Genomic DNA, 144,179 nt, shown 5'->3' with positions numbered 1-144,179 from the left:
GTCCATGTAGTCGAAGAAGCGATCGACTTCAAAAAGTCAATCAAGGAACTCTTCGATGTGAAGTTGGTCATTGAAGTTAAGAAAATCGACTTTTATCTTTAATTCTCGATACATCTGATCTACCCGATTAGCACCTCATCCGGGGAGTTGGAGGATCGTGTCCTCTATCTCACCATCAATGGATCCCACATCTTCAAGCATGACTCTACGATTCACCGCCGGCATCGCCCCACGATCAACACAATTATGAATTACAACGCCTACCGAAGACGGATCATTGTCACAAACACGGAGTTGCCCTAAGGCCTCCGCCATGCAGTTAAGAGCAGCCTGCAGCCCTTGCAAGACCTGCCAATTCTCCCGTCGCGTTGCCTTGAAGGCCGTAATTGTTAAAGGATAATTTCATTGAGCACCACCGTCTATGGGATTATTGCCTGATGTATCGTTAAAAGTCATCGATCCAAGGAAAAGCCTCACTCTGATACCAAACTAACACAAGGGCATCATGAGGATGATCATTGTCTTCCTCGAACGATAAATACCATCCATAAGAAAAGTTTTTCAAATCTACAAGAGAAATAAAAGAAATTTTTTTTAATTTTTATTAAAAACTATACAAATAAACAAATTTTCATACTTAAATACTCTTAAATAAATCCTAAGACGCAATTAGAAAGATTTAAATAAATAAGGAAACAAAAACTAAAAAGAAAAGAAGAAAAAAAAAACGTGCGAAGTTCCACATTTCGTCAATTGGTTGATTGATCGATCGATCAGAATGGCGTAAAACGTTCAGAGATTAAAACCCATAAAATTGAATTTATGCGGATTGGTCAATCAATTAAACTGAGTAAAAATTGCCCAGCAAACTTTTCATCTAAATTCGAATTTTGATCGATCGATCAACCCAATCAACTAATTGATCATTGATCAATTGACCCAATCAGTCTGCTTGATCAATCAAGCTATGTTGAAACTTTGTTAATTTCTTTCTAGACTTCTTCCAACTCATTTGTGATGGGCACATTCTTGTTCCACGTTTTGCATCATTGTGGCATGTAGTGATGTTTATATGCAATCTCATCCATTCATAAGTTGAATGCGATCGGGATGAAGGAAAAACAAACATATTAGCCTTATATAAAACTTCGGGGTCCCATAGTACTCATTACCCAATGTTTCTTGTGGCTTGCCCCGGGTAAGTGTTAGATTCTGCCTCAATTTTTGGAATCACTCCCTATCATGAGGTGGACAAACTGATGAACAGTGTGATGCCAGATGGACATCGTGATAGGCCCTACAAAGATTAATGGCCCTGCACACAATCCACATCGACAACAAATAAATGCATTCTTAGAGGATTGTTTCCATGGAGAGAATTTTTTGCAGACATTTATTAGACGATTAGAAATGGTACTATTTCTACAAACAAGTATCCACAAATCAAATATTAGGATTCTTCCAAAAAAAAAAAAAACTTAATTTTTGAATGACTCAGCTGCCATTTAATGTGGGTTTAAATTGATTTAATTTGTGCCTCATGTGCAATTTCTAAGTGTCTGCGTATCGAGCTTCATGCCTAAGTACATTATAACTTCCCTTTTTATATACTAAAAGGTACTCTTCGGTTACATGTATTGGAGGACAATCGATAGTTGAGTCGTCATGAACGTTGAAGGTTGAAACAACCGTTGACCATCCCATCGTACACATGGCACACAATGATCCATTCTGACCCACCAACCAAAATATGGGTGGGCGATTATTCTTTAAAACTTAATTCATTTGATTGTCCAATCTGTTTGACAGCTAGTTTCCAAATAGACTGTTTAGGATCATCCGTCTGGTGCAATTTGAGGCCTGCAATTCATCCTCCATTATGGAATGGAACAAAACTGATAAGAAAGTGAAAACCTCTATCCAATTGTGTCTAATGAATGAGCTTCTCTACAATGTCATGAGAGAGAAAACTGCAGCAAGTTTATGGGCGAAGTTAGAAGATATATATATGTAAAGAAATCTCTTGAAAATCGCCTATACTTGAAGCTTCAGTTGTTCAACATGAAGATGACAAAGGGAGGTGATGTTGAGGCACACATTAGCAACTTTAACAATATGATTTGGAAATTACTGGATGTCGAGGAAATGATAAAGGATGAAGATCAGGCATATATCTTGTTGAATTCTCTCTTAGCTTTGTATGAGTCGTTCAAGGACTTTCTATGCACTGGTAGATTGAGCTTTAGTGTCGATACCATTATCTCAGCCCTTCAAGGAAATACGATGAGAAAAAAAAAATGGATGCATGGGCACCTGTACCGATGCATTGGTTACAAGGGAGTAAAATTCTAAGCGGGATAGTAAATCTTCTCGATCGAGATCCAAATCCAAGGGCAAGTGCAAGGAAAAGTTGAAGTGTTGGAATTATGGTGTGTTTGGACACGTAAAGAAGGATTGTACAAATCCAAAGGTAAGAAAAGAGAACTCAGAGGTTTAATAAAATGAGGCCAACACTGCAAAGTCTAATGAGGTACGAGTGCAAGTGATATGTTGTCAGTATCTAGGTCAAACGCTTATACGATGATCACGGGGATTAGTAGATTTTTTTTACTGGGGCATCATATCATATGATTCCTCATTGGAGTTGGTTCACCATTTATAAAATGCGATGATAATCAGGTATTTATGAGCAATGATAATGCTTGTAATGTGGTGGGTGTTGGAACGGTGCGCATCAGAATGTTTTATGGCATAGAGTGTACCTTGACCGAGGTGAGATATGTTCTAGATATGAGGAAGAGTTTGGTATATCTTGGTGTACTCGAGACACTCGGGTGCAGATTCACCGGTTTCAATGGGGTCCTCAAAATTTTAAAAGGGGCACTCGTTGTTATGAAGACATAGAGGATTGGAAACCTTTATAAGTTGATCAATAGTACTTCATGGGGTGGAACTGCAGCGTCTATAGAAAATTTCACATCCGTATGTATGTTGCATGCACGTCTGAGCTACATGAACGAGTTGGGCATTAAGGTACTTTCTGACTGTTGTTTAATTCCATTTTTAGAGTTTTTTATTTAAGTATATGCGAGCATTATTTTATATATATATATAGAGAGAGAGAAAGAGTAAACATTCAAAGTTATCTTTTAAATATGGAAAACATGTATGTAAGGGTGTTCTTGATTATGTGTATTCTTATGTATGGGAGCCGTCGCCCGTGGTTTCCGCTGAAGGGTCGTCATGGTTCGTCACATTCATTGACGACTACTCTAAGAAAATGTGGGTTTATTTTATGAAAAATAAATCCGATGTTTTCACCAATTTCAAACAACAGAAAGCGATGGTGGAAAAACAGTAAGGGTGAAATATGAAGGTTTTAAAGGCAGATAACAGTGAAGAATTTACTTCAGATGAATTTAATTAATACTGTAATGCTTGAGGGATGCACAACACAGTGCACCACACACTAGAGTAAAATAGTGTGGCTGAGCGGATAAATCGGACCCTCGAGGGCCCGATGCATGATTAGTAATGCTGGGTTGGGCAAGAAATTGTGAACTGAGGCCGTCAATACAGTTTGTTACTTGGTGAATCGGTCCCTTTTATGGCCATTGATTGTAAAATTCCAAAGGAAGTATGGAGTGGTCAGCAAGTAGGCTACTCAGAATTTTGTTTGTTTGGTTGTGAAGCTTACTGTCATGTACCATCAGTTGAGAAAGATAAGCTAAACCAAAGAGCCAAAAAGTACATCTTTATTGGCTATAGTGGTGGTGTGAAGGGGTACAGGCTGTATGACCGAGTCACGAAAAATCATCATTAGTCGTGACGTCAAATTCGATGAAGGATCTTTTTTTCCGTAAGGATGTGCATGAGGAACCATAAAGGTTAGTTGTGGACATTCAAGTTGACACAGATGATTCTCAGGCATAGACAAAGACACAGACAGAGATATAGGAGCAAGTGGAGCAACTACCTGTGAGAAGGAATCCGTCGTAGCATCGTAGGTTAACGGCAAGATATAGGGATGACTCTAATATCGCATATATCCTCATTACGGATGAGAGAGATCCGTCTACTCTTCAGGAGGCTCTTGATGAGCCGGAATCGAAAAGTGAAAAGTTACGATGGATGATGAGATGGACTCCTTATACAAGAATGAGACGTGGGAGTTGGTAGAGCTTTTCATCGGTCGAAAAGCGATCGCGTGCAAGTGGATCTTTAAGAAGAAATATATAGGTACATGATAAGGTTGGTAGTGAATGGATACGCTCAGAGGGAAGATGTCAACTTCACTGAGATATTCACGCCAGTTATTGTGACGCCCTGGAAATCGGGGGTCGTGCATACACTTGACTCCCGAGTTCCCGAGTGTCACGTATAACTGATTTTCATTAATATACCTTTAATCAGGCTTAAATGCGCAGCCTGGAATTACTTGGAACATAAATCACATCCACAATACGTTTACTGAAATGAAAAGAGGTCAGATATATATATATATATATATATATGCAAGTCCAAAAATATAAAGGGGGCGCACATGGCGTCACCCAACAAAATCGTAAAAGAATAGTATGTCCAAAAGAATAACGCTGAGTCCACTACTCAGCGATCCAACGCCCCATCTACCGAGTCGGTGAAGACCCGCTCATCAACTGGAAGTAGGAGAACTCATCCTCCTTCTCGAGGCTCGTGTCGCTAGGGCCCTCGTACTCTGCATCACCTGCATCTACAGGCGAGTCTGGTTGGTATTTTAAAACACCGTCCCAGAGTAGGAGTGAGTGATCAACTCAGTGGGTGCTATTAGTCTTAAGTTGTAACAAGTATCAGTTATAATATAAATTTAATGAAAAACAATCATTCATAAACAACTAACTATTCTTATTAATGCATGTACAAGATGGATGATATGATGCATGCCCTCACTATAACGCTCCCTCGAGTGACTCTATCTAACGATCGCATATGACCAACATTCCCTCAGAGCGACCTCGACTGCCGAGTCGCCACCCTAACTAGTGCGATACAATGCGATCGTGTTAGCCGAGTTATTAGTTAAGTTCATTCATCCAGCAGGTTGGGGAATCTGGTACACCCCACGAATCAATACCCTGAACTGGTTGCGAGGCCAAGACCCCCCAACGTGTGAGGCCAAGACCCCACAATCTTTGATCCCGTCGGGTTCTCCATCCCCGACTTCAAGCACATGGAGAGTGCCGAGAAGAAGGGATCGCCCGCGGTCACTGCAGGGAGGCGCGTCACCCCAGCGTAGGCCGACAGCTCTAACACAGTGTCCCATTCCACCATGCCCGGCTCACGAGGCGGTGGATTGATTTCAATCTGGCTATCGATGGGCTACAATGGTTGTAAAGTGTTCCAGGTTCCATACATATGTAAGCAAACAGGGTTAACAAACAAGGTTGGTCAGTAAGTAGGCTAGACCGCACGAGTCAGGCGAGCGCGTGACGGGCGACATCGGGTACTAGAGACCCATGTAGTCAAACTACTGCCACCCGTACACACCGGCCAAAACCCACGGGTCTGGACCTGGCATAGCCCTACTAATGGAACTACCGTCTCTCCTCATGTTCCTGACCAACCCAAGGGTGTGATGGTGATCCATAACATGCCAACTATCCAAGTTATCAACTAGCATAACAATATCATATTTTCATGCATCTCAATCATGCGAATCAGATACTCCTAACAAGCAAACTATCATTATCATGAAACATAGTGCATGTGAGTTGTATGAGTTTGTGAGGAAGTTAAGCACTTCATCATCTTAAGGAATCATATGCACGAGAGTAAGGAATTATACATACTATGAAGCAACACCATATGGGAAAATCAAACAAGGCATGAGCATGTAATCATCCATACACAAAATCATGTGAGAGGCAAGAACAACATCATATGAGAGCCAAACATACAAATCCATACAATTTTAACAAACAAACAATTCCTAGGGTTTCTCTAAATCCTCCAAATACATCATCTAAGCAATCACAATCATTAGACTCGTACTATAATTAGTACTAGGCCACCTGAGGATAATAGTCCGCACCTTCGGATTGTTGAAGGCTTGGAAGACGACCTAGGAATGTAGATTTTTGGGGCCGGACGGCCGGAATCCCTAAAGCAATCATTTGTATGTTTGATTCCCAAGAAAATCCCTTCTTAACCCAAGGGTTTCAAGAAAAGGGAGGAGGGGTCTTACCTAGACGATCAACGGAACGATCCTTGTAGTTGTGGTGTAGGTTTTCCCTTGGTAGAGAGGTAGGGAGATGCAAGATCGGTTTCCTTAGTCTCCACCTTGAACTAGGGTCCACCTCGCTCTTCCTTCACACTCTCTTCCTCTCTTTACTCTCCTTAGTTGTTGGAGAATGGTGGAAGTTATGAGGGAGAGAGCTTGATTGTTGGAGATGGCAATTATGGGGGGGAGAGCTTGGTTGTTCAGAGGATGGTGGAAATTATGAGGGAGGGAGCTAGGGTTTATTTCCTAGACTTGGGCTCTTTGGCCTTAAGTTTCAACAACTTTTCAAAATGACCCTCTAGGACTCCCTATTGGTGTTGGGGTAGCCCTAACACCCCCTTGGCTACCAAATTTTAGTGTGTAGGTGTATCATGGCCCAATGAGGGGTTATGCAAAGTTTGGGAATAAACGGATGAATGAATATGGGGTTTGATCATACGGTCCGATCTTTAAATGGCCCTATGGGGTCCATTCCGGTGATTGGAGTGGTTCTGGTGGCCCTCTGGCCCTGAAACTCATAGGGTAGATGCTCCATGGCTCGATGAAGGGCCATGTAAAATTTGAGAACGATCGGATATGGGGTTTGGTCGCATGGGTCTGATTTGCAATCAACGGTCACTGTGCCACGATCGGGTCCCAGATTTTGTTGACGGGCGTAGAAAAATACATTAGGTCTTAATCGTAAATGTAAAAGAAATCTAATGGCTGAAATGCTTGGAATCCCAGTTTCATTTGCAAGTGCCAAATTTCAATTCTGGCATTGGTGGGGTGCATTTGGCAAGTGCCAGATTCCAATTCTGGGTGTCCACTGGGTCCGTGGTCCATGATGGTCCACAAGCCCAGTGAGATCTATGCTTTCCTAAATTTTTATAATTTTCTAACCTTCCCGCGTCACGGTATAGCTCACACGGGCTGTTTCTAAGTATAAACAGGCTATCTGTCTTAACGGCCCGCACTTGGTCCTGCCATGACCCGTCTGGTCTATTCAATTGGGCTAACCCTGAATTAATTTATTTGTGGTACCTCACCATGAGTGGTTTAAATGAACAGCCTTGTAGCAAATCCTACGTGGACGCCCCAAGACACTGTTTTGGTTGGACGGGATGTTACAGTTGTGAAGCAAGTATCTTTCAAATTCATGTTAGCGTTGGTTGCCTAATACGATCTCGAGCTGAAATAAATGGATGTGAAGACTGTTTTCCTACATTGTGAATTGGAAGAGCAGATCTACATGAAGCAATCAGAAAGTTTCAAAATAAAAGTGACAGAGAGCAAGGTTTGCAGGTTAGAAAAGTCATTGTACAGCCTGAAACAGTTGCCTAGGCAGTGGTATAAAAAGTTTGATTCTTTCATGTTGAGTCAGAAGTTTTTCAGGAGTGAATGCGATCATTATGTCTATTACAAGACACTTAGTGATGGCAAATTCATCATCCTGGTATTGTATGTTGATGAAATGTTGATTGCTACTCATAACATATCTAAAATCAATTTATTAAAGACTCAGCTATCAGGACATTCGAGATGAAAGATCTGGAGACTGCAAGAAGGGTTCTCGGCATTGATATACATAAAGACAAGAAAATGAGTAGTCTTTAGTTATCTTAAAAGGAATACCTTAAGAAGGTATTGGTGAAGTATGAGATGGACAGCGCAAAGCCAGTCACCGTTCCTCATGTAGCTCATTTTAAGATTTCTTCTAAATAGTGTTCTAAAACCGATGAAGAAAAGGAAGAGATGTCCCATGTGCCTTATTCGAATGCAATGGGCAGTTTGATGTATGTCATGGTTTATATAAAACTTGACATTTCACATGTGGTTGGTGTTGTTAGCAGATACATGTTTAACCTCAGAAAGCAACACTGGAAAGCAATAAAATGACTACTTCGATACATTCGAAGTACGCAGGACTACGTCTTATCTTTTGAGAAATCATGTGCCAAGTTAGTTGGATATGTGGATTATGATTATGCGGGCAATATGGATTCTAGAAAGTTAATTTCAGGGTACTCATTTGTGCTAGCGGATGGAGCAATCAATTAGATGTTGAAGCTTTAGTTCGTGGTGGCTTTTTCCATGACCGAAGCTAAATATATGGCAGTGACGGAAGCTTTCAAGAAGGGTGTTTGGTCGAGAGGAATGATAAATCAGTTGGGGCTTCAGTAAGAAGTCGTGCCAATTAATTATGACAGCGAAAGCACGATAAATTTGGCTAAAAATTCTGTTTATCACTCACGTACTAAACACATTGATGTCTATCACCATTTTATCTGACGAGTGCTTGAGGAAGGAGGTGTGACTCTGGAGAAGATTTACTAGCGTGAATCTGACAGATATGCTCACTAAAGTAGTTCCCACAGATAAGTTCAAGTTCTGTGCAATATCTCTGAGCTTGGCAAAGGCGTAAAAGAAGACAAATGATGCACGAGAAGCGATGGTGGAGTTATAATGCAAGACATAATTAGAGATGAGGAAAAATGAGCTATAATGAATAGCGATTGAAGACATAGTGTAGATTGTTGTTGATTGATGTCTTAAATCTGTAAATCAATATGTCTGTCAATGACAGTTCAATGCCATCGAGCAGGCTTTGATGCCATTGAAGTCGACTCGATGCCATCGGTAAATTTCAGAATTTGTCGAGTTGGTTGTTGGACACTTTAGGTGCCCTGTTCGATATCATCGAAGGTTGGTCGATGCCATCGAAGGCCTGCTCGGCAACATCGGTAAAATTCGAAAAAATTATGTTTAGTCGCTGGAACGTTTAGTCATTACTTCGATGCCATCAACGTTTGTTGATGCTATCAAAGTCCCATCGAAGGTGTCATCGAACATATTCGAAGTCCCATCGAAGGTGTCATCGAACATATTCGAAGTCTCATCGAAGGTGCCATCGAACGTATGAGAAAAGTTACACAAATTTGCATATCTGCGAGATTTGTTTCTGATTTCCATTGTGATTCTTCTTAAGGCAATATATTAGGGTGTAATCAAGATTAGAAGGTATCTCAAGGCTCTCTAATTCGTTCATAGGGTTTTCAAGGGCTTGTGAGGGGAGATTCAAGGCTGGTTTGAAATGGGTATTCTCTCTATCTCTTGTAATTTCTTATTTCAATGTGATATTTGTCGCTTTGTGCCATGGTTTTTTTCTGAAAATAGTTTTTTCACATTAAATTCAAAGTATTTGTGATTGGGCTGGTTTACGCTACACGTTAAATTCAGAGTCTTTATGATTAAGCTTGTTTGTGTTACTGGAACATGTTGCTTGATTCATCTCTACGTGCTTCCGCGATTTCCAAACAAAGGTCACTATTTTCTACCAATCCAATGGGCCACACCACTGAAATCAATGAACAATCTATGATATGGCTCAATGCATGGGTGAGGCCTAGCAAGTGAATTATGATTTTTGAAGTTGGTGATTTCACCATAAGGGCCCATCATCTGCAACACTAGGATGTCACGTACGATGCCTCCATGTGATTGTTTCTCTTCCCGACACAGCATAGCTCTAACGAGAGCCCTCATTGCATGCGCAATGCATGTGGCAACTCTTTGACTCTAGAATTATTTTTTTTCCAATTGAAATTTTAAGTTATGATCATGAAGGACATTTGAAAAGGAATATCGGCGCCAAAAATCTCCCTACAAGTTAGAACCGGATTACATACTGAGTTACTCAGTTCGCTCTCATCGTACTGAGTAAACTTTGTTGGGCCCATCGTTAATGCATGTAGTTTATTCATGCGGTCCATCCATTTTTCCAGATCATTTTAAGAGTTGAGACCAAAATTTAAATATATCAAAAGCTCAAGTGGACCATACCACAAGAAACAGTGGAAGTATTGATTTCCACCATTGAAACATTCCTAAGGCCCACGGTGGTGTTTGTTTGTCATCCAATCAGTTCATAAGATCATGCGGACATGGATGAGGGGAAAAACAAATATAAGGTTGATCTAAAACTTCTGTGGCCCCCAAGAACTTTTCAACGGTAGATGTTCAATTCAAATGTTTCATGTGGTGTGTTCTGCTTGAGTTTTTGATATCCTTCAGTTTTTGGGCTGAACCCCTAAAATTATCTGGTAAAATGAATGGACGGAACGGATGAAATGCATGAATGACAGTAGGCCCCACAGGGTTTAATCAGTGCGCTTATTACTCAGTACGCTAAGCGTACTGAGTTACTCAGTACCCAATCCGCTTCCCTACATGTCACACTTCTGAGATCCATACCGTTCATTTGTGGAGCCCTACTGTCAATGCCCCCAAAAATGGGGAGCAGGTTAGCTGTTACCTGGGTAACAGCTTAGTGGGTGATACTCTTACCATGTGGGGCCCATCTTGATGATTTTTTTCCATATCCACGCCGTTCATTTGCTTTTTCAGTTCATTTAAGAGTCTTTATTCCAAAGTTTAAGAATATCCAAATCTCAGGTGGACCACACCACTTGAAAAATGGTTCATTGACCATTAAAATCTTTTTCAGGCCACAAAAGTTTTGGATCAAGCTAATATTTCTATTTTCCCTTCATCCATTTCTAGTTGACCCTATCAAAGGGTTGGATGGCAAATAAAAATTACGGATCTGCTTACAGTGGTCCTTGGAAAGCTTTTAATGGTGAGCGTTCAATCATCATTTTTTCTTGTAGTGTCCACATGAAATTTGGATGTCCTTAATTTTTTGGACCACGTCCTAAAATTGGCTGTAAAAACAAATGGACGGAATGGATATGCAGAATATCATCAAGGTGGGCCCTATGGTAATGGTAACACCTACTAATAAGCTGTTACCCGGGTAACACCTAATCTGCGCCCCCAAAAATACCCGTTAACGCCCACTATTCTAAGTCTGTCAGTGGACGACTTTTTAGGATAATAATGAGACACATAGAATAAAAAAGTCAGTCAACATTCGAAGAAAATGATGATTGAACGCTCATCTGATTAGTAGTTGGTGTTTTAAAAAAGTACTTGCCAAACATACTTTGCAGATTAAGTAGAAATCTAGATAAGTTACTTAGTGGCTGTTTGTTTACCACTTAATATGTCAACAAAATCTTAAAATTAGATTTCATACAATCTTAAATGGAAATTAATCATTCCCTAGCGGGGGTGGCTAACATGGAGTGTGTGTACTGACATGGGTGTGTATTAACAAGCTAAACCCCACCCCCCCCCCCCCCCCCCCCAAAAAAAAAAAAAAGGAAATTAATCATGGAATTAATTCAGGGATGGTGTATGTGACCAGTAAGTTTTTTTCTTTTTTGAAGGAGACAAGAAGATTACATAATTTTTTTTAAAAAAATAAAATAAAATAATACGAAAGAGGAGCTTGCCCGCTGAGGTAGCAGCCCAAGGCACCTAGGAAAATGAAAAAAGATTATAGACAGAGGAAAAGGGAGAAGAGGAAGCCCATTCCACTATCAAATAATGGATTCTTCTCAGGACATTTTTAGTCATTGGACCATCTCTGCATGTGGCCCATTTAGCATGGGGACACCCAATCGATGAGGCCCACCAATGAATGGGCCATTGCCCAATGTTCTACGTAAATGGAATGATGAACAGGCCAACTATACGTTGGACGATCGGAACCGTAGATTGGGCATTACGGTGAACGAGCCACGGTTTGAGATTCTCATCAATTGTTCACAAGGTGATCCTGACCATTGATTGGTAGAGTTAAAGAGGACGGTTGAAAGCAAAGGTAGTCAACAGTCCACACTCAGCTTGAAAAGGTCCACCAGCCAACGATTGTGATCAATCCGCTACGATGGTTTAGATCGTGGCCTATAGATGGGCTTAGCCAACGGAGGGATGAATCAAATCATACCAACATGGATGCATGTGAGCCCCACGCATCTCAACACTTGGCTTCTTTTCTTGTTTTTCAGGGCAGTGGCGTGGAAAGGTTACCACGGCGAAAGCTCGATCTGCGGGTCGAAAGAAGTGGCGCATAGAGAGAGAGGCGGATCGGAGAGGATCGACTGCCACGTGGATAGTCCCGACAGACAGACGTGGGTCCCACATCAACGGACAGGATTTTACTATCCGAAGAGCCACGAGAAGATCATGGACGACGTACCAATCGAAGCTGTTAACAAGTGCATGGAAATTCATCCTCTCTCTTGTAGCAAATATGCGCGCGCTCTCTCCTCTTAACTAACAACGTACTTGGAGCTTATACATTGTATCTCGGTGTATCTTCGAAAGCTACTGAACGGGAAAAGCTCTTATAGTCTGGCAATGTGTAATGGATGCTACACAGGCACTTATATTTAACATATAAATTGCATATGGGGCGTACAGTTCATTCAAGATAAACTGTCCAAATCATGGTCCCAGATGTATCATAGACTAAAAATTGCGGCCACTTGATTATCTGGGACCGGGGGACACTTATTCGACGGTTAAGAATGAAACATATCAGATGGACCTGTTTCAGCAAGCAAGTGCCCAAAAATACCAGGTAACACCCACTATTCTAAGTCTGTCAGTGGACGACTTTTTAGGATAATAATGGGAGACATAGAATAAAAAAGTCAGTCAACATTCGAAGGTTTAAAAGAAAAATGTCCAATCAACGGCAGGGATTGTTTGACCAGTGTGATTTTTGGGTTTTGGAACATCCATATAGGCCCCACCAACCAACGGTCGGGATCTCGTACGTGGGTGTTTTCCGTGGGATGGAAGAACTCGCACGTGTTTGCACTATGGGCCCACATGTAGAAATGGCCCGATGATTGGAACCATCCCACCCATGTGCTGTTCTGAATGGCTTGTGGACCAATAATCAAGTGGATAGGAATATAGGTGGACCTTTAGTTTTGGACCAAATCCTACCCGTTAAAATCATATAGAGAGTCCTATCTCGGGCCCACACTTCTACCTTGGGTTTCTGTTACTGGCCCAAGCCCAAACAATAGTGGGGCCGGGACAGAACCTGACGAGGCAGCCCGGATCATCGCCACCCTTAAAATCTTTACCGGACTAAACTCCTACGTTAGTTCTGCACAAATTTCAAAGTGTTGCGCTCACATGGTATCTGTGGGTCCACATTCATTGTGCATCCAATCCACCCCGTCCATTAGAAGCGCCCTTCGAGGTTAGGGCACGGAGGCAAAAATCAGCCTGAAAGGGAGCCCAAGCGGGCTACACCACAAGGAACAGATGGGAAGGGATGCCCAACCAATAAGATCTTCCCCACTATTTGTGGGGCTACGTTTGTTGTGTACGTGCATCTAATCCATTCATCAGTTGTGACCCACTAGGATGAAGGGGTACATAAAAAATTAGCCGGTTTTGAAGCCTGCCTGGGCAACAACAAGCGAATTTAGAGGTCTTGGGCATTTGTTCCCGGTATTGGGCCCACCTAAGTTTTAGATCGGCCTGATTTTTGGTTTCTACGGTAAGCATGAGGAGAGTAACAGGATGGGTGGGATGGTTGGGATGGACAGCTGTGCGGGCAATACTGACCGTCAAAATCACTGTCCCAATCGTGGATAGAGCACAACCTAAAAATTGCACCGAGGAGACAATACCAACCATCCGATTTTTCCCTTGGACTTTGGACCACTCACTAGTCTACTTTTAACCATTCATTTTAATGCAATTAATTAAATGGTTAGGATTGCTTGATCAATGTACTTTTGGTGATATGCTACATACACAACGGGACCCAAAATTTTCATGGTATGGATAGCTGGGACATCAGTGCCACATGTTATTCCTTCCGGACGCGGTTTGGCTAGTAACCTTCCGGACGTCGATTGGCTGATGACCCAACAGCAGCTAGATTCAAAGCTCTGTGGGCCCCACCATGATGTATTTGTTTTATCCACGCTGTCCATCCATTTTTCCAGCTTATTTTACGATAAGATATAAAAAATGAAACAAATATATATCACAAGTGGACCACACCGTAGGAAAATTGTGAGGATTGAATTCCACCGTTAAAAACTTCTTAAGGCCCACTGTAATGTTTATTTTCCATCCAACCTGTTTATAAGGTCACACGATGAAGTAAAACAAAAATATCCCGTGGTGTGGTCATCCTGAGAGTTGGATTTTTTTTCTTTTTTTTTTTTTTACACACTCACTTATGGATACTCGAACCCTTGACGGGGTGTTGAAAGATATTGCCTGGAATGAGCTTTTAAAATGGATGGACGGAGTGGATAAAATACACATGTCATGGTGGGGCCGACAGAGATTTGATGTTTGGGTCACTGGCTAGACCGCATCCCATCCTTACCGCAGTGAAAAATTTACGATCTCATTTGCGGACTTGCGAACAAAAATGAAAAGATCAAATACTCAAATGTGCTGAAAATCCCATCGTTGGGTTGGACGGTGATATTTACATGCCATCCATTCCATTCATAACATCATTCCCTGAACTGAAAACACAAATATTTTCCTGCTTCAAACTTCGGTAGCCTAAATATTTCAACATTTGACGTTCAATCCTCACGTTTTTGGCCCACTTGAGTGCTGGATCCGGCTCATTTTTAGCCCAATGTCTTAAAATGATCTTTAAAAAATGGATGGACGAGATGGATTTCTCACAAACATCACGGTTGGCCCACCGTTTCCAGTGCAGGAAAGGAAAGTCATGCGAAAGCCTTTATCATTTTATCGGGAGATGATTGGTTCACTATTTTATCACGAGATATCGAAGATTCATGCATGCCGATTTATCGTAAACGCTGCCCGACCACGGGTAGCCACGTAGGGGCGCGTGCGTACTGCTAGTCGAGCGGGATGTGGGGACAACGTGCATCAGATCCACACCGTCCATCAAATGCGTTGCCTGATACTCATCCTCGAAACATAAATTAAAGTTAGAAAAATATTCAGGCAGGCTATGCTGTGAGGAAGAGTGGGATGTGATGCCCACCGTTAGTTGAGTGTAGGGCCCAACAATAATTATATGTGCCGTCCAATCCGTTCATGTGACACAAATCACCGGGATGAAGAGAGTTTCCAAAAACCACCATGCTATGAAACTTAGGTGTGCCACACCACGTAAATTAGAGATTTCAGAAAATATCTTACTTCGTTTTGCATGGTGAAGCCCACCAGAGTCACCTGTTGGACAATGTAGATCTGATGCACATTGATGCTGTGATGAATGTGATCAGGTCAACATCTCCGGAGTCGGTAGAGATAGCTCGTTTCAACCCTCTCAACACTGGGGTCTTGGAATCAATCCCTAACTGGGGGTGGCACTAACAAAAAGATATAAGACGCTAAGAAAGATTTTTAAAAAAATAGAAATAAATTTTAAATTTTTGAAATTTGATTGATTAATATTTATTTAATGTGTATGTGTCCCTGTTACGCTATTGATAACAAAAATAAATAAATCAAAATTCTTAATTACCAAATTAATAAAATTCTAATTCTAGTAAAAATCATGATTCTAGTAAAAATTATATGAATTCTAATTTCTAAAAATAAAATTTTCAAATAAACTTTTATTGGAAGAATCCTAACATGATTAAAAGTTATTTTTAAAAAATAATAAAATATTTTAAAAAATGAAATTACTAAAAATAGTTTTTTTTCTTAAATTTTTGTTTCTGAGCTAAAAGTGTGCGTTTTTTATGAAAATGACAGATGCGACCCGCTTTGGGAGTCAATTTACCTCGGATGGCCTGTTTCAGCAAAGATTGATAGGCTATACGCCATCTAACGATACTCGGATCAAAAGTTATAGCCAATATACGGTTTACCTTCTTTTAGTCCAACCATGCTAAAATGTATTTACGTCACGTTCTACATCAGACTCTTTCACTTGAAAAGAATTCATCTTCAAGTTACTCGAGAGACTTTACTCATGGTACTGAAATAATTTCTGGCACTGATGTTTTTCAACCTTTTCCTTGTACTTTACATTAGACTCTTGAGCTGATATAATACATGTACCCATGCTCTCTTTAATTTGACTAGTATGGATCAGTTCCTTTACTTGTGCCTGCAAAATCTAGCATCATTTCTAATAATGTGGATAATTAGTCAGACTTTCTCCTGAGACAAGATCATTATAGTTTTGTATATCTCCTATAGGAGGCAATTCCTTAGGGAGTTTATCAAGCACAATTGCCCTGAACTTCTACAACATTGATTTCAAATTCTCTGGGATGTTTATAGGCTCCATATATTTTTCATTTTCAACTTATGCATTTACATCTCCCGCCTCCTTATATTATTTAATAAAATCTTTTTCGACTATGAGAAATCGTTCCTTAACTTTAGAAGTCTTTTGTTGGTTCTCCATTCCCATAGGGACAAGGATAGTTTTTCTTCTTCCTTAATAAATATAAATACGTTATCTCAACCTTTATGCATAGTATTAACATTATATTATCATGGTTGACTAAGTAACATGTGACAAGCTTTTATGTCGATTACATCACAAAGTACTTAATCCCTATAATTTTTACCAATTGAAAACGAGACTGTATTGTTCGGTTACCTCTATTTTATTGACCTCCTTAATCCATCCAATCATGTATGGAGATGGGTGCCTATCTGTTTTCTATTGCAGCTTTTCCACCATTGTTTTCAACACAAGATTTTCATTACTCTTGACATCGATGATCACATTACAGATATTTTAGTTCACAGTGCACCTCGTTCAAAAAATGTTGTGTTACTATAAATCTATTTCTACCTTTGGCATGTACAATGGCTTCCTCACAATCAAAGTGGTAACCTACAATTCACCATCATCGGGTGGTGTTCTGCGAAAGTCGGGGTCATGTTGTACAGTGACTACAGGCGATTGAGCATCACCTTAGGCTTGGGGCAGAATTAATGCATTTGCAATACGGTCGAGAGTTACTTACAGCCCTTGCATGGTCAACCGACTCTCCTAATGGAAAGTTTTCATTATTTCTAAAAGATAATGAATATCTGGATTACTGTCCACAAGAATTTGGTCCATACCTTCATTATTTGCCATCGATCTAAAGAGAGTCCTCACTCTAATACCTATTTACATAGGGAATGAACGTGATGAGGTCGGTAACCATCTTCCTTAATGGGATAACTACCTCGAATCCACGGAGCTTCTCTGAACTCCTCGTAGAGATACCTCAAAACCACGAGAGAAAATAAGAAAATAAAAATAAATTCTAGAAATTCAAATTTTGATTGATTGATAATTGTTTATTGTGTATGTATCCCTGTTACGTCATTAATAAATAAATAAAAATTAAACCAAAATTCGTAATTATCAAAAATAATAAAATTTTGACTCTAATAAAAATCCTAATTATAGTAAAATTCTTCTAAAGCTTAATTTCTAAAATTAAAAATTCTAAATAAATTTTTGCTGGAAGAGTCCTAGCATGATTAATGGTTATTTAAAAATAATAATAATAATCTAAAACTCTATAAATAAAAAATATTATAAATATTGGAATTACTAAAAATAATATTTTTTTTCTTAAATTTTCATTTTTGAGTCGAAAACAAAGCGTAATGGTGAAACGGACAAATGCGATCCACTTTGTGGATCAGTTCACCTTATATAGCTCGTTTCAATAAAGATTGATAGGTTATGCGCCCTATAGCCATACCCGGATCAAAAGCTAAGGCTAATTTATTATTCTTATTCTTTTAGTCCAATCATGTTAAGAATGTATATCTACCATGTTATACATCACACATGAAGTCCTTAGGCCAATAAAAGTTGTAGGCACGCACCTAATTACGCTTAGCACCTATTTGGTTTTTTGAAATACCGTCAATCCATTGTAAAGAAGTCATCATGACCTCTAACACCTGTTTGGAAAATGATATAAATACATGGATTTTTAAGTCCGTATGAAATGGCAGTATATCGATGCAACTCAGCCGCCCGAAATGCTTGGCCGCTGCAAGTAATCGATGCGAAAGATCTTATCTCTTGACCGTACTGAAACGAGAAAGGGTAGTATGCAAGAGCATGCAACCTAGTTCCCATCCGTCCCAAGCTCCTACATAACCTCTCCAAACCCACTTTCTTCTTCTTCACCGCTAAATCGATACTAGATTTCTTCGATTTTCTCTGTGACCAGGTAAGACGAGAACCATGAAGAGGATTCTTCATTCCTCTTCATGGTTTAACTATTCATTTCTACAAAGCGCTTGCTATATGGTCCTTCATCCTCTCCGCTAATAACTCCTCCCTGTCTTCATGGTCGACAGACCGAAACTGCGTCGGAGAAAGTTGATATAAGTGGTCATCGGGCATTTTTGCGGCTTCTCAAAAAGAAATCAGGTAACTTCAAAGGGAGTTTTTCGTGCTTGCAACGTTCGAACGCGAGTGGGTCTTGACTACATTTTTCTTTTTATAGCAACACTTTCTGCCTTGCATGTTATCGTATAGTTCAGTATTGGATGTTGTGAGTTTTCCTTGCCTTGCATGTTATTGCATGAATCTTCATTGCATGTTTCTGTAATTTTTTTAGTCTTGCATGTTATTGCAAAGTCATGTTATTGCATTTTTTGGGATTTTCTTCCCTTTTAACTGTACCGATTCCCTTCTTGTGTAGGCCGACTGCTCAGTACGTAGCTCGTCACGGATTCACCAACACCTACGCATTCTTGTCGACAAGTACGATTTCATATTCATGTGTATGTGATCTTTAATGAATATTGCTCGAACCTTGATGGCCCATCAGATGATTTTCTCCTCTGCTAATGGTACCGATTCCCCTCTTAGTTGAGGCATATTCAAAAATTTAGTGGAGGAAACAATATCATGGAGTGGATACTGTTGTTTGTGCTCGACCGTTTATACCTTTCTTAGGCCCTAACTAACAGGTGACGAATAAAAAATGTATGAAAATATGGATGAATGGCGTGGATGAATGCATGTACTGGAAGTGGGGCTCAGAACACATTAACCACTGTCTAACAGTCAACTGTGAGCAACAGTCAATAATGACTCCCATTTTCAAGATGACAGGGCAAATCAAACAACATAAGCAAGTATATTAGAGGTAAAGTGTTGGACACCATAACATACCTACCAATTAATCCATGTCTATTACTCCATGGCACCAAACATACGGCCAGTGATTGTATAAATAGTCCACCCTATGTTTTGTAGAAATCAAATTAGTGACAACATCCAACGGAAGTAGGAACAATTATTATAAATACAAGTAATAAGTAATTATTACTACTTTACATAAAAATATTTGGAAAACTAAACAGGCCCTTAATCACGTCAACGTTTTCCATATTATAAGAAAAAATAAAGAGAGAGTTTCAAACATGAGATAATGAAATCGTGATTTGGAGTTAAGCTGCATGCGTTGATGCATGCATCGAGTTTTCAAACTAAAATTTCTCCCGCCACTCGCGCACTGAAATATTTGACCGTGCACGTGTGGAAAAGGCAAATGCATGTGGGATCCACGACATTCATCATGTGGGGCCCATTGTTAGAATTTCCTGTCATAAATGTGAGGCTGGTCCACTTGTTAGGCAGGCAATGCGTGTGTGTGGAAAATGGATGGTTAGGAAAGCATGGCCAATGTATCTTCCATCTACATGTAGCCCACTTAGCTAGAGGAACACTCAGACCCTTGAGGCCAGGGAATATAATAATGGCCTCACCTGATGAGTGGTCAGGATCTCACACTCATATGCTGCGTCTGCCTCGATTCTCCTCTTCAATCTCTTCTCTCGCATCGCAGGCGTTTGCTACACGAGAAGTCGTGTGAATCACGGGAGAAATTTTAATACTCTGGCAGAGTGTGATGAATGATACACAGCCACTTAGAAATTGCATACGTGGCATATAATAAGTCAAAATAAACCGTCCAAATTACATTTCCTAATTTTGATGTATTTTCAACTTCAGGATTGGTCGATATTATTTGGAAGTTCATAAATGAAATATATGGAAGGTCCTGTTTCAACAATCAAGTATCTGGAATCAATGGTTAGGATTGTTCAACAGCTGATTTTTGGATTGTCACGTATAGATAGTGCATTCCACAATATAGTCGCTCTAATTTGAGCTGGTGGATGCCACGTGTACAATTTCTCCAGTTCCTGTGTATCAAGAGATACGCTCTGCCAGCTGATGGGGTTCGTTCCTGACTGATCTAAACTGTTGAAGACATGAGGCACACAACCAATGGCCCATCCATGAAAAGTAAAGAGAATCGGAATATCATAACCCTTGATTTGATCATAAAAATATCAACGATTAAGAAGGAATATTCTGAAATCTGCCAACGGATCCATGACAAGAGCCTCTTAATCTTGGAGATTTTTTGTAAAACGGGTAGTTTAAAGTGCGTTCAATCATGTCAATGGTTTGGATTGCTGAAAGATGGGTCCCATTTGCACCGAACGACGACTGGAGGGATATGGTGGAAAGTCGTGGGATGGATTGCACAATAATGCCCTCGTCTTGAAAGAAAGGCCCATCGCAAGTCAACACGAGCTTTGGAATTTTACAACTTACTACCTAATTTGTTTTTAAATTATATACCGATACCTTTTTCATTTACCAAGACCAGGCTTTCCCGCCCGTGCACCAAAAATCCCCAACGTCGAGATGTTTTAGTTAGGGTTGTACCCGAGTCAAGCTTGCTTGACTCGGCTCCAGTCAGCTCGGATTGACTCGGCTTCAAAGGCCGACTCGAGGTGAGTCAAGCTTGTTTTCTAAAGCTCGAGTTAAGTTCAAGCCAAGTTCAACCATGGTGCATTTCCACTCGACTCGACTCGACTCGACGCGAAGCTTGAGCTCGACTCGGCTCGAGTAATATATTTTAATATTATATTAATATTATATATATAATATGTTTAACTTTTTTTAAAAAAAGTTAAAACTTAAAAGTTTTTACTAAAAAATCCTACCCGACCGTGTTGAATTGAGTCGGGTTGGGGTTTGGGTCGGGGTGGGGGTTGGGTTAGGTCAGGTTGGGCACCAGGTTGAGTTGGATGTAGGTTTGGGTCGGGCTGGATGCTGGGTTGGTATATGAACAAGCTCGACTCGACTCGAACTACTAGCTCGACTCAAGATTGACTCGAAAGCTTTAGCAAAGAAGCCAAGCTTCAATGTTGAGTTCGAGGGCGAGTTCAAGTTCGAATTCGAGTATAGCACAGATGAGTCATGCTGAGCTTGGCCCAGCTCGACTCAGCTCAATGTACAGCCCTAGTTTTAGTCATAGAGATGTTGTCAGATTTCTATACATTCCTAGTGTACTATAGATATTATTATGGCTTCGATATTTGAATCTCCTATGGTTTATTATTATTTATGAATAGGTTATCCATTTCGTCACTTATCCTGTCAACAGTTTAGATCAACCAAGAACCTAACACCGTGGATTCATAGTACCTAAATTGAAAATCTCTTCAACTTAAAATACCCTGAATTTAGAATTTTCTGATTGTTTTGGGCACCTTGGATTTGAAATCCCCTATAATTTGAAAGCAGCTATGCACTTAAATTATTTAGTGTATTTACAAGAGTTTGAATTTAATTAATAAATCAACTTTAATATCCTTAAGCAGTGTATGTATATGATGTTTGACACAATGGTTGTAATAAACACATTGAAATATATATTTTGACCGAAAAAGATGAAATTCTAAGCCTTGGACGAGTCACGAGCATAGGATTACACCTGAGCAACTAAATAGTAATTTTTATCAATGTTCGAACTACTCATATCATTCTATTGAAGTAATTTTAGTGATGCAGTTGACAATTTGATTGTTTTAGGATTTCATCGGTTGACCAAGCGCACAATCCTAGTGACACATGTTACACATGTGACTCTCCTCCTTTTTAAAAATGAGAAAAAGAATGAGAGGATTGAAAATCCAAAAGAAAGGGCGAAAATGCAAAACTCACCAAAAGTGAGGATTTGAAATTCCCTTTATTGGGAATACTAAATACCGTCGTATAGTAATGTATATCCTTATATCGTACCATATAGATCTGACAACTATTGATTACAGTTTGACAGAGTTATCTTTTAACAATGTTTGGATACGTTATAACCAACTTATGAATACGAGTGGTGGCTGTAGACATATGTTTGGATGTAGACCGTAAGTTGAACATACTCTCTTTTTCGGGTGCATGTCCATGTACATAAACGACTTTATGTCTATGTTTGGATATGATCCGGACGTGAAGTAGATGAAGAGCTTGTTATGGCTACTACTGCTTTGATGCAATCTATCTCATTTCGTCTTCTTCATCCATGGGCCGAAGGGGTAGAAGTATAATTAAGAAAAGGAAGGTAGGTGTGAGGAAGGTAATTACTAATATATGGTCACCGGCAAAGAGGTGGAGGGGCTAAACTAGAATGGAACTCTCCTTCTCTGTAGAAAATGGTTTGTGAGATTAAGATCAAAAGCATCGTTAATTTAATAGGAAGAGCTTAATGAAGCATCTCTATTTCAGTGTATATAAATGCACCAAACCCATTCAACTGTCAATTCTCTCATCAAAGAGATACGGTAGTAATTTGCATTGGATTTGAATGAGAATTATTGATTTACATTGATGTGAGTAGGCTGTAAATGGGTGATGAAATTCATCAAGATTTGCATTCTATCCCATCATGGTTAAAAAGTAATAATGACCCTTTTTACTACGCAATACCATGGTATTTGGTAATCCAAACATGCCATAATCCACCTTGCCAAACAAATCTTGGATTTAGAATACCCCCAAATCATCCCAATCCACATGCAATCCATTCTGCCTAATGACCCCTAAGTGTAACATGCAAACTCGGGCATTATAACTCACAGCGAAGTTTATTTGGTAATCTAGTAGAGCATGATTCTTGATACATAGGCACTCAAGAAATTGTACATATGGCATCCACCAGCTCAAATTACAGCTATTAGATTGTGGAATGCACTGATGCTAAGTGGCAATCGCAATCGTAAAATCAGGTGTTGAACAATCCTAACCTCTAATTTTAGATACCTGGTTGTTGAAAGAGGACCATTCTCTATTTTGCATTTTTAAATATTCAAATAATAGCCAATCCTAAAGTCACAATATTAAATAAGCGTGCAAGTGATCTTTTCATTTTCTCTTTTTGAGATACATCAAACATAGGAACAGTAATTTGGATGGTTTGGCGTGACATACTTGTATGCCATGTATACCATTTCAAAGTGCCCGTATATCATCCATTCCTAAGTGCGAGGATATTAAATTATCCTCTTTCTTTTCACATGCACCTATACCACATGGGTACTCGATCCAAAGATCTCAACATTGAAATGTAGTTTGTAGTTTGTCTACTACTAAGCCATGAGGCCAGACCAAAGTCTCTAAAGATCTCGCAACTCGTAAGAGTGCAATTTCTTACCCCATCAAATACGTGTGATGAAAGAGTTGAGATCGGAAAAGAGAATTCAAGGTGGTACCTGGATTGCATGGTGAGCCATATACTATGTACTTTATGGGGCCTATTGTGATGTATGTGTTTTATCTACGGCTGTCCTTTTATTTTGCCAACTCATTCTAGGGCACTAGGCCAAAATTGAAACATGTCCAAAGCTCAAGTGGACAGCACCACAAGAAATGGTGAAAATGATATCCAAGAAATAGTGACAATGATATCCACAATTAAAACCTTCCTAGGGACCTATGACGATGTTTATTTACCATCGAACTTGTTCATAAGGCCACACAAACTTCGATGAAGAGAAAACACAAATATCAACTTGATTCAAAACTTTTCTGGCCGTCCAAGCAGTTTTTAAAAGTAAGCATTTAATCCCCGCTATTTCCTATAGTGTGATTTACTGGAGCTATGGTTATGCTTCAATTTTGGGATCATGCCCTAAATGTAGCTAATGAAATGAATGAATGGCATGTATAAAACACATACATCACAGTTGGCCCCACAAAGTACTACTACATGGTGTTGGAGTCATGGTGCAATTTGCATCCTCGAGGCACATACGACCAATCATAGGACATGAATGGGGCCCACCATTAGTATTCCTTGGTCCAAAAGTCTTGAGTGTTCCACTAGCCAAGTGTGCTACATGTAGATAGAAAAGATATTGACTATGTTTTCCTAACCACCCATTCTCAACGCACGCGTTGCCCACCTAACGAGTGCACCAGTCTCAAATTTTGGACAGGGCATGCTAAGGGCCCCCACATGATAATTACCATGGATCTCACACTTCTACATGTGCATGGCCAATCACCCCTTGAATATTTGGTGTGAATGGCAGTAGAAATTCTGGTTTGAAAACTCAATGACGCATAAGCATCAAAGGCATGAGTGGAATTAAATGCACAGTTTCTGTATAAAAATGTAAGAGAATTTAGATATATTGGGATTTTTTTATTATTAATATTTTTAAAAAAAAAAAAAAATTTTAAAAAAAAATCCCAATAAATCTAAATTCTCTTACATTTTTATACAGAAAGGTATCTTCCTGTGAATAGCTAGATCAACGAGGTTGCTTAATAAAAGTTATTTTAACAAAAGTTACCGATAAATAATTTTTATAACAACTGGGTAGTGATTTGTAAAAGTCCTATTTTTACACCTACCTAGTAGGGGTGCACTTCAAATAATTTTTATAACAACTGGGTAGTGATTTGTAAAAGTCCCTATTTTTACACCTATCTAGTAGGGGTGCACATCGAACCAGTAGAACTAGAGGTGGGCATCAGACGACTTGATCCGGCTAACTCGACTCGTCCGACGTGCACATTGAACCGATAGAACTAGAAGTGGGCACCGGATGACTCGATCCGGCTAACTCGACTCATCCGACTCGTTCCGATCTAACTCAACCCGAATCGAATGGGTGAGTCGGTTCGAACCGAGTAGGCTTCGCCCAATCCGAACTCAAACTAAGTTGCGTTTGAGTTACCTAGTAACTTGACCCGACTCGACCCGAAACTCGATTTAGTTAGACCCGAATCGATCCAAAACTTGACTCTCTAACCCTACCCGCCGTACCCTACCCTGACTCGATCCCAAAATCTCTCTCTCCCTCCCTCATCCTCCTCATCTTTCAAGCCCAACAACCAACCACCACCGTCACCATCACCCTCCTCCTCCTCCTCCTCCTCCTCCTCCTCTCTCTCCTCTCCACTCTCTTGGTCTCTCTCTCCCTCATCTCTCAATTCAACTTAGTGCCAACTCAACTCAACTTAGTACTTTTGACCTAATCGGACTGGGTCCAGATCAGTCTAGGCCAGACCAGACTCGGATCGAGTCAAGCATGCTAGACTCGGTATCGAGTCAAATTGAGTTTGGGTTAGGCCTATTTCAAAACCAGATCGAGTCGAGTCAGCCCTAACTTAGTCTGACTCGACTCGATGCCCAACTCTAAGTAGAACTGGACCGGAACCGACTAAACCATACAGTTTGGTCCGATTCTAGACTGCATTGGTTCCGATTCTAAAAATCAAAGAACCGTTTAGTTCGATTCGGTTCTCAATTTGGGGGTATGTAGAATTGAACCGATCCGTAGAACCGAACCATGGAACCAAACCTGGAACCGAACCTATATTTTAATTTTTTTTAAAAATCATAATACCCTTCACCTATTCACGCCAACCTTGCTACGGCTACCCCCAATCCCCCTCCATTCTCTCTCACTCATTGGTTCTCTCTCTCTCTCTCTCTCTCTCTCTCTCTCTCTCTCTCTCTCTCTCTCTCTCTCTCTCTCTCTCTCTCTCTCTCTCTCTCAGAACCATGGAACCAAACCAGTTTTAACGATCCAGTTCCGGTTCGGTTCTAGGGTGCTAATGGTCCGGTTCCGGTTCCGATTATCCTAGAACCGTTAGTAACAGCTCGGTTCCGATTATCCTAGAACCGTTAGTAACGGTTCGGTTCCGATTTCACCCCATAACTTGACCGAACCGACCCATGTGCACCCCTATTACCTGGTCATTCTCCAAAAGACCACCACCACCTAATGATCAATATGGTATGGGCTACCCATCATAGAAGATGTTCCATCATAAATGATATTTGCCTAGTCTGGGCTGATGGGTCTAAACAGAGACTGAGCCCAGTGCAGTTAAATTTCAGGTATGAGCAACCCTTGGTCTTAGTATTCCAACTGACAGGCCTGGCATGTGGAATAATCCCTTTGCCTGTTTGGCCGGGTGATTGGAAGGGATTGAATGGTATTAGGGTGGATGGCATGGATTTCTGGGTAATGATGGTGTTGTCAGTGTATTGTCTTGAGATCCATGGGATTGCTATATCCCTGGATTGCTATATCCAGTCTGTTTGGTAGGCCCGGCCAATCGCGGGATTAAACCTTCCCATCCCTTCCAATCCCTCAAACCAAACACGTCCCAGGCAAATTTGAAAGGATTAGGGTGGATTGGATGAGATTTAAAGGTAATGATGGTGTTGTCAGTGGATTGTCTTAAGATCCTTGGAATTGGGATCAGATCACAGACTTTGTTTGGCACGCCAGGCCAATCCTAGGATTTAACTTCCAATCCCTTCCAATACCATCCAATCCGACCGGCCAAACGGGCCCTTAAGGTTCATTTGAGTCCAACCAACTCGATCAGACCCAATTCAGTTCAGTGCTTGTAAGTTGCCTAGCATGATTCGTGCTCCACTCGAGCAAGTCAGGCCAGTTCACTTGGACTCGGGTGGGCCCCTAACTCGACTTTAACTCCAACGAGCTACCATGAGTTGCCGTGTCTTTTAACCGTAGGCTCATGTCCAGCCCGGTCCACCGACAACCTTACATTCCAGTACTTTTATACATAGAGTTTTGTTTTTTCCCATTTTAATTGGTCTACATTACTATTAACTAATTGTCAGCATTGCTGTATTAAATATAGTATGTGATGCTGTAGACCAATCACATTATAACAAATATAAATTTTGTATTTGTCACAAGCAGAGAATTTTAATTCTTACACGCGAGGCCATTGCTAACTTAGCAAGCATATGAGACATCACAACACCGCAAAAGGTGGATCCCACCCTGATGATAACTTGAGAGAGAGATGAAGCAGGTTTTATTCTTTAGTTGGGTCACACGTGTACATTGAATGAACGGCGTACACGTTGCTTGATAGGTGGGACCCATGTGATGAGCAGGTCATTTAAGTGATCATTTTCAAAGTGGGTCCATCTTATGAGTTCCACAGATACGATTTCGAACATGCCTTCTTATGCCGGCACGTGTGATCCATGGGGCTAGCTAGCCACCATGAGTCAACTATCTCGCTTGGTGCAAAATGCCATCTGCTCGCGGTAGCAGCTTTCATGCGTCGTCTGGTGATACGAGAAATTCGATCATGCAATATCGCGGGGACTGCAACCGTAGTATATCCACAAGTGATGAGGGACCACTAATAATCTGGCAGGCATGATGCATGACACGTAGGCACCTGGAACTCACACACATGTCATGTGAGAAACGAAAAATTTTGGACAGGGCATGCTAAGGGCCCCACATGACAATTACCATGGATCTCACACGCAGGCACCTTTCTACATGTGCATGGCCAATCACCTCTTGAATATTTGGTGTGAATGGCAGTAGAAATTCTGGTTTGAAAATTCAATGACGCATATGCATCAAAGGCATGAATGGAATTAAATGCACAGTTCCATTATTAAAATTTTAAAAATAAAAAAAATGTATCTAAATTCTCTTACATTTTTATACTGAAAGGTATCTTCCTGTGAATAACTAGATCGACGAGGTTGCTTAATAAGAGTTATTTAAAAAAAAAAATGGCAATGAATAATTTTTATAACAACTGGGTAGTGATTTGTAAAAGTCCTTATTTTTACACCTACCTAGTAGGGGTGCACATCAAATAATTTTTATAACAACTGGGTAGTGATTTGTAAAAGTCACTATTTTTACACCTACCTAGTAGGGGTGCACATCAAACCGGTAGAACTAGAGGTGGGCAATGGACGACTCGATCCGGCTAACTTAACTCGTCTGGCGTGCACATCGAACCGGTAGAACTAGAGGTGGGCACCGGACAACTTGATCCGGCTAACTTGACTTGTCCAACTCGTTCCGATCCGACTCGACCCGAATCGAATGGGTGAATTGGTCTGAACCGAGTAGGCTTCGCCCAATCCGAACTCAAACCGAGTTGAGTTTGAGTTACCTAGTAACTTGACCCGACCTGACTCGACCCGAAACTCAATTTAGTTAGACCCGAATCAATCCGAAACTTGACTCTCTAATCCTACCCGCCGCACCCTGCCCCGACCCGATCCCAAAATCTCTCTCTCCCTCCCTCATCCTCCTCATCTTTCAAGCCCGAAAACCATGCACCACCATCACCATCACCCTCCTCTCGCTCCTCTCCACTCTCTCGGTCTCTCCCTCCCTCATCTCTCAATTCGACTTGGTGCCAACTCAACCCAACTCGGTACTTCTGACCGGATCGGACTCGGTTCGGATCAGTCTAGGCTAGACCGGACTCGAATCGAGTCAGGCATGCTGGACTCGGTATCAAGTCGAATCGAGTTCGGGTTAGGCCTATTTCAAAACCAGATCGAGTCGAGTCAACCCTAACTCGGCCTGACTCGACTCGATGCCCAGTTCTAGGTTGAACTGTGGAACTGGACTGGAACCGACTAAACCATATAGTTTGGTCCAGTTTTAGACTGCATCGATTCCAGTTCCAAAAATCAAAGAATCGTTTAGTTCGATTTGGTTCTCAGTTTGGGGTATGTAGAATTGAACCGATCCGTAGAACTGAACTGTGGAACCAAACCTGGAACTGAACCCATATTTTTATTTTTATTTTTAAAAAAATAAAAAATCGTAATACCCTTCACCTATTCACGCCGACCTTGTTGCGGCTACCCCTCTCTCTCTCTCTCTCTCTCTCTCTCTCTCTCTCTCTGAACCGTGGAACCGAACCGGTTTTAACGGTCCAATTTCGATTCGGTTCTAGGTTGCTAATGGTCCAGTTCCAGTTCCGATTATCCTAGAACCGTTAGTAACGGTTCAGTTCCGACTTTATCCCATAACCTGACCGAACCAACCCATGTGCACCCCTACTACCTAGTCATTCTCTCAAAGACCACCATCACCTAATGATCAATATGGTATGGGCTACCCATCATAGAAGATGTTCCATCATAAATGATATTTGCCCAGTCTGGGCTGATGGGTCTAAACAGAGCCTGAGCCCAGTGCAGTTAAATTTCAGGTATGAGCAGCCCTCGGTCTTCGTATTCCAACCGACAGGCCTGGCATGTGGACTAATCCCTTAAGGTTCATTTGAGTTCAACCGACTTGATCAAACCCAATTCAGTTCAGTGCCTGTAAGTTGCCTAGCATGATTCATGCTCGGCTCGAACAAGTCAGGCCAATTCACTTGGACTCAGGTGAGCCCCTAACTCGACTTGAACTCCAACGAGCTACCATGAGTTGCCGTGTCTTTCAACCGTAGGCTCATGTCTAGCCCGGTCCACCTACAACCTTACATTCCAGTACTTTTATACATAGAGTTTTGTTTTCCTGCATTTTAATTGGTCTACATCATTATTAACTAATTGTCAGCATTGATGTATTAAATATAGTGTGTGATGCTGTGGACTAATCACATTGTAACAAATATAAATTTTCTGCCCGTGACAAGCATCACCAGAGAATTTTAATTCTTACACACGAGGCCATTGCTAACCTACAAAGCATATGAGACATCACAACACTGCATAAGGTGGATCCCACCCTGATGATGACTTGAGAGAGAGAGAGATGAAGCAGGTTTTATTCTTTAGTTGGGTCACACGTGTACATTGAATGAACGGCGTGCACGTTGCTTGATAGGTGGGACCCATGTGATGAGCAGGTCATCTAAAACACCCTGATCCAAAGCTCAACTGGTAGACTAACAAGCTAACAAAAACGAACACCCGGATTCATAGCTCAAGTGGTAAACTGAGTGAAAGATGCCCGGTTTCAACACTGAGGTCTTGGTATGATTCTCCAGAGCGGGTGGCCAGCGGTGAAGTGTGAACTGACTGTGGGTGTACTAACAAGCTAACAGGGGGGGAAGTCATTTAAGTGATCATTTTCAAAGTGGGTCCATCTTATGAGTTCCACAGATACAATTTCGAACATACTTTCTTATGCCGGCACGTGTGATACATGGGGCTATCTAGCTATTATGAGTCAACTATCTCGCTTGGTGCAAAATGCCATCTGTTCCCCTTAGCAGCATTCATACGTCATCTGGCGATACGAGAAATTCGATCATGCATTATCGCGGGGACTGCAACCATAGTATATCCACAAGTGATGAGGGACCACTAATAATCTGGCAGGCATGATGCATGACACGTAGGCACCTGGAAATCACACACATGTCATGTGAGAAACGAAAACTGAACTGTCCACGCATTATTCTACAGGTGTCCATGAATCAGAGGTTAAGATTATAATTTAATTAATCGTCCATACATTTCCTCCGATCATTGTATAGACATGAACCCAAATGTAATGGATATCTAAAACTTAAGTGGGTCATATGAATAAACATTAAATGCCCACAGTTGAAAACCCAGTCGATCTTCCAGTCAAGGGTTCTGTGGGCCTACCAAGATGTATGCGTTTCATTCAAGCCATCTTAGAAAAAAATTATATATAATAAGATAAAAGCCCAATTGAACTATACTAAAGGAAGTAATGGGAATTGAACTCCTACCATTAAAACATTATAAGCCTAGTAGTATGTTTATATGTCACCCAACTGATTTATAAAGTCATATGTACCCGAATATAGGAAAAACATAAATATTAACTTAATAGGAAACTTTTATATAAATAGATGAAACTGGATGGACACAAAACTCACGGTGGACACAGATTGTATGCTCATATGGGTTTCAACACTAGGTCAAAGGTACCCATAGGTGCTGAAATCGTAGTGCCGGGTGAGTTTGACGGTGTGTGTGCGTGTGAAGGACGCAGAATGGATACTTATAGGTTGAGTTGCCGGACTGGCTACTGAAGTGACGTCACCAAGTTACGTGAACCCAACCATGATGTAAGTGTTTTATCCGTGCTATCCGTCCATATAGAGATATTATTTTAAAGCATGAGCCAAAGAATGAGGCAGATCAAAGCTTTAGTGGACCCACCATAGAAAACAGCGGGAAGATTGATGACCACCATTGAAACCATTATGAGACCCACCGTAACATTTTTTCGAAATCCAACATTTTAAAAAGTTAACAAAGGCATTAAAGAAGGAAAAACGCAAATATCAACTTTGATCGAAAACTTCCGTGACCTTTAGAAGTTTTTAACAGTGTGGTCACTCGCCCCGCTGGAGTTTTGGATGTGAGTGACATGTGACTCACTCTTTGGATCGTACACTAAAGTGATCTGTCCAGTGGATTAACGGCTTAGATACAAAACATATATCATGGTGGGACCCACGTAACTTGGTAACGTCACTTCAGTAGAAGTCTCGTTACTCAACCTGTCAGTAGCCAGTCTACGTCCGCGTGTGAAAAGAAAAAAAATAAAAATAAAAAAATCATGGTAGGCCTCACAGAGCTTCGGGAAGAGGGGAGCCGTGTAATCCCGAATTACAGGCAGTCCACATGTCCATTTTTAAGCGCGTGCGTATCAATGGCTACACGTAGCCAGAATATCAAATGACTCTTTTTAATACCTGCACATGGGCGTGAAAGGAGGAATTGTATGATTCTCAAGACGAGGCTTCGAATGCTCGTGTCTTTGCCTCCGACAATGTAATCCAAACCATTGATCTCTGTATCATGGACCATGCCTCAAATATCCCCATATTGGAAGATCTTAGCGACTAGTCTTGTAATCTTTTCGGTTGGAGGTGACCCAACTTAGCTGCATCTAAATTTTTAGGTACCGTTCGCAGTCCGTCCAGGATAAGATCAGCCAGATTTATCTATCCATATCGAATGAAACAAATCAATGGTCTGGATTACTAAACCATGGTCCCCACTTGTCAGAACTGAAAACCCGAGTATAACAAAGATCCTCGGGCTGATATCCTGTTTTCGTTGAGCGGACATGCTTCAATTTTGGGTTCATGCCATAAAATGATCCGAAAAAAGGATGGACGGAGTGGATTAAAAAAATACATAATAATGGTAGACCCACGTAGCATCCTCACCGCAGAATCAGCGTACGTGCTGTTCTTGGAGGAATTAAATGAGATTTTGGCGATTCTCAATAGACTGACGACTCGCGCGAGTGAGATAGTGAAGGAGTTTTTACCACACACGTGCCCAGATGGTAAACGCATGGAAGATCCATGCCATTTATGAGGTCGGCCCCATTCTCTAGAACAAAAATATGGCCGTTAAACTCATCAGGTGGAAAGGGCAGGTAGAGTAAATAATCATCGGTACAAAGTAGACCAGCTTAATTTGTGGGCCAGGGCTTATTCATCGTCAGTCCAGTTGATGAATGGTTTGGAACTCGCACACTCGTGCCATATCGGCACGTGTGCCACAAAGTCCCCCTTCACCTCACCTGTCCCAGAGGATCCACTGCACACGTGGCGTTTCAATGCATCAATTCGTAACAGCCAAATCTATTGTTCAGTACCGTTTGTGATTTCAGTAGAAGTGGGGCCCATTACTCGGTGATACAAACCAGTGATATTTTAGGCCTTATGGTAAATGGGCCATGCACTAAAAATTGTCCCGGATGGGGAAATCTTAAGCCTTTCAATTAGGTGGGCCAGAAAGGAACCGCCCAGATTAAACAAAAATAAAAATAAAAATGGCTCACTTAACTAGTAAAAAGACGAAATGTTGCTTAATTAAGTTATTTCAATTTTGGGGACTTTCGTGCATGGATCATCCAACGTTTTGGATCACTCAACGCTGGGCCCCACCTGTACAAATAAAAGCCCCGATACACTGTATTAGTGTATTTCTCCCAAAATACATAATTTACTGGGATGCAGACCTTCGGCCCACGATTTGGATGGTCTAGATTGATGCGTACAGTGTGCATGAACACGAACTCACACATGCCACATTAGTACATTCCTTTTTCCTTATGTAATAAAGAGAGCCGATTAGGTGAGACCCCGGCATCACTCGAGGAGGTGCGGCCCTTACCGTGGGGTTACCGTGGGCCTACCTTGATTTATTTATTATGTATCCATGTTCTCCATCCATTTTCATAGATTATTTTAGTACAATTTACCCCACTTAAAAAAGACTGGCAACTTATCAACATCCTTTTAGTGCGTATTGTTACAATTATCTATTCAATGTTCTGTTATTTTTTGTGCTCAACGGAGAGTAGAACTGAAAGTTGTTGTTCATATATTAAATTTCCAAATAAATTTTTAAGTTTTATGTTAATATCTTCTAGAATTTTTGCTATAGATTTTTTTTCCCTTTTTAAATGAAATTCAACATGATCTTTCAAATTGTATATCTTTGATTCTTAGAACCAATACAAGTAATATCTTTCTAGATAGCTCTACAAAGTAAGTCAGAGGATTTCTCTCCATCTATATATGATGCCCCCAAAGAATCCAATTTCAAAACTTATTTAATCAATTCAACAAACTCAGAAGCATCCATACATTTATGTCATTCTTTTGTTTGTCAATGGACCAAGGCAGATAAGCCAGTCGTGTCTTCTGAGCATTTTTGGACTATGACATGTCTTGCTTCTTAGTTGCCATGACAAAGTGAGCAGTTGTACATCTCACAGATTCTCAACTAGATGGAATGATAACCAAGACTAGTGTTATAGATATTGTTACTCCACATCTACTAACTACACACCACATTAAAATTATTCAGAAATAGGTCTGCCAAAATGTCTTGTAAGATTTTGGCATTAGCGGAGTAAGCAGCCAGTAATAAACATTAATTTGAATCCCTAACTTCTCATCTTCATTGTAATATTTTTTTTATCTAACGATATGGTGATTCTTGTGAACCTTGGCAGAATTTTGAAGATTCTTCCTTAATAACCCTGGATCTATGGATATATTTTTGAAGGTTCTTCCTTTGTTGCTTTTGCACTTGCAAGCATAGTAAGTAACCCTGGATCTATGGATATTTTTGTTATGTTTTTGTGCCTAATATGTCATGTTGTTTGAGATTGCATGTTTGGTTAACGGATTTTCTGTTGTTGAATGGCACATTTTTTGGCCCATTGAAGCACAAAAGTGGTCAATAGAAATGTATTTACTACATTTTGTTTTTGGCTACAAATGAGCATACATTGCGCTGGCTGATTTTGTTATGCTTATCATTGAAGATCTGTAACCTCCCTACATATTTTTCATACTTTAGCCTTCACAAAATTCTATAGGAGTTTTTTGGTGCTCATGTGGTGTGTGATTAGTAGCAATCTTGCAAAGTAGTGAAGTATGGACTCAGGAAAAATTTAACAAGACAATAAACCGTGGTTTGCAAGAAACTTGGGCCATTTTTGGGAAGAATTTGTTAAAAAGTGGGATTGTTCTCCTCTGAAAAAGAGAGAATGCAGCAGATTCAGTTATTAGGTGGAGCATACCATAAGAAATAGTGGTGATTAACCATTAATGGGCCATAAAGGCTTTGGATCATGGTTATATATGTTTTTTTAACCTTCATGCAGGCTTATGTGACCTTATCAACAGAATGAATGGTAAATAAACACCAATGAAACATTAAGGTGTGCCCTAAGAAGTTTTTAATGGTAGGACAATGAATCACCACTGTTTCTTATAGTATTTTCCATCTAATAATTGGATTTGCTTAATTTTTGGGATAATTCCCTAAAATGATATGGAAAAAAAAAAAAAAAAAAAGGATGGAAGGCGTGGATACATAATACATACATCAAGGTGGCCCTAGGGTAAACCCACGGTAAGGGCCACACATTCTCAGGTGAGGCCGGGGAGGTAGTACTACATTTGGTGCACACCTATGGGTAACATGAGCCGTTGACCTGGTGGGCCCCACTGATGAGCCGTTGTGTGATGACCCTAGCCGTTGGATGCACATGGATAATTACGCAACTCCATATTTGACCGGGGCTAAGAGGCCCCATCTTATGGTCCGCGGACTACTGAAGTGATTTCAGCCCGCTGGCTGGGCCATGGGCATGGATTACTGAAACATTTCAAGGTCCCGCTGCGAATAGGCCACCCGCAAAACACGAGTTGCCAAAGAGGGATCCTAGCCATTCGATCAATGGACGGATAAAGTCACAGGATAATCAATGGTTCACATTCAAGCCCATTTTTATAAAATAAAGAGGACCGCTCATGGCCGAGCCATTTCGCGGCCTACCTATGCTGATCTACGTGGCCCAGCTGCCGGACCAGGAATTAATTTCAGAAGTCCAACTGCTACTTGCCTTTACCTATCATCATATAAAGGATTTAGATGTTACTAAAGCTGGGCCCCACAGCTTCTATATGGTTCGAGCAAAATCAGATTGGGAAATATGATACACAGGCAGCATACACGCTTGATACACGGCCTCTAGAAGCCTGTATACCGGCATACATCATGTAAATCAAACTGAAAAATTCTTGAAGTGAAGAAATTAACTCACAATCCCTAAATCGGATTTTTAAAATAATCTTAACCGTTGATTCTTGGATACTTGTTTGTTGAAATAGAACCATTGTTTAACTGTCCATGAATGTCCACATATCTAATAGTCTAGATAATCAAATAAAATTTTGTCTCATGATACATCTAAATAGGAAACCATAATTGGACGGTTTGATTTGAAATGCTTGTATGCCACGTAGGAAATTTCTATGTGATTTCTTAAGCGACTGCGTATCATCCATCACACTCTGCCACGTGACCTGCTTTTCTTTTATGATTTTGGCTGGGGTAGGGCTTACAAGGTAAGACAACCAGGGATCGAACCTGGACCAGTCACGCAAACTCCACTGTCTCTGCCTATCATGCACTGGTTTTATATTCCGACAATCGAGACCGTGGTTTAATCCGAATCATTGACCTGTTGTGTACCACCCTTGATGGACAATATCTAAGTATTTTCATTGTCAAGGCAATTATAACTAATTTTTCGAGGCCTTTTTTTTTCTTTTTGCTTGTTAGTACACCCTACTGTCAGTTCACACTTCAATGTTAGCCACCCCCACTTAGGGATCCGTACCAAGACCTAGCCAACCCCACTTAGGCATCGGTACCAAGACCTCAATGTTGAAACGAGGTATCTTTCACCCAGTCTACCACTTGAGCTATGGATCAAGGTGTATTTTTTTCCGAGGCCTAAAGATGGATAAGAACATAAATACAAGTCAACCTTCTGCTTTAAACTTTAAAACGGTTCTAGCGGTCTAATGTGTCATGCCCTGAAATTCGGGTACTCAAATGAGGTATTCGGGACTCGAATCTCAAAGTTCGTGAGTTATAATATAATAATATTTATTACAATCCACGTGATTCAATCAAATTCAATAAATATTCAACGTCGTTTAAAAGAAAATACTGCTGAAATGTTTATTAAATTCAACTCTCTTGATATATTTTTTTTTCTACATCGATATTTGGAATATAAACTAAACCTAAATAACAAAAACTAAATTAAATTTAAATTAAACCTAATTTTCTAAAAAAATAAAACTAAAAGTAGAGGCCCGCCTGCTCGTAGTATTCCAACATGCACCTGTGCATTTTTTTAGTATGATGAACATAATAGCCCAGTAAAGTCATTTCTTACCCAAAATTTAACATGTTCAGATAATATCAATTTTTTTATAATAATGGAGGAAAATTATAAGGCTTGTATCCTAGCCCGTACCGTACCGTTCCGTAGGCTTCCGCGGTCTTCCCAGTCGGATTCCAGGAATCCACGATCTGTTATCGGCATTTACGCGCAACCCTAAATCGCATCCTGTCGATCTGAGTCGGCTCGACACGAGACTATACCAGTGCGACTGCGTCGTCGCCACGGTTCCGATGTTGCATCTCACGTGCCGAGGCGATACCTAGGACAAGAAATGTAGGCCCGCATTCAGTTCGAGAAAATGCCGCGCATTTGTGAAATTTCAAGAGAATATCTACAACATGTCAAATTAATCCCATCAATCACCTCACATGTCAAGTACACGTCTCCTCCCCAAAAGCAACCCTAAAGTCAAAGCAATTCATCCCTTACATGTCAAGTACACATCACTCACTCACCCATCACTCACTCCATCCATCTCTCTCTTACAACCTCTCTCTCTCATCTCTCTCTCTCATTCTCCCAAGCAACCCAACGTCCATGGCTTCCTAAGGAGAAGAAGAAGCCATGTGTGGCCCACCTTCCTACCACCCAATCCCACCCTCCAAATCTCATCTACACCATTAAATCATGTCCTATGGAGATCTAGGATGCTTTGGCGGAAGAATGAAGAAGAGATCTTGAGGTGGGTGTTCATCATCTTTTTTTTTTGGATTTAGGACCCACTTGTTGTGAGACCCACTTGATGTATGCATTATATTAGGGAGGGTCCAATAGTGGCGGGGTCCCTCCCCTTCTCATTTTTTTTTCTCTCTCTCTTATGGATGTTGGTGTGTGTGTGTGTGGCCCACCATGTAGTATGTATTTTATCCATGCCGTCCACCGAGTGGCCCACATGGCAGTTAGTTTGGACGGGCCCAAACGAAGGAAAACACAAATATCACCTTGATCCAAGAGTGTGGCCCACCTAACGTGGGGCCATCATGTTGCGTAGGGGCATCCAAACCGTCCATTCATGTGGGGCCTACTAGATTGGGTGTGCCCCTTTCATTTAGGGACGCTGGATGCTACCACTTGCATGATTTCACACACATACATATATTATATATATAATGCTATATATAAATATAATATTTTATATTAATAAATTCTATGGTGGGCCACTCCTACGTAGGACCCACCTTTAATATGATATTTGCACTGTCCAGATGGATCTGGATGGTAAGTATGGGCAGTGTAGTATATACTATAATAATATATTATATATAATATTATCGTGGCCCCACGTGGGACCCACCTTGACTGTATATGTTTCATCCATCCGTGGATCCCATCCACGTGGCCCACTATCTCGTGGCAGATGATCCAAACCGTCCATTTGAGGACGTCAGCAAGTCGGGCCTGATCATAAGGGTGTGTTATATACACACCGTCCATTGATTTTAAACCCAAACCGTCCATTCATGTGGGGCTTGCTGTGATGCACGTGTGGCATTCACCTGCCACGTGTGTATGCGAGACCCACCTTGATAATTATTTTCGGTCTGCACCGTCCACATGTGCTGGACGGTGGACTACCTTGCATGTATGTATTTCATCCACACCGTCCAGTTTCTGGACGGTGGAAACCCCCCCACCCTAATGTAATATTTTATCCCAGCCGTCCATCATCTGAACGGTGGGATACTACCGTGATGTAAGTGTTTTGTCCTAGCCGCCCACCATCTGGACGGTGGATGTGGGGCCTACCGTGATCTAGTGTTGTATCTGCCGTCCACCTCCAGCCACGTGGAGAGACGTCAGCAGTTTCTGCAGGACCCACCTTGATTTTTTGTGTCTATGCCGTCCATCTCCATTTGCTGCATGGGCCACCCCATGATGTATGTATCAGATCCACACCGTCCCTCCATTTCTCTAGATAATTTTAGGGCCTGAGGCCAAAAAGGAGGCCGATCCAGATCTCCACTGGGCCACACCACAGGAAGCAGTGGAGACATTGATGTCCACCATTGAAACTTTTCCATGGCCCATCTTGATGTTTATTTTCCATCTAATCTGTTCACAAGGTCACGCAGACTTGCATGTAGGGAAATACAAATGTCAGCTTGATCCCTGACTCCTGTGGGCCCCACTAACATAAATCAGTGGAGATTAAACGGCTAAAAATGGGTGGGGTCCACCTTGATAATTGTGTTTTATCTATGTCGTCCATCTCCAGCTGGTGGAGCCCACATGAGATATGCATGGTATCCACCATCCATTCATGTGGCCCCCACGTTGGTGGACTAAACGTTCAGTAAGCAACCCACGGTTTTGTATGTGTTATGTATCCATGATGCCTACCTGCTGGCATGAGATGGGGCCCACCCGTTATGTATATGAGGCCCATCGATGCGGCCCATCGATGCAACCCACTGTGATATTCATGAGGCCCATGTTTGAGGCCCAAGGTGACATATACTTAGCCCATGTGATAAGGCCCGATGTGATGTATGAGAGGCCCATGGTTATGACCTATTGCGATATATATATTAAGCCCATTGTTGTGTATTCATGGCCTATTTGGCGAGGCCCATGGTTATGACCTATTGCGATATATATATTAAGCCCATTGTTGTGTATTCATGGCCTATTTGGCGAGGCCCATTGTGATGTATTCGAGGCCCATGGGCAAGGCCTGATGAGATGTATTTATGGCCGATGTTTGAGGCTCATATGTTAAGGCCCATATGATGTATTCGAGGCCCATGGGACGTGGCCCATTGTGATGTATTTATGGCCCAGATATGAGACCCAATATGATGTGTATTAGGCCCTTGAGTGAAGCCCATGATGATGTATATTAGGCCCTTATGTGAGGTCATGGGCCCACTATATGTATGGCTCTATGCATGCCACTTCTTGGGAGCAATGTTGGTTAAATGGCCACATTAACGAGCAATGATGGTTGAAAGTCTCCATTGTGACCTTCCCTTAGGCCATTTGTTAGGTCAATTCTAATTATTGAGGCCGATTCTGATTGTCGAGGCTGATTATCGAGGACGATTCCGATTGTCGAGGCCAATTCTGATTGTCGAGGCCGATTGTATAGGCCGATTCCGATTGTCGAGGTCGATTCTGATTGTCGAGGCCGATTTCGATTGTCGAGGCCGATTCCGATTACCGAGGCCGATTTCGATTATTGAGGCTGATTCCGATTGTCGAGGGTGATTCCGATTATCGAGGCCAATTCCGATTGTCGAGGCTGATTCTGATTACCGAAGCCGATTCCGATTGTCAAGGCCGATTAACTGGGCCGATTCTGATTATCGAGGCCAATTCCGATTCTGATTGTTGAGACCGATTATCGAGGCTGATTTTGATTGTTGAGGCCGATTCTGATTGTCAAGGTCGATTGTCGAGACCCATATGATGTATATGCGGCCCGTAATTGATGCCCATTGTGATGTGTATTCATCCCGTGTTTAAGACCTACTGTGATGAATATGAGGTCAATGTGATAAGGCCTATTGTGATGCATTTGAGGTTCAGGCGATGGAGCCCATTGTGATATATATTAAGCCCATGTGAGAGGCCCATCGTGATGTGTATTAAGCTCTTAAATGAGGCTTATAGTGTTATATATATTAGGCCCTTGTGTGAGGTCATGGGTCCACTATATTTTAGGCTCTATGTGAGTCATTTCTTAGGGGCAATGTTGGTTAAATGTTCACATTGTCGAGGTCGATTGTTGATGTCGATTATTGATACCGATTATGAGTATGTGAGAGTATAACATCATGATACATGACCATATGCATCATCTGCATTTTTGTTATGAGATATGATTGACCATTGCATATGCAATAGTGTCGGTGGTTTATGGGACTCCCATATAGGTGGAATTATCCCACATGAGCGCACGGTATACGTAAAATTGATGCATGATTGAACTGCATGACTCATACATCTTGTATTGTGTGATGGTGAATATTGTACGCCCTAGTGACATCAGGGTCGTAGCCTCCACAGGCATATCGTGGATAGCCAGATAGGACACCAGAAATATGTTATTAGCATCGGGCTGTCATAAATGGCCCTGGGTGAAAATTCCTAAATCCTCTTGGTACCAGAGGACGCCCCAACGTCGAGACCGAGTGAATATACATGAGCGTCCGAGTGCCGGATACCAGGAGGCCGCGTCTCCCACTGTGTCGTGGTCTGTTGGGAGGAGGTGTGGCCTTACCCGTCCGAAGGAGTAGGTATAGCTAGGCCGAGTTTGACCAACTCCAGGAATGGGTCCGCTATCGACGAGCCGAGTAGGTATTGGCAGACTACTGGCCAGGCGGATAGTGAAGTCTCTTCCACTTACCCAGTTGTGCCCTTAATGGGGCGGCAGGTGGCGCTGAGTGTACTAAACTCCGGTGATGATCTCAAAGAGGAACCGTAATGATATGTGGACTTATTGAGCAGGAGTTGCATACTCATTCATTCATTCACTATCCACTCGGGCTGGTGGTGCGCAACCATTTGTTACTTGTACCTTTATAATGGCCAGGATTTCGGTTGGGGCACGCGACTAACCTAAGATCAGGAGTTTACCACATTGAGTCTGACTATCCAAATTTAGGTATGAGACTGGTTTGGATAGAATTCCCTTGTGATGGATCTCATAACTTACGATACTACGTACTATCATCCCGACTTCACTTTAGCTTGGTCATTTCATTTGCACTATATATTACATTGCATGCTCGGCATCTGATACTTGACTCTTTATGGCATTGTATTGAATACTTGGCTTACTATGTCTCCACATTGCATAGCTGATCTACATTACTTCCTCAGTATTTGCCTCATTATTATCTGCATTGCTTACTCTGATATCATATGATTCATAACCCTATAAGCATGTTTCCGCTTACTCTGATTACTCTGATATTGCTTACTTGGCACTTACCTTGTGCACACACTTTCACCACCCTCTAAGCTTTCTATAAGCTTATGCACGATAGATGCGTGAAAGTGATGTTAGGTTGTAGCAGTGTTGAGCTTAGGATGTGCGGCGGTCTTCTTGAGCTTTGATTTCGATGTATATGTATTTCCCTCTCAGCATTATATTCAAAGTTTATATTAGTGGATATATGATGATGATGTTGCTTTTGTGATTTGGGTAAACTTGTGGTTATGCTTCTTGCGTGATAAATGTACGTTGGAAAATTCTCCTTGTAGGATCCCAGGATCGGAATCTAGCGTATGCGCGCTGGGAGCCGAGAATAGGGTACTACGGAGGCTGTCGGCACCGGATTCGGCTATCGAAAATTTCGTGAGCCCGGTTTCCAAGTTTGGGGCATTATAAAAATAGAATATAGATAATGAATTTAAGCAACAAAATTGTGAAAATGCGATGCATGTTATATTTTCCATGAATTCTCATAACAATTATATCATTTTTTACATCATTGTACCCAAGTAGATGGCCACGTTACATTAATGCCCACGCACTGGTACCTCATGATGATGGATCCATTTATACGTTAGCTAGTGAGACTACTGCTTCAGTTGTACCTCTGACGTATGTCCGTGCAGTCAATGATATACGATGCGTCTCTCTCGTACTTCCGAAGCATAGATACATGAAATACGTCCTCCCGAATTTCCAATGGCTCCTAGTCAATTATATGCGATGCGTCTCTCTCGTACTTCCAAAGCATAGATATATGAAATACATCGTGGACGCCAAAAAGTTGAGGAGGTAAGGCTAGTCTGTAGGCTATGAGGCCTATTCTCTGCAAGATCTCGAATGGTCCAATGTAGCGCGGTGCCAATTTTTCTTTCTTCCCAAATTGCATAATTCCTTTCATCAGGGATCCCTTTAGGAACATATGGTCTCCTATGGCGAATTCCAAGTTCTTTTGGCGATTGTTGACGTAACTCTTCCGGCGACTCTAAGCGATATGTCAACATTCTTTGATGACAACAATCTTCTCGGATGTCTCTTGCACTAGTTCTGGTCCCAACAATATTTTTTTCACCCACTTCGGTCCAACAATTCGGTGATCTGCAAGGTCTTCCGTATAAAGCTTCAAATGGCACCATGCTAATACTGGACTAAAAACTATTATTGTAGGCGAATTCTACTAAATAGAGGTAGTCGTCCCAATTTCCCTTGATGCCGAGAATGCAGTTGCGAAGCATGTCTTATAGGATTTGATTTACCCGCTCCATTTGTCCGTCAGTCTGTGGATGAAAGTCGTGTTGTAGTTTACCGTTATTCCCGATGCCTTCTGAAGACTCTTCCAAAAGCGTGATGTAAACCTAGGGTCTCGATCGGATACTATGGACACAGGAATGTCGTGAAGCCTAATGATCTCCTTGATATATTGTTTGTTTAACTCGTCTAGGAATGAAGAAATATGTATAAGAAGGAAGTGTGTTGACTTTGTTAGCATATCCACGATCACCCATATCACATCATGATGACGGCTTGTTTTCGATAGTCCGACAATAAAATATATCGATATGTGCTCCCACTTCCACTCTGTGACCTGTAATGGTTGTAAAAGTCCCGACGGCTTCTGATGCTCCGTTTTAACCTGCTGACAAGTAAGACACCTTGCAATGTAGTTGGCTATCTCCCTCTTCATATTACTCCACCAATATTAACGTCGTGCATCACGGTATATCTTGGTTCCTCCCAGGTAGATGGTGAATTTTGTGCGGTGCACCTCATCTAAGACTTCTTACTTCAATTCAGATATATCTGGAACATATAACCTCCATTGAAATCTGAACCCACCATCAGAGTCTACTCACCACTCCGAGTTGTCCTTTCCCGCTTCTTTTATTATTTTCTCTTGTAGTCATGCATCATTCTTCTACGCTTCTATTATTCGTTGCACCTAGAAAAGAAAATTCTGAATAACTACATCCTAATATAAAAATTAAATAGCTAATCTAAATGGATAATTAAGAAATTACTTACCAAAGTGGGCTGCACCGCTAAATTACCGATATAAGCCCGAGGTTCATTGATACAAAGTCTGACTTCAAAATCTTTAACTATATCAAGCATCTCTCATTCTTTAATCATTACACTCGCCACCAGCTTACGCGTCTTCCTGCTTAACGTGCCGACTATAACATTCGCCTTACCTGGATGATAGCAGATGTCGAAATGATAATCCTTCAAGAATTCCATTCATCTTCTCTGCTGCATATTTAGGTCATTTTGTTCAAAAAGATACTTTAAACTTTTGTGATCCAAGTACAGTTCAAACTGCTCACCATAAAGATAATGCCTCCAAAATTTTAAGGCAAACATAATGCAATGATTCATAAGTTTATATTTTTGTTTATCCTATCATAAAAGCAAAAGGGATTTATGTTTAGGTCACTAATTTTAAAGACAACCCTAGGTCCACAGTTTTTAATCTAAACTTATCTCTGATACCAACTTGTCACGCCCCGAAATTCGGGTACCCAAATCTCAAGGTTTGTAAATTATAATATAATGATATTTATTACAATCCATGTGATTCAATCAAATTCAATAGCGGAGGTGGCTAACATGAAGTGTATGTACTGACATGGGTGTGTACTAACAAGCTAACTTAATTTTTTTATATAAAAAAATTAAGTTCAATAAATATTCAACAAAAAAAATACTGCTAAAATGTTTATTAAATTCAACTCTCTTGATATATATATATATATATATATATATATATATATATATATATTTCTACATCGATATTTGGAATATAAACTAAACCTAAATAACAAAAACTGAATTAAATTTAAATTAAACCTAATTTTCTAAAAAAATAAAACTAATAGTAGAGGCCCGCCTGTTCATAATATTCCAGCTCTGCACTTGTGCATTTTTTTTGTAGGATAAACATAAGCAGCCTAGTAGGGTAATTTCTTACCCACAATTTAATATGTTCAGATAATATCAATTTTTTTATAACAATGGAGAAAAATAGAATACAGATAATAAATTTAAGCAATAGAATTGTGAAAATGCGATGCATGTTATATTTTTTCATGAATTCTTATAACAATTATATCATTTCTTACATCACCATACCCAAGTGGATGGTCACGTTGCATTAATGCCCACGCACTGGTACCTCGTGATAATGGACCCATTTACACGTTAGCTAATCAGACTGCTGTTCCAGTTGTACCTCTAACGTATGTCTGCGCACACAATTGTACCTATACGCCGTACACAAAAGAGACTTCAAAGGATCCAGTGGGTTCTAAGGTCTTTCATCCAAGGGACACGATTGCCCTACTTGCTGGCTTGAGGGTCTCTCACCCAAGGGACACGATTTCCCTACTTACTAAATTTAGGGTCTTTCACCCAAGGGAGACGATTGCCCTACTTGCTTACGATACATCCAACATATTAAAATTGATGCTCAATGAACAGTAGACATGCATGTAAGATGAATAATTGTTTCACAATCGAAAATATCAACAATATAATTCTAATTAATAATTCTAGATTTAAATTTTGTTGGAACTTTAATAATTCAAATACTTAAATAAAATATTATTTTTACTATTATTTAATTTAAGAATTATTGTGAAATAATGTACAGAAAAATTTATTTAAATTTTAACTTTAATTAAATTAAAATTTTTACTTAAATAATATTAAATATTAACATAAAAATATTTATTATTTTTATTCACTAAATTCTAAAATTTTTATTTTTATTTTAATTATCACATAAACTTAACAAATATATATATATATATATATATATATATATATGTTAAAATAACTTAATTATTTTATAACTAAATTTAATTTCTCTTTGATAATTCATTAAGAATGTATATATAGGTTTAATCGATAAATTATTTAAAATTTAATTTAAACAAAAATTTTGAACTACAAAGAGAATATTTTATTTATTTATTGAATTTTTTTGTTAAAATCTAATATTATTAAAATTTTAATTTAATAAGGTTTTAAATATATATTAATCACCAGAATTTCAAAATATAGAAATCTAATCAATTTAGTTTCAATTCCAAAATTTTAAAAAATTTCTTAAACTTAAGTTCATTTAAATTTAAATTAATTAACTTTTTAAAATTTTAAAATTTAAATTTAAATTTTAATCTTTACAGAAACAAAAATATTACACTGATTTTTATAATATAACATTAATAATGTAATTAAATTATTATTTAATAATTTAAGTTAATCTATCTTAAAAAATTTAACCTAATTAATTTAAATCTAAATTCAGAATTTTATTATTATTTATTTTTATATCTAAATTTAATAAGTCAAGGAAGTTATTAATTTGGACTTTGGATACTATTTTTTTTTTTACATTCAATTTTTAAATTATTTTATTATTATTATAATTAATTCTAAGTATTATAAATTATTGGAATTTAAATTTTTTGTTTACTTTTTAACTTGTTTTTTTATATAATTCGGATTAATTAAATGATTAAATTTAATAACTAACATACTCATTAATTAAAAATATTTTAAAATTAATTCAAATATACTAATTTAAATAAATTCATAAATTACTTTGAATTTAATATATTTTTAATAATTTACTTTCATATTAATTAATTTTAAAAAATTTATGAATAATTCATATTTAATTTTTAATCTTAACAAAATTTAAGAATTAATAAATTAAAATATAAACTTAAATAAATTATTTATTTTATTCTATATATATTTGTTTTTTTTTTTCTCCTTTCAAAATGATAGAAATAAATCAATTAATATTTACTCTAATCAAACAAAACTTAAATCAGATAGTCTAATTTATAATTAAAGTCTAAATTTAGTGAATTTAATTTAATATACCTAAAACTAAATTTCAGATTTGATGTTACAATAAAATTGATCTCCATGAATCAATAAAATTCACTTAATATTAAAATTCAAAAATATAAACATCATGAATAGATGAATTTGATAATTCTATTTATAAGAAATTTATTTCAAATTTTAAATCTCAGAAATATATATATATATATATATAAATAAAAAAATCACAAATGAGTGGGATTACCCACATAATAGTCAACTGAAATAATATTTCTATTAAAATTTTGGGAATAAATTTCATAATAATTAACTGAAAATGATAAACTTCGGCATAAGATCACCTACCTTAAAAGTTTGATGATCCAGCCCCACTCTAATATCTCTCTCTCTTGATCTATAGAGCTCTCTCTCTCTCCCTCTCTCTCTTGATCTACCGGGGTTCTCTTTCTCCCTTTCTCCCTTTTCGATATGATTGAATCTTTGTTTGTATCTTTCCTTCCTTTTTAATGGATGTGAGGAACGAGGTGGAAGAGTGAGAAATGTGGGCAGTTTCGTTTCGTGGGAGGGTTCGGTGCCCGTTACCGTACGAAAAGGAAGGAAGAATGGAGAAGATAGGTTAGGCGGCGGTGACGTGCAGAAGATAAATTTTTTATTTTTATTTTTATTTCATTATTATTATTTTTTGATATGGTGGGTCCCACTAACGATGATATAAATCTACTCCGTCCATCATCTTGACCTGGCCATGAGAGAATATAAGGTCAAAAATGAGGTTGATCCAAAACTCAGGTGGGCCACACACAAGCGGACGGTGGGGTTGGTTCCCATAAAAAATGGGTTGTTAAATAATGTGGTATAACTTTTGAAAGTGCTCCATCTACGGTTGGAGATTAATAGACCAATGGTCTGATTTAGTGAAACATTGGCTCCAGTTGTCAAGGGTTGAAAACCAGCGTATGTTGTACAAATATGCGGGCCAAGTATACCATATAATTCCAGGACTGTGGCTACCTTGACTCCATGCAGTCATTAGCTCGACGTGACTAAACTAACCGACTACCACATTGGGGGAGATTTTGAATAAGATCTACTCAGTCCATCATGCTTAAAAACTATAAATTCACGCAGTATGGCCCATATGAGTCTCGTGATGTTCTGATTTTCAGTTAATCTATTCACACTTGTGTGGTGCATCAGATGAGTGGACTGGATGACATATACATACTACGGTGGAACCCACACTTAATTTGGATGATTTTTATTGAGTGACTTTCCATCTCAACTGTTGTCCATGGCGGACCCTAGCTGAGTTTTGACATGATGGACGGGTGGATCTGTAAATCCTCCATGCACATTAGCCAATAGTCCTGCCCCCATGTGAAAGAACAACCCAAAAAAGAATTGGATTAGTTGCGACGACCACATCAATGTATGTATTTTACATTTCGCATGTACTTATCGTTTTAAGGCGTGTTTGGATTCACATTTTGGTTGTATTGTATTGTATTCCGGTACTGTTCACGTATACATTGGGCGATATTCAGAATACATCCACCAAAAATGTGCCACTAACCAATGTTTGGATAGGACGTATTGTCGTTTCATGTATACCATTTGTAGTATAGATCAATGTTTGGAAACGATGTATAAGGGGCACACGTTGTATATACATATAGATATGGTAGTCAATGTACTATGAAGCATATTTGTACATAAGAATATGCATATTATCTTAGGCGGGGCCCAGTCTTGTTGCTGTGATTAATCACTGCACTCTATCACGTTTTGGGACATGAACGATGACCGTTCTACCAGTGTCCGATCTTCGATTCACCTGTTTAACGGTATGGATGTCCTAAAAAATGTCACAGCGTCCTTACAATGTAACACATGGTACACATCAACAACATTTACATTTCGAACCATACCTGCATGCTGGGGATACATTTTCCAGGACTAAGACGACCGTGGACCCCACATGGGTTATCAACCATTTGGAAGTATCTTGACCGTTCATCCATTATTAGTTACTTTGATTGACGACTTTAACGGCCTCGATGTTACATCCACTGGCACTTGTTCATGCATTCAGTTGCTTTATGTGAACTTTCAGAAAATTTCTACATGCTGTTTCCAGAATGAAACAGAAAGACACCTCAATAACCACCAGGTTTTTATAATACAGGACATATCCACCTGATACAATGATTTGTTGGTACAGACACCACCTTTATATGGCATTCTGCAAACGGAAGGCTGTCATGCACCTATCCTTTCCAGACTTCCAGTGTGCAGTTGAATCTTAATCCAAAATCGATTTTCGATACGTCAGGAGAAGATCGCCCCACCATTGTCCGTAAACACCGGCGAGATGGGAAATAGACTATATACAGTCACGGTGTATACACCTGACTATATAGAGGTAGAACCCGATCACTGTAAAGCTCGTTGGATGAATCCATGCTCGATTTCCAGATGAGGGAGGATCATACCTGAACGAAGTGCACTGCGCAGTAGGACTGAGAAGCACGCCACCCGGTTTTGAAAGAGGAAGTTGGCAGCAAGGTACTGTACACGCTGTAAGATGAAGTCTGTCTAAGAGAGGGCAAAATCTGAGTTCATCTCCGACATGCAGAGTCACCGAGATGATATTCAGAGATGAAGGAGTAGCATCGCATGTTCTCCTAACGAACTGTTTGAAATGGTGTAAAACCCACTCATTTCCTTCTTTAATACGCTCCAGCGCGGAGACGGGACTTGCTGTTGAATAGTCGTCAGCAGGTACAATCCCATCGATGACGCAAAGTAGTTCTCGGGCATATTCGCGCGCGTGGAATGCATCGCCCGGCCGTTTGTAACCAAACGTGGGACATGTCCCATCAACGCTCTTAATATGATACTATCCGCTCCCAAGCGTGAATCCAAACACGCCCTTAGAGCATGACCCTGAAAATCAAGCAGTTCCATTTCTCACGGAAGCGGATTGCTAAGTAACTCAACAGCGTACCAAGTAAACTATGTGACGTCCACCATGATTTATGTATTTTATCTGCTCCGTTCATTCATTTTATCAGATAATTTTAGGGCTTGAGCTAAAAAATAAGCATATACAATGTTTAAATGGACCACGCCATAGGAAATAGTTGAATTGAACATCTACCATTGAAAAATACTTCGGGGTTGTAAAAGTTTTAAATCAAGATTGTGTTTGTGTTTTCCCTTAATCCATGTATTTATGATCCTATGAATAAGTTAGATGACAAATAAACATCACCGTAGGGCTTAGAAAGGTTTCAACGGTGGAAATCATTATCCCCACTATTTTCGGTGGTATGATCCACTTTATTTTTGGATATGCTTTAATTTTGGATGTAATCCCTTAAATTAGATGGAAAGGCGGATGGACGGCTTGGATAGATTACATACATTCAAGGTGGGCAAAGCCAAGTTTACTCAGTATAATAACAGCGCCGTTCCAAATTCATTTCTCACGTGAACCATATTAAAAAAAAATAGTGGTGATTGACTGTTGACTATGAAAGTTTTAGGTCAATCTCACACTAGTTTTATCCCTTCCTCTAAGTTGATGTAATCTTATGAATTGGTTGGATGAAAAATAAACATCAGGAGAACTTCATCGTGGGCTTAGTAAAGATCATCCAATCACCCTTGTTTCCTATAATACGGTTCACTTGGTATTCGAATCTTCTTCATTTTTATGTCAATGCGTTAAAATCATCTCTCAAAACAGATGTACGGACATGATGGTATGGAGTACATACATCAGGATAGGCCGCATGACAACGTCCGCACCGTCTTGGTTAGGGGGCTTACCTAATCCGAGTCCGTTACGGATGCTCGCACCAATGCCCGTCCCGGACACAGCAATTGTCGGTTACATATACAATTTTCGGTTTGTATAAGTGGGGCCCGCTGTTCATTCTTGGAAAGCTTTGATCGGTGACCCATTCGCCAGAGACCATCATCAATCTTTCAACAGCGAAAAAGGGGAACACAACAGCGATTACCGTTCAATCAATAAAAATCAAAATACTAACACGTACGATTCTCGCATCTAGTAACTTTTGTTCGGATGGTCCATCAATGGCGAGTCTGTCATATCGACAGTCTGGATTGCTGAATCATGGACTCACTTATGCAGTATAAGATCCGAAAGTACATTACAATCTGTCGCCCCAGTAATGTACAATACCTCGCTCACGGTACGCCAAAACAAATACGTGAGCGGATCCGCTGCCGTGGCTGTATCCACCGTTTATTGGTCACCGACCAAAGGAATGCGTTGATTGGATTATTTTAATGAAACCCTTTTCTCACTGAATGGGAGCCGTTGATGATGTTTGTTTCTAGTGTTAATTTCATGCTGCCAATTAAAGGGCTGCGATCGTCCATACATTGCGATTTGTGGGCCATGGGCCACTTCGCTTCCCCTGTCAGACAATCCTATTCGTTCAATTACTGTCTCGCTAATGGATCACGTGAAAGATTTCTTGCCAAAGATCAGAATGCAACAGGAAAAAAGGGCCACCGATTGGATAGCGAGAGATTTGGACCATCCATCTCCCATCCATGACATGGCCCACCAGATGAATGATATGGATCTCCAAAAGGTAGGCCACTGTTCGAAATGCTGCGGAAACATGATGATCACCCGTGTAGAATATCCAATCCGTGCATAAGCTGGGCCACCCCATGATGATTACCCGTGTAGAAATCCAATCCGTGAAAAATCTGGCCCACATCATGATGATCACCTGACCTAAAAATCAGCCATATCCGCTCATCAAGCTGGACACAAAATCCAATGATTGGACAACCCATGATATGTCTCAGTGTACCGGTGGGGCGCATTCCACCGTTCGCAAGCATTGAATATTCGACGTACATTACGTGCTCGAAAAAAAAATGGCTGTATCAGGACTTATGATACAGCTGCTGTACTGGATCATTTCTTTCAATCTTATCCATCAGAAAGAATGGATGGGCTATCTTCCGCTACAATTTTGACTGGCTGTGTTCCATTCCAACCGTCCATTTAATAACAAACAATCATGGAGCAACCATGAGGCACCATCATCCACCAGACGCGGGCCCACAAGTACGGACGCTACCCGGGAACAGAAACGCCTCTGGAATGGACCCGGCCATTATTTACTTTCCTATCACATCCGGACCGTGAAAGATGTGGGCCCTACCATAAAGATCACCATGGACTGAAATAAGGATGGTCAACTCATCAGACGGGGGGCCATCCCTTCTGAATCAATTGACAGACGATGGTCCGACTCAATGCACCGTAATGGCACACCTAACGAAGCGATTGGTTCGGTTTACCCTCAGGTGATCTTATGGAACGGTCTGTCTTTTGCACGGCTTGGATGAGATCACACGCGACACTTTGGCGGGGAAGGAAGCACACGTGAAAATGCACATACAACGCTTGTATGTGAAAATTTATAGTCTTTATACGTATACGAGAATCGTATATGGTATGTGATACAGTATTTTGGTTTTTGCCATTTTTGGTTTTTCTAGAGAGAGAGAGAGGGGAGAGAGAGAGAGAGGCACATATCTCCTCAATTTTCCGTCCGTCGCTCTTTCTGCCCGCCGAAGCTGCTCTCCTTACGTCCGTCGCTTTGTCCGACCCAACCCTTCCAAAATCTCCGTCTCTATTCTGTTCTTCGTCGGAAACGGCCTCCCTTTCGCCTTTTTCAAGCTGAGGTCTTCAATCCAGGTATATACTCATTTATCTAATTTAGATCCCCAAAACCTAGTTGTAGCTCCCTTCCATCTTTCTATTCTCGTTTGAAATTCGATTGCGTTTGTTATTGGACTCTGATATCTGGGTTTTCTGGAGTATCGGATTTACGGATTTCTGGATTTGGGTTTTCTGGTATATATATATATATATATATATACACCTGATATTTGATTGTTTGCTTTATTTTTATTGAAATGGGTTTTTCTTTTTGGATATGTTGCTTTCTGGAATTGGGTTTTTCTGCAAATTTTTATTTTTATTTTCCGGGGAACAGGTGTTTGATTTTTGGTCATCGCTGTTTGTTGTTGTTGTTTTTTTTTTTCGTGAAACCAGTAGTTTTCAGATGTGAGTTTCCTGGAATTTGGGTTTTTCTGTAATTGGGTTTTTGGTATGTTAGCTTATTACTCTTTGCAGTGGTGGGTAATGTCTGGAAGTTGGATTTTTGCAAATCGGGTTTTGGGTCTGGGTTTTCTGCTTTGAAGCTTGGCTGTTTGGAATTGCAGATGGTCGAGGGTTCTTTCATGTAATGCGTTCTTCAGTTTTTGGCTTATTTCATTCCTTTTTTGGATATGTCACTTTCATCCTAGAGGAGAAATGGGAATGGTGATAGTCTAATATTCATCTAACTGGAGTTTTCTTTTGGCTCGGGTTTTTATTTTTATTTTTGGTTGGAAAACATTACATGGTTGAGAGGTTTCTCAATGGTGTATGCATTTTGAGAAGATCGAGACTGTTTTGGTTTTCGGAGTATAGGCTTGAGTGATTATGTTTATTTATTTATTTGTTTTGCGAATTTAGTGCATTTGTAACTGTGGGCAGGGTGTATGTGAAGGAAGTTTCAGGGGAAATTGTTGGAGCGGGTAATGGCTGGGAGTATGAGTGAGGATAATGGGGCTGGGAGGTCTTCGGAGGGACTCTCGAGCGGACAGCGGTGTCAGTCTGGTGATTCCCTTATGGACTGGCGGTCGTCTGAGCAGGTGGAAAATGGCACTCCATCCACTTCGCCTCCTTATTGGGACACTGATGACGATGATGATGGTGAGCTTTACCCTCTCTATATATTTTGGAATGTTGCTTCTCCTTGAGTTCATTCCTAATTATTTTTTGGGATATGAGTTTTCCTTTGTTTTCCATATTTTATTTCCAAGCAACAATTTTTATTGCCAAGGGGGCAAGCATTTCTAATCAATCTAAGAATCCCTAGGAACTCTCTATTTAGGCAAGGAGTTTGCGAGATCATTAGCTTCCCGTGGTATATTAACATTCAGGCTAGGGGTGGCAATGGGTTGGGTTGGGTTTGGTTCATAATGAGGATGGCTCCAAACCAAACCCAACCCCTTGATTAAGCAGTTTGAAAATCTCAACCCCAATCCAACATATTGACATATTGTAAATGGGTCAAACCAATCCCAACCCACCCGACCTATTTAATTAAACCACAAAAAAATAAAATAAAATAAAAATATTATTATTTTGTAGAAAAATATAAAAATATCGACCAGATATTTCGAACTCTCAATTATTATAAAATGAAACCCTTATTACAACCAACTTACATCCATCATAACTAAGTTTGGATTTTTTAAAACAAATTATATTATTTATAATACATATATATAGTTAGCATTTAACAAAGAGGCAAGGGGCGAATCATATTTATGACCTACAGGGTTTGGCCTAGCAAACCTGAACCCCACTTGTTTAATTTTGGGTTGACAAAACCCAAGTTACCCAACCCATATGGAAAATAGGTTGATCCAAATCCTAACTTTCTGGTTGTGTATGAGTCAGGTTGGTGGGTTGGGTCAAGTTTTGCCACCCCTAATTCAGCCCCATGGCAATATCGCAAATTTCATCCATAATGAAGGTTGTTCACGTATGCTCCTCCAACTTGGTACCCAATATTTGTGGTTGAATCACTTTCAACAATCTTCCTTTCTTAGAAATGATCTTTTAGAATGCAAAGATCCTCTAGGAGAGCTCTAGCTTCCACTTTTGGGCCCTATGGGACCAGAGTAAGAGTAGATGGCCTCCATTGTTTTGTTTCGTAGGATGCCTTCAACCCCCACTAGTTGTGGATTCCAGAAAGGTTTTTTTTTTTTGTCTTGGGATTCCATCCCCTAGGAAATGGATTTTGTTAGTGAGGGTCTAAATTTGTGTTTTGAGTCTTGTGAAAAGGTAGGAATTATCTCCCTAAATTTGATCCTTTTATGATTCTCATCTTTAAGATTGGTTGCAAAATTTTGAGAGATGGAGATTCCCATCCAACAATCATATTTCTGAGAAGGATGAAAAACCTCCTCTCCTAATAACTCTTTTTCAATACCCAAACACAAAATCTGGATTCTTGAGAATAGCTTTTCTAGTACCCAAACACTATAGACATGATCTGTTTCACTTGCAATTTTTTTTCCTTTGAAATAGATTCACGACCCATTTTATGATTCCTAGGAACGAAATGATCCCTAAGAGAAACCATCAAAGTGAAGTTAAAGAATGCTAGTCAGAGGGACTGTCTAAATAACCTTGTCTCATGGATTCCTTGCTAACCATGTAGGATGACGTTTCGGTGAAGAGTGGGATTAAAATTCCATCCCCAAAAATATTTTCTTTTGAGGGCCTAGTGGACAAGCATAGCTCTAATCTAAGCAATAAACGATGGGATGGACATCTCCTCCCCCCTAACTATTCTAGCATTTCCTTCAAGTCAAATATTCCATTAAACGTCATGCAGGAGTATCCTCCAGAGAATTTTACCTCCAATACCAAAGCAAAGGACTGGCCAAGAGTAGAACAACTCAACCACCCTGTGCAACATGATCTAATGACACCTTATAGGTCAAGGAAATATCCTCAAATGGTTCTCACTTCATTACAATACAAAAGAAGTGATGGAAGATTTCATCCTCTCATACGCACATAACGCGTGTTAGCCAAATGATTCGTATGACTTTTTAATTGGTCACAAGTAAGAATGTTGCCCGCCACTGCCAACCAACAAAAGGCTGACAATGTTTCTGAGAATGAGAGAATGAGTGAAGGAGAATGTGAGATATTAAGAATCTAAGTCTAAGAGACAATGGATGAATGTGAGAGAATGAAAGATTAGAGAATTAGAGAGAGAGAGAGAGAGAGAGAGAGAGAGAGAGGAATATGAGCTAATGGGTATTCTTGATTCTTGAAGAAGAATGAGTGAATGAATGAGAAATAAAAGAAAAAGAAGAAATGATCTTGAATCTTGATCGTGGATGAAACTTGATTATTGTTGTTGGAACTTAGATGGTTGAACTTATGAACTTTGAGCTTCAAATTCAAACTTGAATGATGAATCTTGAATCCTTATACCTTGATTGTTGTTTTTGAAGAATGAAGAGAGAAACTTAGAAGAGTTCAAGCGTAAATGGGAAATGAATAGTAAATTATAATTTGTAAAACAGAAAGAGATTATGATTTGTAGAGAGATTAAGAGTAAGAGAGAAAGAGTGAGAGATATAGGGGAGGTGGGGGATATGAGTGCCAACGCCCCCCCCCAAAAAAAATAAAAAAATAAAAAAAAATAAAAATCCCAACAATAAATTTTTTTATTTTTACCGTTGGGGCATATGGGATCACATATTCTTCACATACATAAGTATGACTAATGCCATATGCGATCCAATCCATTGCATTCGCATATGCAATCGCATTTGACAACATCAGAGGGCACACACTTTTACTATTTGTTCTATGGCACCCCCCCTAAAGGTAGCAGCTTTTGTTTGGCCAACAGAAAGGAAAAGGGTGCTCACTATCGACAATCTTCAAAGAGGGCCCATGGTGCTCGCCAACGTATGCATATTGTGCATGGATGATGCTGAGTCGAGAAATCATCTCTCCATCCATTGTGCGTTTGCTTACAAGGTGTGGGTTTGCTTCCTAGGCCTCCTTAACATATCTTGGGCAATGCCAGAATCCATTGATGGTCTCTTTGTAGCCTGGCATGGTAGAGGATTTGGGAAGGGAAGACGGTTTGGCGATTAGTCCTAACTGAAGTGCTTTGGGCTATCTCACTGTTTTCTCAATAGAAGCGCTTCGGTTGAAGAAGTTATTAGTAGAGTAAAGCTTGATGTTGTGGGTTTGGTGTCTAGCTTAGAAGCCGTGGACATTTGTAACATCTCTAGCTATGTTTGGGTTGTAATTCTTCCCGCTTTAGTTTTTGCTTTGGTGGGTTATCTAATAAAGTATCATTGCCTTTAAAAAAAAAGGAAAAAAAAAAACATCATCATGGCCATTTTAGTCATAGCCCTTTTTTTTTTTTTTACACAGTCACACCCCACGCACACCCACGCACTCCCACCACCATGGGATATCACTGGCCTTATCTCATGCTTGCTTGCCATAATTTCAGTGAGTTTACCTACCTACATCAACCCTCCACCAGGCTTGGGGCCAGCTGGTGCATCTCTACCAAGCAGAATTATAAATTTACTTATCAAGAATAAATCTAAACTAAGTGGCAGTTTTACATTCTTTTGTCTTTCTCCATAGTGAAATTTAAGGTGCTACATTGGAATATATGAGCTGTACTTGTGTAACATTATAAGCATGCCATCAAAATTGCTAATTTTGATTCATGGTCATGTAGGGCCTAAACCTTCGGAGCTATATGGGAAATTTACATGGAAGATAGAAAATTTCTCTCAAATTAGTAAAAGGGAACTTCGGAGCAACGCATTCGAGGTTGGCGGGTACAAATGGTATGGCACCTTTGTGTATCTGGGTTTAAGTCTTGCATTTTCTTTATTTCTTATGCACTGCTCGTTCAAAACTATCTCACACACATTTTATTATTTGGAATTCTTAGGTTCCTTGGGACACACACACACACAGAGACATACACACACACACACACACACACACACACACACACACACACATATATATACAGGTTTAGTGGTGGCAATGGGCTGGGTTGCCCTGAGCCTGGTCCTGTTCCCCTAACCCTGGCCCTAAGCCAGCCTTGATCCTTATTGGGCTGAAAAGGCCCTGGGCCCTGTTAAGGAAAAGATTTAAATGATCAAAGGTTTGAAATTTGTCCAATCTAAGATTTTTTTTGGGCTACCATTCAAAAGAAGAGAAAAAGGAACCTCTTTTGGGGCATCTTCCATCCATGATGAGTCCCATCATATAAATGGTTTGGATCATTGAAACATGTTTTCAGATCCAACAAGTGTCTTTAATTGGGAACCACCAACAAGCAGTCATTAAACTGGTCTTTCTATATATATCAGTGGCCCAATTTATTGGACCGGACCAATGGGCTGGTCCAGATTCATCATTGCCCCCTGGCCTAGCTTAGATACTGGGCCTAGATTTCAATCCCGCCCTGCCCTCACACTAAGTTTTACAGGCCCAGTTCCTGGCCCTACAGGGCTGGACCATGCCACCCAGCACATTGCCGCTCCTAGGTAGGTTTTTGCACATGGGAAGAACTGTAAGCGGTGCTTGAATATCTCACCCATGATTTTATTCTAAGAACAAGTCTTATCATTGGGTGCATTCAATAGTAGACACAGCTGCAGGTGACTTCTATTTCTTTTGCGATTTGTGTAAAATGCTTCTTGTCCCCTGTGGTGTGACGTCAGGTATTGCCAATGCTGTTAACACTTTGCATCTGAAAGTTTCTTGGCTTTAACCAAGCCACCAATATGCAACTAAGCCTATCGGTCAAGTTCATCAAGGATCTCTGGTTAGACGTGAATGGAATCCACCTGTGTGATGAGGACAGAGACACAGATACTGACACATTTGTACACATGCATCTGTATGCATATACTCACCCATAGTGTGTAGAATTATGCATGTGCCCTTGCATGCTGATTTAGAAGGTGATGAAAATGGCTTGCAGGTACATTTTAATATATCCCCAAGGCTGTGAGGTCTGCAACCATCTCTCTTTGTTTCTTTGTGTAGCTAATCATGACAAGCTTCTTCCAGGTGTGTGATATGATCTTTTTAAGTTATAGGTGGTCTTTGTTCTCAGCTTTCCATGGTTGATATCTTAGAAATTAAAATTTTTAATTTTTTTTTCCAATATTCATCTAAGCCTATTGGAAACAGAACTAATATTTTAGTTTTTAAGACATCAACTATGGAAAGCCAAGAACAATAATGGAAGGTTTAGATGACGACAACGGCAATGACACTGACAATTTTGTTTTCCATTATTGACAGGTTGGAGTCATTTTGCCCAATTTACAATAGCTGTGGTGAATAAAGATCCAAAGAAATCTAAATACTCTGGTTAGTTGATTTATGAGATAACATCCAAGTTTATAGGCTGCAACTGAGCTTACATACTTTCTTGCTTGTCATTTTAATGGCCTCAGGGGCTTATGAACTAAAGCGAAATATTTTGCAGATACATTGCATCGGTTCTGCAAGAAAGAACATGATTGGGGGTGGAAAAAGTTTATGGAGCTGTCAAAAGTATCAGATGGCTTTATTGTCTCTGACACTCTTGTTATCAAAGCTCAAGTTCAAGTTATTCGGTATTTATATTTTTAGTTATTTCCGTTTCTAATACTTAAATATTGAGTGTACAATTCATAATTCTTTTGTATTTTTTATGTGTTGTAACCTTGCAGTATCTGTATAAATGCATAGCATATAGGCACTAGTCATTTTATCTTGTGGATCTTTTGTTTATTTCGTTCATGGCTGCAGTATTTTATGTATTGATCTCACACCCTTGGAATATGGAAACATTTGGGCAACATCGGAAAATATCACATGTACCGTGTAAATGTATTGAAGTCTCAAGGAAACATTTGGGAACTTTAGGAAAATGGTAGAATTTTTCAATGGAACTAAAGGAGATGTTAAACAACATATGATTACACACTTAGAACTCAAACATTACAAAACATAATGATACATAATTGTTTCTTTGGAAGGCAAAATATTTTTGGAAGGCAAATAATTTTTCCTGGAAGTTAAATAATTTTTTCAAGGCAACAAAAATTTTATTAGGAAAACTCGCCAGGACTACAGATCCTAGTGAGAAGCAGAGGACTACAAACAAACATTTACTCCTTTAACATTGGATGCCCGCCCCACAACGTCTACCTTGATCTTCCTCACCACCTCTTCCAAAGAACCCCTCCTATGTTGAAAACATCTTCTATTCCGTTCTCTCCAAATTACCCAAAGCACCACCTTTATAACAAGCTGCCAAGTCGCTTTTCCTTCCTTCACACTTCCATTGTGCTAGGCCTACAAAAGATCATCCACCAGGTTGGACATTACCTACGAAGTGGTGAAAAAACCAAGAAGTATTTCCAAACCTCTTGGATGAAAGGGCAATGAATGAAAAGATGGTCAATCGTCTCCGCATCGTGCATGCACATAAGGCAGATATTGGCGAGGCCGCGAGAATCATAATTCTCTTTTGAAGAGTATCGATAGTCACACCTTTGGGCTAAACCTCCAAGCCACTTACCCAATAAGGAAAGGTTCATGGTTTCCAGCACCCTAATACCTGCACCACCCTCTGCTATCAGTTTGTAGACTGCTCCCCACCTGAGGAGATGGAACATCTGCTTTTCCTTAGCCCTTTTACATAAAAAGTCTCGCCTCAGCTTATCCAATCTATCCAAAACTGATTTTAGGCATCGGAATAGGGACATAAAATACAATGGCATATTTGTAAAGGCAACTTTGACAAGAGACAGACGCCCATCCAAGGACAGATGGCGATGGTTCCAACTAAAAAGCTTCCTTTCAATTCTCTCTATAACCCTATCCTATAGATGCTTTGCTGGCTTTCTGATACATGAAGGGAGACCCACATACGTTGATGAAGATGATCCTACCTTGCATCCAGGGACCATAACCAAATTTGACCCCTCTTTCTTTTCCATACATGCTCCCAACATCTCGCTTTTGTCAACATCTTCCTTTTCCATAAAACAAATGACAATCTTCTGCAAGTTATCCACCATAGGCGCTTTGACATCACAAAATAGGATAGTATCATCAATATACTAGAGATTATTGATCCGCGGTCCTGATTTGCCCCCTTGAAGCCCCTCATTAAACCTGCTTCCTAACCTTTGAGCAACATCTTACTAAGGGCCTCCGTGTCTACGACAACAACAGGGGTCAAAGAGGTTACTGCCTGATGTCCCTTGAAGCTCGAAAGAAACCTTTCGGGGATCCGTTAACTAGGATAGTAGCCAACCGAATGCATTCACAAATCCAACTCCATCTTTGCCCACACCCCATTCTTGCTAGCATATGATTGAAAAATCCCAGTCCACATGAGTGTAAGCCTTTTCAATGTCAAGTTTGCATAGTACCCATTTTTTTCCTTGAGCCTAGAATCAATGCATTCATGGGCGATGAGAGCACTGTCCAAAATTTGCTTGTTCCCCATAAAAGCTCCTTGGTTCATAGAAATAATATTGGTGAGAACCCCATGGAATCTCGTTGCAAGGATTTTTGCTAGAATTTTGTAGGGGCCTCCAATGAGGCTAATAGGCATGAAATATTTTAAACCTCTTGCTTCTTCTATCTTTGTTATAATTGCAATGAAGGACATCCTTGGCCCTTTTGATAGACAGCTTCTCTCATAGAATTCGGAAATGGAATCCACCGTATCTTTTTTAACTACATTCTAGAATACCTGAAAAAATGCCGCACGCTTATCTCTACCCAAGGAGTCCACGGCAACTTTAATCTCCTCCTTGGATATTGCCCTTCTGAGGGTTTCCACATCCTCATTCGAAAAATTATTTTCATTGCATAGGAGACAAAACTCCGTGCTATCAACTAAAAGTGATGCCATGCAATTATCCAAATTGAGTTCATATCATTCAAATATCATATACTACAAGCAATGTTGTCAAAATCGTTATCGTAAATCATAATAGGCGTTGAATTGTATTGAATTGCAAATTGTATTGTAAATTGTAAGATTTTTTCTGATTTACAAGAATATATATATATATATATATATATATATATATATATATATATATATATATATATATATATATATATATATATATATATATATAATATATATATATATATATATATATATATATATATATAACATGAAAAGATTAAAAACTCATCAATAATCCATTTACCATCAATTTGTACTAAAAAAGTAATACATACCATGTCATGATAGTGTTAAAGGATTCTTATCTTTCCTTTTTTTTTTTTTTTTGTCTTTCAAGAATTTTTACTCAAAAAACATACAAGGATCCTTTAATAAGCTATGTTCTTGTTACCTTTCTTGAATGTAGAATCACATTCAAATCGTATATCGTAAATCATAGGATTTTGACAATTCTGCTTTTAAGTTGCTTTTGTTTGCAATCCTTTATCTAATTATATATTATCAATGGTTGGCACAAATTCTCTTAGTTATTTATGATTACTGCTTTCATCTGTTTGTAATTCCCTGGAAGCTTACATTTTTATTAACTAGTCTGCTTCTGCACTTGATGTTTTAGGGAGAAAGCAGACCGGCCTTTTCGTTGTCTTGATTGTCAGTATAGAAGGGAACTGGTTCGGGTATATTTATCAAATGTTGAGAAAATCTGCAGGGGTTTTGTTGAAGAGAGAAGAGGCAAGCTTGGGACATTGATCGAGGACAAAGTGAGGTGGTCAAGGTAGATTCTGTTTCTCTACTCAAAATTAGTTATCATTCCATTAACCCTACTGGGTTTTAATTGTAAGCTTTACAAGTATTTTAATTATCGTTTTGTACATGTTGGCTTTTCCATATAAGACTGAACCCTGCCATGGCTGCTCCCAAAATTATGATCTTTGAATGTTACTCTCCCCACATGTGCAATGTGGTCACTGGCATGCTTGTGAGATCTAGGCTGCTAGTCAGGTGGGATTCACAGTGTTTGCTGCAAAATCAGGCTTGCGTGAAAATCAGGTGGGGCACGTGCATATGTGGAATGTGGACCTTTAGTCATCTCCTTTTAGCTGTCCCTTTTTCTCTCACACATCTGACCCTCTTGAGGATTGGACCGGCCTAATTTTCAGCCACACTGCAGATACATCATGTGGCCCTGCCAATGAACGGCCTGGATGGCTGAATTTCACACATGTGAGAGTAGAATTCAAAATCTTACTTTTGTGTGTACAAGGGGATATTCTCTATAAGTCTAGAACCACCTATATTATGTTTTGTGAAGATAGCATGTGCTTGACAGATTGTTGGGATGGCTGCAGCTTCCGTGCTTTTTGGTTAGGCATTGACCATAATGCTAGGCGCCGCATGTCGAGAGAAAAAACAGATGCTATCTTGAAAGTAGTTGTGAAGCATTTTTTTATAGAGAAGGAAGTCACATCTACATTGGTAATGGATTCTCTCTACAGTGGTCTGAAGGCTCTTGAGTACCAGAGTAAGAACAAAAAAGGGAGAGCAAAGTTAGTGGAAATGGATGAAATGCCAGCCCCAATTGTCAGTGTTGACAAAGACATGTTTGTTTTGGCCGATGATGTGTTGGTACTGCTTGAGAGGGCTGCCGTTGAGCCTTTACCTCCAAAGGATGATAAGGGTCCTCAGAATCGCACCAAGGTAAGCTAATGAAAGCTTCTCTGCTTTGTTTTGCTATGATCTTATAATATTGAGTATTTAAAACTAAAGGATCACTCAAATGGCATTTGAGATCTGTAGATTGTAAATTTGTAATGACTCTTTAGCTGGTACCTGATTTTGTTATCAGATGGTTTTCTACTTCTGCTATGTCTCACCAGTTTAGTTTGCACGTGTCTTTATATCATAAGATGACAACCATTTTGCTTTTCAGAAAAAAAAAAAAAAAAAAAACTTATGTCAACCATTATGCGGCAATCACAGTCAATTGGTTAGATATATATGTTTGGGTATCTGACTTCACACAAGGGTGTGCAGTTCAGCATCTGATGAGTTGGCAATCCCGATAGGTCCTGCAAGCACTCCCTGAATCTCGCCTGAGCTGTTTCTAATGACCCCTACAATTCCTATGAGGCCTAGGTTGCCAAGTGAGCTACCATTGAAGTTAAGCTTCCATTCACCTTATAAAGGTGGGGATCAAGCATGATGCAGATTTGGAGGGGCACTTGGATCTTCCATGCCTAGGAGTGACCTTGAGAGGAGTTGGCCCAAGACCCAACCCAACCCTCAACACAACACAAGCTACCCAACCCACCTCACCCCTAGGTATTCAATACTCTACGCTAACAAAACTCATGTTGGGTTGGGTTGGGTTAGTTCAGGATAAGTCAGATTAACACTTACAACTGGTAAACAATGAAGTGAAACATCTAATCATCAAATAACACTATTAAAATAATACATGTAACTATCATATCTCTAGAAAAATAATCTATAGTTGTGGGTCATTGCGTATATCCGCAGGGATTAGTCTCACTTCAAAAAAGAGGTGGGGACACCCTGTCTTTTAAAAAAAAAAGTCTATGATTTGAACTTTTGATTCTTAGATTGAATGAGAGGGCCGTTGAAAAGTTTCTCCTCATTGTTCCAAATGCATTTATTGATAGTGACGGTTACAATTGTCCATTTGGTGTAAGTTTCTTCTGGTGACCCATTTAACACAAAATCCACAACAAGGGTTTTGATCATTAGATTACTCACCATGTGGGCTAGAGTGGTTAATGATGCACATTAGTAGTGAGTCATGACAATGGCACAAAAAAAAAACCCTCTTTTGATGGAGTCTTGAGTCACAACTCATGAATATTCAATGAAAAGCCCCTCATAGGAGGGATTGGGGCCACGCATGAGAGATCCCACAGACAACACACGTGTCAGATATCCGTGCCATTCATCTAGTGAGCAATGTAAATATTTTGTGGACGAAAACGAAAAGTAATGGTTTTCCACTAATCATGACGCCAAACTTTAATGTGGTCCTCTTTGTTTTGGAGAATTCTCATGGCAGAATAATAACCAACAATGTGCATGGTTTCCCTAATTGGGTACTTAAGCATGAGCTTGTGGATCTTCCAATGGGAAGTGTTAGATTCTCTTGGTTGAATGGGCAGATCTCTTTAACCATGTCCTTACTGGACAAATCCCTGGTTTCTCTAGGGTGGATCTTGAAGTTTCCCTTGTCCCACTAGAGAGGTATTACCAAGTTAGCCTCTGATCATTGTCATATCTTATTCGAGGTTGATAAGATTAGTTGGGGTCATAGACCCTTCCACTTTGAGTTGGCTTGGTTTGAAGTAGAAGGGTTTAGATCTCTGATATTTTGTAAGTCAAGTGGGCTTCCTTCTCTTAAAAAAGATGAAGCTGCTAAAGGCTAAGATTCTCTTCGAAGCATGGGGTGTTTGGCATCTGGAAGTAGGAGATGGACTAGATGCTTAGGGAGATTTAAGCTCTCGAGATCAAGTAGGAAGGTGGTGTTCTTTCGGATGTTAAGCGTATATATATATCTAAAGCTAAGTTAACCTCCGATTATCTCTCTAGGGTCAAAGAGGAAGAGATAAAATGGTAGTAGCACTTGCGTGTGACCTGGCTAAAAGAGGAAGATAAAAACACTTGAGTAATTTTCATGGGATTGCTAGTGTCAGAGCTAGAGCCAACTCTCTCTTCTTTCTTGGTTAACAATAATCGAGATCCTCGCTGTTGCCAGAAGTAAAGGATGCTCTTGTTGGGCGGTTCAGCAAATCCGGGAAGTTCTCGGTTTAGTCTTTAATCCATAGACTCTCTCAGCCTGAGTCAAGGGGGGAGCGGTTCTGTACAATGGAGGTTTGGTCCTATGGGCTCCTCCCAAGATCACTTCGTTCACTTGGCTTCCGAGGAGAAGAAGGGTTCTGGCAATTAGTATTTGAAGTATCGGTATTGCTACTTTGCTACAAGTGTCGTTGGATGGGGATACGGATAGAATATCATTATCACCGATTTCGGAAATGCGGATAAACATTGGGGAAACATGGTGAAAAACGATACGGGAGCGTAACGGCCCGTAACGGCGCATTTTTTTTTTGCCAAAAAAATATGAAAAATATGGATTAAATCCCGAATATTCTAAGCATTCCAAATATGCATTCATTTATAAATTGGAACATGTTTATGGTGGTGTAACGGTCCACTCTTTAGTGAGAAGTTGTATCGGACTGTCTGATGAATTTATGAACCAGATAACCTGAATTTGACTACAAAATTCATATATTTAATTTTCTAACTTCTACTATCAATGATAGATATATTAGAATGAATGTAATATGAAAATATCTTACATTTAGGTGTTTGCAATTATTTTTGAGGGCCAAAATTCATGCGTAAATAGAAAAAAAATATAAAATGGCACCCCAAATATGTAAAATGCACAATAACATGTTCTACTATGATTAACACATCATATGGCATCATTAAAACAGCAAAAGAATCATTAAAAAATGATTTTTCGAATTTTCAAAAAAAGGGCCGAAATATATGCGTAAATAGATAAAAATATTAAAAAAATATAAAATGGTACCCCAAATCTGTAAAATGCATATTAACATGTTCTACTATGATTAACACATCATATGGCATCATTAAAACAGCTAAAGAATCATTAAAAAATGATTTTTCGAATTTTCAAAAAAGGGCCAAAATAAATGCGTAAATAGAAAAAAATATTAAAAATATATAAAATGGAACCCCAAATCTGTAAAATGCACATTAACATGTTCTACTATGATTAACACATCATATGTCATCATTAAAACAGCAAAAGTATCATTTAAAAATGTTTTTTCGAATTTTAAAAAAAAGTAAAAAATAAATGAGTAAATAGAAAAAAATATTAAAAAAATATAAAATGGCACCCCAAATCTGTAAAATGCACATTAACATGTTCTACTATGATTAATACATCAAATGGCATGATTAAAACAGCAAAACAACCATTAAAAACTGATTTTTCGAATTTTAAAAAAGGGCCAAAATAAATGCGTAAATAGAAAAAAATATTAAAAAATATAAAATGGCACCCCAAATCTGTAAAATGCACATTAACATGTTCTACTATGATTAATACATCAAATGGCATGATTAAAACAGCAAAACAACCATTAAAAACTGATTTTTCGAATTTTAAAAAAAGGGTCAAAATTCATTAGTAAATAGAAATAATATTAAAAAATTATTAAATGGCACCCCAAATCTGTAAAATGCACATTAACATGTTCTACTATGATTAACACATCATATGACATGATTAAAACAGCAAAATATATTAAAAAAGTATAAATACCTATTTTTGACGAATTTCTAAAAAATGGCCCACCGAGCTTTGATTCAAAAATCTATAATATAATGTGTTTTTCTATCAAATACCTAGCTAAGGTTGGTCGAAATTAGTAGTAGAAGGAGTTAGAAACAGTTTGGAAGCAAGAAGTTTCAAAAAAACAGCAAAAACAAGGCCTAAAAAAAAAAAAGTTACCGTTTCGGGCCCGTTACGGGCCCGTTACGCCTCATAACGGCCCGTTACGCCCGTATCAGCCGAGGAGAAGAAGGGTTGTGGCAATTAGTATTTGAAGTATCGGTATTGCTACTTTGCTACAAGTGTCGTTGGATGGGGATACGGATAGAATATCATTATCACCGATTTCGGAAATGCGGATAAACATTGGGGAAACATGGTGAAAAACGGTGGAATTTTTCAGTGAAACTTTAGGAGATGCTAAAATACACATATTTGCATATTTAAGAATCAAATAATAGTGAAAAAGACATATATTGCACGTCTAGGAATCAAATAATAAGTTTCCGTTTAATGGGGCTTAAAAGCATGCATGGTTGACACAAGGAAACATTGGGGTAACATGGGGAAAATGGTGGATCCATTTATCCATCATGCATGCACATACATTCATACAAACACATGCATGATCCCTCCACGCATGCCCGCATGCACCCACATACCCCCACCTATATACACATCCCATCCAATCAACCATCCATGCATACATCCATCCATCCATCCATCTATCCATGCATGCATACATATACACACATCAACATGCATTTCATCATACAACCTTGCACCCATTAAAAAATTTGAAATGATTTTTTTAATAGACAGATTTTTGACAATGTTGATACATTGACGATATTATCAAAATATTGTTGATACACTGGCAATACAAGTGACACCTAGCATTTACATAGTCGAAAATATTGGCGTTATAAGAGACCTGGAATTTACACAGTCGAAAATATTGGCGATATAAGAGACACCTGGAATTTACATAATCGAAAATATTGCTGATACATTGGTGATATTTAGCAATATATCATCAATGCCTGGAATTATGATATTACTAGTGTTATTGGTATCGCCGAGCTGGAGGTACAAATAATGTCGAGAATACTTTGGGCAATGCTCACAATTGACAATCTTCGAAAAAGGGGGATGGTGCTCCCCAATATCTGCCCTCTGTGTTTGGGCGCGAAGGAGTCCGTGGATCATCTTTTTATCCATTGTGCTTTCTCTCGTGTAGTGTGGCCTGACATTTTCCGATCTTCGGGCATGGCTTGGGTGATGCCCAAGTCGATGGATTCTCTTTTTTGCATGGCATGGAGACTTGGGAGAGGCTCTCCTTGTTGACTTCTCTATGGTCGATTTTGCTTGAAAGGAATAACCGAGTCTTTCGTAACCAGTCAGTTTCTTCAGATAGGGTGTTTTATTGAGTGGTTTGTTTATTGTTTGAGTGGTCTTAGTGAGTGTGCATCTTTCAGCTCCTCTCTATTTGTAGTTTTGGTTTTTGTTTTTTACTCTTTCTATTTTTTTCTCTTTTGTATAGGTTTTTTATTTTTTTTTGGCTTTTGCCTTAATAAAGTTGCATCATCTTTCAAGAAAAAAACGTGGAAAATGCAAATTTAGTATGAATAGGTCTACGTACAAGGTTTAGTTAAAATTTAAGGCCAGGAGGTCCCCAACGTGGAATCTTTCTTTACCTTGGCTTTACAATTCAAGAAGACGGAGAGATTTCTGAAGATGTTTCTCATAAAATTAGAGCTTGTTGAATGAAGTGCATATATGCCTCTGGATGCTATGATCCTAGGAGATCACCATACATTAATGAGCATATGCATATGTCATTTGTGGGACACTGCATGTTGCATAATGTTGCATAACATCCTTAGGTGTATGTTGTTTGCGATGGATGTGGTGCCGATTGGCAAGACATGAGAGTGAATGCTAAATGAAGAGTATATAGGAAAGCTGTAGAGTCTAGAGCTTTAAAAATTAGAAGAATCATGGAACATGTGGAAATTGTAAATTTAGTAGGAATAATTCTACAAGTTAGGCTTTGGCTAAAATTGAAGGCCAAGAGGTCCCTCAAAGCGATGTTTTTCATTACCTTGGCCCTATAATTCTAAAGATTGGAGAGATTGATGAGGATGGTTTCCAAGCAAAATTAGAGCTGAGCAGACGAAGGGGTTGTGCATTTGGCAATGGTTTATGTATTGGTGTTGTACATTTATTGAACTCTTGGGATATAGAAACATCGTCGGAAACTTTGGGAAATGTGTCACAAAAACATCGTGGGAAACATCGGGAAATGTCGCATGTGTCATGTAAATGTGTCACAATATGAAGAAACACCCGGGGAACTTTAGGAAAATTGTTGAATATTTCAGTTAAACTGTAGGAAATGTTAAAAGACACATGGTTACACACTTTCTAATGATTTTTCATAAGAAATATTTTTCTCCAAAAAATAGTTTTGCTAATATGTAGATCGGCCTACACTTATCAGCATATTTGTTTTCCACACTGAAATTACATTTTTAAAGGGTGATAATGAAAGAGATTTGGATTTCCCCAATTTCTTCAGTCTCTACCTCTAAAATCTAAATTTCTTGCTACAAATCTATGTCAATGCATGAAACTCATGCATACACTTGTTTTCTTCGTAATTTGTTGAAAAAATGACTTCAAACAACTAAAATCTAAAATTTCTCACCTATTGGATCTTGGCCCAATTTTGCTTCCCGATCATGATTCCTTCACCATAGTTGTGTTTTGATGCAAAACAACTTGAGTGGAGTGGTCAAAATGCGCCTAGGAATAGTGCCCCCCCCCCACCTCTTTTTAAAATTTTTTTCCAGGGGGGGGAGGGGGGGGGGGGGGTTGGAATTTTCTTCAATTTCCGGCAATATAGGTAGACAGCCGACTGATATACCACAATACATGTGATATATCAAGTGATGCAGGAGATTTTCCGAATATACTGCACGGTATGTGTGGGATTTCTTCCCCTGGAGTGCTTCATTTGGCCTGGGTAATGCCGAAGTTGGTCTCAGACCTCCTTCGGGTGCGGCATGAAGGAGGGGTTGGGAAAGCTGGTAAAAGCTCTTTGGAGACTTCTCATTTTGGCTATATTTTGGGTCATTTGGAAGGGAGCAGAATGAGCAATGTTTCAGAAATAGGAGGTCCTCCGCATGTGATGTCATATGTATAGTCAAAGGTCTTGTAAAAGAATGGGCTTATCACGTAAATGCAGCTAAAGCTGCCCCTGTTTCATTCCTTTAGGAGTGATGTGTTGCGCTGTATTCTTTTCCCATTTCGACGGGTGTTCTAATAAATTTCAGTTATCTCTTAAAAAAAAAAAATCGAAAACATCTGAGTGTTTTTTTTTTTGAAAGATCAAATACACCTGAGTGTAGCGTAGGACGTGCAATATTGATAAATATCAGCTGATATCATCAATAATTTGATCACTGACACTTTGGATGATAACCACAAGCTAATGAAAATCAATGGAAAATTTATAATTCTATTTAACTGGATGCTATATGGGTCAGAGTGTTGGGCAGCTAAGAAGTAACATAGAGTGAGCACTTCAGAGACAAGGATGTTTGGATTGATGTGTGGGAAGACTAGGGAGCATATAATCAAGAAAAGGACAGCAACAGAGAAGTTGCCCCAACACGAATAAAATGGAGGGTAGATTGAGGTTTTTTTAGTTGTCTGCTGTGAAAACCAAAGATGGCTAAAAATAGCAGAATTTCAATTAGGGTTGAAGGGCCTGAAAAATGCTGGGATGTCCTAAAGGGACTTGGATTAATGTGGTGAGAAGTAATATGAATGCTTTAGATAGAAATGTCCGGCAAAATAAGATTCTTAAAGCTGGCATCAAATAGTTGGGAGAAGGCTACATTGCTGCTGCTGATGATCCATATTGTGGAATGATTAAAGAAGTATCAGTTTCCTGTGCAAACTGGTTAGCTTTTTAAGCTTTATTGATAGGATGTGTTATGTTTTTTACCAGCTATCTTCTACTTCATGCCTTTCCAGATTTCCATGCAGATATAATCCTCTAATTTCTTTTTCTATGTTTACTTTTCACCTTCTACTTGATGACAGCTTAGCAACTATTAATTTGCATACTTAGGAGATGAAATGGAGTGGATTGAGATGGTTCAGTAATGTTCTGTGAAAACTATAAGGAGGGGAACTTTGAGAAGGTTGAAGGGACTAAAAAAGTGGATGAGTGAAAGATCTAAAAGGACTTGGATTGAGGTGGCATGAAGGGATACGAAGCTTGTTCGCTTACCGAGGAATAGGGCTTTATATAGGAATGATTATTAAGACATGATTAGTAAAGCTGATCCCAAATAGGGCATACTATGTTATAGATGATGATCATCTATTTTTTGAATTATGGAGAAGGATAACAGTTTCCTGTGCAAACTTGCTGGCTTTTAAAGCTTTCTCTATAGGATGTGTAAATTTTTTTCATTAGTTATCTTTATGCTTCACGGCTTTCCAGATTTCCATGCCCATGTGATATGGCATGTAAATTTGTATTTCCCTTTTCTGTGTTTGCTTTTCCCCTTGTATTTTATGAGGTCTTGCAACTGAGATTTTGCATTTGCAGGATGGAACTTCTGGAGAAGATTTCAACAAAGACTCAATTGATCGTGAAGAAAGGCGGCTAACAGAGCTTGGTCGTAGGACAGTGGAAATTTTTGTTCTAGCTCATATATTCAGGTAATCAACATGCCAGCATGGTTTGTAATCTCTGGTAGAGCTCTAGACCTTTTAACTTGTTTCCTTGGATCTAATCATGATTTTAGTTAGATGTAATATATATTAGTCTTCTGGCCAGAGACCAATTTAAATCCATTCAACTTGTTCTGGTTGTTATAGTTCAGCTATTGAAGAAAAGTTCTGCAGAGGCTACTCACATGATTATGATTAGAATCCTATTTGAGTAAACACATGCTTCCGTGCGATATGTGCGTGGTATACTTCTTGTAAGTCAGGCTAACTGCATTATTCCCTGGTCCAAAAATCAGGCTGGTCCCTGCAGCAGCTGGGCTGCCTGTGCACAAAAAGCATGTAGTGTTAAATACGAGTTGAGCAATGGTCCCCAACACAAATGTTGTCTATTGTGAGTGGACCAGCCAGACATCAGGCCATTGCTCATACATGATGATCTCGTTGATGAATTTGGTCTCACACATGTGCCACTATTATGCTTGCCTGAGATTAGGATTCGAATCCTACTCGAGTGTGCCTCTGTATTTCTCATTGAAGAAATTACAGAATTGCAGATGAGATTTGACAGGACTAAGCTCTGGGAGGGCACATTACCTTCAAACAAAAGGCATCGGGGTGTGATCGGGTGTGTCGGAATGAGTATTGCCTTCATTGAGGACAGATGATTCCTCATCAGCTTTCCCCTACCTTTTGTGTTCTTTGGACGATATAATCTAAGTGTATTCTTTTATTGGTTCTTTAATAACATTTGCTTCCTTTCAAGAAAAAGGGCAGTAATGGCAGGCTGTGTTTTTTGAAGTCCCTTATCCTTAATAATTGACTCCCAAAGGGCAAAGATCTATGAACTAACTTATTCTTGACTATTAAGAAGAAGAATCCTGCATCTTATTGCTTTCTCTGACATTTGCATGAGCTCTTCACATTATGATGAAACTTATGAAGATTGGCATGCTGTTAAAGACCTTTGTGACGTAGGGAGATGAAATTATTGCAAATTGAGGTACATGAGTCATGATGAATTCCATTTCGCAGAAGAAGAATTGTGTTTGTTATTCTCGAATTTTAGTGACCTGAGTTAAGAGTTACCTAGTTGGTGCTGCTAGAATTGGTCCATGGTGACCAATAGCAAAGAGTCGAAACCTGAGGTTTGTTTGGGCCATAGTTGGCAAAAGCTCCATTTTGAACTCTGTAGTTGTGAAAAAAAAGCCTCATGTTCATCATTTAAAACCATATATTTTGGAAGATAGCTAAACAAACTCATTTCTTGGGCAAACCTAATCAAATAATTTTTTAAAGTGTTTTATTCAAAAAAAAAAAAAAACCTTTGAGGGTGATTTGCAAAATAGAGATTGGTGGACACAATTTGAGTAGAAAGTGGATAATTCTAATAAAAGTGGATGGATGTATGTAAGGATAACTTGGAAAGGTAATGTTTGGGAGAGTTAAAGAATGATAATAACCCACTATTCGATTACCTATATACATGATTGCTCAGGCCAATAGAAATTCTAATAATTTTAATTGGAGTTGTAACTTGAACTTATTTATATATACACACACACACACACACACACACACACACACACGCATATAGAGCCATTTTTTGCACTCTGTTTTTTAAGTTGATAATGAATTAAACCCAAACTTCCCATTCTCCGAATTGACTTTTTATTGATTGAGACCAAATTAAACACTAATTCCATTGGGTTTGTGCAAGCTCAACTCTTCTATGTGCAATCCATGGCCATGTGGAATTGCAGTTATTTGAGAAAGAGAGGCAAAGTTTGTCTCCTTTTCTTGGTCCGTGTGGCAAGGTAACTCCATAGGAGTAGAGACGCTTTCTCTTAGAGGCAGATAGCGAATTTTCAGAGTAAGTTCCAAGGGCCATTGGTTGTTTCTCTTAGGGCTCGATTGGGAGCTTGTAAATGGGAAATGGAATTCGAGGTAAATGAATTGGGAGTAAATGGCTTACAAAGTTGTGTTTGGATAGGAGTAAATGAAATGCATTTGAAATCAAAATATTCCATTTGGATGGGAGTAAATGGGAGGAATTGGAATGCATTTGAATTTTTCAATATATTCATAGGAATATATGTGATATACCAAGTCAGCTTGAATATCCTAACTTAGTGTATATGCATGATATTTAATAGAAGGATTGTAATAAGCCCATTAAATATATATTTTAGCCAAAAATGAGGAAATTTTGAGTCTCAGGTAGGCCACAAACGTGCCAACATTTTTTAACCGTCCATCTAGATGGCAATCCTTTAGGTGGTTCCGATCATTCTTTTGGTGTGATTTTAGTGATTTAGCCGACATTTGCTTTGTTTTGGAATATCATTAGTGTGACATGCGTACGGTGGACATGTGCATAGCGGCACCTTTATTTACACGTGCGACTCTCCAAGGGAGCTCAAAAAGTCATTTCATCCCATTTATTTCCAAATCCCCTCTCATGGATAGGATTTCATTTGCATGCTCATTTACTCTCATTACATTTCATTTACATGCATTTACTTCCATCCAAACACACCTTAAACACCATTTACCTCCCTTTACCTCCATTTACCCCCAATTCCACCCATTTACCTCCATTCACTTCTATTCAAACAGCCCCTTAAAGACGGGTAGAGAATTTTCTGAGGAGGTTTTGAGGGCCACTGATCGTTGAAGGTGATTTGAGATTGTCGTCTCTTGGACACCAAACAAGCGCTGTTGGAAATTCATGATAACCCTCGCTGGGTAAACATTCCGTTTACCTACATGCAAAGAGATGCTCATGAGATGGCTGGCATGTTGGCCAAGGCATGGATGTTGCCTCTTGCTTTGTATTAGCAATTCTCCTCCCAATTCAATAAAATTTCTATTACTTCTCAGAGGAGGGATGGAGGGAAGTTTTAATGCAGCTAAGGATAAGAACTCATTCCTATCAATGAAACACCCCCCCCCCCCCCCACTTTTTTTTTTTTGAAAGACAACCATTTTATTATAAAAGGCTAGAGCCTAAAGAATTATAGAGCAGACTAAGGAACAAAAAACTCCTATCTACAGTAACATTTGAAGATATTGTCCATTCCATTACACTTGCTTTTGCCTTCTCAAGCACAACCAAAATTCGTCCACTTCTATTTCTGAAGCAACTGCTATTCCTTTCTCCCCAAATAAACCACAAACCCACCAATAAAGCCATTCTCCATGGGAACTTGCCTATCTTACCCACACCACTTCATGCCATGCAAAGAATAAACATTCAATTGATCCCAACTCTACCTAAGAGATCCCAAAAATCTGCAGAGAACCATCCCAAATTCCTCTTGCAAAAGGACATAAGAGGAAGAGATGACCTACAGACTCAGCTTCTTGCAGGCACACAATACACACATTTGAGAGAGTCATTCCTCTTTAACACATCCACTGTGAGCACCTTTTTCCTACCTACTAGCCAAGCCAACACCGCAAACTTTGGTGGAGCACCATATCGCCAAACTGGAGCTGTATGAAAAACCTTATACCAAGATTTGATAGAGAAAATTCCTGATTTTTCTTTCCTCCACACCAACCCATCCCTCGTTTGGCATTGAAGTGGAGACACCTTACTTAGAACAAACAAGAGCTTTGCCACATCCCCCACCTCTAATTCCTATAAGTTCCTACGGAGTGGAGGGGTCCAAATCACTTCTTCACCTCAAAAAGTGAAACATCTATCCACTGGAATATTTACCTCTATTGAAATTCTAGATAAACTAGGAAAATCCTTGCACAACACCTTTTCCCCCAACCAAACATCCTCCTAAAATTGATTAATTTTACCATTTCCCAAAGAGAAATCTAGAGTCTCCAAAAATTTACGTCTTAAGCTCGCTATCGATTTCCATTATGAAGTCGCCTTATGCAAGGATGAGGCCCTTGTCCATTCCTATGGAATTTTGAAACCGAGACTTAATGAGCCCAAGTCTAATCTGACGCAGGGAGGGACTGAGGTTCATGCAAACCAAGGTTTGAGAACTCATTCTTGTGAAACCCTGAAATTGAGACTTAAATGAGTTCAAGCCTAATCTCACTTGAGACCATGGAGGGAGGGAATGAGTTCAAGTCTAATTTGACTCTAGAAACTGAGTTTTGAGTCCAAGTCTAATCTGACTCTAGAAACTCAAAGTTTTGAGTCCAAGTCTAATTCGACTTGAGGCCATTGAGCACTAATCAAAGTCATTGATCTTTTTCACTAAGAGAAAATGGAGAAGTCTGATGTGGGGAGTTAAACCCGAACATGAAATGTGTCAACAAGAACATTGATAGAAAGAAAGAAATTGTTAATCGTAGACTAAAGTATTTTTATGTTGAATCATTTGAAAATTGGGAATAAAGTTTTGTTGATGTTATCTTGTTTGATACAACTTTCCATTAGAGCCATGATTCTGATATTGTACCAGGAAAAATGAGTTTGAGATTAATGAAACCGGTGCATTTAGGTAAAGGAAGTTTCTCTTCAATTGACATGATCCTTTCAAGACATTCTCTTTAAATTCACATCCTGTTTCTTTAATACTTGTCAATAACTCGGATACATATTAGGGGACCTCGAGTTGTCCTCCTTGTAGGTGATCGCTGGCAGAGCCTGAGTTGGAAGATTTTCTGAATTTGCTAAAGCTTCTGGATGGAATACAACCTTCTCCAGGCGAAAAGGACACCTTACCTTGGTCGCTCTCCCCTTTTAGGCCACTTCTCCACCATGCCTTCGCTTTAGCTGATGCAAAGTCCTCCCTCTCCCAGCTTTCACCTTTTCCATTCTTCTGGTTCTATGGTAGTCTGTCGAAAGTTGCTACTTTTGTCCGGCTGATTGTAAAAGGCAGAACTCGTACGATGGATAATCTTCAATGCCGGGGAATGATTCTACCCAACTTGCCTTTTCTGCCTTGGAGATGCAGAATCCATCAATCACCTATTCCTCCATTGTCCTTATGTTAGAGCAGTGTGGTCTATTGTTCTCAAAAAGTTCAACACTCCTTGGGCCATGACGATAGATGTGGTGACATGCTTTTTGCTTGGCACGTATGTCTTGCCATTGAGGAAATCAAGCCGCTTTTATGTCTCTCTCTTGGCTACCCTGCGGGCAATCTCGAGGGAAAAAAAAAGCAACCATTGCTTCATGGATCTTTTAGCCCCTACTTCCAGGGTGTCAACTCTATTTTTTGTGAAATGGAGGATCGAATGCCTGCTTTTTAGCCTTAGGTTCTTGGGCTTGTTAATGTAGGGGCATTTTCACACCGGGCTCGAGTGGGATGCAGGGGCACGCTCGGGGTGGGCGACCCGTGTGAGGCAGTACCCATGTGAAGTGAGGCCCACGAGGGGGGTTCGACTGAGGTCCTAACCCATGGGATGTGGGGCCTGAGTTATAAGATAAAGGAATTAATTCGCCATGCTCTATCAGTTCGAGCTTTTAGAGCAAGTGATTAATTTTCCCGCGTCAAAGTGGTGTCAGAGCAAGATGTCTCGTATTCGAGACTCCTCACTAGGGGTGATTAATGCAGGGGCATTTTCACACTTGGCTCGAGTGGGGTGGCTTGTGGGATGCAGGGGCACACTTGGGGTGAGCGACTTGTGTGAGGCGGTACTCATGCGAAGTGGGGCCTATGAGGGGGGTTCGGCCGAGGTCCTAAGTCCCAACGTATGTGTGTGGGGCCTGGGCTATAAGATAAAGGGATTAATTCGCCATGCTCTATCAGTTCGAGCTTTTAGAGCAAGTGATTAATTGTCTTACATCAAATTTGGTATCAGAGACCATAGGTTTAGCATATGATTTTTGTGTTGCAACTAGGTTAAGTCACATCTAGGGTTAGTAGAGCATATATTGCATATAGGATCATGTTGCTAATTTTTTTTAAAAAATCATAGTTGGGAGTATCCTATTGCTGAATTTTCAGCTAGCGTTTCCACTTGTACCATTGCTGAATTTCAGCATAGTAATCTCAGGTTGTCACATTGCTGAATTTTCTGCTTGTAATTTTCACATTACACTCTTGCTGAATTTTCAGTTTGGCACCTTCAGATTACTACCCTACTGAATTTTCAAGATAATATTTGAGGGTAACGGCTTGCTAAATTTCCAGACTAACATTTTTTGTGTGTCCAATTTGATCTCTATGTTGGTTTTATCGTTGTCATAACATTGTCCTATGACCTAGGTTTTCCTTTTAGAGTTTCCTTGTATATGTCCACTCGTTCTGGACATGTTTTTGGTGTACATCCCACTATGAATCTAAAACAGATTATTGAGGCCTTTAACGTTATTAACAACCGTTTGACGGCCATTGAAGTGCATAATAGGACCATCGTGACTCAATTGACTGTGACCAATGCGTGTGTTGATCAGCTTGAAGCCTCCCTTCAGGCGAACCCCGACATTGGGGAATATGTCCAATCACAAGCCGGGGATCAAATTGAAGGAATTGAGACCGTGCCACTTGCAATTGTTAGCCGCGCCGTAAGACAGATTGTAGAAAGTGATGATTGGCACAGGAGTTCAATTTTTCACACTTATGCCAAGTGTGGTGGCAAAAACTGTAAGGTGATCATCGATAGTGGCATTTGCATCCATGTGGTCTCTGCTAGTACCGTGGACCGCTTAGGTATGCTAGTCGTTCCTCACCCTCAGCCTTATTGAGTCTCATGGGTTGATGCATCTTCGATTCCGGTTTCTTAGCGTTGTCCCATTCCCGTCCAGTTCGGTTCCTATATGGACACGTTGTGGTGTGATGTCTTGCCTATGGATATAGGCCACATAATTTTAGGCAGACCTTGGTTGTATGACTAGGACGCAACACTATTCGGTCGCTCAAATACGTGTTCGTTTTTGTATGACGGCAAAAGGATTGTCTTAAAACCTCTCCCGCCCAAATGCACCCCAAAAAATGAGGATGTCAAGAAACGTGGTCTTGAAGATGTGGCAAAATTCCAGCTTGAGTCTCTTCATATAGTTAATGCCAAAGAGGCTGAAAGAGAGACTAAAACTGATTTGACCATGTATGCCCACGTGACAAATGAGGTCATACTTAAGGTTATTATGGAGATGCCACTTGAGGTTACACCCGAGGGTAGTGTAGAGTTACCATATGAGGTGAGTTCGATATTGGAGAAGTCCAGTGTTGTTATTCTAGAGGACATCGGATGAGCTTACACCCGTGCAAAACATTCATGCATTAACTCTACCAAACCTTCATCACGATCAAATGAGTCCCGGTGAGGAAGTGGATCTGGAAAAACAAGCAGATGAGCCTAGGACCCCTATAGATTGCATACACAAGTCAATGCTTCATAGGCCTTTAGAGTCTGCACCTGCATCTACACAATCTATGCATGACTTGCATGTGAAGATTAGAAAAAGAATCAATGTAAGTAATGAAACATACAAAATGATTGCTGATTCACACGATAGGTTTAAAGAGTTTATTGTGGGCAATGAAGTCATGATTAGAATATGTCAAAAAAGGTTTCCACAGGGAACCATAAAAAAATACAAGCCCGTAATGATTGACCATATAAAATCTTGAAAAGACTAGGGTTCATATACTTGATAGATCTTCCACCTAACATGGGTATCAGTTCCACATTTAATGTGGAAGATCTTGTGCCGTTTCATGGATCTTCCCCTAACCCTCACATGAACTTTGATGATGATGCTCCTGACCTGTCCCATAACCCATGGCCATTACCTGACCCTTCTTCTCGAGCTTTACCATCCATACTTACGAGAAGAGAGGAGATATAGGATATCTTAGATGCGAAGTGATTTCCACATGACATGGAGGTTACCAGGACCACCTTGTTAAGTAGAATGGTATGCCAAAGTTAGACAGTACGTAGATCACATAGGTAGAGCTTCAACAATGAGACCCGGATCTCCCCGAGCCTCACTGTAACTTTTTTCCGATAAAGGCAAAATTTCCTTAACTGAGGGGAATTGATGAGGACATGCGAACACCATACCAGAGGAGGGCTGAGCCAGTCTCCTTATGGCTAGACGACCATTACATGGGGCCCACTTGGCCCAATTCACATTCCTAGCCACGTTGAAGGCCTCACATGCATGTTCATGCATCTTTGAAGACCCCACATTGGGAAGATGCATGCAGGTTGCATATAAGAGCTTGATGGACACATCGAATCGTTGAATTTGGGTGGACATGATGATCGGACCGTTGGATCATCATCGGATATCTTGATTGTAAACCCCCATAGGCCGCGAAATAGTTGTTTAGATTGTTTACATACTTGTTATTTTTTGTATACGTTATATTTGTGTTGAGATTAGGGAACTAGGAACACCTTTTAATCTATTAAGCGTCTATATGTTGAGAATCTTATCTGAGAGTGTCTTTTTGTAAAAGGTCTTTTTTTCATACTGTAAAAGAAAAAGATGGGTGTGTGAAGCTCTAATGCCATTAGATTTCGAGAAGGAAAAAAGAAGAAGAGAAAGCTCGCTTGCTTTTCTTCTTTTTCTATCTTCCGTGTGATTTGGAAGAGAGGTTGGTGTGATGCCGATCTTTATCAACGAAGGTGCGAGGTCTCCATCTATCCCCACATCCTCATCCATTCATCCACCATAAAGGTATATCATTTGAAATTCTTCAATTTGCCTATCCCAAACCTTCACCTTTCTTCTAATCCCCATTACCCATATCCATCCACAAGCCAAACCCTAAAAAAATCTAAAACCATACAAATCTAGCGACACATGTGACCTCTCGGGTTGGCAATGCGGTCATCCCTTTGTCCTCGTTGGTTTCCCATCACCTTTGAAGCAAAACTCTCTTCTTCCTTTTTCTAAACCCTAACCCTAATTTTACCCTAGGTAGTATCAGATCTCCTAGTTTGAAATAGACTTTTCCATATGCTAATTGGATGTCCCTACATCCATGAGATCCTACTTTCCTTTATTAATGATCTTGTACGGTGATGTTTGGTAACATAGGATAGGATTATGCATGATATTCTTTTGGTTTTCTTAGTATTTGTGATGATAATGGCGAGTTTTGTTTTTTGCTTTTTGTTAATTATCTTAATTTTGCTACTTGATCTCACATCATATTTAGTTCATGCATCGGTGACTCCTACATCAAAGTGGTATCGGAGTAGGAGGTCTCGTGTTTGAGACTCCTTACCGGGGGTGATTAATGCAGGGACATTTTCACACAGGGCTCGAGTGGGGTGGCCTGTGGAATGCAGGGGCACACTCGGGGTGGGCAACTTGTGTGAGGTGGATGGCTCGTGTGAGGCGGTACCCATGTGCAGTGTTTGAAATATCGGTATTGCTACAAGTTTCGCTAGCTAGGGATACGGAAACAATATCGATATCGTTGATAATCGGAAATGTGGGGAAACATAGGAAAAACGGTGGAATTTTCAGCGAAACTTTAGGAGATGCTAAAATGTACATATTTGTATATTTAGAAATAAATTTTTTTGTAAAACGAATACATACATAGCAAGTTTTCATTTAATAGGGCCTTAAAAGCATGTGTTGTTGTAAGAAATCAATCCAACCATCCCCTCCAGCCTATTTAACCATCCAACCTTCCATCCAAACATCGATCGATATTGCAAAATATCAACAACACATGATATTTCACCAAGAAATCATCGACAATTGGAAAGGAAACGAAAGATTGTGGTCTCAATATCTCGCATGTTGCGATATCGATAATATCGAGATATTATTAATATTATGAATGACAAATTGAATACTACATACAACCATGTGCCCAGGAAAAAAAATTTGAAATAAATTTTTTTTTTTTAATAAACAAAAATCTAATGATATCAATATGTTGGCGATATTATTGAAATATCATCAATACACTTATGATACAAGCATTACCTAGAATTTACATGGTTGAAAATATTTCCGATACATTGGCGATATTGATGCATTGGCAATACAAGCGACACCTAGGATTTACATAGTTGAAAATATTGACGATTACATTAGAGATTTTGATACGTTGGCGATACACTTAGTGATACATTGCTAATACTTGAAATTTTTGATACTACCAGCGTTATCAGTATCGCTACCAGTGTTATCGGTGTTGTTGAGCTAGAGATAAAGATAATATCGGAGATAATTCAAACACTACCCATGTGAAGTGGAGCCCATGAGGGGGGTTTGGCTGAGGTCCTAACCCATGGGATGTGGGGCCTGGGCTATAAGATAAATGGATTAATTCACCATGCTCTATTAGTTCAAGCTTTTAGAGCAAGTGGTTAATTGTCCTGCATCACTTGTTGTTCTTCAATTTTGAATTTGGTCTTTAGGCTCAACTTTGGTTGTCTTGTCTTGAGTTCTTGATGTGGGACAATTAACCACTTGCTCTAAAAGCTCAAACTGTTAGAGTATGGCGAATTAATCCCTTTATCTCATTGCCCAGGCCCCACGTCTCATGGCTTAGGCCCTCGGTCGAACCCCCTCGTGGGCCCCAAATCACATGGCTACTAGGGTTGAAAGTCGGGCGGGTTGGGTCGGGTTGGTACTCAACCCTAACCCAACCCAAGGTTCCTATACCTCAACTCTAACCCAACCCAACCCAATCTCGGGTTGGGAATTCTCAACCCAAGCCCAACCCAAGCGGGCTCGGTCGGGTTGATCGGGTTGGTCAAGTATACACATGCTAATATTTTCGTTATTACATTAGTTTATTATATTTCAATATAGGACTTATTTTCTGTATCTATAATTTTATTAATTATTTATGTGATTATTCATTATAAAAAACTTTATTTTTTTTTCTTTAAAAAAACAAGCTAAAATATAAGACAACTACTCCTTTAAAAGTCATGTAGCATAGCATGAAGTCTATTTGGGAGAGAGAAATCTGGCATATCTTGTTAGCTCGAGTCCTTGGAAATGACGTGGACAAATGAGACTTGACATCACTAGTGTGCCTTTGAAACAAACGATCCACACTCAATTATAATTTATAAGTAACTTATATATTGATCGGGTTCGGGTTGGGTCGGACAACCCGAGACCTCAACCCGAGCCCAACCTAAGTTTTATCGGGTTGGTGTTTGTATAGCCCAAGCTTAATATCGGACCCGAAATATCATGCCCGAGCCCAACCCAAAGTCGGGTCAGTCACAAGTCGGTCGGGTTGAACCCGCCCAACTTTCAGCCCTAATGGGTACCGCCTCACACGAGCCACCCGAGTCACACGGGTGAGGCCTGCATCTCACGAGCCACCTGCCTCACACAGGCCGCCCACCCTGAGTGTGCCCCTGCATCTTATAGGCCACCCCACTCAAGTTCGGTGTGAAAATGCCTCCGCATCAATCACCCCTGGTAAGGAGTCTCGAACACGAGACCTCCCGCTCTGATACCAATTTGATGTAGGACAATTAACCACTTGCTCTAAAAGCTCGAATTGTTAGAGTATGGCGAATTAATCCCTTTATCTCATTGCCCAGGCCCCACGTCTCATGGGTTAGGCCCTCGGTCGAATCCCCTCGTGGGCCCCAAATCACATGGGTACCACCTCACACGAGCCACCCAAGTCACACGGGTGGGGCCCGCATCTCAGCCTCACACAGGCCGCCCACCCCGAGTGTGCCTCTGCTTCTCACAGGCCACCCCACTCGAGCCCGGTGTGAAAATGCCCCCGCATTAGTTCTATAACTGTCTTCGGTTTTTCTTTTTCTGTATAATTATTCTTTCTTTCTTTTGTTTGTTTGCCTCTACCTTTTTTTTTTGGGTTGCGTTGGCTCCTTTTAATAATATTTTCAATCTTCAATAATGATAATAATAATAATCATAATGATGATGATGATAGTAATAATAATAATAATAATAAATTATTAAAAAAAAAAAAAATTGGCTACATACCGGTGAAAGACTGAATTGAACTGTGAAAACTCAGTTTTGTAACAAGGAAATGTCTAAATTGCTCTAGCCATTTTCTGCTATTTCACAGTGAAGCTGATTCCTTGAATTACTGTTACTTTCCTTTCAAGTCCAATTGTAAGTAATGTAATTGCGAGTTGGAGCCTAATCCCTCAATATTAGGCGCGTTGAGGTTGTGAACTCAGCCTTGTTGGGTGAGTGGGTTTGGCGGTTCATAGTCGTGGAATCCTTGTGGAGAAAGAGTCATTGTGGCTAAATACGGTTCTTCCCCTATGGGATGGTGGATTAGAGGTTCGTCTTTGTATAGGACTTCTTCTCTTTGGAAGTCAATTGGCAAGGTGGCTCTGTTATTAGTTGAGAGTTTGAGTTTTGTTATAAGGGGAAGGTTCTAAAGTCGGATTCTAGGAGGATGTGTGGTGCATGGATTCTCTACTTCGTTCATCCTTTCCTGCTCTAGCTAACCTTTGCTTGGTGACAAACATCTCTATTGCTAGCTGTTTTTTGTCCCAAGATTCAAGAATTGTGTGGATCCCTCCCTGTTGTCAGGACTTGAATGATCTCTAGTTCAATGATCTGAAGGGCTTGTTCTCTCGCTTGCAGGGGATTGTGCCCATGGTGGGGTCGCAGGTTTCAATGATTTGGTGGTTTAGCAAGTCTAGCATCTTCTCAGTGAGATCGTTCAATGCTGTGCTGTCTCATTCGGAGCCCCGTGGTGGTTGAAGTCATATGGCTTCCTTGTGGTCTCATGGTGCTCCACTGAAAGTTGTGGCTTTTGCGTGGCTTGCTACTCAAAATAGGATCCTAACCATTGATGACCTGAATAAGAGATCCCTTGTGTTGCTGAATGCTTGTTTCTCCGCTTGAAAGCCAAGGAGTCCGTTGATTACCTGTTTAACCACTGCTCCTTCTCAAGACTAGTTTGGTTTGGTATTCTTAGATTTGCGAATGTGTGTCGGGTCATGCCTAGTTCAATCGAGAGTTTGTTTTCGTCCTGGCATCGTGGGGGGTTCTTTTAGGCATTTCTAGATGGAGGATCACATTGTTGGCTATTCTCTGGGCCATCTGGTCGGAAAGAAATAGTCGTCGTTTCCAAAATTTCAGAGTTTGAGCAGCGGGGACTTGTAATAGGGTTCATTTGTATATTAGGGAATGGGTTTCCTAAGGGAGTTTTTTTCAGGGAGTTTGGTTTGTCTGTTTTGTAGTCTTAGTTTTGTTTCTGTTTTGGTTTTTCTAATTTTGTTTTTCTTTCCAGTTTTCGTGCTTTCATTTCTTTTTTGCTTGTTGTTTTCTTTTCTTTTCAACCTCTGGCCCTTATAAATTGCCTCATCTTCTTTCAACCCCTGCCCCCCCCACACAAAAACAATTTGGTCATATTTTTATTTATTGAACAAAGTTACTGCAATTCAATTCAACAGTCAACCAAAACTCTTCATAAGAGTTCTTTATTTAATTATGGATAACCGGAATTAAATTACCACATTCCTGAAGTTATGTAATATTTTGAACATCAATCCTAAATTTCATTTTGTCACTTTGTTCTTGCAGTAATCGAGTTGAAGTTGCGTACCAAGAAGCTGTTGCATTGAAGAGACAAGAAGAGCTCATTCGTGAGGAGGAGGCAGCAGGCCTAGCTGAAAGCGAACTCAAGGCAAAGCGTGGAGCAGCTGAAAAGGAAAAGAGAACTAAGAAAAAGCAGGTTGGTATCTTAAAAAAATAGATCAGATTTTATCCATTGGAACTGACTCATGCACCCCTATTTGATGTGAATTTTCTCCTTGTTGCCAGTTTAGGTTGTGTTTGAATGAAGAACTACTGAATTGAATTGCAAAATTGCTTGGGTAGCTTAGCATTGTTTGCGGTGTTGATTTCTCATCTTTGCCCTTTTGCTTCATCTCACCTTGCTAAGAGGGAGGGAAGAAAGGACTAAATTATAATTAACCTCCTCATTCTAATCTTGATAGCCTGAACTCCATATTTTTGTATCATTGTTTTCTAGTTGGATTTTAAATATTCCTAAAAAAGGTTGGGATGCCATTGCAAATGCAAGGAGAAGCAACCGTATACATACTCTCATGGTCTACCAATGAGGTTACAATTGAGGAGAAGGATGCCATTTGTGAGGCAATCATCAACTATCATTCTAGTCTTCTTTCAGCCGAGGAATGGATTAGGCTAAGACTGGATTATCTTGTTTTTGAGCACATTGAAGCCTCTCACGCGACACAGGTGGAAATACCTTTAGAGAAGTGGAAGAAGTAGATGCAATTAAAAGCCTGGGGAGAGATAAGGCCCTTGAACTGGACAGTTTAGCCTCCTTCCAGGTCCTTTTGGGAGGATATTAAAGCAAATGTGATGTACTTCTATGTGAGGATTCATGAGAAAGAAGGATTATAAGGATATTGGTGCCTCCTTTATCGCTCTCATCCCCAAGAAGGAAGGTGTGGGGTATCATTTTGAAGGTACTATCTGCTTTTTTACATGGTAGTCAAATATTGGATAACGCTTTGATTGCTCATGAGTGTATTGATTTAGCAGGGTGGATATCATTGCAAGCTGGATATGGAGAAAGCTTACAATTTTGTTAATCTGAATTTCGTTCTTTATATGCTGTCGATTGTGATTTGGCACAAAGTGGAGAGGCTGGATGCAATAGTGTTTGGATTAGCTCATTTTGCCATTTTAGTCAATGGTCCCCTAAGGCGTCATTTGGATTGAGAAGATTTGGATGACATGGATATTTCAATTGCTAGGTATTGTCATTGCTATAATTAAGATATTTGTGTTTGGACAACACAGTAGGGCATTGTGGTTCCCAAGATCGTAATACTTGCATTTGGCTATCTTATAAAGTGGAAATCACATGGTGTTTTGTTAGTTCTTTTTAATAATTTGAATGGATAAGTTTGGCACACTATTCCTTCTGACGAAACTCAAATTTTATATAAAAATGGTTATTGTGTGATCGAAGTTATGAGCAAACTGGATGTTGCCTAGCTGTGTGAAATTTACACACATATGGTGCATGAGTAGAAATGAATTGGGGGACAGATATGACTTGATGGTGTCCTAATGCATGCTTATGAATCTACTAATACTTTACCAGATGCATGGTTATGAATTGATGGCATCCACATGTGGTTCACTGGGTATATTTTGGATGGTTATGACTTTTGGCCCACTTTTATCCACCTCAGGCACATGAGCATGACATCCATAATGAGCCTTGCTTCTTCTTCTTTTTTCTCCACAGGTCATAGCAAACAGATCTTAACATGTCTACTGTGAAGCTAAGGAGGGGTTCATCATGGTCCGCAGGTTGGGCCACAGCTATTTCTTTTGGTTGTTATTATGGGCCACTGAATGGAAGGGCCCATTTGTCCACTACATCCTAGGCAAAAGCCAAAACAACAATAGTGCCTCCTCTTAGACAACCAATTGAAGTGTCTTGATAGTCACAATCATCTGATCAAATGATCTTTAGGGAATCCCAGTAGGGGAATCCCAGGGTAACACCTACTGGATGGAAGGTCCAGATCAATTAGGACTAGACGTTGCATCAAGCATAATGCAGAGTGGTTGTATCAGATCCTTCCTGCTAGCCACCATGGCTGCTATTTCTCATAGCTTGTCAGATAGGCAGCACATTATTGGACACAATCAAACATCACCTGTCCGGCATGCAACACATCAAACTCACATGCACCTTTGACAAATTCCTGTGGTTGGGCTCCCTTAAACGGGGAAAGGGATATCTGTAATCAGCCATCTAGCTTGCTGATGGAGGTTGGTGTTCATGTTCATGACTGTCACAACCACTGGTGGCAAATATGAAATTCTGGAGTCCGTCTCTCACAGGTTTGACCCACCCCTAGAAACCAAAAAAAAAAAAATAGGGATTAGATTCTTTTTTTGTTTTTGCCGCTGGCTAGCCAGACAAAGCTATGAGCGGAGCAGTCATTGTGACCAGTCAGATGGTACGCATCCTAAAATTCTGACAAGTGCTTGGTACTCGTAGTAAAATCCCGATGGGTAGGGTCCTGTGTTGAAGATATGTGGTTCCGAAATGGGTTTCTCAAGAAATGGGGAGAGAACAGGTGAGGAGGGAGTATGTAGTTATGTGCACTCGCACGTTAGGGTGGAGAATAGATAGTGCCAATCGAAAGTGACAATCCACTCTCTCTTTCCCAGTTCCCTACTATTGGGGTTGGGTCCTGTGTTGAAGATATGTGGTTCTGAAATGGGTTTCTCAATAGAGGATTTTGAGATGATAGGGTTGGAATGGGATTCGAAATGGGGAGAGAACGGGAGAGGAGGGAGTATGTAGTTATGTGCACTCGCAGGTTAGGGTGGAGAATAGATAGTGCCAATCGAAAGTGACAATCCACTTTCTCTTTGGGCATCCCAGTTCCCTACTATTGGGGCTTGGGATATGCCCTACAGGCTTTACAATAACCAGTTCTCACGATTTCTAATGGCCCCCAAATGAAAGAATCGAGCACTTAGCGGACATCCAGATTTCCGGTGGTTGAGATGCCTTATATCCAAACAACAGCTAAAGGTTTCTTTAGGAGTAATTGAGGGCTCAAAGCAAGGAGACCCCCTCTATTTCTCTGTGGTTGTCGCAAAGGTCTTTTGGAAAATGTTTGAAAGGGCAAGAGATCATGGTGTAATCAATGGTTTTTCAGTGGAACATGCCAACTTCTAGATTACTCACCTTAAATTTGCTGATGGCACAATTCTTTTTTGTCAAGTGGACAAGGATCAAGTCAACAATCTTGAGAAAGGTCCTCACTAAGGTGGTCTCTAGTCAAAAGCTAAATCTCCAAAAGAGTTGAGTTGATAGATGTTTGCATGAGTAAGGCTGAGGTTGAACTCTTTACTCACCCCTTTTGTTGTAAATAGGGAAAGATCTCCTCAACCAATCTCGGTGTCCATTTTTGCATCAGGAAGCTGGCTAAACATCTCTAGGACATGGTAGTAAGAATAGATAGAAAATATTCGGGTTGGAAAAGCCACTACCTATCTTTAGGAGGGGGCACATCACCTTGATTAGATGTAACCTTTTCAACATGCCGTTGTATTTCATTTATCTATTCCGATGCCCGGAAAGCATCGTTGACAAGTCAGAAAGGATTTAGAGGGACTTTCCTTGTGATGTGTTTGCTGTAAATAATTAGTTGAGCCACGTGATGTAAGTATTTGTATCGATGTATTGCACCCTTGGGATACGGAAACATATTGGTATTGCATGTACTGCAGAACGTATCGCTGTTTTTGGAAAACATTGGGAAATTAGTCATTTTTTTCAATGGAAGTTCAGGATTTGTTAAAATAAACATCATTACACACCTAGAAGTAAAAAAATTACAAAAAACCAGTACACATAATGTGTTTCCTTTGTGTAGGGTCCTAAACTATCCGCTGTCATATAATTTATAAGCTATAGAAGACGTATGGAAATATAACCATTACATCAAACAACCAAAAAGGAAAAATATAGCCCTGTCCAAAATACAGCTGTGCGGCTGTGCCTCAAATCACATGGTTTTACGTAGTGGCTCAAGTCATTATCTTCATCTCCATGTGGATGACCATAGTATTGCTCTTCCCTGAATTGGCAAATAATATCATCTCAAATATTTTCACAATATTTATTTAATTTTAAATTAAAATATTAAATAATAAATATAAAAATCACTAATATTTCTATTATTCATATCATTTATTAGGACATTGAATGAATTAATTACTTGCACTAAATCTGCCCTATAGTGTACAATTCATTTATTTTAAAATTATTTTTATAATTAAAAAAATTAAATTTATTTTTGAAAATAAATAGATGAGTGTAGCTGATGTTAAGATCAACATACACTCATCAATACATAAATATTATGAACAAATATTATTGGTTAGTGTAATTTTTTTAAAAAAAATATTTATTTATTTTTCAATATTTTTTGGTTAAAATATTTGTTCTCAAAGATTTCAAGAACTTTTATCAATTTGCAGAACTTCAGCATAGACTCATCAATACATAAATATTATGAAAACATATTGTTGGTTAGTGTAATTTTTAAAATTTTTATTTTTATTTTTCAATATTTTTTAATAAAAATATTTGTTTTCAAAAATTTCAAGAACTTTTATCAATTTGTAGATCAACCTTCAAGCACTAACATGATTTTTCCACACTCTAATTGCTGGTTAAATGGGTGAAATCTGGAAATTTTAGGATTTTCCCCAATTACTCCAATTTTTCCCAAAACTGTATCACATGTCAAAATCCATGATCGAGCACACAAAATATGCAAAATCATGGATTACTAACCTCATTGGTCAAATTCGAAGTAATTTAAATTCACCAAGACTCTCCTAGGTTTCTTGTACCATATGCTCTGTGATCTTGATTTACCCACTCAAATCCTTTTTTTTTTCCCCAAACAAATGAAAATGATTGGTCGAGATCCCCTTAGAAATTACTCTGAAAATTTTTAAAGAATGTTTTTCCTTTTTTTGAATTTTGGCTATTTTCCATTGTTTTTCGCAAGAGGGCTTTCACAGCATTGACATCATTGATCAGGCTCATTCTTCAACAGGCACGGGGTTAGAGATTTCTCCTCCCACTGCTTGGGAGCTTCACGGTTTCACGTTCTATTTCACTTCCCGATGGGGGATCTTTTCACCTTTCCCTCATGGTACTACTTCGCTATCGGTCACCCAAGAGTATTTAGTCTTGCAAGGTGGTCCTTGCTGATTCGCACGGGATTCCACGTGCCCCATGCTATTTGGGTCCATCGACATCCAGCTGATACATAGGCCATTTTCTAGCGGCAGGGCATGTATTGACCCATATTGAGCATTTTATAACAGTGAAAAATTCAATATATCATCAATACATTATGATATATTCAACAATACGGGTGAGTTCTTCAACTCCCCCCTGTTTCATATCGGCTGGTTGCAAAATCGATGGTATTTGCCAATATATCGATAGTATATCGGCCGATACTATCGATATTTAAAACACTGATTGGGACGAGGCTTGCAAGTCAAAGGAGTTTGGCGGTTTAGAGATTAGGAGTCTTTAAGTTCATGAATATGACTTTCTTGTGGAGATTAGGGGTTTGGGGAAGAGATCAAGAGAGTTTTTGCTGGAAGGTGATATACCACACAATTAAGGAGTCAAGGCAGGGGATTGGTTCACTTGGCAATAATCTTAGTACTGGCTTCTCTGGAAACCAATGTTCAAAGTGGTCTTCTATTCAATTGGGAATTGTTATTTCTTCTAAGGTTCAGTGCTTGCATTCAGTTTTGGAGGACATAGTGTGAGGATAGGCCTCCTCTAGTTGGCTTTCCCTTTCCCCAGGTTATTCAGGCATTGGAGGAATTCATATCCTACTGCCATTCAAAGAAAGGAGATAGGATTGTTTGGGATCCTAGATTGCGAAGGGCTTTGACCAATGATGAGATTGTTGAATTTGTTGGCCTTATGGAGTTGTTGCATAACCAGGTTTCTTGGACCCCGAGAATGATAGATGAGCATGTTCACCTGAGAAATTGGGCGGTTTCTTTCGAATCATTCTATGTGTCAATTACCGTTCCCCTCTAGGATCCAGGATCCTATTGATCAAAGATGGTAGTTCATGGGGCCTCCTCGAGTGCTATCCTTTTGCTTGGTTCATTGGGATGAACAAGGTATTTGCCATGGATAATTTATTTAAGAGGCAGATGATCATTAGAAATGGTTGTCCTATGTGTCTGTGAGAGGCTGAGTCAGTGGATCGTTTGTTCTTACGCTATTCAACTAGGAGATCTGGTGGAACTTTATTAGTCAGCATGGTCTTGATTGGGTTATGCCGTCTTCCATTGGGGATCTTAACCTACCGTTGTAGCAGCATGGTAAGCGCAATCGTCTTTTGTAACCATTTGATGGGCAGAACTGTCAGAAAGCTGTGCTATCTGCAAGCAGTTTTCCATAAAAGGCTAAGATTCTCATAATTAATTGGGTGAGGTTGACCCTTTTCTTGGATTCGCATGGAGAAATTTATTTTCGGTGGGGGGGGGGGGGGGGGGGGGGGGGGGGGGGGGGGGGGGGGAGTGTCTCATCTGTATCAAGCAAATGATTCCTCATCATCCTTGTAATTTTAGCTTTTTATCCCTTTTAATACAATTTTTTTGGCTGCAGCTTTGAAAAAAAAGTTGGGATTTGAAATGAACTCAATTGCAATTTTACTCAAGGTATCACATAACGGTAATAGCCAGCATATCCACATTGTAACGGCTGAAACGTTTTTTCTCTGGGAAAAAATCTAGAAAATTATTGGTAAATTTCTATAATAAAAAAAATGTGAGGATCCCATATGTGTTCTTTTTAAAAAAAAAGGTTTTCTAGATGTATTTGATGGTGCAACAAGTCATTCTTTGGTAAGAATGTTGTTTGTAGGGTAGTGTCAACTTGTTGACGAATAGGCCCTAATCAAACACAAGTCAATCATGATTTGGTGGATTAGATACCGCTACATGTAATTACAACAAAACAAAGATGAAAAACAAAATGATAACAAGTGGTAATTTACCCTTTTCCATATTCCCCAAAATTGTCTATTCTGCTTTGGTCCATTGAATCCCACTCAAAATATGTTTTGGTTGAAATGAATAAAGAAGTGGAAAAACGAGAGAAAATTGAAAATGAAATATTTTCAAATGGATCCTTTATGGTTGGATTGGCCTGTAATGGTTTATCAGCCGACATGAGTCATTATGGCCCTTCTTCTTCTTCTTCTTCTTCTTCTTTTATAATAGACTGATTCACCCTGTATCGCGTAACGAGGGTAACTGTTTTCTTTATGTAACAGCTGTAAAGGTCGTAAACATAACTGGCTTTTAATACCATCATCCTACTTCATTATGAATACTAGGAAACATCATTACAAATCAGTCCCTCTCAATCGAACTTAATGTATTGTTCACAATTCAATGCAGATGTACATCCAGACACCACCTTAGCCTGTTATCTTCTACCTTTTGAATCTGCCTTCAGGCTGGGTTAGGCTTTTCACCTGACTAACATAGCATAGGATGATGGTGAAATCATTGGAATGGCCCTCCTGACAAGATTTTGTTGGCAACTAGCTTCTCTTTTAAATGTCTTTACACTCAGACTTGGTTTGATACTAATAGCAGGGCACGTATCAGTTTCCTAGTGCAACCTGCTTCATAGATGATTCTTGCTTAAGTATCTAACTTTATTTATCCCTCCTGGATTTATCAGAATTTTATGATGGAGAAAAGTAACATGTGATCATATTAGAAATCCAAAGTTGTAATTCTGGATCCGCAAATTTTCCATTTTCTCAGGATGGTCAAATGCTTGTTGATTCTATTTGGGAACTGTACAGATGGAAAGCAATTGACTGCTATTCCCTAGAGGTTGCTTAGTCTCATGGAAATCTAGACATGCATCCCTACTCCACATCCTGATCTTACGAAGACTCTTCATCTATTACCTGGTTGTAGGCACCTGCAATGGGTCGGCGAGTTCATCTATTCTATCCCCAGTTAGACTAGATAATAGTTGACATTCACAGTTGGTGCAAGCACAAAAGGATTTGGTAACATCAGGTTATGTCACACACCTCCTTGCGACATGTTTACAAACTCAGTGCCACTCATCTGGCAGGTTCCACCATGGATGGACCACACTGGAAAATTCTCAGCAGTCTGAGCATTCTAATTGCCTAAATGGAGGTTTTTTTGTCCATCAAGTTGAATTATTGGCTGGATTATTTATTTTTTATTATTTTTGGGAGAAATGAGAGTTACTATCGAACTGAAAAAAAAAAGAAGAAGAAAGAAACATAAATCGGAGGGGGCGATGGTGATGAATCATCACTCCCAATACAAAGAGAAACAAAAGCTACATGAAGTATCAAAACACTCTATTACTCCATCGAAACTGCTCCCGTGAAATGGTTAGAATCATCCATTTCTTTTCCCCTTTTCTATTGATAGATAACTGAAACTTTATTAACCAAAGTGAAGTTGAAAAGTCCACACCCCATACAAAGCTACATTACCCACACATCACAAATATCCAAAGGGTTTTGCTCATGTGATTACACAGATAATTTTGCTATTTTGAAGACCTCTTTACAACTGCCCCGACAGTTCCACTCTGCACATAATGACCACAAAACTGCCAACAAGAGCTGCCACAAAATCTTGCCTTCAGACTCTCCATACCCATCATGCGAGGCCATAACGAAAAATCCTATGGAATGAGCTAAAGGGCATGGGAATTTGAAGACATCCCCCATCTTATACTCATCTGCCTTTCCATCTTTAACTAGAAAAGAGAGTTCATAGCATAACTGTTCGTTAAACCGTTAAACTGGAAACATTACTTCATTTCTCTTAAAGGCTTGAACTTTCACACCGTCTTCACAATTCACATACACACACATTCTGGTCCAGGCTAAACAGAGGCGGAGCAGCCGCAAAGGAAAAGATCGAGGGAGGGAAGAGAAGTTGGATGTGATGGTGCAAGAGAAGCACCAAGGAGAGACCCCTTCTGCTGAAAGAAGCTTGGAGGACTTCCCTCTGAAGCAGGCACAGCCCATTCTCGAGAATCTTGACACACCAGAAGATGTTTCTAATGTGTCCGACACTGGAGATGATGTTTCCGAAACACTTCAACCCGATTTAGAGGATAGAGATGCCAGTCCTGTCAATTGGGACACAGATACATCAGAGATCCATCCTTCCACTGAAGCTAGTTGCAGCGGGGTGAGCTGCTTGCCTGTACAAAATGGGGGAGCAGAGAAGAAGAGCCCATCCATTATGGACGACAGTTCTTCAACATGTTCGACAGACTCGGTCCCATCTGTTGTGATGAATGGGCCATACAAAGGGAACTCCTTGCCAAACTACAAAGGTCTAACATCACCTAGCAGGTAAATTCAGTTTCAGTTCTGTGGTTGCATGGCTGAAATAAGTGGTTTGTGTTTGAGCTTTGGTTTGATTTTGCAGAGGGAAGAAACAGCGTAACAAAGACACACACCAGCAGAATTCTTGGGGCAATGATCCATATAATCCGCAATTAGATCCATCTAGCGATGTGGGAGCGCTGCGTGATGCGACTGGCAGTTGTGGTGGGGATGAACCAGAATCAGAGGCTTTCCTTCTCTCCTTGAAGGGTCGAATACAGTGGCTTGAGCAACATCTAGTTGAAAAGGTGCAATTATACTTATTTTCTTACTTTTTCTCTTTTCAAACAATAAGACGGAAAGGTGGGGCTAAGAAAATCATATCTGAAGATCATGGCACGAATCAGCATGTTAGCTTCTGAGCATTGAGATATCCTAGTAAAGGCCCTGCTAATTGAATTCATGCAAATGAAATGAAAAGGGGGGCTCACCACTCATGTGCTAACATGACGCGTGTTAGAACCGGGCCATATGTTAGGTGTGGCCCATGGGAAAGATTCCCTGGCCCAGAATTCAGGTTGATATGTTCATCAGATGGACCACATGTTGGAGAAATGTGAGGTTGGAGGACCAAGAGTCCATATTACAGGTACACTCCAGATGGTGGATGTACCAGCCTGATATTGGGCCAGGGCATGTTAACAGTGGTAGACTACCTGACGAAGAGGCTGGATCTTGCACTAGTTGAAGCCCATTTTACATATGCACTCATGTGCGTCCCATTTGCAGACAATGCTAGTTATGGAACTTGCTGTCAAGCATGCACTTAGTGTATTCCGTATTGGTAATGGTCACCACCGTTACCGATACGGGTTGAAAAAAAATTGCCCGAAAAATTCTAGAAAAATATTTAGAAAAATTAGAATAATGTAAATATTCCAAATATGTACTCGTTTTTTTTTTTTTTTTTTTTTTGTTTTTTTAAATTATTATTATTATTTTTTAAATTTTAAATTTTAATTTTTTTTAAAATTTTTAACATATTGATGATAGTATAACGGTCCACTCTTTGGTGAGTGTTATATCTAGTGAATTTATGAACATGATTATGTGTCTCTAATATTTACACATCATAATCACGCATTAGAACTAGACATAGGAAAAGAAAGGCATAAATACCACTTTTTTCAATTTTTTTAAAAAATTGCCTCGAAGCTTTTATTCTCCCAAATCACTTAAATCTACGGTTTTAATCCTAAAAACTATAGTAAGAGTGGTCGAAAATCTGCCGTAGAAAATCTAGGAAAGTTTTTAGGATAAGAAAAACGGGAAATTGAGAAAATGGATTAAAAAAAGCAGCATTTTTCAACCGTTACGGGGATAACGGTCATTATGCCCTGTAAAGGCCATTACGACTCCCGTAACAGTTGATATGGTCCCAAAAACCAATTGCCTCGTTTCACCCCTGTATTGTGTAATGGTCACAGCCGTTACCTATACGTATCGGCCTTTACGGCCGTATCGTAACGGATACGGAACACCTTGGGCCTTATTATACTGTTTTTGAATTTTCATGCTATCTTTTCACGTTCTTACTCTATGAGCTATTGCATCAGGAAGAAGAAGTCGTGTCACTGCAAAAAAAGCTGCATGTCAAGGACCAGGTTGATGTGGATGGATCTCCCAAGCAAAGGACAACAGAAGCGTTGCCTTCTCCCAGCAATCCAATGAGAAACACACCCTCCAGGTCTCAGCCAAAGCAGGCTGTTGAAACGACAGCTGCAGCTGAACCAGCTGTCATTAGGCCAGCATCTTCTAACAGTCCGAGCCAACCAGAGAAAGCAGTTCATCTAATAACAAGGTCGCCCCAAATTCCCTCCATCTTGAAATCAGATACTCAAAAACCTGCTACTCCTCCAAAGGCTACAAGTGCACCGATCGAGAAGCCTGCAACTCAACAAGCATCAGCTATGTCAAGGCCATCAAGCGCGCCCCTCATCCCTGCTCCCAGGCCGAATGCACCTGTCGTATCTGTGGTTCAGACCATGCCATTATTATCGCGGTCGGTGAGTGCAGCAGGCCGTTTAGGAACCGACCCATTGCCGGTCACGCATAGTTACGTTCCTCAGTCATACCGAAATGCCATAACGGGGAGAACTGTGGGTGCGAGTTCTGCCAGTTTTGCTTCTCGACCCTCTTCATGTTCCACAAGTCCATCCCCATCTTATTCTCAACCTCCTGTCTTGGCTTCCCCATCAATGCTTTCACCTCAGAGCTCTGCTAGGAAGGATCAAGTCAGGCCGGGCTATAATTTTGGCAATGTGATGCCGGGAATTCTGCACAGTCAGCCACAATGGATTGACTGCTCCCAACAGCAGACAAACGGCATGGCATGTGGCCCATCACTGCTGAATGACATTGCAGGCCTTGACTTGTACGGTTCAGGCAGCAGCAGGTCCCGAACATACTATGCTAATGAAGTGCGAGCTGGTACCTTGCCCCGCCAATCACAGGGTACATCAGCGGATGAGTTCCCGCACCTTGACATCATCAATTACCTACTTGATGAGGAGCAAGGCACTGGAAAGGCGGGTGCAGCAATCCAGGGTTCCAACGGTGGATGCCACCACAGTTTTAACCGGCAGCTCACATTCCCTGGCGATGGGGGCATGGCAGATGTGGGCTCATCGATCAGTTGTTGCAGGTTTGATCGCACAGCAAGGTATCCTGATGATGGAATTGATAGGATCTACGGCTCTTCTAGCATGCCTTACAGTGGACTGAGGGTAGTCGAGCCTCAAGTCAGTCTGTCAAGCTACACAAATGGGCAGATGGATGGGATGATGCAGAACCAGTGGGCCTTGGAAGGTGCTGATCTTTCTTTACTCGGTATGAGGAACCTGGAAGGTGATGGGTACCCATTCCATTTGCCAGATTACTCGAATTTGGCATGCGGGGTTAATGGGTTCTCCGTATTCAGGCCGGCAAATGGGCACTGAAGGCCCCCCAGCTCAGAGTTCCCTTGCAATTAATTGTCATCAATTATAATAATGTATTTGAGGAAATTATCGGTCTCTCAGCTTTGGAGTGAGGTGTAATCTTTGTTAAGGAAAAAAAGAACTATTTTGTAAAGAGTGATGATGCCTACATTTGCCTATGGTCTCTGCCCCGGCATGTTTGCTTATCGTTTTCTTCCAAATAGAAGACTGCTGATATGTTGCTGGAATTTCCGAGCCATCCTGCACGTCTGAGCGAATGTGTGATTGCCTCAAGTTGACCCATGTTGATGTTGTGATGTAGAATTTGTTGGTTCAATCTTTGAAATGGTGCCCAGAAATCTATACGGGCCAGGTTTGATGATTAAATTGGAAACTGATGTCCTTATCTGTTGCTTTTTCTTTGAATGAATGGGGGTTTATTTCTTTTAGCTCTCCTGTTTAAATTTGATTTATCTGATCCAAATAAAGATCATCATTACCTTGGAAGAATGTCTTGGTACGTGTATGTTCGGACTGGTTGGTGGATTTCATTTCCCAGGTTGGTGATTGGGGATGGTATACTCCCACACTGATTTGTGGAATTCAAGAAAATAGGATTCTAGTCTATGACGCATCCAAGAGGAAAGAGCAGTGTGCTGTTGCTTTAATGCCTGATACCTGATGGTCCACGAAGAGCGAAGGATAGCCTGAGAACCATCTGTTGTATGAGCCATGTAGTCGATTTGGTTTGCCTCAGTTTATCCTTAATTTAAAAGGGGTTTTCTTCATTTGCAAGGTAGCAGCAGCACTTATACTGATTTTACCAGTTTCCAATGTGTTCGTTTTCAGCATTCAATCACCTTCTGTAATTGCACAAACATGCCCCCAATCGTGATCTCTCTGGCGTCAAATGTTTTTCATTACTGTTCTGGCGCAAATAGTTGGAAGTCTGCTTCACATGGTTTGTATTGTATCTGTCTTGTGGGCACTCCAATGGAAAACAATGGGAGTGGACTTATGTTGGAGAGCCTGGATTTTGTGTGGGCCCACAGATATGCATGACATCCTATTTATTCATCAAGTGAGATTCTGAAAAAGCAACCCAATCTAAATCATCAGGTGCACTTCACCACTTGAGTTTGGGTACATTTTTTCAGCTTCGATTTTAAAGCATAATGGAATAAAAGGGTTTTTAAAAAATCCAATTCATTATATTTACAGGATCTTCATCTAAAAAGCTTCTCTCTAAAAAAATATAAAAATCTAATTTAACCCTACTCATACGTAAAGCAGAATCACCAATGTCAATCTCAGAACGCAACCTCTTCTAGATGAATAGGGTAGAGAGCCACCATCAAAATCTTAGTAGGGTCTAGATGTAACCTAAGCATCCGTGAAGCAGAGCCACACACTGGGTGTGTGGACGTGTAAAAAGTTTATCCACATATCCTCTAGACATAAAAATTTTGATGGAACAAGTGCCATCACAAAAGTATTCAAGTCGGAGCATGATGAGTCTCTCTGGCTCCATACTTTAAGCAATTTGGGCCAATCCTAGTAACCATTCATGACACACTCACACACACTCACTAGGGGTAGAAAATGAGGCAAACCAGTACCAAGTTGGCTCCAAGGACAAATGAACGGAGACTATCCATCTTCACACCAAGCTAGTCCTCTCCCATAAGATGACAATTCAATCCCATTGCAAGTATGTTCAAGAAACTTATGATCATGGCCAATGCAATAAGATCCATGGAGCACAACTCTCCCTTAGCTATTACATTGTTGTGTCCAATCTCGAGAACCCAAGCGCGAGCATCAGAGGACACACCTCTCAAACCCACATGTAACATTGGTTTTCCATGGCACAACCTCAACACATTTACGGGGCTAACTATGGTGTGTGTATACCTTCTACCCTGTGCATCAAGTGTGACGCAAGAATCTACCAAATCCAACAGTTAGGTGTGCCCACCACTAGAAATTTATAGGTTCTATTTGTATTTTTCATTGTTTTCAACGGTTTGGCCCACCTGGACAGGTTCAATGTCTTGTACACACGAAGAGGGGGAGAGATTTTATGCATCCGGGTGCCGTAATGATCCAATTCTCAGTTGAGTGGAGGGCTTGGGAACCCAGACATGGATGTCCAAAAAGTCTTCCCAGTCAGAAGATCCTGACACTGGATCTGCAAGCTATAAATAGAAGGTAAGGAATATATATATATATATTTATCTTCCAATCTGAATGGCCTTTTTAGCCTTTTATATTCTAGGGTATTAATTAAGAGTTTAACCCTACAATTCTCTTCACAGATCTTGCTTCCGACAACTCAAAACTGGAAGGGGAAACTCAACTCAGTGCCGTGTCATGGCATAAGTCCTGACCAGGATTCTAGGCACCTAGAAATTCGCTTGTATTCTTGAACATGACCATTCTAAGTATTAAAGAGTAGTTATCCAGTGGGCTGTGTATGGGACCCTTCCCATGCACAGTTTCGTTTGGACTCGTGGCATCCACGTTAGCTATCCAGACTTTCAAATAGGTCAAATGCTCTCTTCATTGGCTCCCCTGAAAATTTCATACTGAACAGATTATCCAAATCATCCAATTAGCAGCATGCAGAACAGATGCAGAAGATGGGCCCAAGCATCTGTGTTTAGAACCATCTGATTCATGTGATTTTTGCCACAAAGGGAAAAAAAGAAGAAGAAAGGGACTGAAGCTAATAGACAGTTCAGATAGGTGACATGGATGCCAACAAGGCTGAATGCAACTATGTGCATGGCGAGGTTTCTATGCGCTTAGCCCACTAGATCATTACTCATTATTAATTATCAAAGATTTGTTGAGTCGACCTGATCCGGCTGGACATTTCAGTTAAAACTTCAGTTCTTGAACAATGTCTACAAATGAGACTATAACTTGGGGAAAAGATTGTATGCGCAGTGTGCGCCAAGAGTCTGTGTGCACACATCTCCCATCATTCACTAACGGTGAATAGGATTCTTGACAAGCATTTGAAAATCCACATTTTGAAATGCCTGATGGATTCCCACTACCTGCCTCATAATGGTGGAAGATGGCATGCACTGACGTGCATATTGAAGTCATGATCAACAGCTAAAGGCCAAATGATGGATGATAGACTTTTTTAAGTAAATACTGCAGGAAGATGGATTAAGAGCAAGAGCAAAAACATCCTCAAAACTACTACAGAAGGGCGAGTTTAGATGTACAACAAAAAAATGCTGCCTGCCCATCCCATCCACTGGCAGGAGCCATTTTCATCTCAGACATGTTTAGCACTACTTACAGGACAGGACCATCACTTGTGGATGGGAGGAAGCATGTATACTGCAGTTTGTGTTTTGGTTTACATCCACTCATCAAAGGTCAAATGGACACTGTTTTTTCACTCTTCTTTCCAGTTTGCTGCCAACTTGAAAGGGGTCTTTGGGACCTTCTGGCTTTTACTACTACCACATTTGAGAGGGTTAAAAGAAGATAAACCGTAATCAAAGACCCCAGCTGCTCAGATGATATGGTGATATACAAACATGCATGTTTCCTTCACACACGCATAGCCTCGTATGCTTACCGTGATAGCCAAGTGGAAACTGTGACCATTACGACCATTGCCGCCAAACCATACTGCACAAAGGTGTCAACGTCGTCAACCTTCTTCAACTCTTTCTCCAAAAACTTCCATATATGGTGAACAATGCAATGCTCCTGCAGATCAGAACTCTTAGCTGCTTAGAAAGATTGCATATTAATGGTGACCAGGATTCCGATCCTACTCAATCCCACACATACCAATGATGTGAGTGTTCAATATCAGGCCGTCTATCGGATGGCTCAACCATTAATGTGTCATGCCCTGATCTTCAGGGCACATCATAGACATGGTGGCTTGCTGGATAAACAGCCCGGAACCTTTGACACATGTGGGCCTCTGGGGAGAGTAGGATTCTAAATCGTCCGTCTTGCCACGCAAGTACACTTATCACAGTTCTCATAAATAATGTTGTAATGGTAACGAAACCCCTTTGATGGATAGATCAAGAGTGCTACAAGACTCACCTCTGTGATCAGCTTACTTAATTTGTCATCAGTTGTGCTAGTCAATGTTCTTCACTCGGTCATGATAGCTGTGGGATCTGACGGCATCTTCATTGGTGATATTTTGGGATCTTTGCCTGAGAAGCCTGTATAAAATGAGTCCGTGTGAATCGTTTCCATGACTGACCCAAAAAAGTTTGTGACAGGAACCTGGTAAGAGAGACAAATTTCTAAGAAGGTGATTCCTGTTGATGAAAAGAAAACCAAATACCATGATGAATTGAACAAGACTAGTTCACTCTCCATTATAATTTAGCCATCTAAATACGTCAAAGTCAAAACTCCATGATGGCTCTGCCGCTCTGATGCTATGGAAAATTGGAGATTGGTAGAGAAGGACATCAAAATCATAGATCAAGAACTAAATGAAAAACAATTAATATAATAGAAACCGCTATTACTGTACATTCTTCTTAGAAGTTCTATAAGCTGATGTTTCCATAATACATGTGGCAACCAGAACTTATATTGATCCCACAATTGTGTGCATTCGGTTGCTGTGAGTTTCTCCAGATGAATGGGGACCATTGCTCTTCTTGTTTATTTTATTATTATTATTATTATTATTATTTTTTTTTTTTAACTCTCCTTTTTTCAAGGTCACAAATAGGACAAGTCCACAATCTGGTTGCCTTGCTGTGGGATATCACTCCAAGCCAGGCTTGGGCTCAGTCAGTGTTTCAAATAGTGCTCGTAGTGTACACTACGTAGTGTAGCGCTACATAGCATAGCTAAATAGCGTAAATCCCTTGTAGTGTACGCTACAACTATGTAGGGTGTAGCGTTTGTAGCATACGCTATAATGGTTTTTTTATTTAGCTTTGTTTGTTAAAAATGGTGAAAAACTCACATTATGAAAAACTTAAAATGTAAAGTTAAAATCAAACCTTTCTTTGTTTATTTTCACTTAAAATGGCGGTGATCCTTTGTTAAAGTTGGTGTGAAACTCACACATTAAAAAACCTTTAAAACTAAACTTAAAAGAAAAAGGAGTTTCAAAAGAGAGTTTTTGAAAACCTCTCTTTGTATTGATGAGATCTGTATTGTACTTGATACTTTTAACTTGTGGGATTTTTATTTCCTTTTCATAACTGTGAGTTGTGACTTGTAGTTTCAATTAGACTTAATTAAAGTGCTTTGCTTAGAAAGTTGTTGATGTGATAATTATTTGATTTGGTTTATAACTTCATATATCTGGATTGTCTTTTGACGAGTGATAATTAATAACTTTTTTGAACATGCTTATACTTGAAAAATAAATCATCTTTTAGGCATTTTTTATTTTTACTTTTTTTTTCCCTTACTATTTATGATGTTTTTTCTATTTTTAAATTAAAAAATAGAAGTATCGTGTAACTCACGCTACACATTACAGAGGGCTGAATGTTCACGCTACCACTATTTAAAACACTTGGCTCAAGTCATTGTAACCTCTCTCTCTCTTTCTAACTAAACCAAAGGAGAGTACACCGGGAAAACTGTAACTTGCTTATTTCACTGAGAATAACATGAATATACAGTCGAGATTGAAGATTTGTGAGAGATCTTAACAGATACACATCTTGACAAATAAGGAATTATCCTAATCTAAAAAAGAGTATTCTAATCTACTTTAATATCCTCCTCAAACTCAATGTGCTCTAAAAGGAGTAACTTCAGTTTGAAAGGTACGATGAACATTTATTAAAAAACAAAAGAAAAATGCAATTGTAGCATGAGAAGACGAAACGACATATAGCATGAGGTAAGCAGCCATTTTTTATGGCTTCTAGGATCTGAACCACTGGCACTTCCAAAGATTGGTAAACAGCCTAGTGGCACTTCCGGCGGCCAAGATTTCATCCATTACACTTCCGGTAGCTAGCAGTTCAACCATTACTTTTACGTTGGCTTTGGATGTTTTGACAACAAAGAGGAAATAGGTCTAATCCAAATGCTCAACAAAGAAACAAGGCCGTTCCATACACCTGGCACAAAAATAAGTCCAGTCCAAAAGCCCAGCACAGGAACAGGTCCAGTCCATACGCCCGGCACAGAAACAAGTTCAATCCATACTCTCAACACAAATGAAAAACACATCTTGTCAAAAGGCCTGGTACAAAAAAAATAGGTGCAATCTTTGGTTCACTGAATCAAGGGTCAACGACCTAGATAAAAAACAAAAAACAAAAAAATGGATTAAAAACAATAGCCCAGATGAGGGGGAAAAAAGTAACAACTTGTCTATTTCATTGCTAGACAGAACAAATCCGTTGACGGCGAGATAGTGGAGGGGAAAGGTTCCAACACTACTTGTACAAATTAAAAATCCAAGAAAAAATTTCAAACACAGATGACGGGAAAGCTAATTGGATCCGACAACACGAAAGAGAGTGACAGGAAGAGAAGATCTCATGGACGGATCTAATCAAGAACATGATTTTAAAGGGAGGAAGATTCGAAAGGTCCACCATCTCCATCATCATCATTGTCGTCATCCGTCCTTCTTTGGATTTGGGCGGATTTGGTCAAGACCTGCACCGACAGACGCCGAATCTGGAAACTATGACAATGGTACAGATTGTAATGGCCGATTTTGGGTTGGAGAGGGAGTGATGACGCCACATCTGGACAAACAAGTCTTGGAAGAGAATAGAGGCTGACATCCGATTTGATCGAACAAGGCAACGAATTAGAGCTATGGGTTGCTAGACGAGGAATGACAGAGAACCAAAGAAGATGAAAGACTACGGTGATGGTCTATATATGGATGAAGCCTAGTCAAAGCGAGATGCCAGAGTAGATGGAGAAGAAGACCTAGGATGGCTACTAGATTTCCAGTTGCCTCATGTGGGATTTTCGGTATGAGATGGCTGCCGGAGCAGTTGAAAGTACAAGATTGATCAATTTGGGTTTCCGACTTGGGTGCGAGATGGATTTCTAATTGTTTGAGCTACACCAGAGATGATGGAGATGTTGGAACGCAGCCGGACAATGAAACACGCCTAGTTGTTGGAAGGTTTTAAAGGTTGTTGTGGCTAATCAATTCCAAATCCGCTGGTGGCCATAGTGGTTTTAATGTGTTGGGGTTTCCAAATGGGTTTGGAGAAGGTATTGGTCAGGGTTCGCAAATGGACTTTTGGCAGGGTAGCAATGATGAGGCTATGGGACAACAGGACAACGTCAGATACAATGGGCTTAACTATGAAGGCGATGGTAGTACGACTTTTGTGCAGAGAGAGAGAGAGAGAGAGAGAGAGAGAGAGAGAGAGAGAGAGAGAGAGGACGATGGTAGTACGACTTTTGTGCAGAGAGAGTGAGGACAATGGTAGTACGACTTTTGTGTAGAGAGAGAGAGAGAGAGAGAGATCTTAACAAATGTCAAACTATCCTGATCTAAAAGATCACCCTAATATACTCTAACAATTTTTTAAAAGCTATAATTGTGGCATTATCCAAATAACTAGATTCCAAGAAAATTTTGAAAAAAAACCATTTCCATGCAAGAAAATGCAGAAGGGAACTCGTGTTAGTTTGCACCATTTAAAAATGTTTACATGGTTGAGACTCTTTATACTACATAGTTTTTTTTTTTTTTTTGAAAGATAACTAAGAATATATTAGAAAGGGGAGGGGAAGATACAAAGATAGGAGGATAGGGAGAACGTCGAGGAGGTGGTCAACCACTACACGCCAAGAAAAAGAAAATCTACATCTTTCATGCATACTACATAGACTGCCCGCTCGATCAAAAGATGCTTAGCCTTGCTGGCGATAGCCGAAGCCAAGTTGGAAATGTCTCTAAAGCATCTATTGTTTCTTTCCTCCCATGCCAACCACTAAATGACGATGATTTCCATGCGCCAAATCCGCGTCCTGACCTTGCCGATGCTAACCCTGTGCCACGCGTTGAGGAGGATATTGACCGAACCAGGAAGGCACCACATAAGATTGAACCTTGAGAGGAATTCTGACCAAATTGAAGAAATAAATGGGCATAACAGCAGGAGATGGTTGACGGATTCTTCATTTTTCATGCAATAGAGACATATATTGATGATGGGCATCCCCCTTTTCCTCAGATTATCGACCGTAAGGATCTTTTTGGCCCCTACCAACCAAGCGAAAGTTGCATGTTTGGGGGGGACTGAATATTTCCAGAACTTAAAAGGAGGGTGAATCAGCGGAGGCACGGGTTCGTGGATCAATTGATGGTGGAGGGATTTGACTGAAAAGCTACCTGATTTATCTGCCTTCCAGTACAACTTGTCTAGGTCGTGAATGTTGGGCGTGCACCCATATCTACGCTCGAGAAGGCCCACATACTCTTCAAATTCCCAATCCTGAAGGTTCCTCCTGCAGTCTACTTTCCACACTATCTTATTGTCCGAGAGAGAGAAACAGTCGGCAACGAGAGCGTCGCGGTTGTGGACGAGGCGAAATATGTTCGGGAAATCAGATTTGAGGGGGACCGCACGCACCCAGACGTCGGACCAAAACCGAATCTTGGTCTCGTTGCCAAGGTTGAAGCCGATGGCAGGTAAGACATCCTTGGAGATGGAGAGAATCCCCTTCCAAAGGGCAGAGGCCCTGTAGCACGGCGACTCTTTCGTCCACCATCCACCAATCGACTTACCATACTTGCCTATGATTTTGTTCCAAAGGGAATCGTCCTCAGAACCGAGTCTCCAGATCCATTTCCCAAGGAGAGCTCTGTTCATCTTCTTGAGATCTTTGATCCCGACCCTTCCCTGATTGGTGACATTGCAGACTTTGGACCACTGAACCAAGTGGAATTTTTTGGAATTGTCTTGCATAACAATCCATATACCATCCAATTTGATGATTCAGCTATAAATGGTGTGCTACTTGGTTTAAACTGTACACATGGTGGCATAATTCTATGGTAAACCATACAGTTGAAATTACTGACTCGATTGTGGATGGTGGTACACTTGGTTTCTACCGCACACATGGCATGGTTTTATGGCAATCCGCACTATCTAAATCACTCACTCAACTATGGATGGTGGGCCACTTGGTTTCAACAGGACACATGGCATAATTGTGAGACAATTCAAACCGTCAAAATCTTCGACTCAACTTTAGATGCTAGGCCACTTTGTTTCAACCATACACATGATATAGTTGCAGGAAAACCCCGACTCTCCAAATCGCTGACTCAACCTTGGATGGTGGGCCACATGGTGTAGCTGTACACATTCTGGACTATCCAAATTGCAAACTCAATCATGGATGGTAGGCCACTTGGTTTTAACCATACACACACGATAGTTTTACAACAATCTAGACCGTCCAAATCACTTGATCAATGGTGGATGGTGGGCTACTTGGTTCCAACTACACACATGACACAATTGTACGGCAATCCAAACTGTCCAAATCCATAACTGTTGATGGAGCCCCACTTGTTACATGGATCAGATCTCATACATGTGTACAATATTGGAGTGTGTGGTGTGTATATGACATGCTACTTCATGTCATCACTCTTACCCGGGTGGTAGACTCCCAGGAGTTTCAACACCGGGTCAAGGGTTCGAGTACCCACTAGTGGTGAAATCCCGCGGCGTGCGTGTGGGGTGTGTGTGCGTGTGTTAAAAAAAAAAACATCATATAGCACTATGCACACAGGCTTATAACAATTGGTAGTTTTGTTGTTGTTGTTGTTGAAAGGTTATACCAATAGGTAGTAACACTGCCAAACACCAGATATCCATTGTCATCATAGCTGTAATCATTATGGAATAACCATATCCAAGTGAACACTATCCACACTGCGCTATGACACGCACCAAACAGACTGATTGACCCATACTAGAAGAGGTACCGTGACAAAAATGTCATCCAGCAACATAATAAAAGCCAAAGGTTTTGCTGATAGGTCATGAAAAGCACAAAAGCTAGGCAATGATTAAGCCAATATGCTTCATGGGGTCCCCACATGCAATGATTCATAAAAATATCAGTGTAATGTTTTTGTCATATTTGCTTTTCATCCATATTTTGCAGTTCCAAATCAGCGGGCATAAAATGCTTCAAAGAATCCCACAGAAATAGAATTACCATTCCCATTCTTCAAAACAGAAAGAAATATATATATATATATATATATATATATATATATATATATATATAGGTACATCCAAACCATACCTTGTCCAAAGGTCGTGGATATAGATCTGTTCGGTAATATGCACTTGACATCAACATGCTTGGATTGTACGAATTGAAAAGACTGTCAACATCCATAAATCAGTAAACAAAAGGTCATACTTGAGGAGAGATAATGCTTCATTATTATGGAACGACAAAGAAAACAGAACATAAACAACCATGTACACGATAAAATGGGATATTGAAAGATGAAAAAAAGATGTTATAAATCACCACCATAGAACAATATTGATCTAGTGGTGTTCAAACTGGCCATTGTAGGAGCGCATCGTATTGCACTATTCTTGCATTCTTCTCCTCCTCCAGAGAAGAAGAAATCAAAATGATTTTCAAAGAAACCTTTTTTTAAGAAAAATGATTTTGAAGAATGGAACTTTGGTCATCTCGTAGCCCAAGTTGGAGTTTATGGGCCCAACGGAATTCACTTGCTCGCATGGGGAGCCTCCCAGGGGTGATTGTGTGTGCTCAGATGGCAGGGAGGAGTAGGGTTCGTACGGTGGATAACTAGCAAAAATGACACATGGTTATTCAATATGCAAAGTCCGTGGATCATCTGTTTTTTACATTGTATCTTTGCTAGAGCTGTGTGGGAACTCTTCTTTGATCTATTACAACAATGTTTGGTGATGCCAGCATCAATTAGGTCCTTCCTAGCATGGCGTCGAAGCAAAGTGGGTTGTAAGGGGAGCAAATTGTGGAAGCTTTCTCTTCTTGCTGGATTATGGTCAATTGGGGCGGAACATAATTCGAGATATTTTTGCAACAGTAAGCGGCTTCTAGACGAGCTGTTCCAAAAGGCAAAGTTGGATGTAATGGCTTGGGCTCAATTGCTCAAGTCTCTTGATAATGTATCTTGGGAAACCCTAGTTTTTTGGTCTAATTTGCTGTAATTTGGGGCTTATTTTTCTATGCCCTTTATTTTTAAAATAAAATATCATTTTTAAGCGATAATATAACGTTATTAAAAGAAAAGGCCAATAGCCAAAGAATACAAAGAAGGAAAACAAAACGAAACGAAAAGCTTTACAACTCTAACCAACTAACTGGAAACTAATCAGCACCCAGAATATTAGTTGCATGTGCTCATTCTATAACATTTTGTTTTGCCCTATTGAAAGCTTCTAGTAGACAACCCCTACGATTTTTGAAACACTGGCTATTTCTCTCCATCCAAATACCCCAAAGACCTGCTAATAAACATAGATGCCAAATTCGCTTCCCAACTTTATTTTCCCCCCCTTCATGCCAAGCCGAAAGAAAGTGATCTACTGAACTTGGATGAACCCATGAGACTTCAAAAAGAATGAGAAGACCAATCCAAATCTTTGATGCAAAGAACAATGGATAAATAAATGATCGACCGACTCCTCGTTGTTATAACATAATAAGCACACATTTGGGATTATCATGCCATGCCTTCGAAGATTGTCAATTATAAGAACCTTCTTTCTACCCACCAACCAAGTAAATGCCGCTACCTTGGATGGAGCTCCATAATGCCAAACATAATTTGTGAAGCATTCAACCTACTCAGCATGCCCCCCGGCTAGTTTCTTATAAAAAGACTTATTGAGAACTGTCCCGATTTTTTGATAAGCCATGCCAAAGTATCTTCCTCTGAGGATAGTGGATGCTAACTTGACAAGAGCTCCAGAAGCTTAAAAAACTCCTCCATCTCCTCATCATTAAGATTTCTTCTGCAAGGAGGAACTCATATAATTGCCTCACCCCGAACGGTAAAGCACCCCTCTACTAGAATATGGGGCTCTATGGCTATGCCTGCTAATCGAGGAAATAAGATAATTTTTTATTCCCAACCTACAAATCTTCCCAAAAGCGAATCTTCTTGTCGTTCCTGAGTGAGAATCCCACATTTTCCCAAACCTTCTCTTTGAAAGAATTCACCCACTTCCATAACGAGGATGCCCTATACAGTGAAGATAGTTTTATCCACCTACCTCCTTCTTCAACACCATGTTTTCTACCCAATACCTCTTTCCACAAACTATCTTCCTCTACGGCTTTACCCCGAATCTCCAAACCCACTTTCCCAAGAGTGCCCTATTCATTACCTCCAGATCGCGCAATTGTGCACCCCCCCTGAGCCAACGGTTTACACACTTCTTTCCATTTTAACATATGAAATTTATGATTATCTTCCGAATCTTGCCAAAGAAAATCCTGCATGATCTTTTCTAACTTGGCCACAACTGATTTTCGGCATTTAAATGTAGACATGAAATAAATTGGTAGATTTGACATTGCCGACTTAATCAAAGTCAACCTCCCTCCCAAGGATAGGCGCCTTCCCCTCTAAGATGAAAGTCTTCTTTCAAATCTTCCGATCACTTTATCCCATAAATGTTTAGCCGACTTCCCAATGCATACGGGAAGCCCCAGGTATGAGGATGGGAAAGAGCTTGCCCTACATTCAAAACAAGCCACATAAGCCTTGATTTCCTCCTTAAAAAGACCCACCCCCAACAATTCACTTTTACCAACATTGATTTTTAGTCTTGAAATGGCCTCAAAACAAGTTATAATTATACAAATATTATCGACTTTCTTATTGTCCGCCTCACATAACAACAACATGTCATCCACATAATGAAGATATGAAATTTGAAAATCTAAGTTATCCACTCTGAAACCCTCCACCAAGCCCGTTAATATCCCTTGGTTTATAATCCTTCTAAAAGCCTCCATTACCATCACAAATAAAGGAGATGACGGGTCACCTTGTCGCAATCCTCTAAAGGATGTAATTTACTAGGACCGAATATTTTGCCGATCAAATACACACTCAATTCCTCCATTTCTCCTACACCCCAAAAGCTTGAACATATAATCAGGGAAATTCCAGTCCATGTGATCATATGCCTTTTCAATATCCAGCTTACAAACAATACCCTTCTTTCCACTCCTTTTGCAAGAGTCAATGCATTCATGTGCTATAAGGGCACTATCGATTATTTGTCTGCCTTTCACAAAAACCCCTTGAGCTTTAGAAATTACCTTGCTAATAACCATTCTGAATCTGGAAGCCAATATCTTTGCCAATATCTTATACGGACCCCCTAGAAGATTGATTGGCCTATAATCCTTTTAGTTTTCTTCCGCTGCTTTTTTAAGGATTAAAGTGATAAAAGTTGCCCCAAATTCTGTAGCTAAATGACTCGAATAAAAAAACTCTTGGACGAAGCTAGCCAAGCCAAGTTTAATTGTCCTAAAATTTTTGGAAAAAAGAGAGGGAAGCCATCCAGACTAGGAGCCTTGTCGCCTTGTCCTTCCCTAGCACTGATACTGCCTTTTTTATTTCCTCCTCTAAAATTGGTCTTTCTAACAAATCCGCTAACGCCGGATAAAGAGGCAAAAGAGATGTTATCAAGAAAAGGTATCAAACATTCTTCCTTTCAAAGCAACTCTTTATAGAACTTCACAATTGCTAAACATACTTTATCCTTGCCTTCAATTCTTACCCCTTCCACTACTAAACTTGTTACTTTATTAACGCGGGCCTGTGCACTAGCCATAGCATGGAAGAACTTCGTGTTCTTATCTCTCCCTCTTTCAACCAAACTGCCCAAGATTGTTGCCTCCATTTGATCTCCTCCTCTCTCAACCTTGCATTATATTTTGCCCTAAACACTTCCCTCCAACACCTCTCCTCCTCTGACAACTTCCACGCTCTTCCTTAATATCAAGTGCTTGAATATCTTCAAGCAATTTCATTGATTCCTCTTTGCGAATCTTCCAAACCTCCTTTTTTCAAACCAACTTCTTTTTTAGCATTTTTAACTTCTGGGATAGCCAAAAACCTACATAACCTTCCGCCTAAAAGGAAAGACACCATTCTCTAATTTTATTTTTTTTCAAAAAACCTTCAACTGATAGTGACGCAGGGAAGGACATAATGAGGTCAATCACCGTCTTCCTCAATCGATAAACGCCTTGAATCCACAAGGCACTCTCGAATCCACGAGAGAAAATTCTCAAAACCAGTTTGGAACTTCTGGCGGAATTTTGACCTATCTACTGGTCGAACTGTTCTGAATTTTGTCGATTTCTCCTTGGGCTTCTTCTGATTCATGTGTGTTAGGAACGTGCTTGATCCATGTCCTACATCAGACCCCTCCACTTGAAAAAAAAAAAAAACTCGTCCTCGAGTTTGGTTCACAATACGTGTTCAACTTCCTCGAGTTCTTCAACGGACTTGGTTCACGATATGTATTCAACTTCGGGTGTTGACATTCATTAGCATCTTCCTTGTAATTTGCAGTGGACTTCTCTGATTTCTCCTGGACATCAGCATGAATAGTTACTTCCTGAATTGCCATATTTTTTGCTGCAACACTCATTTCAAATAGTTTAGGCAATGGAAACAAGTCGAGTGCAGGTTTAAGAACTCGGGCATACAACCTCAAATTGGGCCTAGTCGGTAGATTGATTCTTCGTGTTGTTAGAGACAAACTCAAACTAAGAAAAACCAATCTCCTGCACAGGAGACAATTCATCAGGAAGTTCGGCGAGCACAATTGTCTTCAACTCCTGCAACACTGGCTTTACATCTTCTAGAATGTTCACGAACTCTTTATCCGCTTCCTTTTCTACTAATGCCACTATCATTCCTGTCTCCTCAGTGTTTGATGAAATCCCGCTCGTTTACAAGATGCTGCTCGCCCACTTCAGAAGTATTGGGTTGGTTCTCTGTTTCCACAGGGGCCACATGTACGCCATTGACGAATCTGGCGGCCTGCCGCAATTCTGTCTCAACTAGGTCACCCCTTGTCAACAAGCAAGGGGTTTTCTCTGCATAATCCATCACCAATTGGCTATGGTCGCCTCTCACCGACAAGCAATAGGATATCTCTACATAACCCATCACTGATTGGCTATCTTTGCCTCTCGTCAACAAACAACCTCTTCCTTTTGCTCGAGATTTCTAATTTCCAACACTCCTTTCCCCTACGTGACCACATTGCAGAATGATCTCCTCTCTTACATTTCCGAAGTTGCATCTACCTTGAGAGATGAGAAGGTTCCATCATCGACATGCTCTTTTCTTCTTTCTTGATTAGGGTTCAAATTTTTGCTAGAGTTATTGTCACCATTAGCCTTTGGTTTCTGCTCCTTTCTGATTTTTTTTCTTCTTTATTTTTCACTTTCAGGCCATATCGTGCCTTCTGCACTACTAGCTTATGACCTCCAAAGCTAACCTGATTTAGTAACGTCACTGCTCTCTCCACTTCCGTCTCTGAACTCATTCTAACAAAAGCAAAAGGTAATTTAGCTGAGGAGTTCCGAGATCAAGGAATCACAACCTCCATAACTTTCCCTGCTTTGCTAAAAACTCTCTCGAAGTTGATCAGTAACCATCCTTCCAGAAAGCCTTCAACGAACAGTGTTGGGTACTCATGAAGAGTATTTGGGATTTTCTTCATAGCAACCGACACCTTCTTCTTCCTTGAACCTTTGTCCATGGCTCCATATTTTCTTCATTCCTCTCTTCTGCTTCTGTCACTATATCTTCTTTCCCATCTCTGTGTTCAGAGCGATTGATGCGTTGTTGCGAACATCCACCGTTTTCCTCCTCCACTCCACCGTCTTCATCCTCTTTGGCCAAAAGACTGATCGCCAATTTTCCACCAGCTGATGTCTTTCCCGACAGATTCAATGGTTCCAAAGCACTCAAGGCCCGAATACAGGCTCGCTCCCTTGAATAAAATATCATTACTTATCAAAAGAAAAATATATTAAAGAAACAAAAAAGAAAAAGAAAAAGTAGCTTTGTAGAGAAATGCTAAGGTGACTCACACGACGAAAGATTGAAGAGATATGCACAACATGTCCCAACTTGGCACACATGTGAGAGATGTGGTCCATTCATTAGGAGGGGTCCACCGTGAACCTGCCCAAAAGTCAAGCTGGTCCACTCATCAAGTGGGCATTGTAAAAGAGAAATGGACAACTAGAACAAAAGTAACCAATGTTTTATATTCAATGTACATGAATGGACTACACGATGAGTGGATCAGCCTGATTTTTGGGAGATGTGCCGACCTAATGAATGGCCCAGATCTCACATGCATCTTGTGTCTCCTCTTCAATCTTTCCACAATGAATGCCTTGACCATTTCTCAACCCCCTGTGAGGGAAGATAAGTTTACTCTTTGCAACGAAATTAGAGAAAAAGTAGTCTAGTCCTTTAGGAAGGGTTTCACATACTATTACAAAGAAAAGATGGAATATTCTTGAAGGACCAAGGATGCTAGCAACTTAAGTTGAAATTAGTACATTAGGTTCGAAAAGAAATTAACAATGTTTAGGATATGTAGAAATGAAGAGCATTTCAAAATGGTATTAATATGGGGCATTTTCACACCGGGCTCGAGTGGGGTGGCCTGTGGGATGCAGGGGCACACTCGGGGTGGGTGACCCGCAGAACCCATGGATTTGGGGCCCGTGTGAGGCGGGTGGCTCGTGTAGGGCGGAACCCATGGATTTCGGGCCCACGAGGAGGGGTTCGGCCGAGGACCTAACCCATGGATTTGGGGCATGGGTTATGAGATAAAGGGATTAATTGGTATCAGAATGGGAGGTCTCGTGTTCGAGACTCCTCACTGGGGGTGATTAATACGGAGGGCATTTTCACACTAGGTTCGAGTAGGGTGGCCTGTGGGATGCAGGGGCACACTCGGGGTGGGGGGCCTTCCTAGTTTCCTCTTAGAATAGGAAGTAAACCCCCACATGGTTCACTAGGTAAAAACCGAGTAGGGATAGTAGATGCTTCTAGCTACAAAGCATTGTTCACTTGTTGATGCCTGAAGCAGGCAGTTGAAAAAGGAAAAGGAAACGGATGCTTGTGTTTTTATGTTGTTTACCAGAGATCATGAGCTTAGTCAAGAGTGATCAAGTAGTAACTTGTCATTGGTTAAGTTCTGCAATCATGATTCTTCTCTTTCTTGTGATATTGTTATCATTTTTGGGATCGAGTCCTATTCTAACTCCATGAATTTGAATTGCTGTTTTGTTTTTGTAATCCTTCTGTCTCATTTCATCAATAGATTTTTTAGCTCACATTGCTCAATTGTGTTCCAACCTATGTTAGTCGGGTGTGGGGCATGGGTCTAGGTGACGAACAGGGTTGACCCCCAAAGCTTAGGGTACAGGTACACAACTATACATAAATATTTTGCATTTTTAGTATCAAAATATGTTGATACCTATCGTTTTTATAATCAAAACTATTTTCAACATATTTTTTTTGTAAATTTTTATATATGTTTTTATATCAATTATTCTCTAGTATACAATATTCAGGGATGAGTCATGTCCAACATGGACAAACCCACACCCATGGTTTTTCATATCTAACACGGTTACACAGGTACCGTGAGGATCTGAAGGATGCATGTACCACACTTCCATCCCAATGTAGGAAGCTCCTACAAAGATATACACTTCCAAATAACAGCCCAAAGCAATACTTGTCCTTCTTTTTAAACCATAATATCAAAACAATGAAATAAATTAGACATATTTAGATTGCCTACATTACATTCATACCTGCTCAGTGAGGCATTGTCATACATATTCAGCTGCTCAAAGAAGGCAAGGGTGTAGAAAGTGAAACGATCAACAACAGAGACACCGACCTGCATGGAAGAAACAAATAAATTATCTAAAAGTTTAACCAGTCTCTGAAGTCACAGGAGGTGAATATAAAGAGAAATTGGCAGGCCCAATATCAAGAGGTATGATATGATATTCTCATGCAAAGCTGCTCTTACATCAGAGTCAAGATGATGAGAGTATGAATTTTGTCCTTTCATACTACTCCCAATGGCCAAAACCCCCGGAGAAGGAAGCTGCAATTTTCAAAAGGAAAATAAACATAAGAATTGTCAAGCAGATTGAGGTTAAAAAACATGAAGATAGTATTGGCTTCTTTCCAAAATTTCCAATCATATGGTAGTACTGAGAATGCAGCATCTACATAGTTATAATCAGCCAAAAGCACCAATATGAAACTCAAGAACGCCATACATTTATATGTACAAGAAAGGAGCTGGAAACACTGTAGAGTTTTTTCTTTTCTTTTTATTTATTTATTTATTTTGAGAATGGTGGAGCCCCTCTAGTTAGCTTCCAACAACACAGATTGATAAAAGTCCAGCTTCGTCAGGGAATTCTATGTTAGGTCATTCTATCAGTTTCTTCTAGCAGGGGCAGTGGGGTGTCTTAAACCCCAAACAGCTACTGTTTGGAGCTTCCCGGGTCCCCCTAGAGAGTTTGCATTTGGATGGTTAGTGACCGATGATAAACTTTTAATTATGGATCATTTTCGCATGAGGGTGATGAAGATTACAAATGCTTGCATTTTATGCAATGCGAATACCATGGCGCATCCATTCATTCATTGCAAATTGTTGCCTGAATCTGGACATCCATCCTGGATCTATTTGGTCAGAGGTGGTCAATGCCATGATCTGTAGATGCTCTCTTTCAAGCCTGGAATTGGGGAATCCATGGGGAGAAGAAAGAGACAGCTACAATGACTCCCTTTGCTTGCAGTTAGTCTGTGGAAAGGAACACCACAACAGATCATTTAACAACAAGGCCCCACGGAAGGGCAGGTGACTTTTCAGGCTTCAGTCTTGCCCTTATTCAAGGGTTGTAAAGGGATAATACCTTAGCAGCTGTTTAGATTGGTGGAAAACAGGATTCATCCGTGCAAAGGAAATCTATTTCCTCAGACATGATGTTTTCAACCGTTTCCAAAAGCAAAAGCAACTGAGAAAATCAGTTTTCCTTTCCACGGTTTTCTGCAAAAAGCCCCATTTCCATTTCCCAAAATAATAATAATAATAATAAGACAAGGAGTTTCCACTTTTTTGAGAGAACTATCACTTTTTAATCATTGACCTCTACATATGGGATGTTTGAAACATTCTGATTAAGTAAATTGTATAAGATAATACAAGAAAGTGACTATAATGCCCTTGTGTAGTAAATGAAAGGAATAAAGAATCTAAAGAAATAAGTAAAAGATTATACTTTTAAAAGTCCTGAAGCTGGAAATGAATGAAAATCAATTCCCAACTTATCCCGCAAAGAAGATTTAGGCAAAGCTTTGAGACCCCTTTGGTGAAGTTATTGGCCAGTTCTTTTGTGTGAGTATGAGCACAAGGTCGATCATCATAATGAAGAGTAGCAAGGTGATCAAGGAAAATACCAACGTCCTGCATCAAAATTTGTAGCCTATCGAACATGGATGTAGCATGGATAAAGCATGACTGGCTTTTACACCATATATTTCAGTATTGGACATAGATACAATTCAGATTTCAGATCCTTGACCTAATTTTACCAGCCTTTTTATTGGAATCATACATTGTTCATTCCTAAGTCAACTACATCCATATTCTCATATCTATATTTGGTTTGTTAATCCCTGCAAACTTTCATTGAGGTGAATATATTCTCTCTCAATGAAATGAATCAAGTTTCACTCTCAATCATGTTCAGGACAAGCTTAACAACTCCCTTCACCAACACCATTGTCCTAGTTTGGGAAACGAGAAAGATAATGTTTGCATGGGAACGCCCATAAATCCTCCCTCCCACTTACATGTGGCAGAGGGGAAGGTGGATCAGGACAACCGATCCAATTAGACCTACTGGGGATGAAACAATCTTAAAACCACATCAGCAGAATATCCTAGCCATCCAATCAGTGGCCATAAAATGGACAGTCATCACCATCATCGAAGCCTTCTCCCAAAAATTTGGGGTTGGCTTTTAAATGGTAGATTGGCAAACGTTTTGCGATTGTCTGCCCACCAGACATCAACCTTCCTCTTTTACAGGGTTCTTGGAACTGACCATCGCAAAATTTATGGCCCCAACATGGACAGTAAAAAAGATGGTTACAATCAGTAAATGAGGAAAAGCGATCCTAGAAATGTCCGAACGGTGTGGTTTTTCAAGTGTGGCTTACGTTAGGGTCTGCTAGATGGATGGTCCTGATCCACCTCTGCACTTGTACAGTGGGATGTAGGTCCTATGGGAGTTCCTATGAAACCATTGTATTGGATCATTCCCCCCAGTTCATAATCATATAATTTATAAAGATACTGAAAATTGGCGACTGAATATAAGCCCAAACATACACACACATACATGCATGCGCTCACACACACACACACACACACACACACTATGAAACCATTGTATTGGATCATTCCCCCCAGTTCATAATCATATAATTTATAAAGATACTGAAAATTGGCGACTGAATATAAGCCCAAACACACACACACATACATGCATGCGTGCGCGCGCGCGCGCACACACACACACATATATATATATATATATTGTAACAAGCAACAAACCTGGGAAAAGAGAGTAGCAGCTTGACAAGTGTCTACCATTATCAGCAGCTCCTTGAATCTAAAAATATAAGAGACAACATTCAGTACACATTACCAAGGTTAGTATTCAATGATGGTAATGGTGGCCGTAACGACTGGCCTTATGCCCCTGTAATGGTTGAAATCTCTTTTAAAGGAAAATAATGTATTGATCCATCATGGCCCTGTATTGGCATGTTACAGGCCGTTTTAAAAATTTACAGCCCCCTATCGTGTAACAGTCACCATTTCCACAGTAATGTAACGGCCATTACGGCCATAACATAACCGCTTTTGAATACCATGCACATTACAGTCAAGAGGATGCATTCTTCTATAAAATATGCAAATAGTTACCAATCAATCAGATTTTATTTCTTTGAAATGAGCAACTCAGTCTTCCAGAGAAATTATCATGTATGAAGAGTTTAAAAGTCAAAAATGCATAATTTGAATTCCGCTTCAAATGAATGACTGAATATCAACAAGAAAAATGCAAAAGCAAAAAGTCACAACAAACACGCAATTACAAATTCGCACCTACGCTTCTCTTTCATTTGCTTCACAACATCAGCTAAATCGCGACTTTGAAGCTCTTCATTGTCCTGGAATTTTAGAAATTCATCTCCTCCATGCCCAGTCATGTATAGAAGGATGTGGCTTCCTTCATCACTTAAAAGACGCTTCGATCTCGGAACAGCAGTCTCATGGCGACCAGTCAAAACCCGCAAAAAATTTTCGACTGTCACTTCATAACCTCGATAATCAACCTAAAGAATCAAAAAGTGTGAATAACTTGGATATAAGAGGTCCTTGGGTAGAAATTTCCTTTCACAGCAGTTGAAAAGGTGACAACATAATGTATGGCTAGTAATCATACAATATGTTTCATTACCGTTCTCTTTTTTCTTTAATTTGTAATCAAGAGAAATGCTATTATGATGCATGCTTGATAGGAGTTCTATGAAGTTCCATCCTCATCATACACATAGCAAACATGTATGATGATCAGAACCAGTGATTTGGTGGGCCACCAGGTGGATGGGTCATAGACTCATAGGCCAAAAATCATATTGACTGAACAACTACGGTCATCAAATTGGTGCCAGTTTTGGCTGCTGAATGTGAACTGTTGCTCTTGTTTTAGTTAACCATCCAATTTTCGGGCTACCCAACCAACATCGTAGTCCAATCCCTCCTTGCGTTGGGGGTAATGATCCATCAACCTGGTGGGATACCATTTTCTTCGATAATAATGGAAGAAAGATGAATTCTTTAAAGAGCAGGGATAATTTGCCCCTATCTAAACATGCGGTAATCTCTGCCTTGCCATGGTTGTAATCTTTTCTTCATTTGATAAACTTGTGATTTTTTGAATAAGAAATATCTTTAATGTTCCGGCGGGAGAATAACTTTGCTGTCTCCTTGCAAGGATTAAAAGATTAAGGGCGCGTTGGATGATATCCAAAAATGGGCTCGTTTCATTTCTGCACTCACAGCTCACATGCCATAAAAAAGAGCCGCCCAGTGTTCCCGAAAAAATCATTTGGCAGAGGCCATGATTCATGGCCTCCTCCGCATGTGTGCATGTCTCACATGAGTGTAAGATCCAAACCATCCACACAAAGCACCATGAATTGAAAGGGTGTCACTGAATAATCAGTCCCATCAAATAAATAGGTGGGCCACAATCATTGACACAACATGAATGATCGATAGAAATTCCAACAGACACTGAAAACACTTGTTGCACCAATTGGCAAAAAACTCAACATATGGCTTTCGGGTGTCACCCTATGAGACTTAAGGATTGTAATGAACTTATTGAGAGATCTATTAAAACTGTGGAGGAATATTAATGATGAGGAGCTGAGCCCGATAGTATGCTCCTGGATAAGCTTGGTTGGAGTGGCATTGAGTCATTCCTAAGCAGATCACGATGCCACTAGTAAAATATCAAGATTGGGATTGAAAAATCTAAAAGAATTGGTTACAAGACCAACCTCAACATTATCCCCATATAAGTTCAGCCGATGATTTTCATTGTTGAAAACCTGGGCAGGGTAATTGTTCCTAGCATTGCAAGCCATATCGTCTGCCAACATAAGTATTATCCTTTCATCAGGAATTCCAAGCCGTTTTACTGTCCTGGTAAAACAAAACAATAATTACCTGAACAATCTCTATAAAACCAAAAAGCTAATGAGTTCTATATGATATCATTGCTTACCTGTACAAGGACAATGTATTGGCCATGTGCCGATAGTTAAACCTGGTTAAGAATCACAGTGTTAAATCAACCACCTAAGTACGAGAATGTGAACTTTTGAATGAGTACATAATATATCAGACACAAAAGAGAATATTAAAATTACTTTAAATAGTTGTGAGTACCCTAACTTGTTATACATAGATCTCAGAAACATAATGCTCTTAGATAATTGAATATGCAGTATACTCGTAATACTTGCAATAAGCTTTTATCTTGCAATAGGGAGTCCTTAGCATCATTTCTGAAAAAAAGATTTCATATAAACTGAAACCATTGTTGATGACCAATGTCTTTTAATGATTGTGTTGACAGTGTTGATATAGCCAAATACACAAATTCTTGAAGAGAATACAAATAAGATCATTTAGTAACACGTGAGTTGCAATCATTTAGTAACAGGTGAGTTGCCTGTGAAATTTCAGCATTAAAACATGCACAAGTAGAAAACAGAATATTATCGACACACCCTACTGAAATTTCAGCATTAAAGCATGCACAAGTAGAGAGAGAGAGAGGGGGGGGGGGGGGATTGGTCTTGGCCCATTTTCATCTGGCCAGGGTGGGCATCTTCAAACTTTTGATTTCACTTGGAGGCACTGGTAGTTAGATATCTCTTGAACAGATATAGGGGGGGAGGGGATTGGTCTTGGCCCATTTTCATGTGGCCAGGGTGGGCATCTTCAAACTTTTGATTTCACTTGGAGGCACTGGTAGTTAGATATCTCTTGAACACAGTATATCTGTTGCATTTCATTGACAGAGATTTCAAGTAAAAAACACATCATCTTCAACTTTAGAAACCAGGAATTTGAACAAGGAAAGCATCGAGGACATTTCAAGAAGGTTTGGCTCCTGAGATTATATACAATCATTATTCGAAGTATCCCCGATATAATCAAAATATCCTCAATATTATCCGTATCTCCAGCTTGGCGATATCAATAACACTAGTAATGATACCAATAACACTAGTAGTATCAGAAATTCCAGGTATCATCGATGTATCGCTAAGTATCGCCAATGTATCGATATTGCCAATGTATTGCCAATATTTTTGAGTATGTAAGTTCCAAGTGTCGCTTCTATGGCCTTCTATGGCCAATGTATTGATATCGCCAATATTTTCAATTGTGTAAATTCCAAGTGCTGCTTGTATCACCACCGTATCGGCGATATTTCGATAATATCGCCAATGTATCGATATCGCTAAAAATTTGTTTATTAAAAAAAATAAATAAATAATTCTATTCCAATTTTTTTATGGGCACATGGTTGTACGTGGTGTTAAAATTGTCGATGATAATATCATGATATTATCTTTTTTTGAGAGATTAATAAAAAAATGTACATAAAAAAAGGCCGCAGGCCAAATGTACAGAAGAAAAAAACAACAAAATATACAAAAAACACATACTAAAGCCAACCCTTTGGGAATTAGAGCCCAATACCCATTCAGTTATAGAAATTTTAGCCATCCTAAAAACATCTACCGCTTTCCCCCTTTTGTTTCTAAAACATCGATCACTCCTTTCTAACCACAATGCCCACAAACCCGCAAGCAGACTCGGCTCCCATATCCTTTTCCCAGATATCCCAATACCCCCTCCATGCCACGCTAACAGAAAATTTTCTATTGAGCCCGGAAGCACCCATAGCACTCCAAAGAGCTGAAAAAAGAAGCCCCACATCTCCCTTGCAAAAGAACAATGTAGGAATAAGTGGTTCACCAATTCCGCATCCTTATAGCATAGAAGGCACATGTTCGGAATAACCATGTTCCTCATTCTAAGATTGCCAATTGTTAGCACTTTATTCCTCCCAATGAGCCAACCTAAAACTACCACCTTCATTGGAGCACCATATTGCCAAATGTTGGACGTTGGAGCTGAAGCACCATTGGCCCCACCTTCGCATAGAACTCGATAAAGGGATTTGACAAGAAATTTGTTGGATTTATCTTTCAACCATCTTAACAAATCCATGCTCGAAGCTATTGGAGGAATCTTCGCCAAAACGAGGAGCCTTGATAACTCTGAAATTTCTTCCTCTACCAAATTCCTTCCGCATGGAAGAGCCCAAATTACTTTATCATCTCTCCAAGAAAAACAAATAGATACCTTCATATCTGGGTTCAAGGCTAGCCCCTCTAATCTTGGGAAATTGTCTCTCAAGTCCCCGATCCATCTATCCACCCAAAATCAAATATTTTCCCCATTTCCCACATTAAAACCTATTTCTTCCCACACCCTTTGTTTTAGGGATGCCACTAATTTCCATAAGTAAGAGGCTCGATACAATGAAGAGGATTTGATCCACCACCCGCTACTGTCTACCCCATATTTTCCTTTTATAACCTCCCTCCATCTAGCTCCCCCTTCTACCCCCAAACCGCCATACCCATTTCTCAAGCAATGTTAAGTTCATTTCTTCTAACTTCCTAAACCCTGCTCCCTCGAGTAACACCTCTTCCCACTTAGCAAGATGGAACTTGTGCTTCTCTTCCGACCCTTTCCATAAATAATCCCTTCTACATTTTTCCAAAACATTTAGAACCGACTTTGGGCATTTGAACACCAACACAAAGTAAATTGGAAGGTTCAACATTAATGCATTAATCAAGATCATTCTCCCACCTATAGATACGTATTGCGATTTCCATTTGGACATCTTCCTCTTGCATCGCTCGATGACTTTGTCCCACATGTGTATTACGAGTTTGCCCATACATAGCGGAAGCCCAAGGTAGGTAGTCAGAAAAGATCCCTCCCTACAACCAAAGATCGTCACAAAATTTTGAATTTCTTTTGATAAACCAAATCCAAGAATCTCACTTTTAGAGATATTGACCTTCAAGCCGGAAACTGCTTCGAAACTAACTATGATTGCCCTAAGGTTTTACACTTTTGAAATATCCGCCTTGCAAAATAGTAGCGTATCGTCCGCATACTGAAGACGAGAAATCTGAAATTTTGATATATCCACCCCAAAACCTTCAACCAACCCAATTTCTTCACCCTTTTCAATCATTTTAATAAGGGTCTCCATAATCGATACAAAAAGGTATGGAGAAAGAGGGCCGCCTGACTGCAACCATCTTGACATTGACAAAAAACCATTTGGCGAGCCATTAACCAGAATCAAGAATTTAGCCGACCTAACACACATTTGAATCCAAGCACACCACTTGATCCCACAGTCAAGAGTACCCAACATATAATCTAAGAATGCACAATCCACATGATCAATATACCTTTTCGATATCGAGCTTACAAACAACACCTTGGTCCCCTCTTCTTTTGCAAGAGTCAATGCATTCATTTGCTACTAAGGAACCATGTACCATCTGTCTGTCATCCACAAAAGCTCCTTGGGAAGCCAAAATGACATCTCCCAACACCAGTGTTTGAAATATCAGTATCATGTTACGTATTGCATCCTTGGGATACAGATACGTATCGGTTATCGCATGGGATATATCGGTTGCATTGCGTAATGTATCGCTATTGTTGGAAACATGGGGAAACAATGGAAATTGGTCGAATTTTTCAATGAAATTTCAGTGATTGTTAAAAAAGACCTCAATACGCACTTACAAATCAAAACATTACAAAAAAAAAAAGTGCACATAATAGGTTTTCTTTGTATGGGGTCTTAATCTATGTGTTGTCTAACTGAATTGATGCAAGTATATTCAAAGTTTACTCATATAATTTATAAATGTAAGAAGACATGTGGAAACAGAAGCAATACATTCAAAAGCAAAAGAAGAATCACTAGATCAGGTTACATAAATGTTTGATTTTATGTTTGGACATAAAGATTGCAACCGATTTGTGAGAAATTGGGAAATTTTTTATTTTTTTCAATTTTCCACAACTCGGTCATTCTCCTCCAAATCTCAAAATCGAAGCTCCCAATCTATGATTTTTCATGCACAACATGAAAAATCATTTATTTGTACCAATTTCACACTGATTTAACATAATTTACAGAAAAAAAATGATTGGAAATAAAAATGCTCACCGGATCAAAAATATGGGATATATCCTACTACTTCTGTGTTTCGTATCGCACAGGTGGGATACAAGATATATCGTGGGAGATATCGGCCGATATCGTCGATATTTAAAACACTGCCCAACACTACCTGAAATCCAGAAGCCAACACCTTCGCCAAAATCTTGTAAGGGCCTCCTAACAAACTAATAGGATGGAAGTCTTTAACAATTTTGACTCCTTCCTTTTTGGGAATCAACACTATAAATGTGGCCCCTAATTCTATTGTGATAAAACCTTTTTCGTAGACTTCATTCATGAATCGCCCCCCCCCCCCGAAGAATTTCTAAAAGAATGCATACGAGAACCCATCTGGACCCGGGGCTTTGTTCTTGCCCAATTCTGACACTGCTCTCTTGATTTCCTCTAAAAAAATATTGTTCCAAAGAAATTGCAGCTTCAGTCGAAATATCGTGATATTATCATTATTGCAACATGGGCGATATTGAGACCACATTCTTTTGTTTCCTTTCTAGTTGTCAATGATTTTGCTGCGAAATATCATGTGTTGTCGATATTCTGAAATATCGATGGATATTTAGATGGAAGGTTGGATGGTTAGATAAATGTTTGGATGTATAGATGAGATGGATGGGATGGTTGGACTAATTTCTTATAATAACACATGCTTTTAGGCCCCCATTATATGAAAACTTATTATGTATGCATTCCTTTTATAATTTTTTAATTCCTAAATATGCAAATATGTGTATTTTAGCATCTCTTGAAGTTTCACTGAAAAAATCCATTGTTTTCCCCATGTTTCTCCGCATTTCCGTATCCCTAACCAGTGAAACTTGTAGCGATATCGATACTTTGAACACTAGTTGTAGGTCGGTCCCTTGTCTACCAATGCCTGAGTAGATGTACTATTGATGTGCACATCCACATATATCAACGCCCGTCCAAGTGATTTGCCCTTCACCACTTGGCCCCACAAAGCTCCCAAGTACCTACTTTCAGCCCTTTTGTCTTGCTCAACTTAGGTCGGGCCCAAACGCTTCTTATTAGGGCAATCCTATGCCCGATGATCGTCATCACAATTCCAGCTCTTCTCCTTGCCCTTAGGCTTGTCATCTATAGTGTTAAGTTGCATTGACTCGATGTGTTGCTCCTCATTGTCTTTCATCCTTCTTGTCTAGATTCGCTGAAAGGGCAATGAACAAGTGTCTACTCAGGCATTTTCTTGCCATGTGTGGCCCATTGATGTCTCATCTGTCCTTGACACTTTTGCCATTCTTGTCTCCTGATAGCTTGCTCGGCCCATCTTTGTAGTAGGAGTCTTCCTCTCGTTCTTCCCCTTCTTTCCCATGACCATTCCTCCTTGGTGATCTTGGACTAGAAGATTCTCCCCTCATGAACTCAATCAGGCTCTCTATTGGGTCTTGCATGCCCCATCGTTGCAGTTCTTGTTAGGCCCAACAATGCATCCTACCCTTGAAGTTGAAGAGGAGTTTCTTTTTGGGCATGTCAAGAACATCAAGCATGAGTGTAGAGAATACCTTGACATACTCGCGAATTGACCCTTATGTGCTTCAATCGCTTTAAGTTCCATTGTGCTAGATACTCGATATTCTCGGATATAATTGCCATTTGATTTCCCTATTGAAGTCATCCAAGTGCCAATGATGCATGTACCCTGCTCCATGTCAGGACGACGCCTCCTCCACCACAGAGTCATCATGTCAATGAGATACATTGCGATAGTGCTCACCTTATCCCTCTCATCCTCTAGCGAGACGACCTCAAAGTATGCCTCCAATTGCCATAAGAAATTACCTAGCTCCCCAACTTCCCTCGATACATTAAAGGTCCTAGGTTTAGTGTCCTCACCTTTGTTGCCCCAGCCATGATCGTACCCCCATTGGCCACGGTCCTTTTCCATAGAGTCCAATCACCGCTCATCTTCTCAACCTGCTCCCTCGACATGTTAAGTCTCCATCAGCGGTCTGGAACACCTTCCTTTCACGGCGTTGAGTGTCGGCTAATGTGTTTAAGGCACCCAAGATCTCCCCTTTGAGTCCCTTGAACGCATTAGCTAGCTCCACCATGCCATTAGCTATCACATCCATCTTCTCTTGCTCATCACCCACGACAAGCTCCACCTTTGCAAGAAGTGCCTGCAACGGAGCCATCAAGTCACTGGACCTCTCCATCCTTGACTTGTTAGCACCATCGTTGCCTTGCACTAGATTGTTGTTGGTCACCTCCGACACCATAGCGTCTCCCTCCCATCCCACAAGCATTGCAATCCCCTAAACATGGCTCTAATACCACTTGTCATGGCCCAAGTGCTTCCCCAAGCGTAGACCGTGTGGCACTCATCTCATAGTTCCTTCGTGAATGAGTTGGCCTTCTCTAAGTGTACACCTCACGTGCTAAGCACCAAAGCTCACTAGAATGCAAGAGAGAGACAAGTGTATGAGAGAACACCCTATGTTTCACTAGAGCTCTCAAAACTACAATGCCTCTTGGATGCTTTACAAATGAGGACCCTTCTTATATAGCTAGGAAGACTCTAGAGCCTACACATGTATGCAAGGATTGTGCCACATGGCATTCATCCCATGATCAAGAATTCTCTATAACATTTCTAGAAGACTCCACACTTCTCTACACAAGACTTTACTGGAAACAACTCTACACCATCTACACAACTCTAGAATTTCCTCCAATTCTCTATATCCTTCTACCATTCTCTACAACTTTCCACACACTTCTACTCTATTCTAGAATTCTCTACACTTGGGTACAAAACCAGTACAATGTACAAGATGAGTGGGAATGATTGGTCCATGACACACTGCTCGAAAAAAAGGGCGCTGATGACTGCATGATGGATGGGGAGATGTTAGTGATGCAACAGAAAATCATCAAGTTCAATCTGGAAGCTTTCCGTAGTTGATTTGGAGCTTAAAATCCTTCACAAACACACACGGATGTAGGAAAATAGAAAATAATGGATAAATAGGTAGAATCACTCTACCAATCAGATGGCATCATACCAGTGGTTCTAATGACATCTCACCAACAGATATACAATTCCCACTGAAGGAAAATAAAAGGAATAACTTTCCATTCACTTTCCAAAATATTTTAACTTACTCCTATTGATCATTATATAGGTCAAAATGTAAAAGACAGAGATCCAAAGAGATCTTACAAATCTGGACTCTACAATTTTTGGACTATGAGGCTGTGTCATAATAAACCACTAAAAGATTGGCACATAGGCTTCTACTAAACAGGAAAATTCCAAATGTAAAAGGGAAATAAGATAACCAAATGAAGCTTCCAAATTTGTAAATTCCCAATACAACCTTGTGATGGCTTGTTTATACTATAAGTCCATGTGAACTGACATTGGTAAGTTTTGATAACTATGCAACTTTCTCAATTTGAATGGACTCATCGAGTCTAAGCAACATGTTCCATGAAGTCCATCCAATCAGATTGGTACACCGTACAAACCAATCAGACCATGGGTCGAGTCCTTTATATCATCCAGCCCCTTATCTGGTTTAGATCCTTGATCTAACCAATTTGGATACTTGAAATGATCTATATCAGAATGTGGATGGTTAAATGGTCAGTATAATTAATCTAGATGGTCGGATTTGTCGGATACATGATCAGGACCACTGGATGGCATGATATTTTAGATCATCATCATTATCTAAGCCTTATCCCAACTAATTGGGATCGGCTACATGAATCCTTTTCCACCATTCACTATCAAGGGCCATAACTTCAGTTAGACCATAGGTCATCAAGTCTTTTCTTAATACCTCCACCACGTCCTTTTGGCCCTTCTCCTTGCCCTTTTAGAGTGATGCATCCTCTAATTATTGCATATGGTTCTAGATGCATCAATCAGTTATGAATACTTTTTAGTATTGTGAGTTGTGATTGCAATGTTCTGAATATTGGTATCTAGTGGGAGGGAATTGACTGGCCACATAAATGGCACAATACAGGGTGTGTCAGACCCATCTTCTTTCTTTCTTTTTTGGCCCAATTTTTTTTGAAAATTTATCATGAAATTAAGAAGAAAAAAAATGTAAGGCACTAGAATCTATCTTTTGTGTGTGTGTGTGCGTGTGTGTTTAACATGTATCAAACGTTATATGAGACCATTCTTTGATAAGAATGATACTTGTTGGCCAGACCTGCTAAAAGTCAACCAAATAGTCCCTAATCTAATGCAAATCACACCTGGTTTGGTGGATTAGAGACCGTTAAATTGAAAAACAAAAAAAGATGACGAAAAAATGAAAAAAATAAAAAATAAAAAATCAAGGTTTATCCGCCTTTCAAAAAAAAAAAAAATCATGGTCTACCCCTTCTTCCAGTTTTTCTTTTTTCTTTTTCTTTTTCTTTTTTCTTTTTTCTTTTTTTCAAAATGGTCTATTCTGATTTGATTCTTTGAATCCCACTCAGATCATGTGTTTTGATTCCTGAAGTAGACCTAGATCCAACCTCAAATGAGTTTTTTTTTTTTTTTGAAGATTGTGAGCTTTTAAACTTCCTCTATGGTTAAAATGAAGTGGTGGAAAAACAAGAGAAGATTTTGAAATGGAATGGAAGGGGACCTTTAATTATGGCAATATCAGGCCATCAGCTTGTCCTGGCCTTGTGTATCAGCACAACACTGCCAATACGACCCTTTTTTCACTTTTTATTTTTAAGAAGGGCCTTTCCACCCTTGTACCACATAATGGGGAGGGAGGCCATACAGTTGCAATATGGCTGTATCTAACAGTTTTTTAGAACCATGGTGACTTCTGATTGTAGCTGTGAACCTCACAAGCTGAAGCATAGTTTGCTTAAGGTTCGTTTAGTTATATGTATGGTGGTTTTTTTTCCTGCCATAGATTATGGATAATTTTATCATGTGAGAGTATACTATCTACTGCTAATTTTCATTTTTAGAAAGTGCATAAGAGCAAAGAGATTTTATTCAATACTTGGATGAAAGTTTAGAGGTTCAGTTTGTTTAAGTGGGGCCTGTGTATTTAGTGATCCAATGTATTGATATTATGGGCCCCAGTATGCATATCCCAAGCACTAAAATATCCCCAAATAGGCAAGTCCTGATCATTTAATAGGTGGCCAACAAATATACTGTTTAGAAAGAAAAATAGAGCAACCGTTTACATTCAGCCAGGCAAAAGGTCAAATATTCAATATCTAGGATCTTGAAATCTTGGGGATAATTGGTTCATGGGTCATCCACAGTGAGACCTATCATATTTTGACCATCAATTTAAATAGCAGTTTCACATTGTGCCTTGTTGAAGCACCAAAACAGGTACACTATTCTGAGTTCCAACTTGGTCCGTTTCAGTCTCGAATCAGTGTGGTAACTGTTTAATTGCAGACTGAAATGTTATGATTCACATTAAACCAGGTAGTATGGGACAAAAAATTTAACCATGTATTTCACTAAACCATGGGGCATTGATTGCAGATGATATCGGCCGATATTATCGGTATCGCACACCGGCGATACAAAACACGCATGTAGTATCTGTTTTCCTTGATATCGCTGAAAAAACCGCAATGAATCGCTTCGTATCGCAATGTATTGCAAATATCGCGTGATATCACGATATATCACACTTTTCTCCATTAATATTTTCCTTAGTATCGTCAATACCTAGCGATATCGACAAAGCTAGGGAGTCTACAGTTGAGTGAAAAGAAATTGATTTTTTTCTCATTTTCTTCAATTATTTTCTCTTCTAATCACATTTAAGGTGGATTTCGGTCATTCCTTTTCAAGCTTTTGGAAGAAAAACAAAGATTTGGAGCTGGACTCAAGATTTTTGCAAATTTGGGGCTGATTTTCATTCGGTGAGTGTTTTTGCATTTTGATCCATTTTTTTTTGTTTAAATCATACGAATAAGTGACAAAAGGTTAGAAATGCTTGATTCTTCATGTTTTGCATGGAAAATCAAGGATTTGAACCTTCGATCTCGAGATTTGAGGGAAGTGGACCAAATTAAGGAAAATCGGGAAATTTCAAAATTTCTGTAATTTCTCCCAAATTAATTGCAATGTTATTGTTCAAACACGAAATCAAACATATATGAGGCCTGATCTACTGATTCATGTAGTTTTGGTGAATTTTCGAAAAAAAAAAATCTTTAATTAAAAATATTAAAAAATATTTTTTTTTTTTTTGAAATTCTACTTCTATTAGCGGTCAATTGGGCCCAATTTTAGAGTATGTAGGAGTGTTTGAAATTCCACTTCTGATGGGGACATCACGCGCACACGTGCACTCACGCCGCCCCCCTTACGCACGTACGTATGTAGATGGAGGACCCCACCATCGATCTGCCTCGATGACGACGTCCAGGGAGGGCCTCCCAACTAGAAGTCAAGTTTTGGTTCAGAAAAGTGGCCCGATAGTCAAGAAAAGCCCACCATGGGATCTCATGATCGTGGCCCACTCGTCAGATTGGTTTTATATTTTAGGTTTTGCTTATTGTTATTATTTAGAACATCGTGAACGCTTTAGATTTCCTCGTTTGGTTTTTATTTTAGTTTACTTCATCGCCAAGTAATAGGTGTCGCACATGGTGCGAGTTTTTGGGTATAGGGTTCTCCCTATAAATAGGCACCCCTTGTAGTTCTTTTCATTCATTGAAGTTAATAAAAAATTCCTACTTTATTTTTCTGTTCTATTCGTGAGTTGTGGAAGAATTCAAAAGTGGGTGCGAAGCCCTCCCTTTTAGAAGGGCTAACTACCGTGGTGCGAAGCCACATCGATCCCAATTCATCCCCATCTTCCATCATCTTTTTTTCTATTTTCCTCCACCATCCGTACTTCAAATTTGTCATTTTGTTGCATCAGATTTCTTTATTATAGCAGGTTTCCAGATTTCGGCCCGCGGGCGAGCTGAAACTTCGGCGGAGCACCACGCACAAACCGTACATCGGATCGAGCTGAAATTTGGAGGTTTTGGAGTCCATCCCTGGCCGACCAGGGCCAAGGTGGCCTTTTTCTGAATAGTGGGCCCCATACACGTGCGGCCTAGATCACATGCACGTCCGTCTGGGCCATTGTTGCTGTCCACACGCGGGATCATCTTTTGGCTCAGGTTTTTATCCTCTTTTATCCTCTCATAGCCGTTTTTTTCATGAATTCTAACCCTATATTACATGATCCCTAATTGATTTGCCCATTTTTATCACCTTAGGGTTCCTTGAATTGAAATTAGGGAATCCTTTGGATTAGGGACTGATTTTTATGCATGAGTAGTTGATTTTATTTCCCTTTGACATTGTTTGGTTTATAATTTTTATTGGTCCAGTCCTAGCCTGTGTCGGCTTGGACCCGCATAGATTCCCCTTTAATTGAATGTTTGGATTTTCATGTGGGATGTGGAATTTGTGTGATTGTTTCTGACTTGGTGTGATCTAAGCCTGCAATCTTGCATATCATATTTAATTTTCCATGTCCTGCATCAACTTCTTTTGCTTTTGAATGTATTGCTTGTGTTTCCATACATGGCTTCTTACATCTATAACTTATGTGAATAGACCTTGAATATACTTCCATCAATCCAGTCAAATAGCACATAGCTTAGGACCCTATACAAATGAGACATGACGTTATGATTTAAAAGTATCTATTAATGTCATTTTTAACAATCCCTGAAGTTTCATTGAAAAATTAGACCATTTTCCCAATTTTTCCCCATATTTCCAAAAGTGTGATAACTTCCTTAATACGACCGATATATCCCATGCGATAACTGATACGTATCCGTATCCCAAGGGTGCAATATGTAACACAATACCGATACGGTAAACACTGACCATGGGCCTCATTGCACAAACTAAAAATCCTAATAGTGCAAATGTTTGGCATAAGCATTGTATTACCAAGTGAAAATGATTCCCATACCCCACCTCGGAGTGATGAGCATCATGGATAAGGGGCATCCATGCATGGTATTGATGATGCATAAGGGAAAGGCCAGCGTTGGGATGATCTCAACCTTTCGATTGATAATGGGCGACAACAATGGGATTGTATGGCACGACAATTTGAGGTTCCAACATGGAGCTTTATTGATGAGGGTGTCGATGCAACGGGTGAGGGATAGCATCATGGACAAATCATTCCCATAGTCATGGACTTAGCCAAAGTCATGCTTATCTTGTACATTGGAGAAATTTTGTACATAAGTATAGAGAATTCTACAAAAGAGTAGAAGTGTATGGAAAGTTGTAGAGAATGGTAGAAGGGTGTAGAGTGTGGTATAAAGCTATAGAGTTGTGTGGAAAGGTCTACGGTTGGGTAGAATGGTGTATTATTATGTAAAGATCTTTGGAAGTTTCTAGAGAACTCTAGTAGAGTCTTATGTAGAGAAGTGTTGAATCTTTTAGAAATGTTCTAAAAAATTCTTAAAAGTTGAATGAGTGTCATGTGGCACAATCCTTGCCATACATGTGTAGATTCCAAAGTCTTCTTAGCTCTATATAAGGAGGAGAGGTTCTCATTTGTAAAGTGTCCAAGAGGAGTCGTAGTTTTGAGAGCTCTAATGAAAATTATGAAATACAGGGCATTCTCCCATACGCCTATCTCTCTCTTGCATTCTAGTGACCTTAGGTACTTAGCACACGGGTTGTGCACTTGAGGAAAGCCGACTTGTTCACAATGGGACTCTAAGATGAGTGTTGCACAGTTTGCGCTTGGGGAAGCACTTAGATAGTAACAAGCAGCCATAGATCGAAAACAAAATCACTTAGACAATGCAAACAAGTGTGTTTTGAAACCCATGCCAAATAGCACGGTCAGAAATGTTTGAACCAAATTGGCCCCCAAAACAGTGCGAGTTAGCTTACAACCCAGTTAGGTGAGTGGATAACTGTCTTCTAGAAAAAACACAGCTAACCCATGAATTCCACTTAAAAATCAAAAACTTCACTAGGCTAATCACACATAATTCTTTTAACTATCTGTTTTTTATGAATAAGATGAAACAACTTTCCAGGCCAAAATAGGCTAGAGTGGATTTAACCATTTGGACAAAACTTCCCAAGAAAACAGATCAAGGTCCAGTCAAATGACCACTTCCAATATCTTGGGTCGATAATTCATAAGAGTGGAGAGATTGAAAAGGATGTCACCCATAGAATTCAAGCTAGGTGGAATATATGAAGATGTGTCTCTGGAGTTTTATGTGATCATCATGTACCAATCAAACTAAAGGGAAAATTTTATACAATAGCTATAAGACAACCCGTTCTTCATGGGACAAAACATTGGGAAATTAAGGAACAACATGTTCATAGGACGATTGTACCTGAAATGAGGATGTTGAGATGGATGGGTGGCAAGATGAGGAAGGATACAACAAAGAATAAATTGCATCCGAGGAAGCTTACGAATAGCACCAATAGGTAATAAGATGATGGAAAGTAGACTTAGATGGTTTGGTCATGTGCAACAAAGACCAAGAACTGCGCCAGTTACAAGGAGTCGGTTAGTGCAAGTTGAAGGCTCTTAGAGGGCAAGGGGAAGGCCCAGAAGGACATGGGTGGTAGTAAGAACACTTGATGACCAATGGTCAAACTGATATGTTATGGCCCTAGATAGAGTGGAATGGCAGAACAAGATTTGTGTAGTCGACCCCAGTTAGTTGGGATAAGGCTTAGATGATGACGACAATGATGCAAATCATTCAATTAAAGAACTCTTGCCTATCGAGTTCCATTGGACACTGTCTTAGCCAATTCCTTTGGCTAAAGATAAGACAATCCCACCTGACCGACCAGTACATTTCCCACCAATGGCCCATCCATGGTGGGGCTGACTTCATGAGCATTTCCAAATCACTTTGTACACACATCAAGTGTACAGGTAAGATCCCGAGGACTACCATTTGGGCTGGCACCGCGGACTGCCAAAACGGGGAAAAAAAAAAAGAAACTCAATTTCTAGGACGTAATTTTGCATAGTCATCTCATTCAAAACACTCTGCAATCCCATATACGTGAGAAGCAAACATGGAATCTACATTAAACTCCATGCCTACCGAAAAAACCATTTCACGCAAAAAACGAAAAGATAAAAAAAACTAAAGAAATAAAGAAATAAAAACCCACCATTTTTTTCCTACCAAATGTGAAGGGAAAAGTAAAAAAGAAAAACTCTCATGAGAGTTTTTTTTTTTTTTTTTCAACTTCTTGAAAACATGGGGTAATTTTCATTGATCTGTAAAAGAATAGAGAAACGAGAGTTTGCAATTGAAAGAGGTGTTTGGTTACCAGAAGCGAGAGGTGCAAACCAAGACGGCCCAGTTGTTGGTATGCATTGATGATGATGATGATGATGCATTGGATTTGCAGAGATGGGTCGCTGCCAAAATCAAGATTAGGAAAGTTGTTTTAAAGCTTTCCAGATTCAGCCATCCCGACTTGGATTTGGCGATCTTGGAAGCCATTTTCACCTGTCTCTGCTTTTCTCTCTCCACAGGATGAAGAGGAGAATTCTATTTGGCGCGTTATTTGATACTCCGGCTGCATATGACGCTTGATACACAGGAACTTGGAAAATTGTACGCTTGGCATACACTAGCTCAAACTATACGGACGCGGATAAGCTACTGACAGGTTGAGCAGCGAGACTCGCTACTGAAGTGACGTCACCTAATTCTGTGGGTCCCGGCATGATGTATGCTTTACATCCACACCGTACATCCATTTGAAGAGATCATTTTAGGGCATGAACCAAAGAATGAATCAGATCCAAAGCTCTAGTGCACCCCATTAAAGAAAACAGTGGAGAGAATGACACCACCGTTAAAAACTTCTAAAGGCCACAAAAGCTTTCGATCAAGCTGATATTAGTGTTTTACCTTCTTTAATGTCTTTGCTAACTTATGAACAGGTTGGATCTCAAATAAACGTTACGGTGGACCTTAGGAAGGCTTCAACAGTGGATGTCAATCTCCCCACTGTTACCTGTGGTGGGGTCCACTCCAGATTTCTATCTCCGTCATTATTTGGGTCATGTCCTAAAATAATCTCTAAAAATGGATGGACGGTGTGGATGCAACACATACATCATTGTGGGGCCCACAGAACTTTGTGACGTCACCTCAGTAGCTAGTCTCGCTACTCAACCTGGCAGTAGCTAATCTGCGTCCAAACTATACCGACTAAAATGGAAACGTATTGGCGACTCCTCCTGACACCAGCCAATGGCTGGTGGTCGGTGCTCTGTGGCCCCACCATGATGTATTTGTTTCATCATTTTAAGGTGACCAAATATGAGGTATATCTCAATCTCAAGAGAACCACGTTACAGGAAACAGTTTTGAATGAGCATCGGCCATTAAAAACATTTTGGGGGCCATAAAAGTTTTAGATCAAGCTGATTTTATTTTTTTTTTTCCTTTCATCTGGGCCTGTGTGACCTAATCAACAGATTGGATGTCAAATAAACAGTACAGTAGGCCTTAGGAGGATTTTAATGGTGGATATTCAATAACTATTGTTTTCGTGTGGTGTGGTCCACCTGAGATTGATATCTTTCTCATTTTTTAGATCAAGCACCAAAATGATCTTTAAAAATGGATGAACGGAATGGATGAAACACATACATCATGGGGGGGCCCAAAGAACACCGACCACCAGCCACGGGGCTGGTGGTAGAGGGAGTAGCCAATCTGTAGAGGTGGGCATGTCGAGTCCGATCCGGTGGATCCGACTCGTTCTGAACTGAACCGACGGTCTGAATTGGTGCGGATCGAGTGCGTCCATCCAGATCCGATTGTTTTTCGGGTCGGCTTCGGATAGTGGTCTATCCGGACCTATCCGATCCGACAAACCGAATTGAAAGAATCTGGACCAATTTGACCCGACCCGATTTGAGTCGGGTAGTATAAATACACACGATCTGCATCAGATTCTACTCTCCACACACCATATTCAAGGCGGGACTGACCTCTTGAACGGCTAAGATCTCAAGGTGAGTTCCAAACCCTAAATCTCTTTATATCCACCGATCTAACATCTCCTAAAAAACCCTAGCATTTTTCACCGTACGTAACTAGATCAAATGCATCTCGATGTATTAAAAGGCAAATCCATATATCTGAAATCGAATGCATCTCGGCGTATTACAATAAGATACATCACAAATCTAGCCGTAGAATGTGGACCTTTTTCGATTATCCAAACCGTTTATTTGATAAGGATACGCATGGATGGGCCATTATCAAAAGATATCTGAGGATGGGTTATTCCATCTTTGATGATGAAAAGGTTATGGTGACTGTTCTTGTTATCAAGGGCTTGAAATAATCTAATTGCAACCTTTAATTTTTTGCTTTCCACCATATAAAGTGAGACTTATCGTATAAACAGTTTGGATCAATGGAAGTTAACCCAGATTCAAGGGCTAAAATCCCGATGTGTCGCATTTTAATACATCGGATGTATTTGTGCGAACCTCTTTGAAGAATACTTCTATGGCTGGGGTTAGGAATAATTATAGTTGTTGTATAGCTGTTGTACATGTCGTGCGACGACAAGTAGTGACGCTCCTCGAGCTCTGAGTTGTACGAACGGTTCAAAGGATATCAAAGTTATATGGGCCCCACAGTGATGTATTTATTATATCTACACCGTTCATATATTTTTAGAGATCATTATAGAGCATTATCTAAAAAATGAATAATATCCAAAGATCATCTAGACCACACCACAAATAGCAGCAGAGATAATGATTTTCACCATTAAACAATTCATGTGGTCCACTTGATAGTTAGATCTGTCTTATTTTTCATCTCAAGCCCTAAGACGAGCTCGCCAAATGGATGGACGGTTTGGATATAACACATACCCCTTGATCAGACCCACAGAACTTGCTAACATAAATACAGCAATGCAAAGCCAAAGTGCACGTAAACATTACACAGCTGCACTTTCGTGTCGTGCAAGTTAACACTTGTGCCTCGAGCTCCAAGTTGTATGAACGACTTAAATGAAATCAAAATTACATGGGCCCCATAATGATGTATTTATTATATCCATACAATTTATCCATTTTTCATGATCATTTTAGAGCATTTGAAAAAAAAAATTAATCATATCTAAAGCTCAAATGGACCACACCGAAAAATAGCAACAATGATAATGTTTTTCACCATTAAAATCATTCAATCCGAATCACACCCGACCTGATCCGACTCGGTTTGGGTTAGGTCAACCGTACATCGGATCGGTTCGAGTCAAATGTTCCAGATCGAACCGAGTTCGGGTCAGCCTATACAAATTTCGGATCAAACCGAGTTGGACCCAATCCAATCCGACTCGGTCCGATGCCCATCTCTACCAATCTGTTTCCGACTAAAATGTGGACCCAATGTCCTTGACTCATGATCCCAAAATCAGGAAGCGGATTGTGGCGTGTGCCTCACACCTACGACCTCGGTGGTGTGTTGAAGCCACCAAGTTCTGTGGACCCACCCTGATGTATGTTGTTATATCAACTTCTTCCATCCATTCTTTAAGATCAATTTATGGCATAGTCCAAAAAATGAGGTAGATCCAAAGCTCAAGTGGACCACACCACAAAAATTAGGTAGGACATGACATCTACCATTGAAACCTTCCTAGAGCCCACCATGATATTCATTTGCCATCCAACCAGTCCATAAGGCCACGCAACCTGATGAAGTAAAAACACAAATGTCAGCCTGGTCCAAGATGTTTTCAATAGTAGGTATTCAATCCCAACGCTTTTTCTGTGGTGTGGTCCACTCCAACTTTGGATCTTTTGAGCCTATGTTCTAAAATGGTCCCATAAAATGGAAGAAAGGTGTGATGTAACACATACATCATACATATACATCATACATCATGGTAGGTCCACAGAATTGGGGATGTCAACACACCATCCACCTAGTTCCCTAGAGCCATATTGCTTGGGAAGCCAGTTGGGTGGTGTAACACACACCACGGTGGTGTGTTGATGTCATCAAATTTTGTGGGCCCACCATGTCATAGTATTATATCCACATCATTTGTCATTTTGCAATATCATTTTAGAGCATGAGCTCAAAAATGAGCCAGATTTAAAGCCCAAGTGAACCACACATTGTTGAAACTTTCTTGTAGCTCATCATGATATTTATTTGCCATCCAACCTGTTTATAAGGTCACATGGGTCGGTTGAAGGGAAAAAACAGACACCGTATTGATCCAAAACTTTCATGGACCTCAGGAAGTTTTCAATGGTAAACGCTCAACCCCCCTGCATACAGCAGTGTGGTCCACTTGAGCTTTAGTTCAGGCTCTTTTTGGGTTCGAATCCTAAAACAATCTCTTTAAATGGATGGATGGGTTGGATATGACACAAGCATCATGGTGGGCCACAAAACTTGATGATGTCAACATACCACCGATGTTGGTTGGTGTGTGACATACCATGCATCCTCCTTCTTATGGTTTGGACAGTCGAAACCTTTTAATGGTGAGGTCAGTTTTTTTTGTTTGTTATATATTTATAATGCTCGACATATAATTTAAGGAGAAATGTTCCACATTTGCCCATGTAACACAAGTGTGTCAAACCAAGCACATTTTTCAGGTGGGCTTATAGGTGATCTTAGCCCTTAACAACTTGCCTGTAATCTTAAATTATATGGGCCCACCTATTTACACCCATTTTTGACACCCTAATATGGTCTAGTAGAAAATAGTCACATGGTGACACTGTGTTTGGCACACACGGAAATCGTACTCACGCTTGAAAAAACATTACTACCGTGGGAAGTCAATAGGCAAATCTAAATCAATAAAGGATGTTAACTGATATAATTGCGACAAGTTGGCCCACTATCAAAATGAGTGTCGAAAGCCCAAAAATGAGAAGAAGAAAGCAAAATGGAAGGAAAAGCAAGAAGAGAAGGACCAACTGTGATTGTCTCACTTATTAGAAATATGGATTGGATTATTGACATCGGTACTTTATATCACCCTACCCCTTGCAAGGACTTCTTCTCATCTTATAAGTAGTATGACTTTGGTGTTGTGAAGATGAGTTACAATGGCTCCTCAAAATTTATAGGAATGAGTGATGTTCATGTTGAGACTAATGTTGGTTGCACGTTGGTTCTCAAGGATGTGAGACATGTACCCGATCTTTGCCTTAATTTAATTTTTATGGAAAGATTAGATGAAGAAGGCTACAATAATTATTTTGGTGACGGACAATAGAAGCTTACAAAGGAGTATCTTGTTGTAGCAAGATGTGGGAGGTGTTACACTTTATACAAGATGCAAGCACAACTATATAGGGCAGAGGTGAACACAATATAGAATGATTCTTCTATTGATCCATGACACAAATGGTTGGGGTCATATAAGCGAGATTTGCCTACAAATTCTCACCAAGAAGCAGCTCCTTCCCGATATAAAAGGTGCTCCTGGTTATGTTCGTTGCTTGGTTAGAAAACACCGTAGAACTTCGTTTTATAAAAATCCTCCCCAAAAGAAAATATATGTTTTGGAATTGGTTTATTCTAATGTTTATGCTCCTATGAAAGTGAAAACTCCAGGTGGCGCTTCTTATTTTGTTATCTTCATATATGATGCTTCTAGAAAGGTATGAGCATATGCCTTGAAGACTAAAGACTAAGTCTTGAATGGGTTCAAGCAGTTATATGCTATGGTGGAAAGGAAAATAAGTAAATCGTCGATGTGTATATACACAGATAATGGTGGTGAATATATTGGGCCTTTGAACAGTATTGCAAAAGCCATTGAATTTGATATGAGCAATCCATTCTTAAGACTCCACGACACAATAGTTTAGCAAAAAAGATGAATCACACTATTGTGGAAAGAATCATATGTATACTTTCACAAGCCAATTTGCTAATATCATTTTGAGCAGAGGCTATGCGAACCGTTTGTTACTTAATTAATCTATCTCCTTCAATTCTTATAAATGGAGATGTTGCGGAAAGGGTATAGATGAAAAAAGAAGTTTCCTATGAACACCTAAAGGTGTTTGGTTGCCAAGCATCTGTACATGTTCCTAAAGATGAGCGGTCCAAGCTCAATAATAAGGCAAAGCAATGTATCTTCTTAGGGTATATAGATGAAAATTTTGGCTACAAGTTATATGATCCAATTGACAAGAATATGATTAGAAGCCTGGATATAGTCTTTCTTGAAGACCAAACCATTGATGACTTTGAAAAAGTTGAAAAGCCATATCCTAGTGTTGATGATCTTATTGATGCAGATTTAGTTCCTCATCCCACTGTGCATGGTGATGGAGGAGATGCATAGGGCCAAGAAGAGATGGTTGGTGATGATGTCCCCATATGTGATGTTGAACAAGAAGAGCGGGGAAGCAACTCCCTCAAAAACCATCAGTTAAGCCTCAATTGAAACGATCCACTAGAGCGAGTGAGTCATCCAAAAGATACCCACCTCATGAATATGTCATGCTTATAGATGGGGGGTGAACCAATGAACTATCAAGAAGTGTAAACTGATTAAAATAAAGGAGAGTAACTAAGAGCTATGCAAGAAGAGATGAATTCTTTGTATGAGAACCATACTTATGGCTTAGTGGAGCTGCCAAAGGACAATAAAGTACTTAAAAACAAGTGGGTATTCAGATTGAAGATTGAAGAGAAGAGCTCACAGCCGAGGGACAAGGCAAGGTTGGTTGTGAAAGGATTTGTACAAAAGACATTGACATTGATGAGATTTTTTCTCTTGTGGTGAATATGTCATCCATCAAGGTTGTATTGGGTTTGTTTGCAAGCATAAATCTAGAAGTTGAGTAACTAGATGTTAAACCAACATTCTTTCATGGTGATCTGGAGGAAGAGATAGATATGGAGTAATGGGAAGGTTTCAAAATCAGAGTCAAGGAGCACATGGTTTGCAAGTTGAAAAAGAGCCTATACGGGTTAAAACAGGTCTAAAGGCAATGATACAAAAAGTTTAATTCATTTATAGTGGATCACCGGTATAGGAGAATTGCTTCAGACCATTGTGTATTTATTAAGAAAATTTTTTATGGTGATTTCATTATTATTTTGTTCTATGTTGATGATATGTTGATTGTTGGTCAAGATACTAACAAAATTGATAGCTTGAAAAGGGAGTTAGGTAGGTCTTTTGCATTGAAAGACTAAAGATCTACAGAATAAATTTTGGGCACGAAGATCTCTCGCGATAGGAAGGTAGGTAAGCTACGGTTATCACAAGAACAGTACACGAGAAAGTGCTTGAAATGTTCCATGTGAACAATGCGAAACCCGTCGGTTCTCCACTGACAGGTCACTTCAAATTAAGTAGTAAGCAAAGTCCAAGTAAGAAAGAAAAAAAAAAAGAAATGAATAAAATTCCCTATGTATCAGTAGTAGGAAGTTTTATGTATGTTATAGTGTGCATGGGGCCTAATATCGCACATGCGGTTGATGTTATTAGCAGATTTCTTGCAAATTTTGACAAAGAGTACTAGGAAGCAATTAAATGGATTCTTAGATATCTCAGGTGATCATCTAATGTGTGTTTATACCTAGGAGGTGGTAAGACCGTGTTAGATGGTTACATGAATGTAGATATGGCGGGTGTCATTAACTTTAGGAAATCTACATTGGGTATATGCTTACTTTTGCAGGGGGAGTATGTTATACCTGTATTGCGGAATTGACAAATCATCTGTAACAACCTGTCCAACCAGTACAGTGTCCTGGGGCATCCACGTAGGATTTGTCGCAGGACCGATCATTCAAACCATGCACGGTGAGGTACCACAGGAAAATCAACCTAGGATTAGCTCATTAGAATAAACCGGTCGGGTCATGACAGGACCCGGTGCGGGCCGTCAAGCCAGATGGCTCATTTGCCCTTAATGGCAACTTGTATGGGCTGCACTGTGACGCAGGAAGGTTAGAAAATTCTAAAAATGAAGGGAACCATGGATCTCACTAGGCTTGTGGACCATCGTGGACCATGGACCCAGCGGACACCCAGAAGTGAGATCTGGCATTGACTAAATGCACCCCACCAATGCTAGGACCGAAATCTGGCACTTGTAAATGAAACCGAGATGCCAGGCTATCCAACCGTCAGATCTCTTCCACATTTACGGTGGAGGTCTAATGAATTTTCCTACACCCATCCACCAACTCTGGGACTCGATCGTGGAACGATGACCGTCGATCACAAATCGGACCCGTACGACCAAACCACAGGCCCGATCGCCCCCAAATTTTGCATGGCCCTTCATCAGGCCATGAAGCAGCTATCCTATGAATTTCATAGCCAGAGGGCTACCAGAACCACTCCAATCACCAGAATGAACCCCTCAGGGCCATTTAAAGATCAAAACCGTTGACTCAAACCCCATAACCGTTCATCCGTTTGTTCCCAAATTTTATATGGCCGCTAATCGGGCCATAGGGCACCTACCCACCAAATTTGGTCGCCAAAGGAGTGTTAGGGCCACTCCAACTCCAAAAGTGAGTCCTAGTGGGCTATTTTGGGAATTTGAGGAAACTTAAGGCCAAAGGGCCCAAGTCTAGGGAATAAACCCTAGCTCTCATAACTCTCTCTCAATTGCTACAACCACCAAGAGAGAAAGAGAGTGAAGGGGAGTAAAGAAGAGAGGATAGTGTGAGAGGAGGAGATTCAAGGTGGACCCTAGATCGAAGTGGGGCCCAAGAGAGTCAACCCTTCCAACTCCATACTTCTCTTGTAAGGAGAAACTCTCCTCCTTGACTTCAGCAGCCGTCCGTGGGTTGCCTAGTAAGGTTTTCACCCATTCTTCTTGAAATCCATGTAGTAAGGTGGGTTTGGCTTGGAATTCTAACATGCAAGAGCTTGTTTTAGGGATTCCGGCCGATTGACCCGAAAACCCTTTTTCCTAGGGCGTTTTTCGAATCTCCAACGAACCATAGGTGTGGACTATTATTCTTAGGTGGCCTAACACCAATTTTAATACGACATTAATGATTTTGATTGCTTGGATGTTATATTTGAAAGTCTAGGGAACTCCTAGGAATTGTGTGTTGGTTGGAATGGTATGGATTTTCATGTTTGGCTCTCTCTCATGATGTTGTTCATGTTTCTCACATGATTTGGTGTATGGATGATCATATGTTCATGCCGTGTTGATTTTTATATGTTGTTGCTTCATATTACGTATGATTTCATTACTCTTGTGTACATGATTTCTCAACATGGAGGAAGTGTTAACTTCCTCACCAACCCACACCACACACATACACTTTATTCATGATATTAAGGGTTTGCTTGTTAGAAAAATTTGAATTGTATGTTGAGCAACATGAGAACAAGGTGTTGAATATGTTTGATGTTGCATTGGTTGTTAGCATGCTATGAGTCACTATTCCCACCCTTGGGTTGGTTAGGAACTTGAGGAGAGACGGTAGTCCATCGGTAGGACTACGCTATGGTTGGACTTGTGGGTTTGGGCGGGTGTGATCAGGTGGCTGTAGTTCGACTACATGGGACCCTCGTGCCCGATGTCACACGCTTCACGCTCGCCTGACTCGTGAGGTCTAGCCTACCGTATGACCAACCTCGATTGTTAACCCTGTTTGCTCACACATGTTTTGAACCTGAAATACCCTACAACCGTGGTAGCCCATCAATAACCCACTTGAAATTGGTCCACAGCCTCGTGAGCCGGGCATGGTGGAATGAGACAGTGTTTGAGTTGTCGGCCTATGCTGGGGTACCGCGCCTCCC

The 144,179-nt window shown here is 39.9% G+C and overlaps 2 protein-coding genes across 11 annotated transcripts; one reads left to right on the top strand and one right to left on the bottom strand.

Annotated features, from left to right (window-relative positions):
- The first annotated feature begins 52,315 nt into the window (after nucleotides 1–52,315).
- Nucleotides 52,316–97,809, top strand: LOC131233049 (TNF receptor-associated factor homolog 1b-like). 7 transcript variants are annotated; one of them, XM_058229620.1, is made up of 13 exons: nucleotides 52,322–52,512; nucleotides 53,382–53,577; nucleotides 57,164–57,275; nucleotides 58,427–58,515; nucleotides 58,753–58,821; nucleotides 58,940–59,069; nucleotides 62,046–62,204; nucleotides 62,779–63,127; nucleotides 71,434–71,546; nucleotides 85,000–85,150; nucleotides 93,931–94,409; nucleotides 94,486–94,690; nucleotides 95,999–97,809. In XM_058229620.1, exons 2-13 carry the CDS (start codon nucleotides 53,403–53,405, stop codon nucleotides 97,379–97,381), a joined length of 3,414 nt encoding a protein of 1,137 aa, XP_058085603.1. In that variant the 5' UTR covers nucleotides 52,322–52,512; nucleotides 53,382–53,402; the 3' UTR covers nucleotides 97,382–97,809. The 7 variants fall into 7 exon arrangements, 6 of the variants coding, with proteins under 6 accessions (XP_058085603.1, XP_058085602.1, XP_058085601.1 ...); XM_058229619.1 differs by having other exon boundaries at nucleotides 53,376–53,577; XM_058229618.1 differs by having other exon boundaries at nucleotides 53,372–53,577.
- Nucleotides 97,810–100,543: 2,734 nt separating this feature from the next.
- Nucleotides 100,544–134,969, bottom strand: LOC131232500 (GPI-anchor transamidase). Of its 4 annotated transcripts, XM_058228773.1 has the most exons (10): nucleotides 134,697–134,965; nucleotides 120,311–120,352; nucleotides 120,084–120,228; nucleotides 118,621–118,850; nucleotides 118,063–118,120; nucleotides 115,456–115,533; nucleotides 115,232–115,320; nucleotides 107,645–107,726; nucleotides 101,450–101,638; nucleotides 100,544–101,098 (listed from the first exon to the last, which is right to left on the bottom strand). In XM_058228773.1, exons 1-9 carry the CDS (start codon nucleotides 134,870–134,872, stop codon nucleotides 101,501–101,503), a joined length of 1,038 nt encoding a protein of 345 aa, XP_058084756.1. In that variant the 5' UTR covers nucleotides 134,873–134,965; the 3' UTR covers nucleotides 100,544–101,098; nucleotides 101,450–101,500. The 4 variants fall into 4 exon arrangements, with proteins under 4 accessions (XP_058084756.1, XP_058084757.1, XP_058084758.1 ...); XM_058228774.1 differs by lacking the exon at nucleotides 107,645–107,726 and having other exon boundaries at nucleotides 101,450–101,673; nucleotides 134,697–134,969; XM_058228775.1 differs by lacking the exon at nucleotides 107,645–107,726 and having other exon boundaries at nucleotides 134,697–134,968.
- Nucleotides 134,970–144,179: the final 9,210 nt, after the last annotated feature.

Source organism: Magnolia sinica, chromosome 18 (assembly GCF_029962835.1).
Source record: "Magnolia sinica isolate HGM2019 chromosome 18, MsV1, whole genome shotgun sequence".
In the NCBI taxonomy this organism is placed as follows: domain Eukaryota; kingdom Viridiplantae; phylum Streptophyta; class Magnoliopsida; order Magnoliales; family Magnoliaceae; genus Magnolia; species Magnolia sinica.
Note: the sequence above shows the minus strand (reverse complement) of the source record. Positions and strands in the feature narration are given on the sequence as shown.

Bases quoted from the DNA above. Each gene is read 5' to 3' on its own strand.
- LOC131232500 (XM_058228773.1), bottom strand. From the start codon at position 134,872: ATGGCTTCCAAGATCGCCAAATCCAAGTCGGGATGGCTGAATCTGGAA. The intron at 120,229-120,310 runs GTAAGCAATGAT...TTGTTTTACCAG, and splicing joins AATACATTGTCCTTGTACAG to GACAGTAAAACGGCTTGGAA. The intron at 115,321-115,455 runs GTAAGAGCAGCT...TCTTCCATGCAG, and splicing joins CTCATCATCTTGACTCTGAT to GTCGGTGTCTCTGTTGTTGA.
- LOC131233049 (XM_058229620.1), top strand. From the start codon at position 53,403: ATGGCTGGGAGTATGAGTGAGGATAATGGGGCTGGGAGGTCTTCGGAG. The intron at 53,578-57,163 runs GTGAGCTTTACC...ATGGTCATGTAG, and splicing joins CACTGATGACGATGATGATG to GGCCTAAACCTTCGGAGCTA. The intron at 71,547-84,999 runs GTAATCAACATG...TTGTTCTTGCAG, and splicing joins GTTCTAGCTCATATATTCAG to TAATCGAGTTGAAGTTGCGT.